General features: G+C 39.4%; 4 protein-coding genes across 5 annotated transcripts; 3 read left to right on the top strand and 1 right to left on the bottom strand.

The window, feature by feature from the left end:
- Positions 1-16,717: 16,717 nt before the first annotated feature.
- tegt (testis enhanced gene transcript (BAX inhibitor 1)) lies at positions 16,718-25,359 on the top strand. Its single transcript, XM_052569405.1, has 10 exons — positions 16,718-16,878; positions 20,153-20,241; positions 21,362-21,470; positions 22,184-22,301; positions 22,380-22,428; positions 23,125-23,222; positions 23,321-23,400; positions 23,482-23,582; positions 24,504-24,579; positions 24,682-25,359. The coding sequence occupies exons 2-10, from the start codon at positions 20,186-20,188 to the stop codon at positions 24,703-24,705; spliced, it is 711 nt and encodes a 236-aa protein (XP_052425365.1). The 5' UTR covers positions 16,718-16,878; positions 20,153-20,185; the 3' UTR covers positions 24,706-25,359.
- A 9,375-nt stretch (positions 25,360-34,734) lies between these two features.
- Positions 34,735-86,399, top strand: LOC127967785 (phosphatase and actin regulator 3-like). Of its 2 annotated transcripts, none has more exons than XM_052568466.1 (13): positions 34,735-35,262; positions 58,872-59,033; positions 60,124-60,198; positions 60,346-60,495; positions 61,816-62,028; positions 62,163-62,346; positions 63,254-63,444; positions 65,846-65,999; positions 83,422-83,477; positions 84,619-84,680; positions 84,813-84,953; positions 85,491-85,567; positions 86,048-86,399. In XM_052568466.1, exons 1-13 carry the CDS (start codon positions 35,157-35,159, stop codon positions 86,061-86,063), a joined length of 1,587 nt encoding a protein of 528 aa, XP_052424426.1. In that variant the 5' UTR covers positions 34,735-35,156; the 3' UTR covers positions 86,064-86,399. The 2 variants fall into 2 exon arrangements, with proteins under 2 accessions (XP_052424426.1, XP_052424425.1); XM_052568465.1 differs by having other exon boundaries at positions 34,795-35,262; positions 61,816-62,040.
- Positions 86,400-89,465: 3,066 nt separating this feature from the next.
- On the bottom strand, positions 89,466-92,385 carry ppp1r3db (protein phosphatase 1, regulatory subunit 3Db). Its single transcript, XM_052569886.1, has 2 exons — positions 92,019-92,385; positions 89,466-91,796 (listed from the first exon to the last, which is right to left on the bottom strand). The coding sequence occupies exon 2, from the start codon at positions 91,780-91,782 to the stop codon at positions 90,895-90,897; it is 888 nt and encodes a 295-aa protein (XP_052425846.1). The 5' UTR covers positions 91,783-91,796; positions 92,019-92,385; the 3' UTR covers positions 89,466-90,894.
- A 9,268-nt stretch (positions 92,386-101,653) lies between these two features.
- On the top strand, positions 101,654-103,348 carry pdrg1 (p53 and DNA-damage regulated 1). Its single transcript, XM_052569887.1, has 5 exons — positions 101,654-101,828; positions 101,912-101,984; positions 102,410-102,484; positions 102,587-102,667; positions 102,849-103,348. Exons 1-5 carry the CDS (start codon positions 101,700-101,702, stop codon positions 102,929-102,931), a joined length of 441 nt encoding a protein of 146 aa, XP_052425847.1. The 5' UTR covers positions 101,654-101,699; the 3' UTR covers positions 102,932-103,348.
- Positions 103,349-105,737: the final 2,389 nt, after the last annotated feature.

Raw genomic sequence — 105,737 nt, 5'->3', positions numbered from 1 at the left:
ACTGTGTCTTTATTTCGATTCAAAAGCTTTTATGCAGCAATAAACACTGTCATGATAATGTAAACAATAACTAGCTGCCAATTGACCATCAATAAAAGAAAAATAAAGTTAGGTCCAGGACCTTAAAGCTTACAGCTGAACTGAACAAAGAGTGCATACATTTAAAGTAAATATTTAATAAGTTGGCAGCTAGGTGGATAAAAAAAGTAACAAGATTTTATAAGGTATTCATTTGTCTAGCAATATTGTATGTTTTAAATACTACAATATTGCTAGATTTGTATGTATAATGATAGGATGTGAACATTCATGTTTCACATGACTAATATAGAAATATTTGTGATATTGTCAACAAGTAGAACATTATAAAATATACTAAACATTAGTATTAATCAAATGTATTTATCATGATATTACGTATTAGTATTGTGTCTCATCTAATTTGAAGAAGGGGCTATTTTACAGTACTTTTCAGTTTGTAATATTTAATGCTACAACATCTACGCACTGCAGTCTTCCAATTTTGCTTAGCTCAATAAACAAAAGAACATCGTTGTGAAATTACATTTGAGAAAATGTCCGGGTGGCTCGTCTGTAAATGTCTTTTCAAATTGGTTGTGTTCTTGCCACGAATGAGCGCTCCGCGTGCTTTACACTTCGTTTTGTTTTGTTCGTCGTCAAACGTGAAGTGAGCTGTGGACATTTTGTCGCTCTTTTAGACATCACCTCTTCGAATGCCGTCTTCCCGGGAGCTCATTTAAAAACTGAAAACCTTCGCTTCACGTCTCAATAAGTCAGGCTCGGATTGGTTCTCTCCTCTCATGCAGTCTCGCCTGTTCCGTTTTGCCGGTTCTTTTGCTCTTTCCTCGCATCACTCCCTCTGCTGATTTGATTTTCGTCACAGTCTATTTTCGTCTCGTCCTTTATTCGTTGACGATAATGTCAATCAATTTAGTCATAGTTTTAGTCTCCATCAGTGCCTTCTATTTTAGTTTTCGTTTCGTTTTCGTCCGCAAAAATATATTCGTGAAGAAAATAATGACGAAAATATTTAGTCAACGAAATTAACACTGGTGTAGTAACAAGTAACGGCACATTAATTGTGTAGTAACAAGTAGCAACACATTAATAGTGTAGTAACAAGTAACAACACATTTACAGTGTAGTAACAAAACATTTATAGTGTAGTAACAAGTAAAAACACATTTATAGTGTAGTAACAAGTAACAACACATTAATTGTGTAATAACAAGAAGCAACACATTAATATTGTAGTAACAAGTAGCAACACATTAATAGTGTAGTAACAAGTAACAACACATTAATTGTGTAGTAACAAGTAGCAACACATTTATAGTGTAGTAACAAATCATTTATAGTGTAGTAACAAGTAACAACACATTTATAGTGTAGTAACAAGTAACAACGCAATAATAGTCTAGCAACAAGTAACCACACATTGTAAAAAATAAATCATGGGTCTTGTAATTTTAATTAATACAGTTAATACAAGGTGATAAATAAAAATACTGTGCGTATTTAATTAAATAAACTGTGATTCAGTATTGTATAGAAAATAATGAGGACTATTATTTTAAATGAGTCTACCCCCCAGGATTACTGTTATAAACATGAGCTGCGTCTAAAAGGCAAAGGGGGAGGTGTTGCTTCAATTTATAACAATGTTTTCAGGATTTCTCAGAGGGCAGGCTTCAAGTATAATTTGTTTGAAGTAATGGGGCTTCATATAACATTATCCAGAGAAACAAATGTTAATGTTATGATGTTTGTACTGGCTACTGTATACAGGCCACCCGGGCACCATACAAACTTTATTAAAGAGTTTGGTAATTTTAGCACATAAATACCCCAGAGTTACTTCTGGCTGCAGATAAAGTTTTAATAGTTGGTGATTTTAATATCCATGTTGATAATGAAAAAGATGCATTGGGATCAGCATTTATAGACATTCTGAACTCTATTGGGGTTAGACAGCACGTTTCAGGACCTACTCATTGTCGAAATCATACTCTAGATTTAATACTGTCACATGGAATTGATGTTGATAGTGTTGAAATTATGCAACCAAGTGATGATATCTCAGATCATTATTTAGTTTTGTGAAAACAAGAAGTAAATTCTTCTTTTTGTTACAAGTATGGTAGAACCATCACTTCTACCACAAAAGACTGCTTTTTAAGTTATCTTCCTGATTTATCCGAATTCCTTAGCATATCCAAAACCTAAGAACAACTTGATGATGTAACAGACACTATGGATTCTCTCTTTTCTAGCATTTTAAATACAATTGCTCCTTTACACTTAAGGAAAGTTAAGGAAACCAGTCTGACATCATTGTATAATGAGCATACTTGCACCCTAAAGAGAGCAGCCCGAAAAATGGAGCGCAGCTGGAGGAAAACAAAACTAGAGGTATTTCGTATTGCTTGGCAGGAAAGTAACCTATCCTACAGAAAAGCATTAAAAACTGCTAGATCCAATTACTTTTCTTCTCTTTTAGAAGAAAACCAACATAACCCCAGGTATTTATTCAATACAGTGGCTAAATTAACGAAAAATAAAGCTTCAACAAGTGTTGACATTTCCCAACATCACAGCAGTAATGATTTTATGAACTACTTTACTTCTAAAATCAATACTATTAGAGATAAAATTGTAACCATTCAGCCGTCAGCTACAGTATTGCATCAGACAGTGCACTATAGATCCCCTGAGGAACAGTTCCACTCATTCTATACTATAGGAGAGGAAAGTTTTTACTTGTTAAATCATCTAAACCAACAACATGTATGTTAGACCCAATACCATCTCCTAAAAGGGGTGCTTCCAAAAGTCATAGATCCTCTTCTGACTATTATTAATTCCTCATTGTCATTAGGATATGTCCCCAAAACCTTCAAACTATTATTAAGCCTCTCATAAAAAAAAAAACACAACTTGACCCCAAAAAACTAGTTAATTATAGACCAGTCTTGAATCTCATTTTTCTGTCCAAGGTACTAGAAAAGGTAGTATCCTCACAATTATATTCCTTCTTAGAGAAAAATGGTATCTGTGAGGATTTCCAGTCAGGATTTAGACCGTATCATAGTACGGAGACTGCTCTCCTTAGAGTTACAAATGACCTGCTCTTATCATCTGATCGTGGTTGTATCTCTCTATTAGTTTTATTGGATCTTAGTGCTGTGTTTGATACAATTGACCACAACATTCTTTTGCACAGACTTGAACACTTTGTTGGCATTAATGGTAGTGCATTAGCATGGTTTAAATGGTACTTATATGACCGTCATCAATTCGTAGCAGTGAATGAAGAGGTATCATATTGATCACAGGTGCAGTATGGCGTACCTCAAGGCTCAGTACTAGGGCCACTACTCTTCACGCTTTATATGTTACCCTTGGGAGATATCATCAGGAAACATGGTGTTAGCTTTCACTGTCATGCTGATGATACTCAGCTCTATATTTCTATGCGGCCCGGTGATACACACCAATTTGAAAAATTAATGGAATGCAAAGTCGATATAAAAAACTGGATGATGAGAAATTTCTTACTGCTAAATTATAAAAAAAAAAAACAGAGGTGTTAATTATAGGACCTAAAAACTCTGCATGTAATAACTAAGACTTGATGGCTGCTCAGTCAATTCTTCATTATCAGTTAGGAACCTAGGTGTGCTATTTGATAGCAATCTTTCCTAAGAGAGCCATGTTTCTAGCATTTGTAAAACTGCATTTTTCCATCTCAAAAATATATCTAAATAATGGCCTATGATCTCAATTACAAATGCAGAAATGTTAATCCATGCATTTATTCATGCATAATTCATTTTTTATAACGTTTATCGATAATTTCATTTATTGATAACGATACTCATTTTTGAACAAATTTGAAAATACCTGGAATATCAAAATCAACTGCAGGCAGCAGATCCTTTTCCTATTTTGCGCCTAAACTCTGGAATAACCTACCTAACTTTGTTCGGGAGGCAGACACACTCTTGCAGTTTAAATCTAGATTAAAGATCCATCTCTTTAACCTGGTTTACACATAACACACTACGTGATAAGGTTCGACACAGTTATGGACAGGAAGGAAGAAGACAGGGGTCGGCTGGTTGCATCGCTTCCAACTCTTCTTGAACTATTTTTTTCTTATGTTCTGGTAATCTATACTGCCGGCTGCGAACCACCACGCCCGGCTCAGTCTCAACATAGTGCTGAATGAGATTCGTTCGGCCAGGCAGGGGCGAGAACACATCAGCAAAATCTGCTTGTATTGACTTTATATCAGTGAGCTGAGAGGGTGAGAGGTGGTCTCATCCAGGGGCCAGAGCGAGAGATTGAGACTTTGAATTCACTTCTGGACCGAGATCCTCCTCCCCACTCACTACCATCGCCAGCATCACTGATTCTGCCTCAGACCATTTTTTAAGCAGGTTGAGGTGATATATTTGATGTGTCCCGCCCCTATCCGTTCGAGCTACCTCATAGTTGAGATCCCCAACTCGCCGTGTGTCCTTGCCACTTCGCGAGTAATTTGGAACTAGACATAGGGAGTAATACAAGCACTTTATCTCCCGGTGCGAATTGACGTAGTCTAGCCCCCTGTTGTAAAACCGACTTTGTTTGTCCTGAGCCTGTAACAAATTCTCCATTGACAGCTGCCCCAACATGTGGAGTTTTGTTCTCAGGTCCATGACATATTGAATTTCATTTTTGCTATCAGAAGGTCCGTCCTCCCAAGTCTCTCTAAGGACGTCGAGGACCCCGCGGGGCTGACGTCCATAGCGAAGCTCGAAGGGGGAAAACCCCGTGCAGGCTTGTGGGACCTCCTGTACAGCAAACAAGAGGGGTTCTAGCCACTTATCCCAATTTTTGGCATCCTCATGTACAAACTTACGCATCATGGATTTTAACATGCGTTAAATCGTGTTTGTGGGTGATAGACGCTTGTTTGAATCGATTTAATGCCCAATAACTCGTAGAGCGCGCGAATAGTACGTATCATAAACGCTGTGCCCTGATCGGTGAGGATTTCCTTCGGAATCCCCACCCGGGAGATTAATTGAAACAGTGCGCTCGCAACACTTTTAGCAGAAATAGTGTGGAGAGGCACTGCTTCAGGATATCGCGTTGCATAGTCCACCAGAACTAATGACAGCTCTAAAAGCCCGATGAGGTCCATACCAATTCGTTCGAAGGGGACCTGCATTAAAGGTAAGGGGCACAATGGTGCTTTTGGGGTGGCCAGTGGATTCACCAACTGACATTCACGACAAGACGCGCACCATCTGCGCACATTCTCGTGAATGCCCGGCCAAAAGAAACGGGCCATGAGACGGTTTAGTGTAGCCGTTTGAACCTAAATGCCCAGCCATTGGATTACAATGAGCCGCCTGGAAAAGCATTTTCCGACGGCTTCTAGGTATCAGTAACTGGGTTGTATCTTGCTTTGTCTGGGCGTCTTGGGTCACCCGATACAACTTATCTTTTAAAATAGAAAAATAAGGATAGGAGAGCAGTTGATCAGGGTGAAGAAGCTGCCCGTCGATAGAACAAACCTGATCAAAGGCGTTTTTCAGTGTTTCATCCCAGGACTGTTCCAGGGGAAAATCATCGTGCTCAGGAAGGATGTTCTGCTCCAGAGCACTCTGTTCCCCTGAAACAGGCTCCGGAGGTTCCGGTTCAGCCTCTCCCAACTGCGCAACCGCTACTATAGCCTTGTCTCTTTTCCTCCAAGAGGCATCCGCACATAAATACCCCAATAATTTATTAAATGAGGACCAACTAGTACCCAAAATTATTGGATGCCGGAGGTGCGTATTAACTGCCACCTCTATTCTATGCTTTTCTCCCCTGAATTGAATATCCACAGGCAAAATAGGATAATTCACCACTTCCCCATGTACACACCGAACCTTAACCATGCGGCTATTATCCAATGCCCTCGGATGGATCAGACTTTGATGGATGGAGGATTGGTTACATCCTGAATCCACCAAAGCGTGATATGTACCCCCCTTGATACTGGTATTTGGTATAGGCCAGCTTGATCGAGGGCAGCCTGTGACGCTTCGGGGACCCGGATCAATGTCCCCACCTCCATCAATGGACATCTATCAATGAAATGTCCTGGGTCCCCACTGCGCCAACAGGCCGGCCCAGACTTTACCGCCGCCCTGGCAGCAGGAAGTGGGTCAAGTGATTGCCGTTAAGAGAGCGGAGAGGGCATGGGTTGTGGGAAGAGTCCCGTGGGCGAACGCCCTCCCCTGGGAGGAGCCTGGGGTGCCACTGCTGGCTCGGCCGCATAACTTGTCGTCCACCTGGGCGCTGGCTTCGGCGGAAGCCCTCCACGGGACCTAGAAAGAGGGACAGGTTTGGAGAGAGAGAGGGGAGGGGAAGAGAGAGAGCGAGAGAGAGATGCCGATGGTTAGGGATCGCACACCCCTGGACATGCCACCATTTGATCCTCCGCCGGCTGGATGGCCTGGTTCAGCGATGTCGGGCGGTGGCACTGGACCCACTGCGCCGTCTTTCTTGGCAGCTTGGCCACGAACTGCTCCAGCACCACGCGATCGATTACATCCTCGATGTCGCTACTGTCGGCCATCAACCACTTGTGGCAGGAGTCCCGGAGCTGCTGTGCCATCACGAATGGCCGGCCAGACTCTTCCTGGGTCAGGGTCCTGAACCTCTGGTGATGTTGCTTTCGGGGTCCGACCAACCCGCTAAGGGATGGCACGCTTGAGGTCCCGGTAGACCAGGAGGTTTTGGACTGGCAGTTGGTGGGTGGCTACCTGCGCTTCTCCTGACAGCAGAGGGATGAGTCGAATGGGCCAGTCCTCGGGGGGCCGAAGGCCACCGGATCGTCCTGAGGCCCCATTTTGTTGAGCGGCAGAGGAGATGTGCTGTCCTTGGATGAGGGGATGGCCCGAACCTCCCGGTCTACCTAGCTCTGGAACAGCTCGCGGTCCTTATGCTGGGCTCGGAGGAGTGCCTCGAAGCGTTTGTCCTGCTCCTCATTGAACGCCAGCATGTACTGATGTTGTTCTTGGTGAAGACCCGCGAGCGAATGGATGATGTCCGCAAATGGTGTGCCTGACGGGGACTGCATGGCGGCGGTGATCTTCCTTCTTCCCCGGTTTCGGCACCAGTGTGATGAGGTTCGACACAGTTATGAACAGGAAGGAAGAAGACAGGGGTCGGCTGGTTGCTGAGACGCTCATTTTTATTTCCAATAATAATAATAATAAAACAATACTGCGCCTTAAGCACGATCAGTGTGCCCTTTGCACAATATTACTCAAATAACTCAGACTCCCCAGCATCAACACGAGGTCCCAGCTTGTCTCTCTCTCTCTCTCTGAGTCATGCTCCGGCTTATATCCGGTCTCTCCAAGGCAATTACTGAAATCAAACACACGTGTTCGTTATTTGCACTTGACCTACTTACGCCTCGCTCTGCTCCATCGTCTCTCTCCCGTTACATACTCTGCCAAACCACGCCCCAGTCGCTAATATTAGTCTGTTTCTCTCTTATTCCGAGGTCACCGTAGCCACCAGATCCAGTCTGTATCCAGATCAGAGGGTCACTGCAGGCACCCGGATCCAGTACGTATCCAGACCAGTCAGCACCTAGAAAGGACCTCTACTGCCCTGAAAGACAGCGGAGACTAGGACAACTAGAGCCCCAGATACAGATTCCCTGCAAAGACCTTGTCTCAGACGACCACCAGGACAAGACCACAGGAAACAGATTATTCTTCTGCACAATCTGACTTTGCTGCAGCCTGGAATTGAACTGCTGGTTTCGTCTGGTCAAAGGAGAACTGGCCCCCAACTGAGCCTGGTTTCTCCCAAGGTTTTTTCTCCATTATGTCACCGATGGAGTATCGGTTCCTTGCTGCTGTCGCCTCTGGCTTGCTTAATTGGAGTCACTTCATCTACAGTGATATCATTGACTTGATTGCAAATGAATGCACAGACACGATTTAAACTGAACAGAGATGACATCACTGAATTCAATGAATTCAATATTTATTATGGCGACAATGCATTAATAAACAGTTCTGTCAATATGCCAGAGTTAGCCAGAAGGCTATTTTTCACCTGCAGTCCCTAGACAGACGGTAATAGTCACCATAAAAGAAAGTAAAAATACATATTTACATAACAATAAAGCAATTACAATACATTTAATAAAAAGTACTATTAAGCTATTATGTATATTAAAAACACAACAGACCAACAATCAAACAAACATTAGACAAATACATGAACACATTTATTATGTGTAACACACTGATTATTAACAAGCCATATCTTTAACTGGATCTTAATGTACTATATGTGTTTAGATTTCTGATGTTTATGGGGGTGAGGTTCCACTTAGTACACAAAAATAGGTCAAACCACGACGGGAACCAACAGAGGAATGAACAAAATAGGGAGTACTTACACACAGTGTATATCAAAATTAACCTTACACTGATTTAGTTGATTAAGTAAACAATGTTTTAAGCATTTGGCCAAATACAATTTTCCTAAAGGGAAAAATAGAATCTCCCCTCGCTGCATCTCTGATTCTACTATGATCAGCTGTTCAGATGTTGACTAACTGATGGAGAGGAGGTGATGATAAACCATGAATAAATTTATAAACAAGACACAGATTTAAAAATGTTACCATGTTTTCCCAACTGAATAATCTGTGTTTTTATAATATTGGACAATGATGAGACATGCTTAGTTTCTTATCCAGAATTTTTTCAGAGATGAAACAAAAGCTTGTGACCAAATAGGTATACAGTAAGTGATAATGTGAAAAGATCATAGAGTGCGTATTCATTTCTGCTGCCTGTGTAGCCATTTGATGGCGAATGTCTAAAGTTACCGAGGTTGAATTTAATTCGATTACATAACCTTTTTACGTGTGATTTAAATGACAACTTTGAATCAATTAAACCCCCCAAATATTCGTATTCTGACACAAACTGGTGCCTTTCCCCAACACAAATAAATCTGGCTCAACACTAAAATTATTATTGGACTTTGTGAAAAACATTGCTACTGTTTTGGATGTGTTCAACTGCAGACAAGAATGTTTTTTAGCCAAGCAGTAATATTAACCATGGAGTTAGTGATTTTCTCAGCTACCTGAGAGATATTACTACCATAAACATATACTACATTGTCATCAGCATGCATGATGCACAGAAACATCTGGACAGACAGAGGGAAGGTCATTTATTTAAAGTGAGAACAACAAAGGTCCTAAAATTGATCCTTGAGGGACACCGGTGGACAGACTGAGAGCTGCTGATTTAAATGACTGGACTTTGACATGTTGGGAACAGTCAGTGAGGAAATACTCAATCCATTTAAGTGCATCTGAAGAAAAATTAAAACTACATAATTTTGTAAGGAAAATTTTATGATTGACAGCGTCGAAAGCCTTATTAAGATCCAGGAATACAACAGCCCCACCTCAATCCAATAAAGCTCTGATGTTTTCAGTAAAGAAGCAAGTAGCAGTTTCAGAGAAATAATTGGCTCTAAAGACAAACTGCGTAGTGTGAAGAGCTTAGGGTGTAGTTTTTAGATCATTTGTTTTACTATCTGTTTCTCTGCAGTCTTAAACACAGTGGCAACATACTGATGGGTCTGTAGTTTGAAATGGTATAAGGGTCTCCACTTTTGAAATTGGGACATGGATAGATTGATAATTTTGGTATGTTATTGTGGGCTTTTGAGATATATGGAAGGTTTTGAGTATCCTTCTGAAGAAATCACTACTTGTTTGGATCAGGATTTTAAAGTGAAGTTCACTAATCTAACCCACTAGTAATGAATTAAGTATTACCAAATCTAGCTAAATTAATTACAAACCAGAACCTTACAAAAACATCAAAAGTTTAAAATGATTCCAGTAATTACTAGGGAGTTATCACAATCTTCACTTTAGAATACTGATCCAATAAATGAGTCATTCGTTTAGAAGGACGAAGTAATACTGTAACAAATAATTCGCAATTCTTTATGAAGAATTTGGTAAAAGTCATAACTAGTGGGTTACCATGACCTTGATTTTAGAATTAATTCAACCGTATGCATTATTCATATTAATTATGAACCTGTGTGGAGTAGTTCTTTGGGAGGTATGAAAAAAAACAGTAGATGATGATTAGCTAATAGTGAATTACCACTTTTGACTAAGCCCTATTACTTACTATTTCATTAATCAGAGTTTCTTGTTAGATAACAGTAGTTACTAGAATGCTTATATTGCATTACTCGTGTGCTTGTCTAATTATTGATTATTTGTGTAGTTATTCATTAATGATGGAACAGTATTCTATGTATCATAATTTTTTAGAAAGTATAGATAGAATGAAAATCTATTTGTAGTGACAATACTACTCCCCCCCCCCCCCCACCTCCCCGTGTCATTTTACTGGGAACAGCAGAATAATTAGAACAAATAATATGTAACAAACCAATTAAATTACAATTATATTTTATTATTTTTAAAGAGGAAACTTTCAGAAAATTTAAAATATATATATATATACTTTAAGAATAAACTCGAAATGAATAATGAATGTGTATTCTGCACCAATGTTATCCCAATTATTATTAACTAGAGATTGCATTGTAATAGAGATATACACTGTAATACTAAACGCTGTCATGATCTCAGTGGGGGCTGAGGCCTTTTCTGTCCTGGAGCACATGATTTGGGTTTTGCTGGCTCTCCAGGTGTTTCACTATTCTCGCTATGTTTTCTCCGCCCCTCTTGTTATCCCTGTTAACGTTTTCTCCCTCACCTGCACCCTGTCTTACTCTGATTATCTTCCCTTTATCTTACCCTTGTGTTTGCTATCTTGTGTCAGTCCGTAAGCGTTGCTAGAGTAAGCTTCTAGTTGCTTGTCTTAGTTTGCCTGACTTCGGTTTTTGTATCTTTTCTCTATCTAGTCGGCCTGCTTTTTTTGTTTTTTCCCTGCTTGCCTTTCGTACTCAGTAGTCCTCATCAACCAGGCGGCTGTCTCGACTCACCTGTGCATTGCCTTCGGACGCTTCGGCTCGCCAGCGCTGATCTGCCACCTGTTCCTCCCTGCTGTGCGGCGGTCGCCGTAGGGATCTTCGAGCTGGCTGTACATGCAGAGCGCTGACTCTCTCATGCTCCAATGGATTAAGTCCTCTGAGTAACTCAATAAAACGCCTCATTCATTCTACCGCAGTTGGGTCCTGTTCCTTTCCCTGACAGTACGGACTGACCAGAAATGGACCCAGCGGGTGAAGAGTTCGTTCGATCGGCTATCGCTCATCAAGGCGCTCTCCTCGGCCACCAAGCCAGCCAGCTTTCGTCCACCGCTCAGGAGGTAGAGACACTCACTACCCAAATGGCCGAATTAAGTGATCGCTTCCGTGAACTACAAAGTGTTCTGTCATCCGCCGCCCCGATGGGTTCCCAGCCTCTCGCTCAGCTCGAGCCCGAGCCGCACGCTAATAATCCGCCCTTGTATGACGGAGATCCGAATTCATGTCGGGCTTTCCTGTCTCAATGCGCGTTGGTGTTCGCGCTGCAACCGCGCCGTTACGCTACAGAGCGTTTGAAGATCGCTTATGTCATCACACTGCTGACGGGAAAAGCTCGCGACTGGGGAACGGCTGTTTGGGACGCGAGGGCCCATTTTTGTTCAAACTTTGAAGATTTTCGCTGTGAAATGATGAAGCTGTTTGATCGCTCCGTGAAGGGGGATGAGGCTGCTTCCCGACTCGCACGGCTCCGTCAAGGTGGGCGTTCTGTTACGGAGTACGCCATCCAGTTTAAGACTCTAGCGGCCTCTTGTGGTTGGAATGAGGAGGCGCTGCGGGCTATGTTTCGGGAGGGCCTGAGCTTTGACATTCAGGACGAGATAGCTACACACGAGCTGCCCAAGACCCTGGAGGGTTTTATTGACTTGGCCATTCGAGTCGAGAGCCGTCTTCATCTACGTCAACGACGTTTGACTTCCCGTCCATCTTGGGGGCTAGAAGATACCCAGCCATTCAAGCCCCAACAACCGCCTCTATCACCCCAGATGGATTCTGAACCCATGCAGCTGGGGCGACTGCATTTGTCGGCCCAGGAGAGACAACATCGGCTGGTGAAGGGCCTCTGCCTGTATTGTGGAGGGTCAGGTCATTTTGTTCAGTCATGTCCATTAAAAGCCAGAGCCCACTAGTCAACCGGGGAGTCCTAGTGGGCGTTTCTCCCCTCATCTCCCCTCAGTCACGTACCCAGCTGTCTGCCACCATCAAGTACCAGGGCTCAGATCATTCCTGCAAGGCTCTTATTGATTCTGGCGCTGAAGCCAGTTTCCTGGACTATTGCACTGCAAAGAATTGGGGCATTCCAGCCGTCTCTCTTCCTTCTCCTATCACAGTCTGGGGTCTTTCTGGTCAGCCGGTCGCCACCATCACTCACACCACTCCTCGTGTAAGTCTTGTTGTTTCGGGCAATCACCATGAGTCCGTTGTGCTGTACCTTCTGAAGTCCCCTCATGCCAGACTTGTTTTGGGACATCCTTGGTTGGCTCAGCACAGCCCTCATGTGGATTGGTCCCGCAGTCAAATTGTTTCATGGAGTCAGTCGTGTCATGCATGTTGCCTTGGTTCTGCCTCTCCTCCTGTGTCTGTGCCTCCTGTTTTTCAGGTGGAGCCTGCTGACCTCACTGGGGTACCGGCGGAGTACTTCGATCTGCGGCTGGTTTTCAGCAAGTCTCGAGCCACCTCGCTCCCTCCTCATCGACCGTTTGATTGTGCCATCGATCTCCTTCCAGGCACTTCTCCGCCCCGGGGGCGCCTTTTTTCCCTGTCAGGTCCTGAACGAGAGGCCATGGACTCATACATTCAGGAATCCTTAAGGGCCGGACTCATCCGCCACTCATCCTCCCCTGCTGGTGCTGGGTTCTTCTTCGTTAAGAAGAAGGATGGCTCTCTGCGTCCTTGCATTGATTATCGAGGGTTAAATGACATAACTATAAAGAACCGGTACCCCTTGCCGTTAATGTCATCTGCCTTTGAACTTTTGCAGGGAGCCAAGGTCTTCACTAAATTAGACCTCCGCAACGCCTATCACCTCATCCGTATTCGTGAGGGCGATGAGTGGAAGACAGCCTTCAATACCCCCACGGGACACTATGAATACCTGGTCCTTCCGTTTGGGCTTACTAATGCTCCGGCTGTCTTCCAGGGCATGGTCAATAACGTGTTGGGAGACATGATTAATAGGTTTGTCTTTGTGTACCTTGATGATATTCTCATCTTTTCTCCCTCCCCTCAGGTACACACTCAGCATGTGCGCCAGGTCCTCCAACGGCTTCTTGAGAACCAGCTATATGTCAAAGCGGAGAAGTGCGAGTTCCACGCCAAGTCCGTTTCGTTCCTGGGGTTTATAGTCTCAGAAGGGGAGATCAAGCCTGATCAGGCCAAGGTCAAGGCTGTCGCCAAGTGGCCAGTCCCCAACTCCAGGAGGGCTCTGCAGCGGTTCTTGGGCTTTGCCAACTTTTATCGGCGATTCATCAGGAATTTTGGCCAGGTAGCTGCACCCCTAACGGCGCTCACCTCCATTAAGGTACCGTTTACCTGGAGTACTCAGGCTCAGGAGGCCTTTGATAATTTAAAGTCCCGGTTTATCTCTGCTCCTGTTCTCTCTGTTCCAGATCCTGAACGGCAATTCATTGTTGAGGTGGACGCGTCGGAGGTTGGGGTAGGCGCGGTCTTGTCCCAGCGCTCCAGTAAGGATGGGAAGATGCACCCTTGTGCATATTTTTCCCATCGCCTTAACCCGGCTGAACGAAACTACGACATAGGTAATCGTGAGCTGCTGGCGGTGAGGTTGGCCTTGGGTGAGTGGCGCCACTGGTTGGAGGGGTCGGCGCTGCCCTTCTTGGTCTGGACGGATCATAAGAACCTAGAATACATCCGTTCGGCCAAGAGGTTGAGTCCGCGCCAGGCCCGCTGGGCACTCTTCTTTGACCGTTTTAACTTCACCCTTTCGTACCGGCCTGGGGCTAAGAACGTCAAACCTGATACTCTATCCCGTCAGTTCGAGCGCCCGGGAGAGGAGGTGCCTACCGAGACCATACTCCCGGATGGAGTGGTGGTGGGGGTGCTCTCCTGGGACGTCGAGCGGCGGGTGGAGGAGGCCGGACGAGGGGTGGAAGTACCAGTTGAGTGTCCAGCGGGTCGGTTGTTCGTGCCGGCAGTGTTACGCCCCGAGGTCCTTCAGTGGGGGCATGAATCTAAGGTCACCTGCCATCCAGGAATCAGGAGGTCTCTGGCTGCCATCCGTCAGCGATTTTGGTGGCCCTCAATGGGCCAGGATGTCAGGCAGTTTGTATTGGCTTGTTCAGTTTGTGCCCAAAACAAGGTCTCTAACCGTCCCTACATTGGCCAACTTCAACCCTTGCCCATTCCTTCTCGCCCCTGGTCACACATTGCCTTAGATTTTGTCTCTGGCTTGCCTGTCTCAAATGGTAACACTGTTATTCTCACAGTGGTGGATCGCTTTTCTAAGGCGGTTCATTTTGTGCCCCTCCCCAAACTCCCCTCTGCCAAGGAGACCGCCCAACTGGTAATTGACCACGTCTTCCGTATCCATGGGCTTCCGGTGGACGTAGTCTCTGACAGGGGTCCCCAGTTTGTCTCCCGGTTTTGGCAAGAATTTTGTCGACAGATTGGGGCCTCTACAAGTCTGTCATCAGGATTTCACCCCCAGACCAACGGTCAGTGTGAACGAGCCAATCAGGATCTCGAGCGAGTTCTCCGCTGCCTGGCATTCCGTAACCCTGCCTCCTGGAGCCAACAGCTCATGTGGATTGAGTATTCCCATAATACTCTTCCAGTAGCATCCACAGGTATGTCACCCTTTGAATGTTCTGTTGGTTACTCCCCTCCCTTATTTCCCTCTCAGGAACCCGATGCTGCAGTTCCGTCTGCCCTAGCCTTTGTTCGAAGATGTCGCCGCATCTGGAGGAAGGCTAGGAAGGCCCTGGCCCAGGCCTCTAGGCGGACCAAGGCAGCGGCTGATCGCCACCGGACCCCAGCACCCCGTTATGTCTGTGGTCAGAAGGTATGGCTGTCTTCCAAGGACCTGCCTCTCAGGGCTGTCTCTCGCAAACTGGCACCCAGGTTCATTGGCCCATACCAGATCACCAAGGTCATTAATCCGGCTGCGATACGGCTCAAGTTGCCCTCCTCTCTTGGTCGGGTTCACCCTGTTTTCCATGTATCCAGGGTTAAACCAGTTTTAAGATCCCCTCTTAATACAAACAGTTTCTCCCCTGCCCCCCCTCCCCCTCGTCTAGTGGATGGTTCTCCTGTCTATGCTGTTAGGAGATTACTAGATGTTCGTCGTCGTGGCAGGGGCTTTCAATACCTGGTGGACTGGGAGGGTTACGGCCCGGAGGAGAGGAGTTGGGTCCCAGCTCGGGACATTCTGGATCGGTCGCTGATCGACGACTTCCGCCGCAAACATGGTAAGCCCCTTCCTTAGGTCGCCTGGTGGCGTTCCTGGGAGAGGGGGTACTGTCATGATCTCAGTGGGGGCTGAGGCCTTTTCTGTCCTGGAGCACATGATTTGGGTTTTGCTGGCTCTCCAGGTGTTTCACTATTCTCGCTATGTTTTCTCCGCCCCTCTTGTTATCCCTGTTAACGTTTTCTCCCTCACCTGCACCCTGTCTTACTCTGATTATCTTCCCTTTATCTTACCCTTGTGTTTGCTATCTTGTGTCAGTCCGTAAGCGTTGCTAGAGTAAGCTTCTAGTTGCTTGTCTTAGTTTGCCTGACTTCGGTTTTTGTATCTTTTCTCTATCTAGTCGGCCTGCTTTTTTTGTTTTTTCCCTGCTTGCCTTTCGTACTCAGTAGTCCTCATCAACCAGGCGGCTGTCTCGACTCACCTGTGCATTGCCTTCGGACGCTTCGGCTCGCCAGCGCTGATCTGCCACCTGTTCCTCCCTGCTGTGCGGCGGTCGCCGTAGGGATCTTCGAGCTGGCTGTACATGCAGAGCGCTGACTCTCTCATGCTCCAATGGATTAAGTCCTCTGAGTAACTCAATAAAACGCCTCATTCATTCTACCGCAGTTGGGTCCTGTTCCTTTCCCTGACAAACGCTGAGAGATCATGAAAGGATGTTTATTTCTGTTGGATACCAGCACACACAGGAATTCAAGGGAATGAAACAAATGACAAATTAGTAAAAATAAATAAATAAATAAATAAATAAATAAATAATAATAAAAGTTAATCGGAATGACAAAATAGATATCTCCCTTGGAGAAAATGAAGTAAAAACAATATTTAAAAGTAACATTGATAATCACTGGCAAAGATTTGGGACTTAGATATTCAAAAAGTCATTTGAGTGAAAAAAAAAAATATATATATTAAAAGCAGAACAGAAGAAATTCGGTTATACAAGGCTACGGCTAGGACACACAAGACTTAATAATACATCATTTCTAATGAGTAACGTAAACACAGATAGATGTGAGGTTTCAAAATGTAGCGAATGTTATAGGACTATTAGCCTGTAAGAAATATGAGGAAGAAAATGGGAAAAAATAGACTACAAACAATATAAAATGAGATGAATGAAGTCATTATTTGACACACTCCAATATAGTAGGTGGCGGTATGCACCTATAATGTTGATAGGGTAACTCGTTGAAAAAAAACTAAAGAAGAAGAAGAAGACGAGCGTGTGACGTCATCGCGTTGTTTGTCACTCAGTCGCTGTACGTGTCGAGGACTCGTTGATTCAGATCCAGGCCTTCTTACAACAGACGGGAAGTTCACATCTTATGGTAATAAAGTGGACTTAATGCTTATGGAATGAGGAGAAATAATATATATAGATATATATGATAAAGAAATTACCAGTAAACGTTAGCCACGACGCAGTGAGCGAGAGCAGCGCAGAAGATTTAAACACGTCACGATCAGATCGATTGATAACGGACTTCTGAGTCTGTGTTACAGCAGTATTATCGCGTAATATTGAGAATAATGTGTAAGTGTTTGTGTTTAAACTGCTGACAGTGCTTCAGCTGCGTGTTTGTTTGTGAAGTTGGTCAAACCAAATATGGTGCTTTCTCTGTAACGTCACTTTCGTTACGCCGCTGCTGGTGAAGATTTGTTTAACGCTAGATTTTACTTTCACTCTTCGTGAGGAAGTTCGGTGTTGATCTCTCGGTGTCCGGAGTTAAATAACGTTACTTCTGATTTAAACACCAATATAAAGTCTGCGAGGCCCAGTGTGTAGTAAACACATCGTCATTTTCTCCGTTTATTTCAGAAGTGTAATGGTGACAGATGATTGTGTAATGGTGGTTAGATGAGGCCAAAGGTTAAACTGAAAATGTTTCACAGTGAACATTCCGAATGGCATAATTTCCTGCTATCCTTTCATAACAATAAATAAATAAATGTGACCTTTAACACAATGTTTTGATTTTATATTATTTAATTTACTCTTAGTCTTACCTAAAATGTCCTTGCTAGTTTTTTTCTGTCATATTCAGTCAACCGTATCCTTGTTTTCTTGTTCAAGTTCATTTAGAAGAACCTTGCACTTATTTTTTTTTTTTTTGTAGTTTACCCATGCTTAATTTTTGTAAAAGATAGGCACTAAAGCAGTGTTTCATATTCTCTCACCATTTATGAAATATTTTGAAGATGGAATGTTGCCTATGTTTTATGGTAACTATATATAAATTATATGTAAAATAGGCTAACTATCATCCTAAGGTGAAACATATGTTAAGATGCATTATTAAAAATTTAGAATACATTTTAGTACAGAAGATTTTAGTGAATCATGATTTGTTCATGTAAACATTTGTATGCAGGTCTCCCACAAAGATTTGTGTGTGCATTAACGAGTCTTAATGAGTGAGTCATTGAATCACTTATTCAACTCATTTTACAAACATAACACAGAGAAAATGAGATGAATATGACAAATGCATAAGGCACTGTATAATTTGACATCATGAGTTTATAGTATTCAATTCACACGGACAGACTGTCACACAGAGAACACACGATCATGCAGATCACATACACACTTCACAAGATCTCACAGCTGTTTGCATGGTTTGTGAAATTAAATGTTCATTAGTCATAAAAAAAAAATTGTTTAAATAATATAAATGCGTATTTTCTTAATGCTGACGACAAACGAGAAAGTATTACAATGTTTGCCTATTACTAATAATATAAAAGCAATCGTTATTATACTTTCTGTATACATTAATTCCTTTGTTTAGGCCATCCTTAAAAATATTTTGGTTTGCAGTAACAGTAAAAAAAAAAATTTTCAGTAGATAGGTCTATTTTTTTTTTTTCAAGTTTCAATGTAAAAAAAAAGAGGACAATTTTGGTGATGACGTAGGTATGAATTTAAACAAATTAGCATATCGTGCATCATTGCAAACCTCATTTTGATGCAGGCTATATAGTCCACAAACAAATTGAAATCTTTGTCAAAAACATGTTAATTGCATGAATTTCAAGTGAGAAGGAAAAAAAAATGAGGTATTATACTATTATACTGTTTTACTTGCATCCACCGCTAGGTGTCAACACAACCTACAAATGAGAGAACGTTTAATTTGCTTTCTTGAGTCGTCACTTTTGTGAAAAAAATCCTGTTTGATTTGAGTGACAAGTGTTCATTGAATTGATTGTAAAATCTATTTTGCATGTCTAAATAAGTTTTATATGGCAAATAACACCAAATACAGGTAAATCCACGGACAACAGGCAGGACAAATGTAAAGATACGATATATTGGTAAAGCCCAATATTTCCGATGATTTATTGGCATTAAGTTACGTGCACAATGACAAACAGGAGTCACTTAATGTTAACTTTTAGTTTAGTGAACTGGTTTTAGAATATTAAAATCTCTTCATATTTGTGCTGATATTCAGGAAAAAACAACACTCTTGCTTGTGATATTGCTTAAATAAATTGTATGTTATAATTAGTCTATAAAAACTAAAAAAATCATACTGAGGCAGCCATTTCTTGAGTTTTGGAGGGCATTTTTATAAGTTCTGGTGTCATTTTCCCCCTAGGACTGTTATTTTCTGACCCTGTTTTCCTAGTCCAGATATACTACCGCTTGCAACACCAGAAAGTGCTGCTCATGCCTTCCCATGGATGGGCTGTTAGTCAAATCAGCCTTAATAATACCTTTATTCATGTAATTAAACAACCTAGACTGCAGTTTCCATAAAAAAAAAATAGACCATTAGACTGTTTCTGGTTGTGAAAGAGTCACCAGTGTTACTTGTAAAAATAATGCATTACAATATTGCATTAGTCTACTCCTTAAGTAAGTAACTTATTAGGTTACTTAGTTACTTTTAATGGAGAGTAATGCATTACTTTTTCTATATAGTAAGGGCTTGCTTATTTGTTTTTAATATAAACAGTTCTGTTGTCAAAGATAAAGCCCCAGGCTGAAGGAAAGCTAGATTCACGTCTGTACAGTAGAACACAGGAGAAGAAAGTTCAGCACTCTTCAGCAAATACAACAATGAAGCACAAATGCTAGTTTATCCAAAGTATTTTTTATTTCTTATTAGTGTGGTTGAATTGAATCAGCGAAGGTGAGCAGCAAGACATCAGTTAATTAAAAAAATATATATATTTAACTATTGCAGGTTTGTGTCTTAATCTTGCATTTGACTGTTTTTATTCATTTTGAGGAACACTGAATCTGTTTTGGTACAGTGTTTGAGTAAATGTATGTTCACGAAGTTACTGTAGTTAAATATGTTCACACGATTTTCTCATCATTAGGATAGGACTAGTTACTTGAAAAAAGTAATCTGATTATGTAACTCACTTCACTTGTAATGCGTTACTCCCAGCACTGGTACTGACTTCCATTTGTTATTTTCTCCATACTATGGAAGTTAATGGCTACCATGGCTTGTGAGGCTAGTATGTATATTCCTTGGGTGTAGCTGATGCTCACTGCTCTTAGAGAACAGGACCATTTGATTGGTTCTGATGGATTTAGGCTTAGTGACGTTCATCTCTTCTGTTTTCTGTGTCTTCTTGTAGGTGGTTTCCTGAGATCACTAAAGCAGCAGAAAAATGAACGTGTTTGATCGCAGCATCAACTTTGACGCTCTCTTTAAGTTTTCTCAGATGTAAGTGTGTTTTGATCACCTCTGTAATTGTTACATGTGTACAGGTCTGTATGATATTCATGATGCCCACGGTTCTGATTTCATTACTGTAATAACTAGAATCTTGTAATAGATTGTAACGAAAGAATGATAACGATATCACAGTCTCACAATACAATATTCAATACGATATTTAAAAGGAGAAATTAGGAATTGGGAAAAAATTTAAATTTTAAAAGTAAATTAGGTAAATTATTCTATCTAATGCACTTTGAGAGTTAAAAATTAAGAGCTTTCTGTTCCTGTGTTCCTCATTTATTATTATCATTTTGAAACCGATTAGTAACCGGTTAATTGTTATTTTTTTCAACTTTTTCTTTGCTTATACTACTACTACTATAACTACTACTACTATTATTATTAATAATAATAATAATAATAATAATACATATAGTATAGCATTTTCTTTATAAAAAAAAAGGAAAATCTAGTATCTTAACCTGCTGTGCTTAATCATAGCCTTTTCTAGAGTTTGGCCAAATGTAGCCTACTAAACAAAACAAAAAATCTGTCAATGCTTTAAAGATATTAAAGTATTTTTTCAAGATATATAAAAATGTTTGCAACACTTAGGAAAAAAAACATAGGGTTAATCGTGTATGTGCTCACATCGCATTTTATGATTACGTTCAGAAATAATTCAGGCTAAAATGTCAGAAAAGTAAAATGTTTACAAACATAATAAACACAGCTGAAGTTCCCTTCTCTGCACAACAAATCTTCTAAAGTGAAGTCAATTTAAATGTTTAAGCTATATATAAACGTCCAGCCAAAAACAAATGAATTTAAGGTGAAACTGATGCCCACCTCTCATTCAGCACAAATCCAGATGCAGAAGCAAAACAGTCAAGCTTTTGCAAAATAAAGAAAACTACTTTCTGCCTTCTCGTTTTCCTGTCTATAAACTTTGGATCATGTCACAGTAAACCCAAAACTAATATATTTTAAAAACCTTTAATTTGCCCAGAAGATCTATCATTTCATATTGTCATGTGACCAAGATATTGATCATATCGGTACATCCCTAGAACGGACTGATGTGTTGAAACGGTTGTGTGTGTGTGTGTGTGTGTGTGTCCAGCTCTCGCTCCACTCAGCAGCATCTGAAGAATGTCTACTCCAGTCTGGCTCTGTGTATGCTGGTGGCAGCCGCTGGCTCATACGTCTTCTTCATCACGAGAATGTTTCAGGTAACAGCTCTGGGCTTTACATTTCTCACTCCTAACTGTCAGGGCTCGACAGTGGCAGCATTTCACTCGCATTTGTGGCTACAAAGAGATGCAAACTGAAAAGGAGCATGAGTGCGAATACAATTTCTTAAGCAGCCTAACTTACACAGTAGCTTATAACAGTAGCTTTGTCTTATCGACTTTATCAGCATTTTAATCCATCTTGTAGATGACCTGGGAGCTAAGGTTCACTTGAAGTGGGAACTAAACATCTTTTCTAACTTGAAGCCACAAAGAATTGTTTTACAGTTCCACAGAGTCTGATCCGATATCATGGAGCATAAGGGTCACTCTAGTTTGGGCTCCTCCTCAATGCATTCTGTAAATGTTTCATGTCTTTGACACATCCAGCCTGTTTTTCTTCATTAGTTTCATGCTATTTTGTAGGAGGAGTTGAATTGTAGCTTTAGCTTGCATTCCTGCATTTATTATCATGTAAGCCTAGACAGCAGGTTTATTATTATAATTATGCAATAGAAAATAAATATAGCAAAATGCTTCTCTTTATAGTTATTTTTCTAGCTGACTGATGAGTTTATGGACTCCGGGGGACGGGGCATGAATACTTTCGCAAGGGGCTGAAGTAGAGCATGTAATACTTAAGGACCTCGGCTAGTACACAGATTCTTGTAAAGCGGTTCTCTAACACACATTATCATGATCTGGTCTTTCAGGGTGGGCTGACCATGATTGGATCACTGGCTATGATGGTTTGGCTTGCCATGACCCCTCACAGCCCTCAGACCGAGAAGAAGAGGCTGGCCATCCTCGCTGCTTTTGCTTTCTTCACAGGTGAGCTGTTTATATGCTTTTTTCTGCAACTTAATTTCCTAGATCATGTGTTTAAAACTCAATCTGTGCCTTAAACAGGTCTTGGACTCGGCCCGCTCATGGACTACGTCATAAGTGTCAACCCGAGGTAATATTCAAAAATGACCATTTAGGGAAAATGTATAAACCTTCACCATTACATCCTTTTGTTTCTTCATGTAAAGAGATCTGGAGAAATGTTTAATTGTATCACTTGCTCATCAACGGATGCTCTGCAGCGAATGGGTGCCGTCAGAATGAGGGTCCAAACAGCTGATAAAAACATCACAATAATCCACAGCACTCCAGTCCATCAGTGAACATCTGGAGAAGACAAAAGATGAAACACATCCAGCATTAAGATGTTTTTAACTCAAACACATAGTCTACAATCCACAACACTTCCCTCCAAATTATTATGGGTTTGTTTCATCCTTTGTCTTCTCCAGATGTGAACTGGAGTGCTGTGGATTACTTGTGGATTATTGTGATGCTTTTATTAGGTGTCTGGACTCTCATTCTGACGGCACCCATTCACTGCCTACCTATAATAAATTTGGTTGGACAAATAAAAACTTTTAAAGTCTAGCGAGTTAAGGTCTTCTGCCATTGTAGGGCAGCATTGGTGAGTAAGTGATGGAGTGAAAATGGAATAAAACTCATAAAATTAAGAAATTACTTGCATTGTTGCTTCCCTGAAATGTTTAATTTTGTTGTGTGTCATGTACTGACTACATGTTCTCTGTGGAACTGCACATGATGATATTTTTCGACACGTGGCTAATGATTGTATTCATTTGTGTAGCATCATCCTGACTGCTTTCCTGGGCACCTCGGTCATCTTCACCTGCTTCACCCTGAGCGCTCTCTATGCACAGCGCAGAAGTTATCTCTTCTTGGGAGGTAAACATCGAAACATCTGCTACTCATGTTGGTCATTGGTCACGTACAGTTGTTTGTGTCTTGACCTGTAACTTTGGTTTGGTTTATTTTTCCTCAAGGCACACTGATGTCAGCGCTGACTGTTCTTCTGCTCGTCTCAGTCTTCAATATGTTCTTCGCCTCTGAATTGCTCTTTAAGGTACATGATGTGACTGTATGAAAGCAGGGGATGAAGTTGTGTGCTAGTTTGTGTAACGGTTTCTTTGTCTGTTGGTTTCAGGCTCATGTGTATCTGGGTCTGGTCGTCATGTGTGGCTTCGTGCTGTTTGACACACAGCTGATTATTGAGAAGGCAGAAATGGGAGACAAAGATTACATCTGGTAAGGCTTAGAGGTTTACTGTGTTTACATGTGTACCAATAGTTATCATATATTGAAAGCTTTTAAAGTTATTGCTAAAAATGAATTTTATACTTGCTAAATAACTATTTTAATATGCACTCGCTGAAATGCATTATGTGAAAGGTTATGATCTGAGAAGCAATGCTTTGGCTAACCTCATAGATACTCACTTAATGATTGTGCATGATTCTGGACTGAGGTGATTTTATTGCACCTAGCCCCCCACAAAAAGACAAAAAACAAACATAAGAACTGAATGGGTGCCGTCAGAATGAGTCCAAACAGCTGATAAAAACATCACTTCAAACTAAATGCAACACTGATGCTGTTTCTTCATGTTTAGTACTGTAAAGCTACTTGCTTTAAAGCAGTCTTCTGCTTAAAGTGTTATAACAATATGACGTGAAGTGACTTTACTGTAGCGTCTTTAAACATGTAAATGTAAGAACAGCTTATGCATTTCCGTGACCTCATGGAAACCCAGGGGTTTTAAACTGCTTGACATGAGGACGATGTATTGTGTGAATGTAAATTGGGTTAATATTGCTTTGGCTTTTTATAAATAAGTTTCAAACTCGTTTTGAAAAGTCATAACTATAGTCTAACACTTGCCAATAAATACCAATATCAGCCTATACTGATAAACTGAAGAAAATGAATCAAATATTGTGCATTTTGTATTATTATTATCTAAATTATCATTTTACACAAGTGCATTATATACTAAGAATTCTTGTTTGCTTCATCCTGTCCCATTTAATTGCATCTAAAATATATATTATTCATTATTATTTAAATTAACCATCCAAAGGTGGTACATAATGAAAAGGAATGCAGAGAGGCACTGTTTTTTGTTCGTACGCTTCAAGGCTTCTGTTTGTTCTCTGTTTTTTCATGAAGGCATTGTGTCGACCTCTTCCTGGACTTTGTGACCATCTTCAGAAAGCTTCTCATCATCCTCTCTATGAATGAGAAGGTATTTGAAACATCATAACTGCATCAGCTCTGTGCTGTCCATAACAGAATCATTATTTGTATCTGTTTTGTTCCGTGAGTAACTTCTTTTATTATTTTTTAGGACAAGAAGAAGGAGAAGAAGTAATTGTCATGAGCGTGAAAACATCTGTGAGCTGAATACGTGTCAGCAGCTTCATTATGAATCTGATTACATATAGTTTGATTATATTTTGTGATTTGATAGTCTTAATTTTATTTTTGAAAATTGGATATGTTGTCAAGCTGATGACCTAATGTTGTTTGACTGTAGATTTTGAAATCTTATTTAAAAGTTTAGGTTGGACTTTAATTTCTTTGACTTACTACTTAACTCTTTGAGGCAGAAAATAGAGATCTGTAGAAAAGGAATCTCATGGGGTCTCGTAAAAAAATTGGATTTAAAATTGTACATATAATAGAAACTTTTGAGTGTAATGCAGGTGTTTCTGCTAGTTAAGGTGATAGGAGACTTTCTTACCTATACTCTCAACAATATTAAATTGTGTATCATAAATACCTTCTAATCATAACTTAGTTGTGCTTCAGTAAACTGCTTTTTTGTGTTTATTGTGTTAATTCTTTTACTAATTAGTTTTTTCCTAGTTGCCAATGCACATTACATTGTTTTTGTAGCTGCTGGTGCCAATTTTGTTAATTTGGTTAAGTCTAACATTAATGCATTTTTCAGTTATCACAGATGAGATTGTTTTATTCATGAATATTGTGCATCTTATGTCAATAAACGGTGCCACAGATTGCATTGATGCTCCGATGACTAATATATTATACCTTCTGGTGATTAATTTACATTGAGCATGCTTAATTCTTCTGATGCTTGTAATCAGGGACCAGTTAAAAAGGCAGCCCTAGAAATAAAAAAACTTTATGCTTCCTATTGCAATCACAATTTTTGTCACATGAAATAAACAAGATGTAACTTTTGTCAGAAAAACAGATGCTTTTATATGTAACAACCCCAAAAAAAAACATGTATCATCTGATTTATGAGCTGTTAATGTGGATTCTAATAATGGGGAGATAAATATGTCTGTGAAGATTTAGCTCAAAATAGCCCACATATAATTTCTTATATTATTTTGAAAATGCCTGTTTAGAATCGAAGCAGAAACGGGCTGTTTTTATCTTGTTAGAACCGTGTACCTGTGATTGTTGATCATTCAGTAGATGTAAGAAAAATATCTAGAAAAAAAAAAAAAAAAAACTATTTTCCAGTTATGGAAATGGTTTGCATCCATAAACCATTTTAACCTTGTAACCCAAAAACTTAAAAATAAAGAAAAATCAATACACAAAATTCCTTCATATTGTGCACTATTTTTACAGATTCTTCTTGGAGTGTAGCATACTAACTAACTAGTAATACATTGCTTAAACCTGTAATTGTTCAGAATGTGTAGTTTAACTAGCTAATAATAAAAAAAATATGTTTAATTGTTCAATAACTGACAATAAATGGGGTCAGCGATATCGTTGACTTGATTGCAAATGATTACACAGACACTATTTAACAGTAGGGGTAAAATCTTTGCTGTAGGATATCGGATGTTAATATATCCAAAGTTCATCGGAGGTGTAGAAACTTGATGGTGTGTCTGATTAAAACACAGGACAGATACCAGTCCTTTGCTCTCTTTTATTTTAAGTTCAAGATGATTATTCATAGATAATTCCCATAGCATGGAGATGGACAGGATGAACTGGATGGGCAACATGTACAAGATGTACAAGATGTACAAGATGGTCTTAAGTCACTACAAACAGTACAATAAAAGAAATCAATTCATCAACAAACATTTCAACAACACATGCATATATATATATATATATATATATATATATATATTCAATCCAAACAATATATTGGCAAACAAACTTACTTAACGCATCTTAAAGGGAGGGTGAAATGCTATTTCATGCATACTGAGTTTTTTACACTGTTAAAGAGTTGGATTCCCATGCTAAACATGGACAAAGTTTCAAAAATTAAGTTGTACGTTTGAAGGAGTATTTTTGTTCCCAAGTTTCGGAAAGTTTTTTTCGAGTATGGCTCTGTGTGACGTTAGATGGAGTGGAATTTCTTTATATGGACCCTAAGGCACTTCTGCCGGAAGAGCGCGCTCCCGTATAGCAGAGTACTGAGAGCACAACAGACTTCACTGATCAGAGCGAGAGCGTCGCGAAAAGTCACAAAAGAAGTGTGTTTTTGGTTGCCAGGGCAATACAAACAAGGCCCAGTTTGACGACGGATTTGTGTATCGTTTATTTCTTAAGGATGATGCAATCCCAACGAAAAAGGGTCACGATCGTGTGTTGGAACCACAGGCGGTGAGTAAAACTGCTTAAAATATCTCTGCCTCCTTGTTAGTGCGTCCCCTCCCATGCCAGAGACCCGGGTTCGAGCCCCGCTCAGAGCGAGTCGTTGCTGCTGCTGCTCTCGTTCAGTTTCAGCCTCTGGATCTGATTCTGGATCATAAATATACGGCTGAATCTGACTGTAAGCCATGGTTTGTTTTGGATGATGGTTTTTCCCTCACGGTAATGTCACAGCTTCCACATGCTCTCACCGCAAAAGCCTACTGGCGCTCATGATTCTTTAGCTCCGCCCACACGTCACGCCTCCAGCCACTCGTGTTTTTCCTGGAAAAATCGGTACAGACTATATTTCTCTTATGAATATAATAAAACTAAAGACTTTTTGGCGTTATGAAGGATGCAGTACTACTCTATAGGTACTCAAGATTAACAGGATATTGAGTGAAAACTCAATATCCTGTTAATCCTGTCCTGTTAATATATATATATATATATATATGAAAAAGAAAAAAAAAAGAAAATTAAAGATTAGGGTGAAATTCACAACAGGTGAATTTATTTTAGGTATCGGAATCAATTTAGCAACTGGACGTACATATGTCTTTCCATTAATAACGATCTCAGCTAATCTAACGCCCATCCTGACTAGGTAAGAGACGTACTACCCTACCCATGGGCCATGATGCTCTTGGGAGTTGAGAATCAATAACTTACACCACAGCAGAGTCATTTAGTTTAGCTGCAGACCTGGTAGATAATATCGGATAAAGGATGTCCAGAACTGGTCCACGAGGACTTGGCTATGGTGCCAAGATCTGCGGCCAAAGAGCTTAGTGTTGGCATAAATCACCTGAGGTAGAGAAGAGTCTCGCCGCCCCATGAGGAGGAGATTTGGAGTGATGGGGTCAAGATCTGAAATATTTGAAGGGGTGTAACCAAGTGGCTTCGAATTTAACACTCTTTCAATTTCAGTCAAAACTGTTCGTAGGACTTCCTCTGATACTGTTTGACTGCCAAGTACCACCCGCAGAGCGGTTTTAACTGAACGTACCTCTCTTTCCCATGACCCTCCAAAATGAGGAGCTTGTGGTGGATTAAAGTTGAATTTATCTGCTGACTTTCCAACTTGACTTGAAGCTCAGTTGTAAGGATTTGGAAAGCTTCCTTTAATTCTCTTGCAGCTCAACGAAAATTACTTCCTTGATCACAAAGAATCTCATAAGGCCTTTCTCTCCTAGATATGAAGCAGCGTAGGGCCATTAGAAAGCTGTCCACATTTAAACTGCTCAACAAATCAAGATGCAGACATCGAGTGGTCTGGCATTTAAAAAGAATGCCCCATCTCTTCTCCATTCTACGGCCAATATTGACATGAAAAGGACCAAAACAGTCCATTCCGGTGAACCAAAAGGGAGGTTTAAACAACCGGAGCTTGGAGCTTGGCAGATCTGATATTTGAGGGATAGATGGCTTAGCTCTCCACTTGCAAGCAAGACCACTGATGTTTTTTTACAGCTTGTCTACCTCTAATTATCCAGTAATTGCGGCAGAGTTCTGAGAAAACTCTCTCTGGACCAGGATGGAAAAGTTTCTCATCACAGTCCTTGATAATTAAATGGGATAATGGATGTTTGGGGTCGAGTACAATTGGATGAACCATTGCAGGTTCCATATCCTCTACAGTCTGAGCTTACCTCCCACTACAATAAGTCTTGTTTCTTCATTGAATTCAGGAGAAAGTGTAAGGAGACAACTTTGAGGTTCAATGGGCTTACCTTCTTTTAAACACTGATACTCACAGGGAAAACTTTGTTGCTGGGCTTGTCTCAAAAGAAGGGTTTGGACTGAAGAGGCATCACAGGGGTCCTCCCTAGGTTTTTGCAATAACTCATTTGTTGCGGACTGTAACTGACCATGATTTGAAACTGGAAGGATCTGGGAGTACAAAATCATCGACTTGTGTTAAGCCACAAAAGAGTGGCTTGCGGAGCTCAGGATCAGGACTAGCAGTTCTGGGCACTAGATTTTTGGGCCATTCATGTGGAGGAAATTTCAAAAACGTTGGGCCTTGTTGCCATCTATGAGCAGGTTTGGCTAACTCAACTAAAGTTTTACTTCTAGTAATGTCATCTGCTGGATTCTGTACAGAAGGAATATACCTCCAAGAAGAGGGATCAATAAGTTCCAGGATTTCAGTGACTCTATTAGCTACAAAAACTTTGTAACGGCAGGAGAGGGAATGCAGCCAAGACAAGATGGTTGTTGAATCTGACCATAGGACAATATTTGTCAAAGGATGAGTCAATTCATTCTGCAGGAGTTTACAAAGTTAGAGCAGCGCAAAGTTCCAGACGAGGGATGGATATTTGCCTTTTAGGGGCCACTCGAGATCTTGCCATGATGAAGGGAGTATGTACCACACCCTTGTCACTTTCCATTTGCAAATAGGCTACAGACCCATATGCAATCTCTGAGGCATCACAAAATATATGCAACTCTCTGGATGCAATTTGATTGGAAGGCAAAGTTGAATAACATCTAGGAAGCTGTATCAATGGCAGATCATGGAGCTCATTTTCCCAAACCTTCCAGGCTTGTTGAATAGGATCTGGCATAAGGGCATCATCCCAGCCCCTGGACTTCATCCAACATTGTTGTATGATGACTTTAGCTCGCGTTGTAAAGGGGGAGATGTAACCCAAGGGGTCATACTGACTGGCGAGGACTTTATATATATTGCGCAGGGTTGTTGCTTTATACTCCACAGCTCGGGATCGATACCCCAATGAATCAGAGGGACCGTGCCAACTCAGACCCAGAGCTCCTTCTTTAGGATCCAAATGATCTTGATTGATCCACAGTTCAGCACTTTCAGACCTGGCTTCAGGAGGAAGGTGTCTGACAACATCAGGCTGGTTACTTGCCCACTGTCTGATTTCAAATCCTCCACTCCTCAGTAGAGAACACATTCGGTCTAGGAAGTTTTTTGCAGTTTGCACGTTTGGGAAACTCTCTAAACAGTTGTCCACATAGAATGACTGAAGTACAGAATTCACTATATCTTAATTTCCTTCTTGATGATCATGGACATGCCTTTGTAAAGCATATATTGCGCAACATGGACTTCATACTGTGCCAAATGGCAAAACTTGCCATTCGTAGATGTCAGGTGGGTTTGACCTCTGCATGTTGCGCCACATGCAGAGGTAGTAGCCTAACTTGGTGGAACATAGATTTGATGTCCCCACTAATTGCCACTGGGAATTGACGAAACTGGAGTAAGACACCAAGTAAGGAAGGGCCCAATTGTGGACCAGGAATAAGTTGACTGTTAAGTTAAACACCTTATATTGATAGGAGCAATTGAAAACTATTATTTTCTTCCCATTATGTTCCACGATATGATGAGGAATATACCATGAATCCTTTGATGAGTCATGAGTTCCACTTTGGAAACACACCCAGATTTCTCCAACTTCGCAATTTCTTGGTCATACACAGCAGCAGTTGTGGGATCTCTCTTAGGGCGACGCTCGATACATCGAAGAGAAGACATGACTGCATTTGGTGAGGCTCGTAACTTTATGGCGGAAGCAGCACGCAATAACGGAGTGGCATACCTTTTCACACCATCCACATCAACTATTTTAGACTTGGAGGCCAACAAGTCCATAGCTCCTTGGTCCTGCTTGGACCTAATAATGACCTTTTCATTCTGGAAAGGAAGGATGTCTACCCTCCATAATGTCTCCACATCGTGGCGAAGTTCTTCTAATGGATTAGCGATGGTAAACAGACACTGCATCTCATCGGTGTTAGGAATCGGTATTGGGCGCCGGATTGCAGGTCTTAAGTGGTAATCCATTCCACCAAATTTCGTTCCTGCTCGAAAGACCATTTGTAGGATATCAGATGTTAATATATCTAAAGTTCATCGGAGGTGTAGAAACTTGATGGTGTGTCTGATTAAAAAACAGGACAGATACCAGTCCTTTGCTCTCTTTTATTTTTAAGTTCAAGATGATTATCATAGACAATTCCCATAGCATGGAGATGGACAGATGTTAATGGATGGACAGGATGAACTGGATGGGCAACATTAAAGATAAGGGTAAAATTCACAACATTTGCGTGGCAGGGGCAGCTGCCACTGAGACCTGTCACTCGACCTGTCATCGTTATGTGCGCCTGTCACTCAACCTGCCACAGCTGCCACTCGACCTGTAACTGCTATACGCACCTGCCACTCGACCTGTAACTGTTATACGCACCTGTCACTCGACCTGTAACTGTTATACGCACCTGTCACTCGACCTGTAACTGCTATACGCACCTGTCACTCGACCTGTAACTGCTATACGCGCCTGTCACTCGACCTGTAACTGTTATACGCACCTGTCACTCGACCTGTAACTGCTATACGCACCTGTCACTCGACCTGTAACTGCTATACGCGCCTGTCACTCGATCTGCCACAGATATACGCACCTGTCACTCGCCCTGTCACTGCTATACGCGCCTGTCACTCGACCTGTAATTGCTATACGCGCCTGTCACTCGACCTGTAACTGCTATACGCGCCTGTCACTCGACCTGCCACAGATATACGCACCTGTCACTCGCCCTGTCACTGCTATACGCACCTGTCACTCGACCTGTCACTGCTATACGCTCCTGTCACTCGACCTGTAACTGCTATACGCGCCTGTCACTCGACCTGTAACTGCTATACGCACCTGTCACTCGACCTGTAACTGCTATACGGGCCTGTCACTCGACCTGTAACTGCTATACGCACCTGTCACTCGACCTGTAACTGCTGTACGCGCCTGTCACTCGACCTATAACTGCTGTACGCGCCTGTCACTCGACCTGTAACTGCTGTACGCACCTGTCACTCGACCTGTAACTGCTATACGCACCTGTCACTCGACCTGTAACTGCTATACGCACCTGTTACTCGACCTGTAACTGCTATACGCACCTGTTACTCGACATGTAACTGCTATACGCGCCTGTCACTCAACCTGTAACTGCTATACGCGCCTGTCACTCGACCTGTAACTGCTATACGCACCTGTTACTCGACCTGTAACTGCTATGCGCGCCTGTTACTCGACATGTAACAGCTATACGCGCCTTTCACTTGACCTGTAACTGCTATACGCACCTGTCACTCGATCGGCCACAGATATACGCACCTGTCACTCGACCTGTCACTGCTATACGTGCCTGTTACTCAACCTGTAACAGCTATACGCGCCTTTCACTTGACCTGTAACTGCTATACGCACCTGTCACTCGATCGGCCACAGTTATACGCACCTGTCACTCGACCTGTCACTGCTATACGTGCCTGTTACTCGACCTGTCACTGCTATACGTGCCTGTTACTCGACCTGTCACTGCTATACGCGCCTGTCACTCGACCTGTAACTGCTATACGTGCCTGTTACTCAACCTGTAACTGCTATACGCACCATCACTCGACCTGTAACTGCTATACGCGCCTGTCACTCGATCTGCCACAGACATACGCACCTGTCACTAGACCTGTCACTGCTATACGTGCCTGTTACTCGACCTGTCACTGCTATACGTGCCTGTTACTCGACCTGTAACTGCTATACGCGCCTGTCACTCAACCTGTAACTGCTATACGTGCCTGTCACTCGACCTGTAACTGCTATACGCGCCTGTCACTCGACATGTAACTGCTATACGTGCCTGTCACTCGCCCTGTCACTGCTATACGCGCCTGTCACTCAACCTGTAACTGCTATATGCGCCTGTCACTCAACCTGTAACTGCTATACGCACCTGTCACTCGATCGGCCACAGATATACGCACCTGTCACTCGACCTGTCACTGCTATACGTGCCTGTTACTCAACCTGTAACTGCTATATGCGCCGTCACTCGACCTGTAACTGCTATACGCGCCTGTCACTCGATCTGCCACAGACATACGCACCTGTCACTCGACCTGTAACTGCTGTACGCGCCTGTCACTCGACCTGTAACTGCTGTACGCGCCTGTTACTCGACATGTAACTGCTATACGCGCCTGTCACTCGACCTGTAACTGCTATACGCGCCTGTCACTCGACCTGTAACTGCTATACGTGCCTGTCACTCGACCTGTCACTGCTATACGCGCCTGTCACTCGACCTGTAACTGCTATACGCGCCGGTCACTCGACCTGTCACTGCTATATGCGCCTGTCACTCAACCTGTAACTGCTATACGCGCCTGTCACTCGACCTGTAACTGCTATACGCGCCTGTCACTCGCCCTGTCACTGCTATACGCTCCTGTCACTCGACCTGTAACTGCTATACGCGCCTGTCACTCGACCTGTAACTGCTGTACGCGCATGTCACTCGACCTGTTTATACCTAGTTTATAATGAAAATATGTGAATTACATACAAGCAGTAAGGCTGTTATTGTGAAAATTCAACCTGTAGTGAGTCTGGTCACTACGAATGTACAGCAATCTTTGGAAAAAAAAAAACATTTCAGAATTTCAGTATTTTTTTCTAAGAATGGTTAACCTTTGAAACATAAAAAACCTTTTGGTCAAATACAGTAATTGTATTCGACAATAAATTATGAACTATATGTACAGTAAGGGAGATATTGGCAAAATTTCACCTGTAGGAAGTCAATTCTTGCCACCCATATTTTTCTAGATCCACCCCTGCCCCGAGCCCAGTGATGTGTCCCTCTGTGAGAAAGTGTTAGTGTGGAAGGGCTTTCAATACTAAGCGTAATGACTCAAGATTCACTGCCGTATTTAGTGTATCTCTGTGGAGGGCGGATTCAAACCCCAAACCATTTATTTGCGCCGAACGGTTCATGTCACGTTCTTTAAATGTCGTAGAGAAATATTTTGGTAAATAATGCTACGTATTTATATATTGGTGCACATATTTGAAATATATTGAATTAGTAATGGGAGAAATTAATCCTTCTGTTCTGAATCATTGAATCAGCTGAACCACGATTCACTGTATCGAGCCTGTGTTCGGAAAAGCGCGCGCTGAGGACGTTTGTCAAATGCACGTGCAAAAAGACTGATAACAAATCGAGCAGCTACAATTACCTTCGTCATTATGCAATATTCTCTGTCCTTAAATCTTTTGAATCTTTATAATATTTGGAATTAAATAGTGTGCAATGTGTTTGACATCAATTTTGTTTAATGTTTGTGCAATATTTGACAATATACTGTTTCCTTAATGATTCTAAATCTTTATAATATGTAGAACTAGCTATATAGTGTGCAGTATAGCTATAGGTTTAAAAAATGTTTTAATATTTAATAGAATATTAATATTCTGTAAAACTTATTTTAAAGTTATGAACAAACGTTCCAGTAACATTAATAGAACATTTGTTCAAAGATTCCTATCTTCAAAAAAGGATTATTTTTATCCTGTTGGAGGAATGGTTATTTATTTATTTATATATTGTTTGATAGTTTTAGTTGGACATTCATTTAACGTTTAAATGATAGGCTACTAGTTTCAGAACGTTTAGAGGACATCCAAAAATAACGTACCAATATTGTTTGCAAAATTATAGAATAGTTCGTTTTGAATGTTCAGAAATCAGAAATAGGCTATTCTTATAACTTAATGGAAACGTTAGCTAAAAAAGAATATTATATAAGTCTCTCTTTATGTGAAAACCCACAACATTAAACCTTGTGTGATGTGTTTTGGTGGGTGAAGAAAATGTAAACCTCTTGACTTTGAATCTGCCCAATTTTGCTTCAGTCTGATCTGACGGATTGATGTCCCTTCAGTGACTGCAGGTCTGTGTGGCTCCAGCACTATCACAAGGAGCCCACAAGAGGGCGCCACAGGCTAACTATTCCTTACTTCCTCTGACAGATCACTGTAACCCTCTTCTCTTCAGTCTGCTTCAGATAACATTGATTGTATGACATATGACGACGATTATTAATAGCCTACTGTTAAACCCACGAAGACTTGAGGTTCGTCCACACATTAAAATCACCCATCACCAATGACACGTTTCATCAAACTAATAATAATGCAGGTGAATGCAAGTGAAAGCCGGATCTTGTGACCAGATGCGCCTCAGTCAGGGCACGCGCACGACTCTCCTCCTCCAGCGCTGCTGCTGTCAGTCTGAATCACGTCCACACGCGCACATCGGCTTCTCTGTGCTCCACCGTCTGCTCTCATCTCCATGGCCACATCAGATGGATCCGAAGATTGCGTTGTGCGGAGAGGAAGATCTCAAAGTGACCCGAGCATCCTCAGCGACACTCGTGTGGTTTATACGAACAGCTCAGGTGAGTGATACAGACGCGATATGCTCAGGAAAACCGCAGAGAGATCTGATTTAACCACGGCGGAGGTGTCTCAAAAACTCGAGAAACCCACTGATGTTAGCTGTCGATGAAACGCATCAGTGGCGTGTTCAGTGCTGGTGCTGATGCTGCGGTGACGCGCTGCATGGGCTTCCCCGTGACCGATGCATGCTTTGGGTTGCACATCCTGAAATGTTTTAGTATTTAGATCTTAAAAGCAGCATGTTCGCCCAGGCTTTTTACCTGCAGTGTCCTCTGTATTTGCCCAGCAACACAGGCTACTGATTACAGCTGTGATTTTACTGACCTTTAACATGCACTCGACTGTGATCCATCCTGGATGACTGAATGAACTTTAAGTTGTGGCAAAGTGTTTGTAATGGCTTCATTAGACGGGATAAATACAATTAGCTGAGACAGGCCCAAACTATCACAAACATCCTTTCCGAGCTGTCATTTTCGTTAGTGAGAAGCAGCTGTTATGCAGTTGTTGCTCCTGACTAGCTCTGAACGAATGCACAGTTTGTAGTTCTGTCGCAGTGCAAATGTATTTGTATCTGCCACAATAAACATTTCTTCGGTTTGAGATTTGTGATGTTATTAGGTTATCTCCAAACGTACTTCTGCATCACTTTCCACCGGCCTGTGGAAACTCCCTCCCCCTGGAAGGCTGCTGTGGGATTAGTGATTGAAATGTGTTAAAAGCTCTTTGTTTGGACGCAGACAGGTGGTGAGCGTTTATCCTTGGATTTGGAGCTAATCACACCAGCCCAGTCACATATCAACGGCATAATACATGTTTACATAGTCGCTTAATTAACTGATGGACACTTTCCCAAATGATGTGGTATGTTAGAGCACTGGATACTGTGATATAATCATAATATCTAGCTGCTAGTCAACGTTTATATCCTCTTGTAACTAATACAGGTATGTCTGTTAGAGGGCTTTATGTTGCTTGTGAAGTTGATTTAACTTAACCATGGTTGGGGGAAGATTTGTATTACAATTACTACATAAAAAGTAACTAATTGCATTACTTTGTTACTTTTCATGGAAAGTAATGCATTGTTACTTTTCCATAACTTTTTGTCACCTGAGCTGGGCTTGCGTATTTCTTTTTAATAATAAAAATAAATAAATAAAATGTGCTACTTTACTAGTTACTTAAAAAGTAATCAGATTACATAACTCATAACTTACATTGAATAACTTTACATTACTTGCATAACTTGTGCAACTGTAGTGCTCTCCAAATCTTAAAAGTCAAGTTAAAATGTACTTAAAACACCGCTTTCACAAGTACACTTTCATGACTATGTTTCTTAACACATTTAAGGATAACATTCTTTTATAAAGTGCAGTTTGTACTAAAGTGAAAGAAGTTACTGTGAAGTACATTTCAAGTTGTTTTGATATCTTTTTAAAAACATGCTTTTAAGATGTACACATATTTCATAATTTGACCAAATCTCCATTATGAACCTCTGTGGCTCAGCTGATGTAAAAAAGTGTTTGATCAACATGTATTTCATGTGGAAAGATCTAAACACTGGTTTTACTGAAGTCTAAAGTATTATCCAGTATGACTGACTCAACCTGACGACCTGATGAAGTTACACTAACTGTAGCTAACTAGGTGCTTTGAATAATGACAAATATACATCTTTGAAAGATAGTCAGAGTAGTGATGAAACAGCAGAAATGCTGCTGTGGGATTCCTTGAAAATATCTGTCTATTATTATTTGGACTCATCTTGTATTTTAGATTGACCAGCATCTTTCAATCGCTCACTTTTTCACAAGACTGAGTCCAGATCAGGCCATGAGTAGCTTGAGTCCATGTCAAGAAAAGGACGATTCAGAGCAGATTGAATACACCAGACAGCACAGATCGTACAATTGATCTGTAGCGACTGAACAAGACTGAGACCAAACGTACTGCTCTTTCAGATTATGAGAAGATATCTTCTCTTAAAAGACACATCAGACTCACATCTCAGTGCACATCAGAATATTGGCAGCATGCTGCAACACAAAACACGACATGGCAGTGATGCCACAGGCCAAGCTTTCTCTGTCTCTTTCACTGGTGAGGACCGCATTTCATCCCTGCGGCACACTTAGATCTCTCCTCTTGAGAAACAGAGCCAAAGCCTTCATCCGAAAAGAAGGAGATAAACCGATACGGCACAGGAGGAACGCTGGAAGACGACATGATGAGAGCTGTGCAGCAGATGCATGAATATATGGGCCACATTTCTGTATTACGGTCCAAACAGACAGAGATTGTTGAATCTGTCTGCACAGATGTAGCCCACACTGGCTAACCATTAACCTCTTAGTCACAGTACTGTGTGAGCGCAGTACTGTTGAGTATGAAGAGCCCTTCCTCCACACTGTGGTGGGCAGCAGCAGGCCACTGAAGGGTCTTTACACTTGGAGCTGTGTATTGTTCACTGGACAGGATGTAGAGACTGACTCATCGGTTGCCGAAGCAACGTTTCACACGGGCCATGAACTGTAATTACCGCTGACTTCACTTGTCTTGAATTGATTACACGGGTAATGGCATAGTGTAATGATTTGTGCATGTAATATAGAGCTTCAGGGATGATGTATTGTTGTAGGCCAAAACGCAGAAATGGGTTCGCATTTTAGCACTGTGGGTTTTTGATTAAAGTCTGTTGTTCACATATTTTTTACGCTTTGTTCTACGACATAAAATAACTCCCTTGTGAGTCACCGTCGCGTCTGATGAGCGAACCGAGATATTTAACATCAGCGACTGTCCTCTAAAGCCTGCATGATTTGTAAAAGAGTACAATGTACATGCATGATGATGAAAAAAGAGTTTGAGGTAAGCAGTTTTATGTTTTAGTGCCATATGTTGCATTGATTTCATGACGCTTATTTTTTTTGGGGGGCTGGTCAGCACTTTACTCTGACTGTCCCGTGGCCGTGAGGATGAACAGGAGCGAGGAGGAGGTGGATGAGCTGGATTAGCTTCCTCTCCTAATCGACAGTTTTGCTTGTACTTCAAAGACTTCCCCATTTTTTACCCATGATTCTCTCTTATTTTCATAAGACTCTTAAATGTCCCAGTTTTTGTGGACTATTAGATTAAGACCCCCCCCCCCACACACCTCATTTGTATTCATGTTTTATTAATGAGTCATCTATATTTAGCCAGTGTAGGATTTTTGCAGTGAATCTTCAGAGCAGTGATTAATCCCGAGCTTGCAGCAGGAGTCTTGTCTGTACTGCACTAGTGTTGAGGCTGGAGACGACAGACATGGAAGAGCTGTTTCAGATCCAGCCAGCTCCATCTCCTTCAAACAGTCTGAAAGTAAAATCAAATCAGTCCAAACAATTAAATATTGAACATGCAGGGGAGAGGGAATTGAGCTTTCGGTGAAGTTCTGCATGCACACACAGGTTTTATGTGGGCCTGATCAGATGTTGTTTCTTTAGCTTCTATCATAAATGTGAACTTTGCATAATTTGCATAACAAATTTCCTAGTTTTAGTCTCCATTCTGTGAATATTGACTGGAATCACTGTGATTGAACTGGTCACAAATGAAGATGATTTTAATCGGAGACAGAAGTGCGTTAGAAATCTTGAGTGCAATTATAATAGTGCATGGATAGGATGGCGATGGGAATCTTAAGAAATTTAGAAAATCTGGGTCAGATTCCAGTTCCAATTTCAAGGGTAACGCAACTGTTTAATGAGATGACCGTTTCATATTAATATTAATATACATTTTTAGAATTTCCCTAAACCTAACCAGTGGGACATAATTCATGATGGATGGATGCTCTTTATTTTGCTTCAAAATCCTGACCACCATTCACTGCCATTCTAAAGGTTGAAGATCCTAGATTTTAGTTTGAATATGACTCTGATTGTATTCATCTTAAAGAAGAAAGTCATATAGACTTAGGACGGCTCGAGGGTGAGTAAATCATGGGGTAATTTTCAATTTTGGTTCATGAAACGTCTTGACTGATCCATTACAAAATTACCATTTTTGGACACTTTGGCAAATGAGTCTACACTTCTTGCTGTATTTTTGTTGTTGTCTGGTGCATGCAACCAGAGATAATAACACAGTAGAAAGTATTTTTGGCTATTGTTTTGGTATTGTTTCACACAGTCTAGTATTTTCTCTCCCAGACTGCAAACTCACAGCTCAGCTAAATACAATTTCTATAATTTTGTAGCAGTAGGAAATAATGATGGAGCTTTAAAAAAGAGAAAGAAGATGAAATGATTCACAATTAGGCTCAAACCCATCAATTAAAAAAAAAAATTTTTGTGGGGGGTAATTAACCATGTGCATGCACCCCTTCAGGATGTTAACAGTCATCCTCACATTGCATCGGGTCCTAATCGCTGTCTGCTTGTAATTTGTGCTAATGACTTTACTGCAAGGACTCTGCATTCATTGTCCTGTATGCATCACATTATGTTCTGACCTCTGTTCTTAAAGCTGTGTATAGGAGACGGGACATAATAGATGAGAGTCCTGTGACATTATTTGAGGCACGCTGGGAAGTTTCACAAAAACTAGGAGGTCTAAAAAAAGGCATCTGCATGCCTGCTTCCCTGAGGACTGAGAAAATGGTGCTAAAGAGGGAGGTTAAGAGACGAGAGGCACTGCCAAATAGATCTGCAGGAGTACAGCATTTCTACACAGCCTCTGTGGAAGTCACAGCACTGCTGAGACAACAATTAATACACTTTGATTCCGCAGAAGTCCTTAGTGCATCCCAAAACATGACTGTATGCTCAGACTTCTGAGGAATAAGGCGGTTCTGGTGGCTTGTGAGGGGATTACAAGCGCATGTGACTGCGGTTGCTCTGTGACTACCGTATGATGTCGAGGCACCTGGCCGACAGCAGGGGTTACAGCGTGCTGCGCTTTGGGCAAGTTCTGCCCAAGGTCAGCGATGTCCCTTCAGTCTCATGCGTCCTTCAGTTTCACCGTACTGTATGTGAGAGCTTCGAGGGAAGAGCCATACAGGAGCAGAGCTGCACGCCGCATTAGAGCTGGCTCATTATAGAATACTCAAATATATATATATATATATATATATATATTTAATATATTTAATAAATTTTTTTAATTATTTTTGTCAAAGTTGTAAAGATATGTGGAGTATGTTTTACAAGAAAATACAATTTCATTCTTTCTAATTTCATGTTTAAGTAAATGTGCTACTTGCTTTTTCTTTATAATTATTCATAGTCATCTCTGAGTGAAAATTCCTACACCGTGTTTGTGTGTGTATGTTTGTGTGTGTGTGTGTGTGTTTGTGTGTGTATGTTTGTGTGTGTGTGTGTGTGTGTGTTTGTGTGTGTATGTTTGTGTGTGTGTGTGTGTGTGTTTGTGTTTGTGTGTGTTTGTGTGTGTATGTTTGTGTGTGTGTGTGTGTGTGTGTTTGTGTTTGTGTGTGTTTGTGTGCGTGTAGAATTACACAAAAACATGATCTATCAAAAAGTCAATTAATATTGCATTAAACCACCTGTGCTTTTATTAACACACAAATATCATGGTAAATATTTGCAAAATAAATGTATTTTGGGATAACCTGGAATTTTCTTTATTGAGTGGAGTTACAGTTTGTTTCACCGAATAAAAAGTCACTCCACAATTCCATAATTTAAAATCATTGAAATATGATTGGAGATGTGATTATTGTTCTGGTCTTCACAGAGTAAATGACTGTAGAAGGTCTGAGCTGTAGGTGCAGTGTTTGCTGCTCATTCAGGGCTCTGTTCTCTTCTGTGGTCGCTCTGGAATAGTTGTAATCGGTCGCGCTGACAGCAGCTGAAGACAAATCCTTGTAGTCAAACTCCTATTACTGACTTCTCCGGCTCCCATCCCACTCCGTGCCATGCAGCGATGTCCCTGACTTCAGGAGATGAGCACCACTCACTGTCAGCCAATCGAATCCCAGGGCTCTGACACGCCTCACTCCCATTGGATGGTTTGGATGATTGACATGGGAAGGCAGGACCTCTGCTTGAAGCTAGCTGGAGCCTAAAGAGAACGTGGGAGTGTTTGTTTTTGGACTGACCAGCTCACAAGAGCAGAGCGATTATGAACTGTAGCCATCACTCAAGACGCTCCACACTTCATTAAATCGACATTTGCACACACCGCCAGAGAGAAGATTAGCTCAAACGACAACAGCTCTTGAGAAACGAGATGGCGGGAAAAAAACAGGCATGTAATGCAACTAGTCTTTTCTTTGGATGCACACCAGTCAGCATGAATCAAAGGATGCACAACCAGGAGGAACAGTGGGTTATGACGTAAAGTGGCAAGCCGATTCGTTCTATTAAATAAATAATTGACCCCAAAATGAACATTTGCTGAAAATGTACTCACTCTCAGGCCATCCAAGATGTAGATGAGTTAGTTTGTTCATGCAGTGAATGGGTGCCGTCAGAATTAGAGTCCTAACAGCTGAAAAAAAAGCATCACAGTAATCCACACCAGTCCAGTCCATCAATTACCATCTTGAGAAGACAAAAGATGTGTGTTTGGAAGAAACAAAACCATAAAGATCCATAAAAATGCTTCCTCCAGTGTAAACGTGGTCTGGTCTGAATCAGGAGAGAAAATAAACGTGTTTATAACAAGGGAGGAGAAAATTCTTTTGATATCTTCTGTGGTTGATGTTGAGGACTCGACAAATTCATCTGTCAGATAGAAGTGAGCCAAACTAGGCAACACAGACTGATCGCCGGACATGCCCTCATCCTTGAAAGCCATGAACAAATATATTTTACTTTATTGGGTGGAACATAAAAAATATTTCTTTATACTAGTCATTCATTTCCATGTAATGGGGGCTAAAGTGTTCAAGCTCCAAAAATGGATGAAAAGCACCCTAATAATGACTAAAACCTGATGAATCAATATATGAACAAATAATACAGACTATCATTTTACCAATCTGATTTATAAATAATAGTAATAATAATTGGACATCACCATTGCTCTACTGTTCTTGAATTCATTCATTCACTAGAGTCTCATTTTAAGGGTATCTTTGTTGACAAGTTTGTTCCTGTACTGTGTCCTGAATTCAGACCAGCTGTGAACCACAGAGTATCCCATAAGGTCACGTGTGTTTGGGGGTGGGGTTTACTGACCTCCACCAGGAGCCCCATATGTCGTTCAATCCTATGTTTTGCTTTATTATTTCCATGCCGTGCTAATCTGAAAGGGCCCTAAGGGAGTGCAGCTGAGAGTTGTGTCTTTATGAATGATTCACGCATTGACCTAAATGCTTGCAGAACTGAATAACACCAAAATATAGACATTAAAAAAAACACCTCCTCATACTCTGTGACATCTTGCTATATGCTTTATGTTGCCTAGATCTCAACATGACAATCAGAGAGAGAGAGAGAGAAAAAATCTCTAAAATGAATATGTTAAACCATACAGCATGAAAATGCAGGATGTTCTGCATGTGGAACCGAGAGCTGTTCCCTCATTTTGGGCAGTAATTAGGGCAGCGTGCTGATGCCCAGCAGGACGGATGAAGCTGCCGCTCACACACACATCAGAGGAAGCGTGAGAAAAACAACACACTCAGAGAGGTCAGGATCGTCAGGACCTGTGATTGATCTCTAATTCAGACAGTAAACATATAGAAGCCTTTTTTATATTTGGATTTCCCATTTTCATTTCATACTCTTGTGAAAAACAAGTACACTTCTGCATACTTTCAAAAAGATGACTTATTATGGAAATAATCCACTTATAAGGGATATACTTAAGTGCAAACTAAATTTAATGTTTTTGGACGCTTAACTGAATGCTATTTATATTTAAGTGAAAATACATCTGTTGAAATTGATGAGTGTTTTAGGACTAACATTACACTTAAGTGCACATGTAAATCCATAATTATATTGTTAAAGTGCACTCCAATTGTAGTATACTACAATATACTTCAATGTCATTTCTAATGTATTTAAATATATAGTTAGACATTTGATGAACACATGATGAAGCTGCAATTTAGTGCATGTAAAATAATTAGAGTTAAACTTATAATCAAGTACTTTACACATGCTTTAGTATGTTAGTCAACACATACAAATTAATGTAGTTTATTAAAGCAAAAGAAAGATTATTAAAACATGATTTAAAAAGTTTTTAATTGTACAACTTAAAATTTTACTTTATTATAAAGCACACTTTAAAAGTACACTTGGTGTACTAAAGTGTTACTAAACAATATTCATGAAAGAATCTCTATTTGAGTACACAATATGCCTTTTATTTTATTAATACATTATCTTCAAGTGCATTTTTAACATACTCTAAAGATGTGAAGTTGTTTTGAAGTTGTGTTAAGTGTATGGTTGACCACTGTGGCTTTTATAAACTGAGTTGATGGATGATACAGTGCCATTATATGCAGGCTGATGCAATTAATTAAGTATTTCATGCTCTTGTTTTGGCTGTAAACAAGAATTTTGAAAAGCAACATTTTAACCTGTTTTGGATTAGCTATTTTTGACTAGACTAGCAGTTAGTATGCAAACACATCGGGGAACTCTGTATATTTGTGCAGTGTGCATGACTTTACATTGTCATTTCATCACGTTTTTCAATCCCTTGAAAACATACTTTAGAAAACGATTATGATTTATTTTAATTGACTTTTAAAAATGTAAAACATATAATTGAGTATTTCGGCATTACATTCTGCAGCAAGCACCGAAATGATTAAAGACACACATAATCGTCTGAAAGCACTAAATGGCACAGAGAGAGAAACATCATGAGGAGTGATTTTGTTCTGTATTATTAAATATAATTTTGTATTAAGTAATAATGAATAATTAGTTAATCATGATTAGAGTAAGTGTAAAGGGAGCTTTTTTTTTAAAGTAGTTGATTTATTAAACATATTGCCAATAGACAATTACATTAATAAATGTTTTGTCTATATTCTTAATGAATATTAGCCGGTTAGTTAAATCATTTGAAATTTTAAAAAAATACAGGGGGTGACTTGATGTATAACCAACCGTATTGTTGATTATAAAGGATAACAAGCTAAAAAAATAAATAACATATTTCATTGAAGATGGATATACGACATGTTTTCTTGTCGTGCAGGAGTAGGTCTGTAAATGAACAACAGTCAGGTGACAATCTCACACACAATAGCACTGAGTTCCCAAGATTCATTGCAGTCATTGAACTCTTATGCTCTTTTAATTGTCTGCCATTTTCCACATATATTTCATACGAAAAAGCAGTGGCTGGAAATAAAAAGTGTCCATGTAAATGTGGCTGTTGATTGGCACTCACATAATTCCTCATTCATCTACACTTACATTTATACGCTCTGCATAGATTTAGTTTTGTGTACAATATGCCAGTGCTGTACGTCTCAGCTGTGCTGTAATTAAACAGAGTTTCCTTTAGTTTCCTAACAAGAACTGAGAGTGTTCCTTATTTTCCTCTGCTGAATCTAGCAACTCTTTAGGACATCTGCACATCCTCAGGGAGTGCGACTGTTCGTTCAGCTGCTGAATAGGTGCTTATGGTCTCGTCTGCAGTTGTTTGCCTCACAGACTGCTAAGATTTGATTACTTTTACTGCGGTGTCAAGTAGCTACAGCGTGTTTCTTTCAAGCATGCTGTGTGGAGTTTCAGAATATTCTCAGAATGAATTATATCCATGCCATGTTTTATATATGGTCAGAGTCAGGCGTTTCAGTCACAAGAGCCCACCTTGAATGCATCTGTGTTAATGGTTTGCAGAAGCACAGCGCTGCAGTGGCATATAAAGGTTTCATTAGTGCAGTTTTGTAACTCCTGTTCTCTGGCCCTGTGGAAGTGAACGGAAAGGCTGATGCATTAGTCATTCTCATGCTCACCTGTGGCTGTTTATCTGTCTCAGAGGAATCCCTTTTGATCTGTCTCATTACCACATATGAGACTATAGAGCCTCTGCTTCCTGCGGCCTTTTTTATTAGCATGATTTAAGACTATGCTTTGAATGACCTTTTAAGATGTTTTAAAATGTATTATTGTAATCATATAATAGATTGATAATATAATTCATTATATCTGTAACATTTTTAGATCTCATGCTCACCAAATCTGCATTTATTTAATAGTATTAAATAATACTATTTAATAGTAAATAATAACGAAATATTACAGTTTAAATTCCTGTGATGCTCCGCTGTATTTTCAGCATCATTCCTCCAGTCTTCAGTGTCACATGATCTTCAGAAATCAGAATAATAATATGATGATTTGCTGCTCATGAAACATTTTTTATTATTATTATGTTGAAAACATTGATATTTCATTGATATACACAGTGTGCATAATTATTAGGCACATTGATATTCTGATGATATTTATATATCATATCTTTGTGGAAACTGATTATTATTAAATAGTTCAAAAGAGCAGCATTTATCTGAAATATTAATCTTTAGAAGCATTATACATGTCTTTACTTTCACTTTTGATTTACATGTACAGTAATGTGTCCTTGCTGAATAAAACAATAAAAAAAAAACAATAAAATAAAATAAAAACCTTTAAGCTTCAAATAATAGTGTATAAAGACATACAGTATAATTAAAGGCAAGAGGTGATTTGGTTCAGAATAATTTTTGGTTGAAAGTCTCTTCACATCCCGAGAGCAATCACAAGTTAAATGCTCTGAATTCATTTATATGTATTTATAGCATCTGTTGAAGGTGTAGGACCATAAAATGTTCCCCCAGCCCAAAGATTACGATAGACTGTCCTATCTGCCTGTTAACATATGTGTTTGTGTAATGCAGACATGATACTTCATCAGTGCGTTCTTTACGCTATTGCAGATCGAGTGAGAATGGAAGACGTTCTGGAATATTCTGCACTTTGTACTGTCATGTTTTCTCACCGTATGTCTCTCATCGTGTGTGTGGTCATGTGTTTTAGAGGAGGCGTGGCTTTGGAGAGGGATTTGCTGGAAGGGTGGGATCTTATGCTATTAGCCTCTCTCAAATCACCTACTCTACCTTTAATAGTAAGCTAATTCATTGCTTGCCAATTACTGCTGTAATGCTGGATTGCTTCTGTATTACCTTAAAATCCAAGATTAGTTAAAATCACGATTACTTTCCTCCCTTTATTTCCTGTCTCTATCATTAAAAATAACAATCGCCTCCCACTCAGAAACATTCAAGACAAACAAGCACATAAGGCTGTTTTGCTGTAGATTTAAGCCTGGTGAATGATGCTGGATGACTCAACGCTTTCAGACGCACCTACACACAAATGCAACACCTTTTCTGCTGTGCCGCATCTCGTTAATGGCAACATTTTGAGTTGAAAAGGACTTCCATTGGTACTGTAATGAAGGATGCATGACAACAGAGTGGGGATCCATTTACAGGCTTTATTAAAAAAATAGCATGGTCAAAACAGGCCGAAACAGCAGAGGAAAGGCAAAAGAGTAATCCAGATAAGCAGGCGATGGTCAGGGCAGGCAGCAAACACTCAAAAACAAACAAATCATCCAGGATCAAAACAGGATAACCAGGAAACATGGGTAGGTGGGACAACAGAAGCTAAACATTCAATCACAAGCAAAGTCAGAGGGTTTTTGCGCTACTTTTAAAGTCCTTGTATTGTGATCTGATCAGAGACAGGTGATTGCAATTGATGATGTGTCCAGGCAGAGGATTATGGGTAATGGAGTCTGGGGTGAGTGGTAAAGGGTACAGGATGGGGAGCTCATGGGCACTCCAGCTAGAGACCCTGACAGGTACGTTCATAGACGTTTATTTTTCTTTGTGCATTAATTAAATGAATATACTGCCAATATAGCTTTCTAAAAAAAAAAAAAAAAAAAAAAAATAACTCTAAGGTCAAGCTGTGTTTCAAAGACAATGAACTGTTGATGCAAAAAGAAACACAGTCACATTCCGGCATCCCATGTGAGTGGAAGCAAATCTATGTGGATGACATTATTTAAATTATCATGCCACAAATTCTTCCATATTCATCCCTTCAGTGTCTAAGACTTCAGCATGAATGAATTCCCAAGGCCTGAAAGACAGGAAGAAGAAGGAGAAGAAGAAAAAAGACTATCAGCTTGCAGCAATGAACGCAATGCCTATGCATATTTAATGCTAAATGCAAAGACTATTGCTGTTGTGTGTCTGCTGACTGTCCTGGGGCATAAATATTTTGTATTCTATACGCTCAAAGTGCAGAAAAATCAATCATAAAGCACTTCAGTTCTGTGACAGTAGATGCATTCTGTTGTATACGTCTGATGCTTTGATAAATGCAGAGTATCTGATGTTGTTGACTCCACTCCCATGAGCCCGACAACCACTGAAGACTTTAAACAGCATTTATGCTGCACTGACCACAATCGATCATGTCTGTAATACAACATTTCTAAATATTGACTGATCTCCATTACAAGTCCTCAGAGACACTTCCTCTCTTTAATGCAGCGTTACTTACCGCTGTAGTCTCTGGGGACGTCTAGACGCTATAGTTAACTCATATACTTATTGGTTCTGAACAGTGTGAAATCAAGAAGAGCATTTGATTCTGAGCTGCTGTCACAATCAACAAACTGATGGTGCTCAATCCTCCCAAGACTCGTTCCGCGGGACTCCCATTATGTGGCAATTATGGACACAGATCAATGTGATAAAACAAAAAACAAAAAATTGGACCACAACTACTCAGTTTTACCTCATGACCTTGTTGGTGTTGCCAATTAGTTAACAAGCCCATGAAGGCTCATGAGGAGATGGAAGCGAACAAACAAACCTTTTTCCTGTTACACCATCAGCCTTTCATATTGTTTTTTGATATAATAATATATTCTTTCTTTCTTTCTTTCTTCTGAGGCCAGATTTCTCATTTCTAGTCTTAAAAATGGCATAATCTCTATACAGAATGATTAATTTCTCAGCGGCAATTCATGGAGTCATATGACACATGTAATTAGCATGATGTAAACAAGGGTTCCTGACACTAATGAGATGCAGCTGACATCTGAGTGTGAAATAAAGCATGTTTTCAGCATTAATCCTGTGTAACTCCAGATGTGTAATGAAAGGGAAGCTGTATGAAATGCTTTCAAAATACCCAGAGAATACCCAGTGTTTATCAGCTACACTATTACAATACTAGCATATTCTTTAAACATCCCCCTGTTGTGCTCCACAGAAGCAAAGAAAGATTCATGGAACGACATGACGGCAGTGTTTCCCTTTTTAGATGAGCTGTCCCTTCAATGGCAGGTTGCTTTTTTGACAGCTTACCCCTTAAAGTATGTCTTTTTTTCATGAGCAGTAAGGTTAGAAATGTATAATTTATGATGGAAACTGTAATGGTCCCTCTCTGTTGGTAATTGGTCATCTTCTATAGGTGGCTTGTTAAAACCACTAAATCCTAATGGGATATGTCCCAAAACACACTACAGGGAAGCATTTTTACTGGTTTTAATGGTTAAAAATTGATGGTTTGCAATGGTATTTGTAGTGGAAGCCCTTAGAAATTTCTCTGATGGTTTCTGTTGTCACAGGGAATGTACATCACAGTGTTTTAATATTAAAATGTATTGAACCAATGATTATTTTGAAAGAAAGCACTTGTAGTAATGAACGCATCTTGCCTGCATCAGATTGACAGATAAACCACATACAGTATGCTCGTATTTCAGTGTGGTTGTCAACCTTGTGGATATTTCATCAAACAGATGCTGCATGCATTCATTTTAAAAGCGTTAATGTGATAGAAAGAGTGAACATTATGATTCAACTTAACTGTGCACGTGCACGTAACCCTTCATGCAGTGCACATCTGTGAATGACTGGGGTTTTCTAGCGTATTTACTTCTCAGGTAACGTCCAATGATTCAATTCAGGTGTGAGAAATTACTTTTCAGACTTAATAATCAAGTAATAGGCTGGGTAATGACAGTGTTAATGAGCAGGGCTATTTTGCACAGTCCCGCTAATTTTACCTTTGAACGAACCTAAGAAACATATTTTTGAAATGTATAGCTTATTGTATTCCTAGGCTATGTGCAAAACTCAAGCCTTAATAAGGATGGTGAAAAACCCATTACAATCATTATTTCACATGCTTTCAGAGTCGTTTTGTGTTGGCTCCTGCTGAAGAACTTCTTCTTGATCTATATTCTTGCAGTCTAATCATCTTGCAGTTCATCGCGTGGGGTTTACTCATCGATTTTTCCATGCATATGTCTCTATTTTTGCGATATATGTTTATGTTTTCACTCCAGTGCCTTCTGAGCATCCCATGATAAATTCTTCAAAACAACATGATAAATAGAGGGATGTCTGGTGTGTGTTCAGAGCTGCTCGACTCTGATTGGCTCTCGAGGGTTTCTAGTCGCTCTGCGTGGCAACAGCATCCCCATCCACCCAGCAACCCCCGCTAGTGATGCGGCGCTGCAGCATCCGGAGGAGTCGTCATGGCAACGGCGCTCTGACCCTGGGTTGTGCTTCAGCTGCGGTAACTGAAAGGCTTGACCTGGATCCTGCACTGCTGGTTTACTAAGACATGGACAGCTGACCTGCTTTACCGTGTCTGGGCTCTGTCTGACAGCACCACACCAGCATCTTGGAGACATCGATGCTGCATTTCATCCTCTGCTCTCTATAGAAACTGTACATGTGATAGCAATACTGCTGAGCGGCTGTGGAAACGGCTGACAGTGGAAGCTGTAGTTGAAAGAAATCTTTTTTCTTTTTTTTTTTTTAAGAAGAGATAAGCTGGAAGGGGAGTGGGGTTCTTTCCACCACTAATATTACAGTGACACTCCATATCCCATCACCCCCATGCTGCCACATATATATATAAATATATATATATACTACATCCTGTGATAATATTTAGCCACACTGGAAAGAATCGCACCACCTTTAGCTTAATAAATGTGAAAATGCAATTTTATTTCCGTCAACGATTCTTTGATCAGCCTTGGAACTACATAAATAGTGTGCTGTTCTGATTGCACTGATTCACCGTGGAGCAGTGTGTGATGTATGGACCATTACAGGCTTTCACTAAATCAAGCATCAAATTATTGTATTGTTTGTTTTACATGACATATTTTATCGTGCTTGCTAAGGCAATCATTGCCATTACTAACACTCACTAATGCTAGAATTTATTTATGCTCTCCATGCTATGTAGTTCCCAGGTGAAAAATAATTCTATTAAAAATATACTTTAATAAAGTGTACTAAGTATATTTTTTACATTTTGTACTATTTTCGTCAAATCCAAGTATAGTTAAGTGTATTCAATTATGCATTAACTTCAACTTAAAATCTATTTGATTACACTTCTAGTGTAAATAGTATACTAAAATGGAACAACTTTTTTTAAACTTCAAGTGCACTGAAATATACTAATGAAAATCAAGATTCATGAGCAATTAAGCACACTAACAGTACAATTGAATTGTATTGACATTCTAATGGAAATACACTTAAAAAGGCATTGCAGTGCAAATTATAGTTGTGTTTAAGTACATTTTGTGAATACTGCTATCATACTTATAATTACCATAAACTGTTAATTTAGTATGCCGCTGTAACATTTCAAGTGATCTACAAATGTACTTCCTAACTATATTTAGTGATTTTAAAGTGTCCCACTATGACAATAATAATGTTTTTGAAGTGAAGTTCAATTACAACCTAAACGTCATAGACACGTACTTTCAGTGCAATGTTATTATAGTTTAAGGTAGAAACAAATTGAAAGTACATTTCATTTGTAATTTTATCCCCATTTTGTTATACTTAAGCATGAATGTTGGTATTACACTACAAGTGTATTCTATTACAATTCAGTTCAAGTACATTAAAAATCAACAGATTACAAATTGAATTTCAGAAAATCTTCTTTATTATTAACACAAAAGTAACACACAAAAGCAGATATTTGCAAAAAGAGGAACCTTGAACAGTCGACTATCTCTGAAATGCCGGGAACAGAACAATGGCAAAACAACTTACTACAAATGCATATCTAGCTCTGACTTGAGTTACTAGAGGACTTGTAGCTCTTACTGCTGCACTTCCTCCATAGAAGGGCACGGATCTCTGCCACCTCGGTGTTGGGGATTCGCTCGCTCACTGCATCTGTGAAAACAGGAAAGAGACATGGGGATGAATTAAAACAGGATAGACAATGCATAACATTGAAATACAATCATTGATGATAATGGATTTGTTAAATCAATCTTGACAATGGATTTGGATTCATAACTATGACATTACTGTACCTGTAGAGAGTTCAAAACAAAGTGGTTTGTGATATCCGGTTCGCGAACGAATCATTCAATGTTACCGGATCTTTTTGAACCAGTTCACCAAATTGAACTGAATCATTTTAAACGGTTCGCGTCTCCAATAGGCATTAATCCATAAATTACTTAAGCTGTTAACTTTAACTGTTAACTTACACTCGCTCTGGAGTTAAAACAAACCAATATCCCGGAGTAATTCATTTACTCAAACAGTACACTGACTGAACTGCGGTGAAGGGGGAACTGAAGATGAACACCGAGCAGAGCCAGATAATGACTCGTTCACGAATCAAGAACAGTTTCTGTCAGACGCGTTCGATTCAAGAACCCAGGAGCTGATGATACTGCGCATGTGTGATTTAGTGTGAAGCAGACCGACACACAGAGTGTCTGAACCGAACTGATTCTTTTGGTGATTGATTCTGAACTGATTCTGTGCTAATGTTATGAGCCCAGGTAAACTGAAAGCTGAATCAAGGGCAATCATCGCCAATGACGCCATTACGTCGAGCGCAAAAGAACCGGTGAACCGTTTTCTTCAACCGGTTTACTGAATCAAACTGTCCGAAAGAAGTCAATGTTTTGTTCGTTATCTGGCTCGGCTCGGTGTTCATCTTCAGTTCTCTCTTCACAGCAGTTCAGTCAGTGTACTGTTTGAGTAAATGAATTACTCCGGGATATTGGTTTGTTTGAACTCAGAGGGAGTGTCAGCCACATTAAAAAAAAAAAAAAAAAAAAAAAAAAAGTTAACAGCTTAAGTCATTTGTAGATTAATGCCTATTGGAGACGCGAACCGTTTAAAACGATTCAGTTCAACTTGGTGAACTGGTTCAAAAAGATCTGCTTACATCGAATGATTCGTTCGTGAACCGGATATCACAAACTGCTGTGTTTTGAACTCTCTCTCACAACAGACACGGAAGAGAAGACAATGCTGAATAAAGAAGTAGTTTTTGTTATTTTTGGACCAAAATGTATTTTCGATGCTTCAAAATATTCTAACGGACCCTCTGATGTCACATGGACTACTTTGATGATGTTTTTCTTACCTTTCTGGACATGGACAGTATACCGCACACACAGCTTCAATGGAGGGACTGAGAGCTCTCGGACTAAATCTAAAATATCTTAAACTGTGTTCTGAAGATGAACGGAAGGTCTTACGGGTTTGGAACGACATGATGGCAAGTTATTAATGACAAAATTTTGCTATTTTGCTATAACTAACCCGTTAACAGTGGGATGCATGTCTTCAATACATAAAGTTGATTTCAGGACCTCAATGACTATGACTGCAGGTGTATGGGAGGGTTTAGATGGTGGCAGAGATAACCCTGGCATCACTAGCATACATATACACCCACCCACCTTTCAGAGCCTTTAAACTGTCCTCATCCAGTTCAACAAAAACTGCAGGCACTGTCCCAGGCCGCTGAGACTCCACCTGAGGGATGGCGTCCTCCTCCTCCTCACTGGTGTTAATCACCTATGCAGAAAACATCAACCTAATTACCTTAAACAACAATGTCAGCTATACACTCCTAATCATACACATGCCAAAACACAATTTTAGTGGTGCGAGTAGAAATGAACAGTTCATACACTCTTGAATAGTAACTAATTTTCACAAAAATGCAGTTCTGCTACAATCACAAGCTTTACCCTGAGCACCAAGGGCATATAGGTTTGTAGCTTGTGTTTGGACTTTGGTACTACTACATAATTAAATTAAAGCACAACGTGCGATAGTACATGCATTTCAGCACAAATAGGCTATGATCCATCACTGTAAACTCTGTAAAATTTTCTGGGGAACACTGCACATTTGATGAAGTCAGTTACATTTTTAAACTTACCATTTTTCGTTTTTTGGGAGGATCAAAAATATCACAACATGTGTCATCAGAATCAGACTCATATCTAGCAGGAGTAGAATGGAGTTGTCTTGTAGCTTGCTGTTTGAGGTCCCTCTTGAGCTGTTCGCCTATCTTGGCCATCTGTGAACCAGACTGACAACATACATCTTGTTTAAGAGAATGATTTTGAAAATGTCCACACCACCACTTTAATTAATGTCACACACCGTCGAGGAATGTGAACAGCAAATGAAGATATATTATTAAAAATAGACCAGATAATATAAAATATATTCAAATAGAAAGTAGTTATTTTAAATCGTAAAAATATTGCACGATATTACTGCTAAATGCAGGCTTGGTGAGCAGAAGAGACTTCTTTAAAAAAACCAAAAAAAAGAAAAAAACTTAAGTTACAATCAAAAACTTTTGACTGGTAGAGTAATCTCTCTTAAAATACCTTACTTTTATCATGGGTTATGATAATCAAAACAGTCCTGAGCTAGAATGAGCTTTGATCTCTGCAAACCAAATTATCACTTTAATCAAATATTTAATAATAATAATAATAATAATGTTTAATACCGTAAAACTGCTGGATTTAAATAAAAAAAACTATAGATGTGACGTGAATGCTTTACTGAGCTCGTGCAAACATCCACATCGGTGTAATAAGATGCATTTTTAACTGCTACTTTCATACTGCTTTGAATTTTGTTTGTTGTTTTTTCGTTATTGAAAGGAAAGAGAGTGTCATTTTCATATCCAAATGCCATTCTGTTCGGCTTGGTGCATTTCTGACATAGTAAAAGAAATGGACGCAGCGACCCCATTGGTCAAAATAAATAAAACGGCTACTTGACAACAAAAATATTTGTCAACAATTTTTTTTGACAATATTGTCGACTAATCGTTTCAGCCCTACTGGAATCACAATGTTCCATAACTGTTAAGTCATAATTCAAACTTACAGTCATTCCTTGCTTCACCACCCCCTTCTCCTGGCCAGACTGACTGGAAGACCATATATCCCCCCATTTGAGAAAAGTGACACGCTTCTGGACTACTTTGTAGTTTTCTGTGAAGACACATAAAAATACAAATACAGTGTGACCTTTTAATAAGAAAAAAAAAAAAAAATTCAAGACAGCAATGTCACTGTCATTTAATGTATTTGTACTTTATTACTTTCATCAGTATTAGGCACTAATGTCCATACCACATTACGGGGGGGGGGGGGGGGGGGGGGGGGGGGGGAGGGGTTCCATCCCTCTTGTACATTCAAAATGTCTCCTTGACACAACTTTATTTGTCCTATATTTTAGCCTGTTGCACCTTATACATGGGTTGTCCCCGACAACCGAATGACTTTAACTTTGTCTTAACTAATTATCAGAATTTGTATTAAATGGTCATGCTGACGCATGATGCATATCGACGACGAATTCCATTATACTAACGTTACTAGCTAAACCTTCACTAGAACCTAAGCCAAACACTTCAAAGATAAGGTATGGGTCTGTAAACGCTAGTGTTGGAGAGTTCTCTGTAGGAGGACTTATTAATTATGGCGTTTTTCCATTACATGATGGTACCTGCTCGACTCGCCAGTAACGTTACGCTACATGACAGTAGTCGGTTAGTTAATGTTACAAAAAGTATTCCGAATATTTCAAATGTTTCAGAACTTACCCGCCATGAACGTTTGGCTGCAACCGGCTTCGGATCTTGCCTGCGTTTAGCTGGCAAAATCACCTCTATCCAGCCTTCCTGGGACTGGATGTCTTCCTTGCAAGTCACTGTAACACCAGCATTTATATATGCATCCTGTATAATAGATGTACTCTCTCCAATAACGGAGCCGTCAACGAAATAAAACAACCCATACATGGTGCTAACTTTACCTTGTTACCGCCTGAGTTTCAGTGATGAATTTCAAACATTAACCGTTACTATATGGCTACTGGAGCTAATTGCCTCCAAGACTTCTACATAGTGATTGGATGTCGATGATGCTGCGCACACTGATTGGATGTGGTAACCGACTGGGGGGTAGGTCCAATTCCTGGGTCCATTAGTTGCCATTTATTGCTTAGTAGGGCTGTTCGATTCCACAATTTTTGCAATCGATTCCGATTCCAATTCCTGGTCCTGGAATCGAATGGAACGATTCCTCACTGTTGTTTTCGATTATTTATTTATTTTAGATTAAAAGGAACCTAATCTCACCATGATGACTGTAGGATAGGTCGTATAATGTATCCTTCCTATAATATGAAGCTGGAAAAAAGTTTTTTCAGCTTTGCCCATGAAATTAGTCATAGCCCAGCTCAGCAGGGACATGCGTTTATGGCATGAATTAAATAAGACATAGAGACACAACACTTAATATTGCATCAAGCTTTGTGTATGAAGTGCAATATTCTGTCTGAGTGCAATATAGTGTATGCCATCCATCCAGAGTCATTGACACGCAAATGTGTCATGGTTGAATCCAGGGAGAAGGTATATGTTATTCCTCTGCCAAACAACATTGAACGAGACTAATGTGGCATCAAGAAAATTGAATACTGCCAAGAAGTCCCAAAATTCCTGAGACCTATTGAATTGACTTGTAAATACAATATCTGTACAAAGAATTACTGTTCTTTACCTGTTACATAAAGTAACCCTTCTTTCAATAAAGTGTGTGTGCATTAATACAAGATGTAACAGTAAACAAAATTAACTTGTCTTACTCACTGCAGCATTGTAGCATATGACCCTTTAAGAAATCAGCCTAACAATATCAATACACTGCCAATTAGTAGGCTACAGTAAATTAATAATTATCTAAATTTCCACTAAAACTGTTTGCATCTTTGCATATTTTATGACAGTACTGTGATATGCTAAAAAACTACACTTATATTTAGTGCACTTTGTTTACAGTGTACTAAGATTACACTACAGATGAAGTGAAATCATTGTACACGTTAATAAATTATACTTTGTATTACAAATAAACTTACATACTAAAAGTACACAAAATTACCACTATACATTTTTATATTTTAACATATTTTATGAGAGTACTCTGATATGCAACTAGAAATACACTTATTTTAGAGTGTACTGTATAAAGTGTACAAAATTCACACTTCTAATGAAGTGAGAACATAGTACACTTTTAAAAAGTATACTAACAATTAATTTCCAAAAAATATACTTCCCATAAGTACACTGAATTGCCACTCTAAGTATGTCAAATTTAATATACTTAAAATGTTTTATCTTCAATACAATTTAAAATACATTAATAACAAAGTACACTTTCAAAAAGTACATTTAAAAAATAATTTGATTACTGATAAATTAGTATACTTATTGTTTGGACTATTAAGTTGAACTTAACTACATCTTTTTTGAAGTATACTTTTAAAAAGTACAAATCAAATACTCTTTAAATAAAGTACAACAAGTAGAAGCATACTTCTTTTATAATTCATGTACTTTATTCACATTTCAAATACACTAAAGTATACTACTTTTTTACCTGGGTTAATACCAAGAATGATAACTAAAATATTAACATTCTGTTAATTGTAAGCATGTGTTGTGGTTTATATATATGGGATAATAGATTTTGATTGTACTGCATGTTAGCTCATTATTGTGCCTTAGAGTACGATCATGCTAATAAGAAACCGTGCTGCTAACAACATGTTCAAGAGTAGTTTAAACCAGACAACTTGGTTGATAAAAACAAAGACTTCAGCTATACAAAGACAGTCACTCAAGTTACTTATGAATGGGGAAAAGTGCGGGAAAAAGTGTGATTCACTAGTCCCGCCTCCTGAATAAAACTGTAAAGTCATGTCACGTCATGTTCTGAGAAGCTCATGTGCATTGTACTATGGGGAACACACCCCAAAATATCTTATAAATCTAGTATAACGATGGAAGTTCTGCACATATTATCTTAAAAAAGGACAACCATCACTATTCCCTCTGATATTAACAGGTGTTGGTTGTTGTTGTTTTTTCATTTTGGTGCTGTTTTAGGTGTGACAAACGGAAGAAACAGCCAGAGATAGAAGCTCTCAGCGCTGCCCACGGTTCATCTGCACTCTTCTTGAGGTGTCAGCTCTCCGTCTCAACCAGACTGTGTAGAGAGATGCCTCTATTCCTGCTGCGGCGCAGGGTTTGAGCCTCATTATGCTGGACCCTCTAGCTCTTACTCAAGCCGAGTCCCGAGTTAGATGGGGGTTGAGATGGTCTAATCTGGTGCCAGCCTGTCTGCTAGATTGATTAAAGGAAGTCAGTGTGCATTTGGAGTTGGTCAGTGAACCGAGGAGCAGTTTGTGCCTTGAGTTGTAGAACTGACTTGATTTCTGTGGGTAATTCTTTTTAAACAGTCAGTTGTTTTTGTGTTAGTGTCTGCACAGACCATGTGTCCACAGAACAGGCTTCACCAGTAAATTGGACATCTACAGAAAGTTAAAGAAACTCCTCATTTGAGTGCCATGCTCTTTTGCGTAAGATTGAGCATGTGATGAACATGATCTGTCAAGCTGGACTTGCCGTTTCATGATCAGTCATGTGACTGATGGCGTTTGTGATAATTAGTGTCAAACTTTGTTCCATGTGTTTTCACACAGCGTGCAATATCAGCTGTGAATGCCTTCGGTCTCTTCCTAAAACAGAGCTATTGCAGGTTTGCAAAAGACTTGTAATATCCTTCTGAGAGCCAGAGAAAAAAACGTTATGATATTAGTATTTATTCCATGTCATTACATTGTTTAGAGTATAAGAATAAAACATCGGATTGGAGTGACGTCAACTCCTCCTTGAACTGATTGGCTAGAGGCGCAGCTGTCAATCTAGAACTTGCGGCCAATGGTGAAGCTGAAGCCTGCCCTGATTTACATGAAACTCAAACTGCAACTTTTAGAAACGCAAGCGCAGAACGTGGAAGCAAGAGCAAAAGGGAAAAGACCACAAGCACACAAAAAATAACATATGAGCAGGAAACCTGATTTTGTTTGAGATTTGGAAAATGTCTAATTCATGTTTCACTTTTGTGCAATAGAATTTTAAATGCGTTTACATTTTTGATTTACGCTTATTATTTTTCGATCCATGACTGCGCTATTGTGCGTTATTATTTTACACGTGTTTTTAAATATTTGATCTTTGCTTGTTGTTTTTCGCTCTGTGAGTGCCCGGTGAAAAAAACCCTCTCCAATATTTTGAATTTGGACTGCAATACCAAGTTCAACCACTCTGTGTCAATCCTACATACAGCACTTTTAATATCAGGAGTGGACAGCTGTAGGTTCAGCACTTCTCTGAGAACGTTTGTGCTGCTCTGTGTTTTGTCGTAGATGTGATGGATCAGCACAGAGCGCTTCACTCCGGTTGTCTGGTGTCGGGGGTCCGAACTCCCCCCATCCGACGCAACAGCAAACTGGCCAGCCTGGGACGCATCTTCAAGCCCTGGAAGTGGAGGAAAAAGAAAAATGAAAAACTGAGACAGGGCTCTACAGGTGAGTTAGGAAAAGTAAACCAGTAATGTATAAAAGTCAGGGATAATTACGCATCCATCAAATGAATGTCACTGCATTTCAGCTTTCATGTTATTACATTATATCACTGTAATTTCAGTAATACAATTAATAGTTCCATTTCTAGATTCTGACAGGTTAATGCTAAATTCAAGGAAAATCATTCAAGCAACAGTGTGATTTAAATATCAACAGGGAAACTGAAGACAGTACGGAATCACTTACATTTGAAACAGTAAAACTGTTTGTTTAGTCCAAAATGTTTTTCTTTAACAAATATTGTCAGTTGACATGAAACATGTATTGAACACTGATCATTTCTTAAATAAAATGATATATAAAAATGAAATATGGATAATTATTGAAATATGGAAATTGTGTGTAATACTTTTACAGTTTAATTAAAGCTACAAGACCTAGAGCAAAGGTTCACAACCTTTGAAGAACTGTTCATTTTAGATCATTGTAATGTACAATTAAATATTTCAATGTTTCTTTAAATATTTATTAAAACATATTATTCAAACATAATTGGTTAGATTTATATTAATTGTTATAATAATAATAATAATAATAATAATAATAATAATAATAATAAAGTAATAAAATATAAATTATTACAATTAATACATTTCACAATTACAAATGTTTTAATGACAAAATATTTCTCTGGGATTTATCTTATGTATATTTTATTAACAATGAATCATGTCATGGCAATTTCTGTTTACAGGGTTTTGAAATTATTATTACTATTATTATTATTATAACTATTATTTACTCGCAGATAGCAGTTTAAAATATTTCAGAGCTTGACATTACTAGAAGGTGTGTATTTATTATAAAAATGTCTGTGATATGAGTCTTTAGTTGTTACTTATTTTTTTCTAAATAAAGCTTGGCCTTTAATTTGATTGCGTATTGTTTGTTGAATAAAAGTGTTTCAATGTCAAACTGAATAAATGTGTTTTTGAATTCATCACATCATTTTTAGCATTGCTTCTCAGTATGTGTTGCTTGATTTGTAGACTGAAGGAGTGAGGTGTTCAGTGAGCTGTGTTTGACTCCTCAGGGCCGGAGAGGAAAGGGCCCAGCAGGCCGAATCGTGACGATCTCGTCAGGAAGGGTCTGACAGAGGCTGGCATGGGTGAGAAACATCACTCTTCAGCTCCCCGCTGTCAGCAGCAGCGAACATGCGTAACGTTAGCGAGATCGCCTGGTCCTGATTGACCACCAGCAGAGTTAGGAGGCTTTTATGAGAACGTGATGACAGCCGTTCTTCCCGTGCTTTCAGAGTCGGGTCAGGCGTGTGGCGTGAGTCCAGACGAGGCAGGATCCCCGGCGCGGGACGGGTCTGACGGAGAGGAGCACGAGGACGAGCCCATGGCTCCGCTGGCCAGCAACACTGAGGATCTGGGGTCTGATGAGGACAATCTGTCCACAGGTCAGGATCCCAGGAACATATATTTATATTTATGCATTTAGCAGATGCATTCAGGCTAGCAGTTTTTACCTAACATGTGTTCCCTGGGAATCGAACCCACAACCTCTTGAGCCACAGGAACATGGAGCAAAAAACTGATGCTGATAATTTCATCACTGTACAATCATGTTTTTGTAATTTAGTGCTCTGGTGGGTGAACTTGACCTTGAAAAAACGTTGGAGAATGTTATACTTCAAAATTTAATTCATTGTGTCTTTGTAATTATTTGTGAAATTTGTTAGCAGTTTCTGAGAGAAAAGTAAACTTTAGCCATTTACATATTTATAAGAAACTGAAAAAAGCACAAATGTCAGGGCATGACTAAACTTCTCCAGGCCCCAAAAATACCCTTAGACTCCAGAGGGTTAAAGTAAAGAAGTCCTGGTCAAAAGCCCAAAACAAGGCCAGATGAAAGGAGTAGATGCCCCACAATGCACTGCAAACTCCCATTAATGGACAAAAACGATTTCCGTGTGATTTTTTTCTTAACTTTATTTATTTATAGCTGAATATTCTGTTTCAGGAATATGACTCATGAGGGAAGCAAAATATTGATTCTGACACTGAGAAATTACTGTATAAACAGATTTCATTTAGAAATTGCTAGAAACAATTACATAGAAATGGCAAAAAAAAATTTTTTATTGATATGTATGCAGGTAATGTAGCTACATTTTCACCTTCAACAAGTTATGACTCATTCATATGTTGAAAATGGACAAAGTGTTGTCTTCACTAGTGAACAATACATTTACTAAAACAAATTTGAAAAGCATGCTAAGCATACTAAAAATACAGTTACTTTTGTATGTACTTTATAAAAATACCCTGCAGTAGTGCCTTTGTTATACTAAACTTAAAGTCTGCTAAACTGGAATAATTAATTTTGTGCTCATTGCACTTTAATTGTGCTTTTATTCAACTAAAGATACCCTGAAGTGTATTTGAATTGTGCTAAAGTGGAACTGTTACTAGTATACTTCAGGTACACTTTAAAAACCTGCAAATATTCAAAGATCGTACAATCTTCATCAACACTGACGTTAAAACACATTTTAGGCTTAATATTAAGAAATGTGCATTGTGCACAAGTAGTACTCCAAATCAAGTGTATTTATCATTTTTATATCAGTCAGTCTCGAGCGATACTTGTTGTCAATCGATTTGAACTATACTTACTATTAAATAAATGCATTTGAAATAAAAGGGCTTGAGAAGTGTTGAAGTAGCACCAGGTGGAGGCAGAGATTCCAGAACGCTCTTTTCTGATCTCTTTGCAGCACGAGACGCCACAGAGATGATAGACACAGAAGGGGAACTTGAACAAAGTGAGGATGAGGAGAAGTCCTGTGTTGAAGCCTCGAGCCGAGGGGCCAGTGTGGGGCCCCCTGAGGCCCCTGAGCACCATGAGCCGAAAAAAGAGGAGGCGCCGCCGCTCAGAGAAGTCCACACTCCTCCAGCCAGACTTCCTGTGAAGCTGCTGACTCGACTGGGTAGCCTTGACAGTCCGTATCAATTCATCAGATGCATTTGAAATAGCTTTCTAGAGCTGTCCAGAAGAGTGCTTGTTTTAAGTAATTATGAAACTAAATTAGTCATTATTTGTATTTTTGCTCTTGTCCGTTAGGTACCCACTCTAATCAGAGCCGGCCCGCTCCTGCCACGCTGCCCAGGAACTTCACCCTGCCCAAAGACGCCCTGCGGGGCAGGATCTGCACCCCCACCGGCTCCCCTCACTTAGGTCTGATGCCCCCTAGCTGCATCATCGAGGAACTGCACCGTGCGCTGGCCACCAAACACCGGCAGGACAGGTGAGAATAATTCATCCAGATTCTCTCATCGTTTATTAAGATAGATGTAGTTCATATGAATTGTGTGATATGCCGTAACATGATAGGTACATTACTGTTTAAAGGTTGGGGTCAGTAAGATATTTTAATGTTTTTCAAAATAAGTCTCACTAGAGCTGCGTTTATTTGACCAAAAAAATACAGAAATATTTAAATATTTAAAACAGCTGTTTTCTGTGTGAATCTGTGTTAAAGTGTAATGTATTTCTGTGATGCTCCGCTGTATTTTCAGCATCATTCCTCCAGTCTTCAGTGTCACATGATCTTCAGAAATCAGAATAATATGATGATTTACTGCTCAAGAAACATTGCTGATCACTATCAATCAGTTCTACTGACATTTATTTTTATTATTATTATATTTTTGTTGTTGTTGAAATTTTGATTAGTTTTATTTTTCATAATTCTTTGATGAATAGAAACTTCAAAAGAACAGCATTTATTTGAAATAGAAATTATCATTTGCAGTCGATTTGTCTTTGCTCAAGAAAAGTATTAATGTTCTTCAACAACAGCAACAAACCCCAAACTTTTAAACGGTACTGTGTCATTTTGCATGGAGAATCTTCCACCATTTTTTTTTTAAACATAATTTATGCGTTTGGCCATTGGATGATGGCACCTAGCTGTTATAAAATGCATCACGCCACGTTTGAGACGACTGACTGCTGACCGGTTGGGTTCTCACATACTGTATCACATTTATCGGAGATCTATTCCTGTAGTGTTACTTCTCAGGGAAAAACATGGTACATTTTACTGTGTTTATCCCTCAGATGAGACCATATGGGAAATCAAACACAGTCAGGGAGTTCAGATGCATGAAACATTTCCCAATCATTCTTACATGCACATCTTTCCTGCATAGTTTCCATGGAAAGGAGATGCGTAGCTCACCCAGACGGCGCTCAGATGGACGGCTGTCCCGCACCTCCAGCACTGAGAATGAGCCGAGCCCAGAGGTGCAGAACCAAAAAGAGGCTGAAGAGAACAAGGAGAACATGCGTCTGGACGAATACTACAGTGACCCGGACAGCTGGAACGAGTCCGTCATCTCTGGTCTGTTGCTTTGTGCTGCTTGTGGACATCAGTGTTAAATAAGAACCTTATTTTTTTTCATTAGCTAATTAACAATATTTGCAAAGTATCTGTTTAATGAAACAAAAATTTACATTATTTATATATAGTATTCATTATATTGTAATATATCTTAATTTAGTCAATATTGTAATATTTAAAATGTGCTTTTGTTTTGGGTGATTCCTACAGTAATTACTATTTATATTCATACCATATATATAATGTATGTATGTGTATGTGTGTGTCATTTTTTCTAAATTTAGCTGAATAAATAATCTTTCCATTGATGTAAGGTTTGTTAGGAGGACAATAGTTGTCTGAGATACAACTATTTGAAAATCCGGAATCTGAGGGTCCAAAAAAAATCTAAATATTGAGAAAATCTGTTACGGAATACCAGGACAGGAGGCTGAAAGTAACAGAAACAGTTTATTGAGGCACAAGCAGAGAAGCGGGTTGTGCTGGGTGATGTGATGGTGCTGGAGGCAGTGATGAAGTCATCCATAGTGGAATGGTTTTCAGACGCTGGAGGAAGTGGATACACACACACACACACACGATGAAGACTGGGAGCTTCTGGACGTCTAACGATGTCCCGCCCGTCCACTTATTATTTTGACCCATACAATGTTATGTTTTTTTTTTTTGGGCTATTGCTACAAATATACCCCAGTGACTTAAGACTGCTTTTGTGCTCCAGGGACACATATATATTGGTGCTGTCAAATGATTAATGGCAATCATGGCCGTAGCCAGGCTTTGAAAATTAGTGAGGTCCGGGGGTTTCTATAATAAACCCCTTATTATAGAATTGTGCTATAATAACAAATAATTATCTACACTTGAAAAGAGACAGAAATTTAGATGTTTTTGGTCGGATGATCATTTTAAATTATACCCTACTTATTTTTTATTAAAGTTTGTTAATACTTTACTATATTTATGGGGTGGATAATTTTATCAGTTGTTTATTATTTATGCAACCATACATATTGCTGATATTGTTTTTATTTATAACCATTATATAGTTGATAACTTTGACTAGTCATCTTATGATTGTTTATAGCATGATTTGTGAAAGTTTAATTACTATACTGAATGACTTTTGTTGGCTAGTGTTTGTGTATTTCATTTTATTCTGTACTCTAAGTTACTTGTTCTACAGATCTCTGCACAAGTGTTAGACAGCATTTTGATAGCTTTGATTTTTTTTTTTTTTTTACGTTTCTGACAAGTAATATCTTTTTTCCCCACCTTTTGGCCAACTTTTTTCTCCCTTCTCTAATCACATCAGAAAAGCATAATCAAAAAGTTGAAAATTAATTATTGGGTAGGGTAGGGGTAGGTGTAAGGAGGGCTTTATTGTCCCAATAAGGTGGCATCCATTTAATAATTTGAATTAAAATTAAAATTTACATTCAATTATTGCATACTGTTTTATAATGTACTACAATATTGAAGTGCAGATAATAGTCACTATTTGCAATAGGTATTATAAATGGCAGAAAATCCTGGTTTTTAACATCTATAGCTATTTGCACTTGGTGTAAACAGCCGCTGCCTTTTTTGATTACTGCCAGACTAATGCAGTGTTGCCAGATATTGCTATTAAAATAAACAAAAACCTATAAATAAATACAATAATACAAAATTATTTCAAATATTTTGGAAATTAGATAAGATAAAGTTATCACTGACCCTTAAACGCAACTTCCTACTTTATTAACTTTCTAAAGTGTCAAATTAAGTGGAAAAAGTAATAGTCAATCAGAGAACAAGTTTTATTTTTGAACATGAAAAATTTACCGAGGTCCGGACCTCTGTGACCTCATAGCTGGCTTTGGCCACGATCGCAATTAATCGCATCCAAAATAAACTTTTTTGTTTACATAATATATGTGTGTGTACTGTGTATATTTATTATGTTTATATAAATATAAACACATGCATGTATATATTCATTTAAAATATGTTTATATACGAAATATATTTATATATAAAATATAAGAATATAAATATGAAATATATACATATTTTCTAATTATTAACTGAATGTGTGTGTATTTATATAAACATAATAAATATATATGGTACACATACATATATTATGTAAACTAAAACTTTTATTTTAGATGTGATTAAACTTGAATAATCATTTGACTGCACCTTTATGTGTGTGTGTGTGTGTGTGTGTGCTAAAAAGCCAATCACACTGCAATAACATGCTGCCAACCACCCAGGTTTAGTGGCCGTGATATTCATCAATAAATTCATTTATCTGTTTGTAAATTGGTCTCTTTGGTCATGAACATGCCTGGCTCGTGTTTGTCCATTTTACCCTCAATAATGATCATATGAACATGTGTTTGGGTCTGTGCAGGTACACTTCCACGACGAATCAGAAAAGAGCTTCTGGCAGTAAAGCTGCATAACAGACCCAGCAAACAGGAGCTGGAGGACAGGAACATCTTCCCCGTGCGCAGTGATCAGGAACGCCAGGAGATCCGCCAGCAGATCGAAATGAAGCTTGCCAAGTGAGTCTGGTTATGTCCTGTCATACTGATGCTGTGAACGTTTCATTTACATTTAATATACTTATCATATAACATATAATAACACTGATCAAAAGTTTAGGTCTGTAAGAGTTTTTAAAGGAAATAGATATTTTTATTCCCCAAGGATACATTCATTTAATTTAAAAGTTCTTCTAAACTTTCTATTCACAGACAATATTGATAATAATCAGAAATTGTTCTTCTCTGTAGTTCCCTGTTTTTACAGTAGATATCGACCGCGGACACAATACAGAAGTAAAATTGCTAAAAGCTATGGGAATTTTTTGTCCCTTTTAAATGTTCTCGAGTTTATTTTCCTATCCTGCCAGTGCATTATTATATGGTGAGTTGCATGCTATTTTTTGCTTTAAGAGTTGTTTCCTCCCTGCTGTCTGCAGTCAGAACAGACCTGTGACCATTTTTTACGTTTTAAAGATGGTCTGAATGATTGTGCAATGAAAACAAATTGAGAAAAACTTTTTAGGACTGTATTGTGTAGACTTACGTTATAATTTAGCTTTGGAAAGTGTGCGCAATATTAGGGTTAATGAATATTTGTTAAAGAATGCTTTGCCTTAAAAATGAAAATTATTAACTAACCCTTGGGCTTTCATTGATATCATTGTAAATTGTTATCTTGCAGTTTAAGATAAAGTGATTTCCGGTTTGTGTTGCATCTGTCATGTCAGGTGTTTTTTTAGCCATCAGTTTACTGACCATGCAGTGCATGTGTTTACAGTACCTTCAGCAAATTAACTTCATGTCAACCAGTAGAGGGAGCTATAACATTTCTGTTTCTGTGAAACCCAAGCAAATGCTCACACACCTTTTCTGTGGGATTTGAGTAAGCAGACTGGATGAGGTTGACAAAACCTCGATTCTCTAGTCAGTGAAGCATTTTTGTGTTCATTTTGAGTTTGTGTGATTTTGATCATTGTTCTGCTAGAAGATTCAACCATGGTCAAGGCTTCCTGATGGTCAGACAGGTAGTTTATGATATCATGTATCCCAACAAGATTTCCGTGGGCCTTCTGAATGAAAAATACCCCACTCATCCATCAGGATACTTCACAGGGTCCTTTTGGCTGTGCCAAATCCATTCCTAGTTGTGTGTCTCCAAAAAGCTATTTTGGCCTAATTTCTCTAAAGAGTTCCACTAAAAGTTCCAGTAATGTTTAACAAAATGTAGGTGAATGAGTTTGTTATTTAATGGTAGCTAAAGCTTATTTATGACACCCTCCCGAACAAGTTGAGGTTATGTAGGTAGCGTCTGGTGTTTTGGAAATTTTCTGAACCAAATACCAACTAATGTCTGCAATTCTTCAACTGTGATACTTACAGATTTCTTATGAGAATATGGAAAATATCTAATGATTTAATGAAAAATATTGAATGATTTGTTCACATGAATCTTTTGAGAAAACAGACAGTGGGGCGGGTGTTTAGAATGGTAAACGGTTTAGATATTTAAGTGCGTCACAGATTTTCACAGAGCAATAGTCAGATAAACCTCTTTTTGTCTAGCTCTCCAGAAAACTTTAAGCTAGCTTTTAGGGTAGCCAGATGTCCTCTATTTCCTGGGAAATACAGGGCCTTCCTGTACTAAACAGGACATCTGCTTAATGTTTGAAAGCCATTTCATTTAGAGAAACAAACAATCAACACAGTCTTTGCAAGCATGCTCATTCTTAGTGGTATTTTTATTCTTGCTTTGAATTTTGTTTCTTGGAGACCACCTTCAGGCATCCACATGAGATGGGCTCATTTATCATTTATGTTTCTTGCTTAAGTTGTTCAAGTGATTTGGTTATGCCTCCTCAGTGACTGCGTAATAAACAGCCAGTGTCCTCTTGGTTCCAGTGTATTCATCCTCCTCGGCTGTAATTATAAGTGAGCTAATAAAACTTTAATGAGTATGTTGTGTGTAATCCCAATGGCTGTAAATAACTGGAGAGCTGCTGGAGTAAGAGGAACAGAGCAAAGACTGTTAACCAGCCACTGTTTAATGGACGCTTACTAAGCAACTGATTCCTTTACTAAAGCTGGACTGATTTTTATTACTATGCTTTCTCTGTATGCTCAAGTCACACATGCACATTGAGTTGTTTTGCACTGATTAGTTGCTCCACACGGTGGCAGCACTGATGCTAGGTGTTGTTTTACAGACAAACAAGAAATGGACGAGAAGGAAAACTCTAGCAACAAACCAGTGGAGACAATAGATGGATACATTTGTGTCAGGGGGTTCAGATATTCAAGGTCCCGTTTTTGAAGCTTTGATTGTGTTTACAGTGTGCAATATAACATGTGTTCATGTTTCGTGTGTAAAAAAACACAGTATTTTTCGCACAATTTACCATCTGTATACCACTGTTTTCACTGTCATAAAAACGGGCTGATGACTTCCTTGTTCTATAAAGTCCCTCCTTCAGAAATACGTAACGAGTTCTGATTGGGCCAGCGGTTCCTGTGTTGTGATTCGACAAAAGCTTAGCGTATGCTGCCCTCCTGGAAACGCGATTGGAATAGTTTTGAGAAGCAAGTGTGCAGGATCATGTGCTGGAGATGTACTTATAATCACAGGAGCGTTTTTACTGACGAGATGCGCATTAAAATCACATTTGATTTTTTTGCACAGCCCTACTATCTAGTTAAAGGTTCCAAGACATGGATTATTTCCTTATTTTTTTTAAATGCTTTTTTAATGTTTCCTTAGGTGTACTTATATTGTTAGTATGATTTTTACATTTAAAATTTAGAAATAAAAAGCATTTTTATATCCTGATATTAGCCCTCTGGCTTGAATGCTCAAAAAATAAAATAAATAATAATAATAATAATAATAATAATATATATATATATATATATATATATATATATATATATATATATATTTTTTTTTTTTTTTTTTTTTTTTTTTGAGCATTCAAGCCAGAGGGCTAATCAACGCCTTCTCCAGACAAAGAGGGAACTGCTCCATCTTTCAGGAATAATCTTTTTGCGAATCTGGCATTAAACTGATTGAGATTGAGGAAGCTGTCCACAGCAAAATGAGCTGCACATAGTGTTACATGTGGATTATAATTTTCGGGAACTGAGTTAAACATAAATTGTACTAACCATTAATCTCCAAGAACAGCGTCCCTGGGAAGCCCAAACAAAGATGATTGGACTCAGAGATGAAAATAACAGCGTTTCAATGACATGGCGACAAACACAAACGCAGCTCTTCCTTCTCCGTCGGAGCGCATCAAGGCCACGCCCCCTTTTTGTCAATTCATGTGGGCGGAGGTTAGTCAAAACACTGTTTTAGTGACGTCATTACTGCAGGAACTAGAGGGATGTAGTCCAAATGGGCCGTTTTTTTGTAGGCGAATTCTGTTAAATCAAATATCTCGCTTGGCATTGAACTTTGAGCTTTAGAATTTTACAGATATTATTTATACTCTAACAACAACATTACACACTAACTAAAGTTTAAAACATGGGATCACGAAGAACTAGACCTTTCACAAAACTCTACTTTAAAAGAATATAAAGACACATTTTTGTTATAGTTAATATCTGACGAGAAATAGTGCAGGAACTGTAGAAAGATGATACTTTGGAAGGTTATGTGAAAGGCACATTGTGTGCTATGGGCTTTAGTGACTTAAGTCAACAAAGTCCCTCCTACATCTGTGGGATTATGTTACCCATTGTATCACCCCCTAGGTGATCACAGTTACGAAGTTAAGTGCGAGCTAGGGCTGGAACGATTACTCAGCATTTTCCACAGTGTTGAAAATAAAAATTTAAGTGAAGTGGCATGTATTCAAGTCAAGTAATCCATGCTAACCCATGTGCTCTGCATTTAACCCATTCAAGTGTACACACACAGTGTCATGGTGGCTGTCAGGCGAAGGAGTTTGAAGGAGAACGCAGGACACAGATATACAACACAGAGTCTTTTAATGAATCCACTGGGGAGAAATGTAGAAATCAACTACTTTCAACAACATAGACAGGACAAAGAGACATAGGAAAGGCAGGGCTATTTAAACTGAACCAAACAATTGACTAATAAGATAATAAATGAACACAGGTGGAAACTAATTAACTAATAGAGCAATAAATGGAAAACTAGGACAAGGCAGGCAGAACAGAATCACAGAACATACACGTGATCCACAGCAGGGTGTAGTGAACATTTGATCTCATATGACCTAATGTAAGGGCCTGCAATAACACGGTTTGACCAGTGTGGGGCTGTAGCAGAAGACTGTTATTCAGCAGTCCAACAAAAGAAGACGCTTATGAGCCATGCAAACACTGAAAAATGCCAAACCAGTAGAATGTGGTAAAGTTTTACAAAACTACAGACAGAAAATGCTGCTATGTGTGAAGGCCCAAAAAACACAGCCAAGTAGTTTTTTGGTTGGTGTAAAAAGTAGATTGATATACGCAAGCAGTGATTTAAGAGTGACATTTAGATTAACGTAAATACAAGCTGTGAACTTTCCTCACAATAACGAAATAAACACACAAACAATATGACAGTGCTGAGAAAGCAGCAGATAAGAAAGCACTGGATCAGATGTGGATGTCTGCATCAGCCGTGCGCACCAGTCATGTCACATTTATTTATGTAACACTTTCTGCAATGGATTGATTTAAAGAAAGTACATTTATTTATTTTTTTATGTCAGTGTCACTTTATTTCCTGCTATAAAGCAGCTCTATATGTACAGAATATATAGAGTATGCAATATTTTAACAAATTGCAAAATCTGAATAATCAGTCAAACCGACTGAATAATCTCTGAAATAACTGACGATTAGTCGGTGAATAATTTTGGTTTGCTTAGTCGGGTACCTTTCATTTTCAGTGATATCGTCGACTTGATTGCAAAGATACTATATGAACTAAACTGAACTGGACGATGACATCACTGAATTAATGATGAACTGACTTTAACTGCAAACAGAGTGTTTACTACTGTCCTTTTGCATTATTACACACTATTATCCTTTTTAATACTGTAAATCTGCTTTGACACAATCTGTATTGTTAAATGCACTATGTAAATAAAGGTGACTTGACTAGTAATCGCTGGACTAATCAGTAATGGAAATAATCATTTGTTGCAGCCCAAGTACGAGCACACATTTCCTAAACATGGTATTTCACACTTCTGTGACAAATTTGCCAGTAATAAGAAGGATTGTTGCTCTTTATTAGGTTCAAAACACTAAGGCTATTAGAAACTAAATCTGAGATCAGAAGTAGTTCTGGGAAACTGTGATCAGCTACAGTACATTTCAATCGTCGTTTATAATCTTTAGTCCATTGTTGGCCATCTGTTGTTGGAATCTGGATGTTCAGAATTGAAATGTGACCTATATAAAAGGGTTCAGCTGTGTCATGTTGTTACAGGTGTAAAGTATACAGGGAACCCCTCTGGAGTCCAGTCTCCTCTGAGCCGCTCTCGGATGGGAGTCTGAGACGGGCCGCACACAAACAGCTTATGTAAGGCCTCCGCTTACGCAACCGAGCGCTTGCAGATCGATCGCGGACACAATTGTGAGGATGAACTCTACTCAGTGGCTAAGAGAAATGGATCCTAGGTCAAATCATGCCACAGGGTGTTAGGATTTCATATTGATGTGTGTGTGTGTGTGTGTGTGTGTGTGTCAGAACCCCTGAACTTCGTCACTGTACTCAATCAGCACATGCTTCAGGCTACACATGATGTTCTTTATGGTTGTGATATAATGTCTAGAGTGGTCACTTTCCATAAAACAGGTATTGCCCAACAACTGGATTCTCTGACTTTAAGTGACAGCGTGTGAAAAACAGCCACAATGCAAGAGTGTTCAAACTCTATGATTTGAGGAAAAATGTTAAGACATCCGGCCTTTCAAAGCTGCATTTATTTAGAAGCAGTTAACTTAATTAAACATCGGCTAACAGAATGACTTCACTTTTGTCTTAAGTGAAATTGTATTTTCATAATATAGCTAATTCAGCTTTTGTTTAAGGTAACATTAATTTGTAAAAATTTTGTAAAAATAGTTTTTTTTTATAATAATAGTAATAATAGTGATAACAATAATAATGAAAGTTTTCATCTTTGGGAAAATAATGTTTCCTGCTGACTCGCAAAACAGTGTCTTGTCACCATATCATTTGTATAAAAAATATTACAACATATTATATAATATTATTACAACAGCCATCATTAAAGTTGCTTGGCAATTCAGTCAGAAGTACAAAGGCAGCTCTGTGATATGCAGCATTGAAGTTAAACACAGACATAAAAATTAGAGATTTTGCGCAAACTATTTGCTCTGGAAGAAATAATAAATGAATGAGACCAAAAACTGCAACTGCAAACCAAAATGAATTATATCTCATGTTTGAAAACTATAGTGTGGTCAGAGACAGCGGTAATTTGCAGAAGATCTGACCAAGGTGAAGCGCTCTCTCTGTGGGTTTAAGAGTGCTGAACTTTTGTTGATGTCGTGGAGCTCACAACTCTGAAAACGTTAAAGGCAAATTTTCAAACACTCTTGCCTAAAATGCTCCCAAAACTTAAATTCCATGGCACAAAACATTATTATTATTTTTTTCAAATTATAGGGGATTTAGTGCTGTCCACTATGATCTGGGACCAGATCCAGAAGGCCAAGCGGGAGAAGACCGACCTGCATGTCATCTGGCTTGACCTTGCCAATGCATACGGATCAGTCCCGCATCAGCTGGTCAACTATGCCATGGAATTTTTCCACATGCCCACTTGCGTCAAGAACCTGGTAGCTCAGTACTTTAGCAACTTGCAGATGTGTTTCTCCCTCCAGGACTTCACCACCGGGTGGCAGCGGCTCGAAGTAGGAATCGCAATGGGGTGTACTATATCTCCAATACTGTTTGTAGCAGCCTTTGAGATAATCCTCATCGGGGCAAGGCAAAAGGTTGGGGGGGATCAAACTCCCAACTGGTAAGAGGCTTCCTCCACTGAGGAGTTACATGGATGATGTCACCAGCCTCATTCAGACAGCTGCATGCACATCAAGACTGCTGAAGAGGATGGACGAATTGATATCATGTGCAAGAATGAAGATCAAGCCCTCCAAGTCCCGGAGCTTGTCCCTCAGAAGAGGAGTCAGAAATGACAATACCATCTTCGTCGTTGGAGGGGAAAAAATCCCACTCCTATCAGAGCAACCCATCAAAAGCCTGGGGAGGCAGTACACTGCAGACCTATCTGACAAACAGATGGGGAAAACCGTCATGAAGCAGCTCTCTGACGGACTGGCAAGGATCGATCAAAGCCAACTCCCTGGGAAGTATAAGGTCTGGTGCTACCAGTTTACACTCTACAGGAGGGTAATGTGGCCCCTGAAAATGAGTGAGATTTCCTCATCAACCGTAAGTAAGATGAATGGAAAAGCCAACTCATTCATCCGAAAGTGGTTGGGGTTGCCAAAACCGGTCTCTTTGGAAAAAACATGCTGCAGCTGCTACTATAGTCCATAGAGTTGGGCTACATGCAAGAAAAGACCAGGTTGGTTCTCGAGCTGAGGGAGTCCGCAGACGAGTCAGTGAGGAACGCGAAAGTCAAGGTCCCTACCGGCCACAAGTGGAATGTCCAAACCGAGGTCGATCAAGCTGTTGGCCGGCTACAACACCGGGAGATCATGGGCAGAGTTCAGGCAGGAAGAGCAGGGCTAGGATGGGGAGAGACACCATGCTTCTGGTCCAAGGCCAATCGCAAGCAAAGGAAGGAGATGGTGGTAACAGAGGTGACGAGGAAGGAGGAAGATCGCTACAAAATCAAGGCCGTGTCGCAGGGTCGACAAGGAAGCTGGACAACCTGGGAGGGAATCATGAACCGGAACATCAGTTGGTCAGACATTTGGAAGATCCCACAGGCAATACTTAGCTTTCTCATTCGTTCAACCTACGACACGCTTCCCTGCCCTCGGAACCTCCACCAGTGGTTTGGGAATGAAGAATCCTGTGTACTCTGCAATGCCCCCAACGCAAGTCTCCAGCACATCTTGTCAGGCTGTAAGATCGCACTCTCACAGGGACGCTACAGATGGCACCACGATCAGGTCCTGAGAAAGCTAGCCGAAGAACTGGAAGAGTGTCGACAGGGTAGCAAACAACCACCATCAGCAGAGGACCCCACCATCTTTGTGTCGGAAGGAGGGGTAAGGAGAAGCACCAGATTAAGAGAAACAGTAAAACCCTTCTCCCCCAACCAGGAGTGGAACATGAGGGTTGACCTGGACAAGCAGCTCCGGTTCCCCACAGAGATAACCACCACATCTCTCCGGCCAGACATAGTGGTGTGGTCAACCAAGCCAAGATCGATACACCTCATTGAGCTTACTGTACCACTGGAGGAGGGAATCGAGGCCGCCTTTGAACGGAAGGAGGCCAGATACTCAGAACTCGCTGCTGAGTGCCGGGAGGCTGGCTGGAAGACGACCATCTACCCAGTGGAGGTCGGATGCCGAGGTTTCCTTGGGTTGTCAACCATACGCCTCTTGAGGGAAGCAGGAGTGACTGGAGGGAGGCTAAGGAGGGCAATGAAGGATCTGGCAGAGGAGGCAGAGAAAGGTAGCTTTTGGCTCTGGCTGAAGAGGAAAGATAGGTGTTGGGGGAAGAACACCTAACCCCAGACAACAGTTGCAGGGAGAACAGCGATCAGCTGCAGGGGGTGACAGGGAGACGTCCCTGTCACTGCTCCGCCACCAGGAGACGTTCCAGAATCAATGGAGCGAAACGTTGGTGAATGGTGGTTTCTGGCTGATGACCCTGCAGCTGACCCATGAGCACTGGAGGAGGTGTGACAGTCAGCAATGCCCAGCAGGTGGTAACATCTTCCTGTGCAATTAATGCTATTGAATTACTCTTAGGGTGTTACAGGAAGAAACTCAAGAAAGGAGTGCGTAATTAAAGCATGTGAAAGCTCTCATGACCCTTGTGCTCAGCAGTGAGTCAGACTGAGAAGCAGAAAGCCCACAGCAGAGGATCCAGAGCGGACTGTGTAACCGGAGCCCTGCGAGCGCTGGGTAAACACAGGTGCTGTTTCCCCCCGTCCCAATGACTGCAGGGGAGCCGTGTGTACCGTGTGCTGCAAAATCATCTCTCACAAGAATGACTGGTCAACAAAAATCTGATGCCCTCGTTTTCAGCAGAAGCCGAACATGCTTCTCTGACCAGTTTGTTCTGGGGGAAGCTTTTATTCCTGTTAATTAATAGCTCAGAAGACTTAATGGGATCTTAATGATGTATCATTGCAGTATCGTTCATTTAGTCTTGAAAGAATTTGAAGAAAACTGCTGTTCATATTGCAATCTCTGAATTTGGAGACTGTGGTGAATCCAACACAGAAAATCTTTAAGTGACGTGCAAAACGTACATTGCTCTCTCAGTGATGTCTAGGTGAAACAGTAGAGAGATCTTCATTTCCATTTTCATTTCTTTGAAGCTAGATGTGATACAGTTCATATATTGACCTATATTTCCATCTAGATGGTGGAAAAATAAAGAAGTGTCAATAAATCTTTGGTTATGATGGAATCATGTTAGCACCATCTGCACCAAACAGAGCAGATCAGATTATACAGCTTCATTAAAAGAGCCATCAAAATATCCCAGAACAATGTTACATTTACAGTAAAACCACCATTTACAGTGTTACCTACCTCAAGTATACAGGAGGTCAAATAGAAAGCAGTGTGATGAATCAGAGCGGTTGTCAGTACTTGTGTAACCCAGTGTAACAGCTAACAAAAGCTAGTCATCTGTGAAGAGTCATGCAGGGACTTCTGCTCATGTCCTTTTATTGTTTTTCACGGCAGATAATAAGATAGCTCATATCTGTGCTTTCAAAACAACATCATTTTAACAATAACCCTAAAGTAAAAGTACATGCATTTACATCTTGAGAATGATTTAGATTTAAACTGTAAATTATATGATGATTCAAATTAATTTAGAAATTAGTGTATATATTTTTGCTTTCCAAATACATGCATATGAGCAAAAAAAAAAAAAAAAAAAAAAAAAAAAAACTTTTAAGGCAATGTTGTGTTTGCTCTGTGTGTTTGAGGTGCTGGCTTTTATTTAATGTGTCTAAAATGCAACATAATATCAGCGTACATCCACATGCACATGCAGTTGAGACAGAGTTATTATAGGGTTAACTAAAACCATAAATATACACATTATATGTATATATATATATATATACATATTTCAATTTCAAAAGCTTTATTGTCTCTCCCCAATGGAGTGGAAAATTGCCTTCAGACAAAATGCTCAACACACAAACAGCACAAATAATCCTCAAAACAACAAACTACACCGTATGTATCTATTAAGATAAATACGATGTTTTAAAACTGTGCTTATTTTTTCAGCTATTCACAAGTAGTTACAGTAGAATCAAGTTGAAGTACTAAAATAATTAATAATAATAATAATAATAATAATGATGATGGTATAAAATAAACAAAAACAACAATTATTTTAACAAGAACCCTAAAATTAAAAATGCAACAGAAAAAATGAAATAATAAATCATGTTTGCTGAATTAAGTGCACTTCTGGTATTTAGAAATGTAGATTTATGTGTGTGTGCAGCACTGGTGCAGTGATCATGAAAACGCCTTGAGAACTAATGTGCTTTGTTGTTTAATGCGATCTGTGTTTCCGTCGTGGTGGCTAGACATTCTGACACTTGCAATATTGCTTTAGTAGTGTATTAATAGTCTATTAATAAAGCTAGGAGTACTACTGTACGGTTTGTTGTTATATTATGTAACAGCGGATTTTGCAGGAAATAAACCTCGTTCTGATCGTTTGAATCAATCGACACAATCTTCTCCTTCTTCGTTGTGTAACTTCTCTTTGTTCGTGCTCTTGTGTAACACATCAGTATTTGAGTTGTGCCTGAGTGCAGTGGGTTGGCCGGGACGGGGGATCCCTCTCTAATGCTATTTTTAGTCTGCTGCATTGTCATTCGCTCTGAAAAACCGCAGCAGGACTCCCGATCAATGCTCTACGTCACTGTTGCTACCTCAAGGAGGAAAGAGATTGCATTCGGCCCCCTCACAGCCCGCCATGCTGCCGCTTTCTAATCCTGTCCTGTCATAGTGACCCACTGTTCCCCGTCCACCTTGGCTTGCTGTAACCATCATCGTCTCGATGGCAGATCCTCCAGCTCCTCCTGTGATGGTCTTACTATCACCAGTCCTTCTCAAACAGTGATGCCCAAACCACTAAATATAGACGAGCGAGCTGATGAATAATGCATGGCCAGACTTGCAGTGCTCAGTCTGTCCTCAGCGTTCACGACAGCAGAGACGGAGAGAATATGACAGCTGGCTGTTAAACGTGCAGAGCTGCATGTTCATTCTGTGGCGAAGGCTCGGTGCTAGAACAACAAGACGCCCACTCACAGATGCCCCACCAAACCACAGCCAGATTCACACTTCGGTTCGGCTTTGGTTGTCTGTTGATACGACAGATCTGTGACAAAGCCAGTGATTGAAGGACGGTTCACATTTAATAGTCCAAATAACTACTTACACTTTTTGTACAATGGCAATTATACCTTAATGTTTGTTTAAAAAAAATGATTTAAAGAGTCTACCATAACGAAATTGAATATTTAACCATTTTTGAACTATTACGTGATATAATCATTGTTAGAATTGATGAGTAGATGATTAAGAGTTATTTTTGTTCAGAAGGGACTGTATAATACAGTTTTCTGAAGTAACTGTTACAAACGCTAGACACATCTCTCGTATCACTCCATGCCTTCTTCTTTCATAGTAACATATTTAACGCAAACGTATTTATTTACCGAGCAGCTTCACGTACAGGTGATGGTCACTCTGGTGAAAATGACCAGCAGACTGTACGGTAATCTTTTTATTTTTTATTGAATTATTTAATAGTTATATGTAAAAGAGACTGAAAACAGATGTCTTGTTTAGCTCCCAGTGTTTTGAGAATGCCATGTGTTGAATACTGAAACCTGCAGTGCCTTGTGAAGAGAAGAAAATCATCATGAGATAATTATAAATAGACAGCCATCACATGAATGTCATGCTGTAGTGCAACAGTGCAGGGGAATATGGAGCCTGGAATAGTTCCTTGTTCTAGAAAACACCCAATGTACAAATCCATTCGGCTGCTATTTATAGAAGCATCAGTTGATAGCCCCCATCACGACTCGGGCTCAGACTCCAGCTCATTACCCTCTCCACTGCTTTCTATGGCAGCTGCAGTTGCTAGGCAACAGTGGCCAGTCAATAGGGACTGGATGTGTTTTTTAGTTTCTGGTGGCAATGTCTTAGCTGCTGAAAAATTCATAGTGGTTCTGTACAGTAGATTCAAGGCACAGTTTATTACATTAACAAAACGTGAGCGGGGCAGCTTGTTTCTACAGATCTCACTTGTTTTATTAGAGTCAGGCATCAAATGCCAATAATGTGTAGTAATTCTGTCCAAATTCTGTGTCGTTGGTTAAAACAGGAGTTTTGACACCGATAGGCTCACACTGCTCCAGTGATTGCAAATCCTAGTGAAAAATAAACATAGTAAAATACATTTATTTCATGCTAAGCGCACTACAAATACAGTTTGATATGTATGTACTTAATGCCCTGCAGTAGTGCTTTTAGTACACTAAACTAGAAAACTTAAGATCTGCAACTGGAACAACTCATTTTGTGTTTAATGTACTTTCAGTAGTGCTGAAGTCCAACTAAAGATACACCGAAGTGTATTTGATTGTGCTAAAGAGGAACGATTGCTAGTATACTTCAGGCACACTTTGAATATTAAATCTTATTCAGAGATCATACAATCTTCATCAACAGTGACTTTAAAACACATTGTAGGCTTTATATTAAAAAATTTGCATTGTGCACAAGTAGTACTCCAAATCAAGTTTAGTTATCATTTCTATATCAGTAAGTCTCGAGCGATACATCAGTAAATTGGTCAAAAGATTTGAACTATTTTTAGTATGAAATAAATGTGTTTTAAACATATTACTTGGGAAGCTATTACTAGCTAACAGCAGTATGGCTCTTGTGGCTGATAATCAGACATGAGTTGTTCAGAACACGCCTCCTTGATTACATATGATAATCACACATGTTCAGGAGCGTGTTACCCATGCAGCACTACAGCAAAACTACTGACTGTGTGTTCCTGGCCTGTATTCTCTGCTAAATTAAGCTCAGCTTCTCAACCAGGCAACAGCCCAATGCTTAGGATCCATGGTGACTTCATAACTATCTTACAGGCCGTGCATGACGCTTCGCCGGATGTGACATCGCCTCTACATCTCCAAAAAAAGCCCAGATCCTGGAATTAGATGCTGCCATCCCACAGTGAAAGCGCTATATTTACATCTGAATACACTTGCTAATTAAGTCATCAGAGGCACAATAGCATACACAACCAATTCAACGCTGCCCACATTACATTACATCAGAGTTACGTTTCCAGATCTTCAGTGCAAAGGCACATGGTCTCTAAATCTTTCGTCCTGTTTTTTCTTTTAAGAAGGAAATTAAAATGATTTCATTTCGTTTCGTAATATTTATTCTTGTTCTTGCTGTGAACGTCTGAGCTGTGCATGTGCATGCAAGAGAATGAATAAACAGAAATGTAATAAAACAGTACATTTTGACAATTTACAAAACTGCAAACAAGAGACGGGTGATGTTTTAAAAGGCTGAACAGATGAGGTATAGTACTATTCTAAAATAGAAACAAATCCACCAAACTGGATCCAATAAAAAAAATCCTAGTATTGGAAAATCAATCACTGGAAAGAGCTGAGTTGCTATCTGGGCCACAAATGGACAGATCCTCCAGTGGCAGACATTGTTTCAACCCAACAGCAAATCGATTTGTGTTCATTCCCAGTTCTGGCCTCATGAGGATACAATCTGTTTAAGGACAGAGCTGAACGGGTCAAAAGTAATGCATCTTGTATGGCTTCAATTGATAAAATGAATACTTTCTCATAGTGTTTATAATGCATCTGAGGTCAGCCAAGCGGGCCAGTAAACTCATCTTCTTGTAATGAATCAGTCACATTTGTTGCCTCACAGCTGTCATGTGTTTGTGAAGTTCATCAGAGGAGAAGCCCAGCGGGCGCCAGATCAGACCGTATCACACTTTAGAGTGACTGTAGATGTGGAGGCGTTTGAAGACCAGACCTCACGTCGTTCCTGTAGCGGGACAGACCGAGCTCTTTACCTCACATGTTGCTCTGATCTAAAGAGCAGACCTGGGGTCAGCCCAGAGATCTGATGCATTCTTAAAAGCGAGCCATGAATAAAATTGCTTTCATGTCTAAGCCTTTATTTATATATGAACTAAAAAGTACAGTAGGCAAAGTGTTTTAAATATGGCTCAGTATTTGGCTATTTCTATTTGTCTTGATATTAATGTGAGAGGATCATTTTTAAACAGCTAGTGTTACTATGTTGACTCAAATATTTTTTTGTCTTTGTCATTACATACTGCAAATGGCACTGTTTAATGTTAAATGTGTCAAGATTTCAGTTCCTCCATCTCTCTCGTACATCTAATTTTTACTACGTGCTCAGGAATCCAAATGACACCCAGAGAAGCACCCTGGAAGTTACACAAACGCTCAAACTATTCCTAAGCGTGGATGTAACTTCTGTAATGATGCTTGGCATCCTTGTCCCTCAGGGTGTCCACGACACACTTGGCCGTCAGTCAAAGCCGTAATAGCCACCCATGCAGTCAGCGACTGTCTGAAGCCTCCTTCATATCGCTGGGTCGACCGGAACGAGGCTCGGGCATTAACACACAGCTCGCTGGACAATGGCAGGCCGTGAAATCCAGACTGACTCACAACCACTCACTGACAGTCCCATCAGGGTCTGCTCCTGAAAGCGGCTTATCGCTCTGACACAGCGGAGGCTCACTTCATATACAGCACATCCTCATGTTTCAGAAGCTGAGGGAGACCTCAGGGTATAGCCTGAACTAGAACAACTAAACACCTTTGAGATGTTGTAGTGTGCTGATGAAAACATTCCTCTGAAAAGCCCAGTTCTCCATAAGCACTCTCTGTTTAGCACATTTTCAGAAATAAATGCTGGATTTGAGTGGTTTTAGATGTATTTCAGGTTTTACATGATGGAAAAAAAATCTAAAATAGCCTTTTATAGTCTGTATTCAAGTTTATATATATATATATCTAACAGGAATAAAACAACCTCTGAAATATTAAGGAACAGCAGTATCACTGTGCTGTAAATTCTATTAGTTAACACTATTTAATAAGATTTGTTAGTATTAGTTAATAAAAAATAGATCTGTTCAATTTTAATTCAGTTCATGGTTAGCCCGGGTCCATTAAATAATATTAACAGAAATCATTTTGATAATGTAATGAATATTAACTATAAGTTAATAAATGTTTGTAAGGGTTAACATAAACTAACAATGAAAAATTATTCTAAAGCATTTATTAATCTTAGTTAATATGGACTAAACGGAGTAAAAACATGGACTAAAGTTAACATGGACTAAAAATGAACAGTTGTATTTTTTATTAACTAATGTATATTGATCATTGTGAGTTTGTGTAATATAGTTAATAAATTGAACCGTATTGTATTTTTCATTATAGTTGATTTGAACTAATGCAGTTAACCTTATTGGTTTATCTGAGTATTGTTTGAGTTTTTCTCATGTTGCGTGTGTTTAAAGGCTTCAGTGACGGCGGTGTGTCACAGCTTCCGCTCCCGATGGCTTGTCTTAATCTCCTCACAGATAATATTTCCAGGATCTGGGCCAATCAGGAGAGATTTAAAAATACCCATCTCTGCTCTGGAACGGTGTTTTTTAACAGCAGTTGATGTACAAGCTTCAGCCTGCTGTTTGTATGATTCACGGCATCATGTTCTGTTGTGCCGCGACAATTAAAGTGGTTGGACATGATGTTTAGTCACCTAAGACTTCAGCTGTCATGAGAATCTGTCTGTGAGTAAGTGATATGAAGCTACACATGTACAGTAGCTGATATAAGTGTCCTGGGGTCTACAATAAATGAGCAGATCATACATTTCTCGGTAGTGCTTTATTTTACAGTCCTGTTCCTCATGTACATACTATGTATTTATTATAGTAATTACAATAACTACGTAATACTAAGCCTGAACCTACCCCTAACCCTAACCCTACCCCATGTAGTTACCTTGTGTTACCAGAACTTTCTTAGATAAATACACTGTATATACACTATAAGTACATGTTAGTACATGCACTGTAAAATAAAGTGCAACCCATTCCAATATGAAGCATATACATTGTCATCTTAAAGCACAATTAGACAAAACAAATCAGTCTGGTCTCATTGAACAAATGTGTCAAATCTTAGATTTGTGTCATGCATCACATCCTTTCAATACAGATGTGCATGTGTGTTTTGTCACTGATGCAGTTGGGATACTATTCTATATTCAGGCTATATAGCATCTGCATTATTAAGTGAATTCATTCATTTGTAAATTTCGAAGTGTAAGGAATTTGCTGCTGTAGCTGACAAAACACACACAATAGCAATTAGTTGGATTTCAAACGGCTTGAAAAGCGTTTAGCAATTATGTGACTTTAAATATAATGGAAGCATATTATTGTTTAAATAAGTTGAAGGATTGCATAATTTTGAATGCATATATTTCTTCATATGCATATCGTTTAGAAACACTGCTGAGACGAGACTGAGTAAATTAAAGCCAAAGCTTTTCCCTTCGAACAATGTCCTTTAGCTGATGAGTCGTTTTAATTTAGTGGTATATGCGATCAGCTTTAATATTGTTTCGATATTAAAGCATCAGGGGTGTGGATGGAGGATGTATTTTCCCTGACTGCAGCACATTCCTCGTGCGCGCGCACTGAGTGCGCCTGGAGATCTCTGGCGCACGCGCCGCCCACTTTATAAATGATGCGTAAAGGATCTCCGGTATCACACACAGCACTCTGAGACTTCAGAGAACTCAGGACCAGATTCTCATCTCCGTCTCCACCCAATCTTTTTCACTCTTTTCTACTGCATTTTGATACGCTTACTTCTTCGCCCATGAGGCTTTCGCTTTATAACACTGCTCCCATGAACAAGTGCCGTTCGCGTCATTCCGTGAAATCAGGGAATCTCGAGCACAGATCGGTATAGAGCTGGTGATGTGGACGTGCTTCAGTCGTGCTGATGCTCGGCGATGTTTAGACTCGAGATGGGACGCAGGGTTTCCCCGAAACATCCCCGCTGCTGAGCAGACACACCGGAGACTGCACTAAAATGGTCCAGAACGTGATTTTGGTGTTTTTCCGCAGGAGACTGAGCCAGAGGCCAGCGGTGGAGGAGCTGGAGAGCCGGAACATCCTCAAACGTGAGTATCGCACCTGTCGGATCAGATGCTGGAGGTGACCTCCTCTTCCTCTGGACTCATGTTTAGTAGCTGCCTGCTGACAAACAGCATCACCAGTGTGCTTCAGTTTCATTTTTAGTTTGACACTTTATTCACCTTTTTTTTCTTCACCAGTGTGAAATTGAAGTACAAGTATTGTAATAATTTAGTCTAATGAACGTTTTGATGAGTAGATTATATCAGGTTGCAATTACAATCTGAGCACCCAATAGCCCACAACATGTATTTCTTTAGAAGTAATGAAAACAAAGATCATTGGAGTATATTTTACAAGAAAACGTAAACTTAAAAATATCATTTAATTTAATGTGAATTGGTGTTTCTTTGTAGTTAGTTGTTAGTGATTAACTGAGTGAAATCTCGTTCAGTACTAAATATTTTTAAGTGTATTTCTATGGTCAAAGTTAAATTCTGTATTTCTTCTGTAACAGGTATCTAAAAAAAAAAGATAAATAATTGAGTTCAGCACAAAAACGATTCACACACACACACACACACACACACACACACACACACACACACACACACACACACACACACACACACACACACACACACTCTCTCTCTCTCCTAGAGTTAAGAGTCAAAGCAAGGACAATCAATGAAGAGAGTCCTGAAGTGACAGAACATTAAATGTGTTTATCCTAGTTTCATCATACTAGATTTGTCCCTGCATTTTCCCACGCTAAGTCCTTCGCAGCACAGATTCAGATAATCCCCGTATTCGACAGAGGGAAGTGTAAGAGAACAATGTTATCCAGTTCTGTGAAAGGATGAAGCCTATTATAGAAGAGCAGTAATCTGTCGCTCAGGGCACGAGGGTCTTCAGGACAGCTGCGGACACAGATGTTCAAGAGATCTGATTTAACACCAGCTAGACATGAGATTTGATTAAAACATCAAAAGAACTTTGGTTTGTTTTCATTAAAAATGCAGCACACATATTGAAGAAACTGACATCTGAATCTGTGCTGTGGAGTGTAAGCATGATCTTGGTGTTGTGTGCTGGATTAAAACTTCAGAGTTAATCTGTGCCTCTGTGGACGGTGTGCGTGCGTTTGCTCATCTGTGATTTATTTTGTTTTTTTGGGTGGATTTGCAGAGAGGAATGACCAGACAGAGCAAGAGGAGAGAAGGGAAATCAAGCAAAGGCTAAACAGAAAGGTATGTGACAAAGATACATTCCCAAAACAGCTACCTGATACTCATCTCATCCTTTACAGCATTTAAGAAGGAACACACTTCTGTTTCCTTTCAGCTAAACCTCTCTTTTTCTGTGATTTTTCTTTCCCCCAGCTGAATCAGCGGCCCACGGTTGACGAGCTGCGGGACAGAAAGATTCTGATCCGTTTCAGTGACTATGTGGAAGTGGCCAAAGCTCAGGATTACGACAGAAGAGCAGACAAGCCCTGGACCAGACTATCTGCTTCAGATAAGGTGTGTGTTAGACGCTCGCACGCGCCCCCTACAGGACAACACACACTGGTGCAGCTGATCAAACTAATAGAACATTCTAGTTTTGATTCATCTAAAATATAATGATGTGATTCTGTTATATAAAACCGATTTGTAAAATGAGAAAGAAATAAAAATATTTGTATAACTAGCCTCAGATGGTGTGCGGAGTTCACATTTTCTTAAAGGAATAAATGCTTTTATTCAGCAAGGATACATTAAACTGATCGAAAGTGACATTAAAGACATTTATAATGATTTCTATTTGAAATAAATGCTGAAGTTTCTATTCTTCAAAAAATCCTGAAAAACGTATTAAATATGAAAATATTATCATCACAACTTTATTCAACATTGATAACAATCAGAAATGTTTCTTGAGCAGCATCAGCATAATAGTCAACAGATCCAGAACAGATCATTTCTAAAACTTCAGGTAGAAAGCAGCGCTGTGTCCCGCTGCGAGAGCGTCCCGTGGCGGTTCATCAGGAGCTCATTGTTGTTGTTTTGGTCTCGCAGGCGGCGATTCGCAAAGAGCTGAATGAGTTCAAGAGCAGCGAAATGGAGGTTCATGCGTCAAGCAAACACCTGACAAGGTCAGTCTGTGTTTCCATTTCTTCCTTGTGTATATATACATGGCCTGTTTCTATACATTGTTCCACGTTTGCAGAATCATTCACCGCATCTACGATAGCTCACTTCTCACACGGTCGCTTGCGTAAGAGCTAAAGGTGCAGGACACATACAGTAGATCAATACAGCAGGCTGCTCTAAATATAGCCATATCTGCACTGTCCTGAAAGTGCAGGATTTGCAGAATAAGCACACTTAAATGCTTGCCGACATGTATAACAAATGCTTGCTCACATTTAGCTTACGTTTGTTTTATGTTCTGTGCACCAAAATAGCTGAACAAGGTCCCAGTCCTATTCAGCTTCTGCTAGAGCAGAGCTCTGTCTGGAACACACACACACACACACACACACACACACACCGCTCTTCTATTAATACACATTTGATGGATGGTAGTCGATTTTCCTGGTGTCTTACAGGTGTCTTCTCCCTTTGCATTGCAGGTTCCATCGACCATAGCAAGGTTTCTTCCGTGAAGAATATGCTAACGGTGTCTCTGTGAAGTCCCAGACCTCAGGGGGCTGTCCATGGCTGCTCCGTGGAGGGCCTGATATTTGGGCGCTAGTGAACCTTGGAGGCTATGTCTCTGGAGCTTCATCCTGAAGAAGCCAAAACCCTCCAAACTCCTCTCAGTCCAGCTGCAAGTCTGTAGATTACTGAACCTTTGCTGTTTTTCAGAGGACTCTGGTGGCTCGGTGGAAGACTGTTTGAAAAAAAAAAAAAAGACATTTGACTTTTTCGGGGTTTTTTGTTTTTTGTAATTTATTTTGTAATTTTTAAATGATCACCTTTTGATGCCAGTGGGGGGTGGGTGGGGGTTTATGGGGGTCAAGCATGTGAATTTTTCTAACCTTTTTCCCGCACCAGTGTTGCGTTTCTGGGCTCCTACTAAACTTGAGTTTCATATCAGCTGTACAGATGTTAGTATGAGGAACGGGAATCATGTCTTACCTTTGCAAGACTATTTATTGTCTGTACAGTACAAGCTTTGGATTTTTAACAAACGACAGTGTCTCTCTTCTTTTCTGAATGAATGGATGGATGAGGAACTGATTTAGCTGAAACGTGCTCATATTTGGGTTTAAGTACTACATATATCCTTCAACTCTCATGGAGCAACTGAAAATCCTCATCTCTTGTTTAGTGTTGGCCAGATTCAGTTTCTGTCACGTCTTTCAGATATAGTCGTCTTACAGAAGCACTCAGGAGGTCTCACCGTCATTGAAGAAAACATGAGAAGGCATTATTTCCACTGACACACCTACACGGGGATGAGTAAAATGCAGCCTAATTTTAATTGTTTGGTGAACTAAACCTTTTAAAGTCTATATAAACCAATAAAAAAGTCAAATCAAAAACATGTTTGTAGCTGAAAAAGCAGAGCATGGCACTATAGATAATGTCATGGGTTTGGTCGAGGAGGAGAACGAGGAACACATGACCGGAGTGACTTTGACTTCTGTATATTATTTTGTCCTCATTCTTCAGAATATCTTCTTTTGTGTTCAACAGATTAAAGAACAACATCTAGATGATGAGTAAATGATGACAGATTTATAATCCTGAGGGATTTTTATAGAAATGTTGAGTCAATACTTTTCAACCTGTGAGTTCAGTAAGAGCTATATATTCACAATGTGTTTTATATATTACACAGACAAAGGAATCTAGAGAGTCTGCATGGAGTGTTTCTGATCGGCTCACGTAATAAAAACTCTCTCTATTAAAACAAAAGAAGAAGAAGATGAGGAAGGCAGCTCCTTTAAACTTGTTTTTCTCTTCTATTTTGTTGGAGACAGAGACAGGTGTGTTTCTCAAGACTCCTTGTTCACTGATAATACCAGATAATAAAAACCTCTTATGCATGATTTTCCAAAACACCTTTAATGACAAATTGAAAATAATTCACTTTTAGGTAAATTAAGTTTTTTAATAATAGGAGAACATGACTGCTATAAAATGAAGTGCATTGTCACATTTCCAGCGTGGCATTCATGGCTCCCTGTGGTGAAGGGCACACTTAGACACGCAAACACTGTTTAGTGCAATTTGCCTTTGTGATGTGAAATGTGTAATTTAACACAGTGGCAATTTCAAGACCTTAAGACTTACCCCTCCCAAAATGACTCATTCTCTACGGTTCATATTCAGACATGTCAGTCCTCTGCAGTAAAACCCAAGCTCACGTCTGTCTCGTCATGCACAGAATCTGCACTGCTGTTATAACATGTAAATATATATATGTATAATGTGCATGTATAATAGACCGTGCAGAAATGCCGAACTGTGTCAGATCAGCGCTGCTTATGTAAGAGCATCAGATGTGTTTGCACGCATTATTTGATCTGTTCTCAGTAGAGCAGTATATAACACAAAGAGCTTGGAGATGTAATGATCGAGCGCTTGCCACAACCTGACCACATCGTTAAGTTAATGACAAAACCACAAACTCCCGTAAATATAACAAGATCTGCATCGGATCTCCTCTTTTATATGGCTATTGCACTTAGTCGAGTTATTTACATGACAGCCCTAATGATTAATATTAATGAAGACATTTAAAGCTCATGCATAAGAGAATAGCTCCTTAACTGGGTCAGTCTCCTTTCATCGGAAGAAATGGAGGCCTGAGCCTCTTAATATTTCTCTGTGAGGCCACCCTTATAAAACAAAAATATATTGCAGTATATTGGAAAATATCATGTTATATATTAGGCATATATTCTTATATATATTTATTTTTTCCAATATATTGAAAGCGGCAATCATTTGTATATTTTGCAATATATTATATAATATATGAATCATCAATATATTATTAAATGCATTCAAATATATAAAATATTAGAAAATAAAAAGGGAAAATAATATATTACAATATATCACAATATATTTTAAGAAATATATTGGTAAATATATTTTCCTTTCATAAGGGCTGTAAGACACTAGTCTAGTCATTATTTTTCTTTGTGCACAAACTCCAGGTCCTGCCTTTTTATCCTAAGGTTTTTATAAGAAACTCTGTCATACGTAATAATGTCTTGATTCATTTCTATAAGAAACAACATGACACAAGGCAGAGAAAAGTCTAAATTGAGGGATTTTCTTCCTCATGTTGTAAGAAATCCTTGTCAAGAGAATGTGCAATAGGGTATAAACTATGAACAAACCAGGGTTAGTTTATCCCACGAACATTAGCTGGCAATTATTGCCACACTTTCTCATATAGACACAGTCATTTTAAAATAAACTACAAGCAAGAAAAGGGGTACAAACAGTTTTATGATACTTAATTTAGGGCCAAGATTCAATTTTCTAATATATGTTTTGAGCATCCTTTTTTCTCCTAATCAAAAGTTACTCTCTCAGCTCAAGATCCACAGCACCATCTAGTGTTTAATCACAGAATCACAGAAAATCACAAATGTTTTCTGTTACTATCAACAACAGTTCACAAGTATCTATTGTTATACAAAGAAAGAACAACTTATCAGATTAAAAAATGACATCTCATTAAAAGTGAGGACTGTACGCTCTGCACACTTTTGTGTAGTTCTAGCAATAGTGAAGGCTGAAGAATCTCAGAAATGCAATGCAACTGTCAGGCTGTGTGTCAAAGGTGAAGGCATGCTTATAGTTGTCTTGTTATTGATTTAAAGATGCTATTTTTAGACCTGACCTCAGATTTCTGTCATGTGCCCTTACAGCTGGACTGAGTCAGATGCACATTGATTGCCTTCCTCGGATGCCATTAGCAGGAGGTCAGCCAGAGGCAAGAAGAGCGCTAATGCAAGCGAATAAGAAAGATAGCACTCATATTTACTCATGTTCACTCCTGTGAATAAGCAAAAATCAGGAGCATAACCTTGTTTTGCTTTATTTATTGAGTAAGAATACAAATGTGATTGAAAATACATTATTAGGACTAATACAAGCAAGTTGCAAAGTCTGCTTGTGCATTAGAGGACTAATGATTTCAGAAATAATCTCATTCCACATGGCACTGCTGGATAAGATGTTAACAAGGCACAACTGAAAAAAAAAAGTACAAAACCTTAGTGAATTACTCCAAAAGTTTTCCAGCATAGAAATACACAAGAAAATCCATCACACCTTTAGAGAAATAATTTTCAGCAGAAGAGCTGCTCTGGAAGAGACGTGAAGACGTGAAGACTGCACGGCCTGTAGGCATGACACTGTGGATGATTAGAATAGCACTAAACACTCAATATCCTCACAGCTTTGAGCTCTAAAGGAATCGAAAGAATGTGCACAAAGTCTGTTCTATTTTTGCACAGACACTTAAAGATGAAAGTCTCCTACAGCAATAATCAGGTATTGCATCCTAATTGTTCGTGGGTGGTAGCCAGCCCTGAAATTAAAGCCATTTTTAATGATAAATTCCATCAGTGTGACATATTAAAGTAAAAGTACTCTATGCTTGGGATAAACACATGACTATAACAACTCTTTATGCATATAGTGATGTGAAAATGTAGGGCTCAGGAAAGCTAAATGAAAGTTTTGGAGTGGTCTAGTCCTGAGTTGAACCCAATTCAGATCTGTGGCAGGACCTCAAACAGGAAAAAACCCTCCAATGGGACCACACTGTGTGATGGCCAATGAAAGACTGCGTTTGGATGCAGTTAAAGCTGCAGTAGGTAACTTTTGTAAAAATATATTTTTTACATATTTATTAAACCTGTCATTATGTCCTGACAGTAGAATATGAGACAGATAATCTGTGAAAAAATCAAGCTCCTCTGGCTCCTCCCAGTGTCCTATTGCCATTTACAGGAATACATCGCTCCTGGTAAGAAACAACCAATCAGAGCTGCGGTCCGTAACTTTGTTTGTGTTCACAGTGTGGAAAAATGTATATAATAAGCGAGTACAGCATGAATCCATTTTCCAAACCGTGTTTTTAGCTTGTCCTGAATCACTAGGGTGCACCTATAATAAGTGTTTATATTCGGACTATTTTAGATTGCTTCGGGGGTACCGCGTCGGAGTAACCCAGTACCTTTGTGATTCTTCATAGACATAAACAGAGAAGTAGTTCCGGCTACGATGTTCTTCCGCAAGACACAAGCAGTTCTGTTTATTAACCGCTAGAGCGTCAAAAGTTACCTACCGCAGCTTTAATGTAAGGGGGCATTTATTTTTCACATGAGTGATAGGTTATAGATATCTTCATTAGAAATAAGTCAGTAAAAGCTGTATTTATTATGAAATATACACAAGAACAGACAGAATCAGGATCACAGCACTGACCATGGCTAGTGCAGCGTCAAGTGAACTGCACCAGGCTGTCTTCACACTCTCTGGGGACCGTCAGTTTGAACGTCTGGCAGGTCAGTTTATAATTAAGTCCACCATTGTTGTCCCAGTAATCAAGTCCTTTGACCCGGTAGCAGACGGCGAACTGAAGCATGGCACCTGGTTGCAGGATGAATGGCGGTACAGGCAGGTGAAAACGAAACATGTCCGACTCCGGATCTGGCCCATCTCTGTGCACGGTGGAGATCCAGCTCGCTTTACTCTCCGCACTGCTCTTCCACTCGGTAAACGAGTATCGTATCGTAACCTCTTTCTCATAGGCCAAGTTCAGCACTTGCACGGTTCCAATAATTCCCAGCTCAGAGCAAAACACCTGCTCCAGGCAAACTCGCTGCTGGCACAAGCGCTTGAGGAAACCAGCCTCGGCATGCATATTGTCAGGGAAGGAAGGCTGGAAGTAAGGTAGAGAGAGCTCCAGCTTCTTCCTGGAGGCCAGCTCTGAGCTCGCCAGCAGTCTTGTGATGACGTGGACCGGCACCATTGGGTCCTCGCTGGCCTTGAAGAACTTCACATCTTCCAGTTCCAGTCCTAACGAATCTACGAAGCGGACCTGCATGTTCCTGCAGGCGTGCTCTTCTGAGGACGACGAGAGGGATTTAGCCCGTCTCCTCATGATGGGTTTTGGTTCTGGCTCACACGACTGCCTACGCCGGACCACGGGCTCCTGGGGAGGACCTGGTTTTGGGCTGGGGGGCCGTATTGCCACAGGGGTCCTTTGTGGGGTTGGTTTGGGACTGTAGATGTCTCGAAGATGAAAGGTCTTGACAGGTCTAGATACTTCACTAAAACCACTTGAGAACCACAAGGCAGGTCCTGATCCATGTGCATGCGATTCCATTCTCTCTACGCTTTCTATTAGCAAAAGGAGAAAAACATGCCAATACAAAAAGGTGTATGCTAACAAAAATACATTCAAACATTTTAAAATGTTTGTGTTCACTATTCAATTCTTCATTATTTTCTTCAGTATATTCTACCAGTTAAAACACATAAATGGCAAAAGGAAACAAAAAAATAGTAAAACAGTATATTAACACTAAATGTTAAATTTTACATCTGGCAAGAGATTCTTACCTTACTGTAAGGTGTGAGGAAATATAAGTTTAGGAACTAGGAAGAACGCCCTCGTTGTGTGCAGTTAAAACTAATATAGGAACATGTTTATTATAAAGTGAAGTCCTCTTCTCTTCACCCAGTGTGGATGTAATAAAATACTCGGAGAGCGAGCTCCTGTGACCTTTAACTACCGACCCCACGGGAACTATCTCCCCGAAGATTATTATTAGACCACCGTGCATCAGATTCTCACGTCCTGTCTGTAAACAATGCATAGCGCTAATATTTCAGTGAGATCTCAGCCAATCTCGAAGCGAATAGCACGCGTCGCTCGCTTATTACAGTGCACATGGGGTCTCAAGACATATTTACAGTATCACTGTAACCCCATGACACTACATTTCCCACACAACAATGCGCCCCTTCACTACACAGCCTGCGTAAACATCCTCATATACAAGCTTCGGGTAATTAACTCCATATCGATTAGTGCAGCGCACGAGACGAAATCGATGCATCTCGATGCAGACAGACTGATCCGCTCGTCGCTGAATTATTTAGGACAGAACGGTACAGATGCGCCGAGGATGAAAGGGAGCAGTGCGCGAGAGAGTCGATTGATCGTGGGAGTAAACATCACATGATCGGAAAAAAATGGACATGCCTTCATACCAACGGAAGATCCGTGCATACAATATGAGAGAATCCATCCGTTCTGGAAGATCCAGGCTGCTTTGAGAAGTGCCAGTGATGGGAACGGGTTTACAGGAGAGTACTGTGCCTAACAAGCTTCGTTCGTTTGATAGAACAAAAACTAAAGTTTTGGGACATGCACAAAGGTAATGATAAATAACCTTTAACTAAGGTCATGTTTTATTTACCTGCTAGGTCATCCATTTATACAGTACAGACCAAAAGTTTGGACACACATTCTCATTCAAAGAGTTTTCTTTATTTTCATGAAAATTGTAGATTCACACTGAAGGCATCAAAACTATGAATTGACATGTGGAATTATATATGGAATTATATACATAACAAAAAAGTGTGAAACAACTGAAAATATGTCATATTGTAGGTTCTTCTTTTGCTTTGATTACTGCTTTGCACACTCTTGGCTTTCTCTTGATGAGCTTCAAGAGGTAGTCACCTGAAATGGTCTTCAACAGTCTGGAAGGAGTTCCCCGAGAGATGCTTAGCACTTGTTGGCCCTTTTGCCTTCTGTCTGCGGTCCAGCTCACCCCTAAACCATCTGGATTGGGTTCAGGTCCGGTGACTGTGGAGGTCAGGTCATCTGGAGCAGCACCCCATCACTCTCCTTCTTGGTCAAATAGCCCTTGATGCCTTCAGTGTGACTCTACAATCTTCATAGTCATGAAAATAAAGAAAACTCTTTGAATGAGAAGGTGTCCAAACTCTTGGTCTTTACTGTAAGTAGTAAGCTTCTTAAAAAAAAATGTACCAAATTTAGCTGCCTTTATTTCTGAACTGATCCTAACTAACCTGACTTTTTCACTGAAGGCAAGAGAAGCACAAAAGCACCTTTGCATCCACCACCGAATAATGGCATCAGTCAGTCATCTGAACCTGTGAGTAGATCAGAAGCAATGTTTTATGTGTGAACTTCATTTAAAAAAATTAAAAGAGTATAATAATTAAAATAAGATAGATTTTTAATAGTTAGCATCGGTAAAATTTGCGTATTTATGAGACTGGACTATATATAAAACCAGGCATAAGAAATTTAGATTTATACATCATCTGAAAGCTAAATAAATAAGCTATTTATTTATGCATGGTTTGTTATGATAGGATGATATTCGGCCAGATACAACTATTTGAAAATCTGGAATCTAAGGGTATATAAAAAATCTAAATATTGAGAAAATCACCTTAGAAGTTGTTCAAATGAAGTTCTTAGCAATGCATATTACTAATCAAATAATTAAGTTTTAATATATTTACGGTAGGAAATGTACAAAATATCTTCATGGAACATGATCTTTACTTAATATCATAATGATTTTTGGCATGAAAGAAAAATCAATAATTTTGACCCATACAGTGTTTTTTTGGCTATTGCTACAAATATAACCCAGAGATTTAAGACTGCTTTTGTGCTCCAGGGACACTAATGATGTCTGATCATGTCTGCAGGATTCACAGCAAAGGTTAAGAAGGACAAGACTGGACGAAATGTTGATCATGGCAAACCCTTCAGGCAGGTTAGAAAATAATTTGTCACATAGACGACTGATTGAAATAAAGGCAATTTTTAAAAATGTTAAAGATTTACTTTTTTTTTTTTTTTTTTTACAGTTAAGTTATGCATATAGTTACAGGTCCCGGGCAGTCAGGAAGAGTGTAAGCAGTAATCAACTTGACATTAAATGAGAGAGAGAGACAAGAATTAGTTGTTTCCTTAACGGTCCTCGCAGTTGTCTAAGTATCTTAAGAAAACAACTCAAGTAAGTATTTCAGGTAAGTGATACGTGAGTAAACTTTTCTATGTCATACTGTAAGTGTCTTAAAATTATTAATAAAATAAATAATAACAAATTGTTTGAGCATTAAAACATGTAAATTACAGTTTGGTATGGCAATTAATTAATTTAACTAACCTTGACATTAAATGAGAGAGAAACAAGAATTAGTTGTTTCCTTAACGGTCCTCTTTGATGTCTGAGGATGCGATCGTCATGGTAACTCTACTCTCTCAACTGTCACCCAGAGTTCAGAAAATGCAGCTGAGCTACACAGTGCAAACTCATGTATTTAAGTAATTAAAATAAAACTTATAGAGTACAGACCAAAAGTTTGGACACACCTTCTCATTCAAAGAGTTTTCTTTATTTTCATGACTATGAAGATTGTAGAGTCACACTGAAGGCATCAAGGTCTATTTGAGCAAGAAGGAGAGTGATGGGGTGCTGCACCAGATGACCTGGCCTCCACAGTCACCGGACCTGAACCCAATCCAGATGGTTTAGGGGTGAGCTGGACCACAGACAGAAGGCAAAAGGGCCAACAAGTGCTAAGCATCTCTCGGGGAACTCCTTAAAGACTGTTGAAGACCATTTCAGGTGACTACCTCTTGAAGCTCATCGAGAGAAAGCCAAGAGTGTGCAAAGCAGTAATCAAAGCTAAAGAAAAACCTACAATCTGACATATTTTCAGTTGTTTCACACTTTTTTTTATGTATATAATTCCATATATAATTCCACATGTGTCAATTCATTGATTTGATGCCTTCAGTGTGAATCTACAATTTTCATGAAAATAAAGAAAACTCTTTGAATGAGAAGGTGTGTCCAAACTTTTGGTCTGTACTGTATATACACATGTAAATAGAAAGGAATGTGTAAAAATAAAAATTAAATATATATAAATAATTTAATTTGTGACTCAAACTGTATGTAGGGTGGTCACAATATTACATTTTACTATAACCTGATTATTGTAATTGTCACAGTGTCTGGGTTGTATTCCCTGGGAATCCACTAGGTGTCCTCCTTCCCCACGGTGTCTGTCACTTTATTAATCACATTCCTCACGTCCTCTGCTTAATTTGCACCCGGCTGTCACTAGTTACTAATCATTACACTCGGTCTGATTCCCATTAGCGTTTGTCTCTGCTTGTGTATTTAACCCGGTCTGTCTTAAGCCCTATTCGGACGGGACTAGTTTCACAGGGGGTCGTTAGAGAAATCTGCGTTTCACAGACGTACTTGGTGATTTTAATCCCGTCCGAATCTGCCACGTCTGAGTTTTTCTCACACAACCTCTGTGATAATTCCAGAGCAAATTACCTACCGTTTTTCAGCAAACTCAGTGATCCTCTGAGAAAACTAATCCCGTCCGAATGCGAATGTCTGTGATTGCCGGTGATATTTTATTTCACAACGCGTTTCCATGTGTGTTTTGGCCAACGTGAATTACCGTAGATGCTCTTACCACGCGCATGTTTGATATATTTGCTTAGCGGCAAATAAATAATAATAGAAAAATAATACAAATAATAAAATCAAGAGCAAGATCGCGTAAACTGTTAATACCGTTAATACCGTTAATAGAAAACTAGTCCTGTCCGAATAGTGCTTTTATATGTGTCATGGACTCCTTGTGTATTCATGTCCGTCTTTCAGTCTTCCCCTTGCCTTGTGTTCGTGTTTTGCACTCAACGTACAACTTAATTTTTGAAACTTTGTCCATGTTTAGCATGGGAATCCAACTCTTTAACAGTGTAAAAAACTCAGTATGCATGAAATAGCATTTCACCCCCCCTTTAAATACACAAGCAGAGACAAACGCTAATGGGAATCAGACCGAGTGTAATGATTAGTAACTAGTGACAGCTGGGTGCAAATTAAGCAGAGGACGTGAGGAATGTGATTAATAAAGTGACAGACACCGTGGGGAAGGAGGACACCTAGTGGATTCCCAGGGAATACAACCCAGACACTGTGACAGTAATAGGACAAACAGCTAAAATAAATATATAAATAAAGCCACACCAAGTACATAATTATTTTTGGCATATTAAAGTGTGGCCAGATATTTAAAACCCTTTTCTTTCGGTTCCTCAAGGCAACACAACACTAAAATCAAATCTTATTCCACTTCCAAAAATGGACAGAAGGAGAGACGACAAAGAGAAAATAACCATGATGCAAAAGAGACCGGAGGCAGGGGTAAAAGTTCAAGTGCAAGACCTGCAACCCCTCATTCTCTACAAGATCAGGGAGAAGACTCGTCAGAGTGCAGAAGCGAAGCCGACGGCTGTGCGCTACAAAATAAAGATGAAGACAAGGACAGTGCTAGTGACCTCTCAGACTCTTGAGCAGGAAGATACTCTGTGCTTCCTGCTCAAATTTATCCTCCTGACCTCAATCTACTTGCAGAGGTCATAGATCCGTCTGACTTTCATGCCTCAAGACCTTCTTGTCGAGTGCACAACAGCTATCCAGATTTCTTACCACCTCCTTTCAATTCCTGGAGTCTCCAGCAGTTAGCTGTGTCCTTGAACAGTGAAGGCAAGGGCATTCCTCGTCCCAAGCCCAGTGGGCAGCTTGAGAGATACTTGGACCGGTTATTGCAATTGGAATGGCATCAGATCCAAACCGTCCAAGAAGATGGCAGAAAATCCAACACCCCATTTCCTAAAGGTCACCACTTGCCTCATTTGTCTTCTCATCTCAGCTCTCCTAAATGCATCCTCCAGTGCCAGCGTGCGTTCCCTTTGACACCACTCTCCTGTTTGGCCAGAGCTCCCACCCTTCAGCTGTCAAGCTGTACCTGCCCACACTGCCAGAATCAGTATCCCATCTTGAACGTCCCATGCCGCTCTTATGCCTACCACCACCACACACGGCCGAGTCCACTCCTGGAGAAGAAGGGCCAGGCCTCAGGTTTTCCTAAAAGGAGCAGCAGTGAGAGCAGGGTTCATCAGCCGGATCCCAGACACCAATCTCGAGAGCACAGACTCAGCGACCCGAGGCGCATGCAGGCTATCTGTAACATTGGCAATCCGCTTGGTTCCACATACAGTGTTGACCAAGCTTCTTCTACAGCCACAACAGCCAGCAATGCCAGTACTGGGGATGTAAAAAAGAGAAAGCCTGGGCAAAGGAGTCATTCTTGTGTGGGTACGAGGGCACGAGGACAGTAAAGGAAGACCTTTGATAACACACGAAAGGACTCAAAATTATCTTGTGCTGTAAATTCAGATGGGTTACGTAGACTCCGTGTTGACAAGCGTGTTGAATTTGTAGGGCTGTCAACTTTAGTCGTTTAGTCGACTTATCGGTCGATGCCGTCTTGGTCGACTGACATCCTCATTGGTCGACCAGTTGCATAATTGTTTTTTTTTTCACCAATAAATAAATTTTCATTGATTTACTCCTTGATATTTATTCCTTTATTGGCAGTTATATATTACAGTATTCTAAATATAATTAGCCTATGTTTTATCCCAAACTATAAATGCTTTCATTTAGGCTATTTTATAACAGCGCCACAGTTTAGCGCACCACGTGAACACTCTGGAACAGCATCTGTGGCTGGCTGCACTGCTGCTTCGCGCTCAGTAAGGAATATAGGTAGATTTGCTGTATTCATCAGTTAGAACGGTACTTTTTTGGCTTTAGTCGACAAAATATCCAAGAAATCTTTAAGAACATGTTTAAAATCGTCGAGCCAAGATATACTGTGCCAGCACGGGATGCGTGCGCTACGTTCGCGGTTTGATAGACTTAAAGTAAATGTAAACCAGTTAACGTTTCTCCAATCCTCGGAGGCTGTAGGCCTCACAACTGATTTGTGGTCTTCGCTTAGAATGGAGGCAGACATGATAGTTACGGCCCGTTTTATCGATGTGGACTGGAAAATGAATAGCGTTATGTTAGAAACAAAGCAGATGGATGAAGCGCACACGAGAGAAAATATCGCTGCGCGACTCAATAAAGTCGCGAACGCTTACCACATTCCACCAGAAAAGTGGGTGTCAGTGGTAACGGAAAATGCTGCCAACGTGCTCTCGGTGGAATTACTGAAGGGAATCAAGGGATCCGGTCAGTGGCCAGACGTGGAGTTGGTTAGATGTGCAGGCAACACCCTGCACCTGTGCGTAAATGCTGCCTTTTAATTTTTTTAGCGTGTGGTATGGTCAGGTGCACGGTCTCTATAGACCTAGGACAGCGCTCCTCACTTTGCAGTAAAAAACAAAATCACTTAATTTTCAAAGAATTGTATTATTATTATAGTTTTTTGTATTATTGAGTTTTTTCATTGTTGTTTTACAAATGCTCATAATTGTTTAATAAATGTTCAATCAAAATTCAAAACATCGCGTTTTTTTTTTTTTAGTCGACTGATAGTTGCGCAGGACAGGACTTTGGTCGACTAAGCATTTCTTTGGTTGACTACAGCCCTATGAATTTGTCACAAAGTAACTTCATCACAGTGGCCTGGAAATCAGTTCAAATGTATCAATTTCATTGCATTAGATTAATTTTAATCCAAGAGGCATATTTTCTGAGAACAACTGATCCAAGCATTATTTCAGTGAATGTATGAAGTCAGTTCATCACATTAATTATAAACGTGATGTTAACATTTTGCAAACAGAATGTTATACTGTACTTTATAAAACTTCATTTTTCAGCATATCTGTTGGCCGATCACTTAAAACCAAACAAACTATTGATTTGAGTATGTTTTATAATGTAAATGTCACTTGGTGTATTAATTTAAGGATTTTTCATCTAATGTGGTGACATTCTGTTCTGTGTGGTGTACAGTAAGTGTCCAAACAGTTTTTGGATCACTGTATGTACATATTCTTCTTAAGTTCATTTTTGCCTGTTTACACCTGCATTAATTTAAGACTTACGTTTAAGTTGTCTTTTGCTATGACTCCATGCACAATATACCTTCATGTTTATTTTTATTTCAATCTTATTTTGAGTAATCGTTTAAACAATTTGCTCTTTTATAAGCCCATTTTTTTTTAAATAGCAATATAGCTGCATTAATTTCTTTGAAGCATCTTCTATCAACAGATCTGACTGTGATTTTATTAATTCAGTTCCCTTTAAGGATCTTTAATCTAATGTTAAGTTTAGTTTAAAATAGACAATTGTTATTTCTGCAATACTTGTTCGTTTCTAGGCAGTGCTTACACAGATGTTTCAGGTACAGTGATATGCTCGAGCTGGGACCTCATGTGTCTGCACACCATTACCCTCAAGCTGACTGTCCCACTGAGCACAAGCAGTCGCCTTACGTTGTATAACTTATTATTTTTCTCATTCTATGCCTGATTCATAAGGTGAATGTGAAGGCCATAAATAAAATATGTTTTTAGAGCTCTTTACAATCCTCTTGACAAGGGAAGAGTTCCTAGGACATGTTTATAATAGCCATATCCAAACTAAATCCAGATGTTTGAAGGACAGATTCATTTACAGACACTTGCTGCTGAGTCTGAGTCTGTTGAATAATAAAAATGCCTGTAAGTTATTATTATTATTATTATTTTATGAATCAATCATAGAAATTCAAGTCTACTTATTCCCTTTTCGTTTCATTTCAGAATATTTAGAATTCTCTCACTGGTTACATTTTAAAGACATTGTGTAATACCTTAAATATGTTCTTTTCGGTGTAGGTAGTTATCACAGATAAACAGTGTTCATGTCAAATAATTGCTGTGACAACATGCCCCACTATAGTTACTATGCTAAATGTTGGATTTTAGGATAATTAAGATATCAAAATATGGTGACATGCTGTCCCTTCTTTTGAGTCCCAATCTTTTCAGTCATGGGAAATACATAAAGTAAAAAAACAAAACAAATAATAATCATTTTATTTATCAGTTTAAAAAATAATATAAAGTAATATATTTAATTAATATATTAAAAGGTAAATGTGCTGGGATTTAGGATTTATTGTTATAATTTAAAGCTGCAGTAGGTAACTTTTGTAAAAATATATTTTTTACATATTTGTTAAACCTGTCATTATGTCCTGACAGTAGAATATGAGACAGATAATCTGTGTATAAATCAAGCTCCTCTGGCTCCTCCCAGTGTCCTATTGCAATTTGCTCCATCGCTCCCGGTAAGAAACAACTAATCAGAGCTGTGGTCCGTAACTTTGTTTGTGTTCAAAATGTAGAAAAATGTATATAATAAGCGAGTACACCATGAATCCATTTTCCTAACCGTGTTTTTAGCCTGTCCTGAATCACTAGGGTGCACCTATAATAAGTGTTTATATTCAGACTATTTTAGATTGCTTCGGGGGTACCGCGGCGGAGTAACCCAGTACCTTTGTGATTCTTCATAGACATAAACAGAGAGAAGTAGTTCCGGCTACGATGTTCTTCCGCAAGACGCAAGCAGTTCTGTTTATGAACCGCTAGTTACCTACCGCAGCTTTAAAGACTGTATTCTCATCAGAGACAGAGACATTACTGGTGTCATCGTCAGTGATGTTAAAACCGTCGAAATACACACAAAACAGCCCACGGGGCCATTCACACAAAACACCCTGTTGAGTTTAAAACTGTGAGAAGCAAGACAATTTGATGATGAAGAAGAAAAAAGATCTCGAGATGCACTAGTCAGAATTGTGTTCTTTTGAGAACGCTGTGAAATGCTCGATCGAGCGAGATGCTGCAAATGATCAAACGTTACATACAGAGAGTATAATTGATTAGCCTACATATAATCTGGATTATGTAATCAGATTTAAAAAAATAAGTAGGGTATTTGTAATTAGATTAAATTATATTTTAAACCTCCTGCAGTTATTTTACGAACCCCTTTTTGGGAAACCTTGATGTAATGTAATAATGCACTTCATTTTGTTAATTATAAAAAATGGAATGTATTTTGATACTCTTTATATTTTTATAGCAATATGGTTCAAGATTGTCCTATTTAAATCAATGTGCTAAACAAGTTACACCAAAAGTAACCTAAAAGTAACCAAAAAGTAGTCCGATTATATTAGGCTTACCTAAAAGGTTTTTTATTATTATTATTTTTATTATTAGAGATATTTGAAATATAACGATTGAATGTAATATAAGGCGAATGTCGAATGTATGTATATGTAATATGTAATATAAGGCGGGAACTGTTGTGTGGCCGCTGGCGGTCGGAACTGAATCGAGCAGAACTTGTTTCCCGGATGAGTCGGACGTGTTTTCCCAGCGCACAGCACACAGACCCAAGCATGGACGAGACAGCACAGAGAATACTGGAGCATTTGACGGAGGTCGAAGTTGCTGCAGAAGATATTCTCAGTGACAAACAACAGGTTGGTTTGAATGATAAAAGTAGTAAATCATAGCCAAACGTACAATGAGACATTTTGCTTAAATAGTGTTTAAATGTTGCCAGATCGTGGATCTGGATTCGCGGAGAAACAGAAACAGAGAAGCACTCGGCGCTTTAAGAAACCATTCCTCTAACGGCAAGTACAAACACATACCGTGTATGCAGATCTCACCAATACTGTCCGACTTCTTTTATATTGTGCTTTATTGCTGTTATTCCTGCCGTTTAGCACCCTTTGCTGTTCTTCAATACATTTTCCACAATGTTTATATTCTGCCTTGTTTTATTAGTGGCTTGCACTGATCTGGTTACTGGTTATGTATCCTCCTGGGATCATGTGTGTATGAATGCGTTGTATTTATTTATATATTTATATAATATTTTATAGCTGTGTACCAGGAGGCTATACATGAAATTATTGCATTAACACCAAAACCTTTTACATTTACACCATAACATCATGTAAAACAAATGCTGCTTTTTGCATTTTTGGATGCTGATTTGTTACCTATGTGCTTCTACTTTGCACCTGACAGTACAGTTTACTCCAATCTAATCTAGATCATGTGAAGGTGTGTTTTGGAAATATGTTCATCAAATTCCCCCCAGAACGTACCAGATCCATGATCCTTAAAGGTGAGTATGCCTTCTTCAACCACATTTTTGTCTGGATAATACATTTTGACTTGTCTGAGTGTTTACTGAGGTCTATTGCTGTTATTATATTGTTCCCAACAGACCAGGAGCAGCTTGACAAGGAAATATCTGACCTCCGCAAACAACTAAAAGCAAAAGTAAATCGTCTCAATGACTTGCAAGGTAGAGCTGCTTTACCAGCCTGATTCGTTCATGGTTTGTCATTTATAAAAGTCAGTGTATATAGCTACAGAGTTAACTCTGGGTTTACTGCCATATTAAAACTGTGTCAGGTTATGGTCACAACATTTTAGTAGATATCAGAGCATCTTATTTTTTCTGTTTTGATTTATTTCTTGCACAGGTAAGCCTGAACTCAGAGGATACAACCTTTCTCCTCTGAGCAGTGATGAGATTAAAGCAATTGGCACCCTGATTAAGAAATAATGTTCACTATCTTCCTGGACTGTCTCGAACCTGAGGGTAACGCTTGGACTGTTACCTGTGCGTCAGAGCATTGAAGTATCTGCAAACCACCTGTGACTTTACTAACTCAGCAGAAGAACTTTTTCATTGACTGTTGGGGACTGGTCTTCATCATTCACTGCTTTTACATGGAGTTCATGTCCAAGTCTTGCCTGTGTTTTGTGATGTGAGAACAGAGTAAGCCAGACTAATGCTAAAATGCTTGGATGGGTATTTCCACAACATGTAGCCAGTTGTTTGTTACTTTCACAGGTTTTGTTATAAACCAGATACAAACAGTTTGAATTCAAGAAAGTGTCTAATTTCTGCACTTACTTTCTATGTTGTAAAATGAAAATGTATTGATTTTACTCTGTTAATTAAATGATGCATCTCTGATTTTTGCTTTCAGTTGATTTAACGTTCGTTATGCTTTTCCCCATTGTTTCCTCGTGTCATAAATGTGGGGTAAATATTACACTGTACACCTAAATCAAAAATGTTTTTTTATCAGCTGTAACTGAGTTTCTCAATGGGTCTGGAAGACACGGGAGTGGACAAGTGGAATCTGATAAAATAAATAAAGAAAGTGTTCAGTTCCATAGATAAATAGCAGTTTCAACCCTGTTAGATGCTCTGTCTCTAGGTGGCAGTGTTTCTTTATTTCTAGTGAATGTGTGGTGGTTGAAATGTACTTGTGTTAACAGTAATCATTTATTGGGCCGATGGAGATTGTAAAACTCTCCACTCTAGTGTTATGAAATTATAAGAATACAACTTTTAAATGAAGCGAGGCGTCAGCGACTAAACATCCTGTCAATACATCTTAGCAGTTTAATGAAATGTCAGGAAATGCTCTGTGGCAAAGGAAGGTTAGCCAGGTTGCGTGCAGTGGTACAGTCCTGGATTCGGTCCAGTGTGATGCATTTATGAGTCAGATGAGGTGGGAAGCAGAAGTCTGTTCTCAGTTATATAATCTCCAAACAAGACATTCCACTAGAGGAGAACGACATGTGAAAACACATTCAACAGGTTCATAACATACAGTTATGCAAAGCTGGCCTAATGTTGTGTACAAAAATACCGTGATAATGATTTGTTCTTAAGATCGGTGTGAGGTTGTTGGGAAACGGAGGTCTTTACACACTTCACATGAGACGGAAGGAACCGAGAACAATCCTCTGTCGTGCGTACAGTCATAATGATCGAATAGCATCGAGTTTGTGCAGAGATGAGTCAAAGCTGACACTGTCTGTTCCTGTCGTATTCGTGCCCCATTATTACAAACATATAATTTAAACACTACACTTGCCAAAAGAGAACTTTGAATAGAATCCCACAACAATTTGCTGTTTGTATGTCCATGACTCAACATCTACAGACCCAAATACTGAATAGTTTCAAGATAATGCTGCATGGGCTTTCTACAAAAAGCTTCTCAATAAATGAAGCGATACGCACAGTATTTTGAAATAAGATGGCAGTGCAGTTGTATCGTGTTTTGGTGAGTTGTCATTGCAGGAATATTGTTGCCTTTGGCTGTTGAATTATGCAGTGACTTGCGTTCTTATTTTCCTTGTGAGAGCAGGAGCAGACTGTAATCAACACTTCTGTCAAAACTTTGACAAGTAAATTACAAATCAACTCAACATCTTCCATAAAGCTTACTTTGGACTTGCTCCTTGTTTAGTGGTTAAGAGCTAGACAGCTCTCTGCTCATCTGATGTGTTCTGGAAATCTTAGAAAAATATTTATGAAGTATTCAAAAATCTAAAAGGCAACCGTTTCTCAAGAGTCCTTTCTTGTCCCAGTAAGACAGTGTCCCTGAGCACAAAGTGCTTTACTCTGTAAACGCTGCTTTACTGTTTAGACTGATGTTGAAGATGATGTTTTCTGGCCTACAAAAAGCCTCAGCAAACATCTTTGTGATAAATAGAAAGCGTGACTTTGCCCCATTGCCCGAGATCACGCCTCTACATCACTGATGCTCCGGTCTGAATGGGAGCAAATTCCCACAGCCATGATCCAACATCTAGTGGCAAGCCTTCCAAGAAGAGTGGAAGTGCATGTCTGTGACCAATGTACATACCACAAAAACACAGAGTATAATTATTATATATATATTTTATGGTAGTATGAGGAAAAGTAGTGAATTAAAACCACTATCACATGGTTCCCTTAAGATTAATCATAAATCAAAACTTTATGAACACCAGACGAGACTCTGCGCTTTCTCAAACAAGAATAGACCACTAGCGTGTTTCTACTCAAAAGCTTTGCATTTCAGGTTGTTGGCTCATCTTGTGCTGTCTTAGTTTTTGGAATGGCAGTATTTAGTTTTAATGTAGATGAAAAAAAATGCAGATTATCAGACAATAACCACCGTCTTAAATGCATCATAAGTGATCGGAATGTTACTCCTAACTCAAAACTTGGATCGCATTTTAATAATACAATACAGTCCCAGAATGAAGCCAAACCTTGAGTTATGGCGAATTAATTGGGGTCCTAAAAATTTTCTTCATGCTAGACTGAAAATGAGATGAAAATTAAATAGTATTACAACATTGGTATGCACCTTATATTGTAGTTCACATTGCAGGGATTTAAATCTTCTGTTTTGATTGTTCTCCTTAAGCCTGTGTTTGTCTGACTCCAGCTAATTCTCGAGGGACCACCACCCTGGGACTCATGCCACTGTGGTTTCTATTTGAAAACGAGACTTTGCAAGTTTTGTTGAACTAACTGAAGCAGTTATTGTGATTCCCTTTATTATTATTCATGAACA

This window comes from Carassius gibelio, chromosome B11, assembly GCF_023724105.1.
Source record: "Carassius gibelio isolate Cgi1373 ecotype wild population from Czech Republic chromosome B11, carGib1.2-hapl.c, whole genome shotgun sequence".
Taxonomy (NCBI): Eukaryota; Metazoa; Chordata; class Actinopteri; order Cypriniformes; family Cyprinidae; genus Carassius; species Carassius gibelio.
The sequence above is the reverse complement of the archived record's forward strand: the minus strand, read 5'-3'. Positions and strand labels throughout refer to the sequence as shown.

Bases quoted from the DNA above. Each gene is read 5' to 3' on its own strand.
- tegt (XM_052569405.1), top strand. From the start codon at position 20,186: ATGAACGTGTTTGATCGCAGCATCAACTTTGACGCTCTCTTTAAGTTT. The intron at 21,471-22,183 runs GTAACAGCTCTG...CTGGTCTTTCAG, and splicing joins TCATCACGAGAATGTTTCAG to GGTGGGCTGACCATGATTGG. The intron at 22,302-22,379 runs GTGAGCTGTTTA...TGCCTTAAACAG, and splicing joins TGCTTTTGCTTTCTTCACAG to GTCTTGGACTCGGCCCGCTC.
- LOC127967785 (XM_052568465.1), top strand. From the start codon at position 35,157: ATGGCCACATCAGATGGATCCGAAGATTGCGTTGTGCGGAGAGGAAGA. The intron at 59,034-60,123 runs GTGAGTTAGGAA...TTGACTCCTCAG, and splicing joins ACTGAGACAGGGCTCTACAG to GGCCGGAGAGGAAAGGGCCC. The intron at 62,041-62,162 runs GTCCGTATCAAT...CTTGTCCGTTAG, and splicing joins TCGACTGGGTAGCCTTGACA to GTACCCACTCTAATCAGAGC.
- ppp1r3db (XM_052569886.1), bottom strand. From the start codon at position 91,782: ATGGAATCGCATGCACATGGATCAGGACCTGCCTTGTGGTTCTCAAGT.
- pdrg1 (XM_052569887.1), top strand. From the start codon at position 101,700: ATGAGTCGGACGTGTTTTCCCAGCGCACAGCACACAGACCCAAGCATG. The intron at 101,829-101,911 runs GTTGGTTTGAAT...AAATGTTGCCAG, and splicing joins TTCTCAGTGACAAACAACAG to ATCGTGGATCTGGATTCGCG. The intron at 102,485-102,586 runs GTGAGTATGCCT...TGTTCCCAACAG, and splicing joins CAGATCCATGATCCTTAAAG to ACCAGGAGCAGCTTGACAAG.